Genomic DNA, 144,179 nt, shown 5'->3' with positions numbered 1-144,179 from the left:
GACATCCGAGTCAATATGAAAGATGTCCTCAATTAACAGGATATTTGTTACTGGCAACAATCTGGTTAATAAGCTGACTCTGTAATTGGGAAATGTGTAAATAAATGCATGAAACTTTTATTTAAAAAACAAAAACAAAAACAAACAAACAAACAAAAAGAGCTTTTTGACAAAAGCATAGCCCTGTAGAAGCCAAACTTCTAACAAGGTGTAGAATATTTTTATCACCTTAGTAAGTTTCCTCATGCTTCTTGTGCTGGTCAGTTCTTATTCATCCACCAGAGGCACCACTGTTAGGATTCTTTTTCCACCATAGGTGACTTTTGCTTATTCTAGAACTGCTTTCTTTTAAATTGTTTATTCTATTACAGTTGTCCCCATTTCTTTTTTCCCCCTTTTGCCTCCCTCTACCCAGCCCATCCCTCTTGCCCACAGTCAATCCCCTCTCTGTTGTTCATGTCCATGGGTATCATACATGTTCTTTGACTAGTCTGTTCCCCTTCCTCCCACCCTTAATTTGCTCCCTGCTTCCCTTCCTACAGCTGTCAGTCTGTTCCATGTTTCTACATCTCTGGTTCTATTTTTCTCATTAGTTTATTTTGTTCATTTGATTCCAGTTATAAGTGAGGTCACATGGTATTTGTCTTTTGCCAGCTGGCTTATTTCACTTAGCATAATAGCCTCCAGTTCCATCCATGCTGTTGCAAAAGGTAGGTCAACAAACAACAAGTGCTGGCGAGGATGTGGAAAAAAGGGAACCCTAGCACATTGTTGGTGGGAATGCAGACTGGGGCAGCCACTGTGGAAACAGTTTGGAATTACCTCAAAAAATTAAAAATGGAACTGCCTTTTGACCCAGTGATTCCACTACTGGGAATATACATTAAGAATTCCAAAACCCCAATTCAAAAGAACCTATGCACCCCTATGTTCATAGCAGCGCTATTTAAAATAGCCAAGTGCTGGAAACCGCCCAAGAGCCCATCATAGATGAATGGATCAAAAAACTTCAGTGCATTTACACAGTGGAATACTATGCAGCAGAAAGAAGGGAGTCTCCTTAAAAAAAGACACAAAAACCTCAGTACTGTGTCTGTAGTAACAAAATGGTGAGGTTAGATGTAAAATCTAAACTACATGTTCTGGAAACATTTTTTTCAGACGCATTTGCTTTAAAAGGATAGGTGTACACTTTCAGAATACAAAACAGCCAAAGGTTATTGTAAATCCATTTGTTTTCCATTTTCATGTGCTATACGGCCAGGTAACATTTTAGGTAGAACCGATTGACTCAATATAAACTTACAATGCAAACTGATTGTATGCAATATATTACAACCTTATATATGACAAATCAGAGAAAAAAATGATGTTTTATGGTGTGAATGGTAGAGGGCTGAGAAAGGGGATGCCACGGTTACTTTAGTAATAGGTAGTATTTACTATTCCAAGTCACGGTTTTGAATACTTTGTCTATATTAATTCATCAAATGTTGAACAGACCTCTGAAGTCCGTGCTATCATCATCATTGTCATTTTCTATATGGGAGAACAATAGTATGGAGATATCGAGTTACTTGTCCAATGTCACACAGTTAGGAAGTGGCAGAGCTTGAACTTGATTCCAGGCAGCCTGACCACAGAGACCTTTCTCTTAACCACTACACTGGTACTCTTGATTGCTAATAGTTCTCCTTCCTACTTGAGATAATTGCACTCAGCTGGAGAAAAATGCTCAGGGGAGAAAGAGACAGGAGCTTTGATCCTCTAGGGAAATAGCAGCCCCCCCCCCCCCCCACCTCCCTGCAACTCTTGGTAGTCTCTGTTTCAGTGAAGTGTGTCTGTGTGCCTGTATGGCTGTATGTATTAATACATATGTACATATTTATGCAAACTCATTTATTTATTCTTCCTTTAATAGCTTCATATATCATTAGTAAATATTTTAAAATATAATGGTGAAAAAATACTTAATTGCCAATAACAATAGCATGGATAGAACTTAGGAATATAAATTTTACAGAGGTTCAAGACTTATGTGAAGAAAACTATAAATACCTAGGAATATAAATTGAACAAAAAATGTATGAGACTCATATAAAGGAAAGTATAAAACTCTACTGAAGAACATAAAAGAATATTTTGACAAATAGAGAAACATACCTTTTTCTTTGATAGGAAGACTCAATATTGTAAAAGCTGCTTGTTCTCTCATGATTAACCTGTAAATTAAAAACATTCCCAGTGAAAATTCCAAGAGTTTTGAGGGTTGCTCTTATTTTTTTGAACTTTACAAAATTATTCTAAAGTTTTCTTGAAGAATAAATATTAAGGAATAGCAAGGGAATTCTGAAAACTAAAACTAATAAGAGAGGATTTTCCCTACTAGATATTAAAATTGATTACAAGGCTACAATAATTAAAATACTGTAGAAGCATCCTAGGAGTAGAGAGATAGATCAGTAAAATCAAAATAGGAAATCCAGAAATAAACCCAGATATGGAGTTTATTATGTTATAAAAGAGTCATTGCAATTTACTAGGGAAATAAATATTCAATAAGTGCTATTGGGACAAAAGAAATAGAGGTGGATTAATGTCTTACTTTTTATACCATACAAATTTTTGGTATGACCATATAAAATGTGAAAAAATAAAACCACAAAAGCAGTAGAAGGAAATATGAATGAACATTTTCATAATGTCAGAGTGGCAGAGGCCTTTTCAAGCATCATCTGAAATGCACAAACCATAAGGAGAAGATTGACAGATTTGACTACATAAAACTCCCAAATTTCTGTACAGCAGAAATTGTCATCAACATGATCGAAAGACACATGACAAACTGGAAAAGAGCACATATGACAAAGGTTAATTTCCTTCATCTAACAACCTATTAACAAAAAGAAAATAACTCCAGTCCTGACTGGTGTAGCTCATTAGACTGAACACTGGCCTGTGAACCAAAGGGTCGCTGGTTCAATTCCCAGTCAGGGCACATGCCTGGGTTGCAGGCCAGGTCCCCAGTGTGGGGAGCATGAGAGGCAACCACACATTGGTGTTTCTCTCTCTCTCTCTATTTCTCCCTCCCTTCCCCTCTCTCTAAAAATAAGTATATAAAATCTTTGGGGAAAAAAAGAAAGAAAAGAAAATACTCCAGTAGTAAAATGGACAAAGGATGAGAACAGGAAAGTCATGAAAGAAAAACATACATGGACAATAAACTTAGGAAAAGCTGTTCAACATCACCTTTAATCAAAGAAATGCAAGTAAGAACCATAAGATGGACTTTGTCACTTTCTGATTTATTGAGTATTTTCAAACTGACTTTATTCATTTTTCTTTTCTTTTTATGGAATTTATTGGGGTGACACTGGTTAATCAAATTATACAGGCTTCAGATGCACAATTTTACAACACATCATCTGTATATTGTATTGTGTGTTCACCATCTCAAGATAAATGGTAATGGAAAATAGACTTTATGTTTTAGACTTCAGTTTTAAATTTACAGAACAATTGAGAAAATATTACAGAGATCTCCCATATACTTTGCACCCAGTTCCCATTATTATTAACATTGTCCATTAGTATGGTACATATATTTTTTTACAATTAATGAACCAAGAGTGGTACATTATTATTAACCAAAGTCCATAGTTTGTTTCTTCAGCTTCTCTTAGTTTAACCTAATGTCCTTTTTCTGTTCCAGGATCCCATTCAAGACACTACAGTACAGGTAGTTGTCATGTCTGTTTTATGCTTCTCTTGGCTTTGCTAGTTTCTCAGACTTTCCTCAACAATTTGGAGGACTGGTCAGGGGTTTTGTAGGGCACCCCGTCATAGGAATTTGTTGGATGTTTTTCTTAGAGAAGCGGTAAGATAATACTGGAGTTATGGATTATTGGGAGGTAGAACAGAACTTTAAAAAAAAGATTTTATTTTTAGAGAGAGGGGAAGGGAGGGAGAAAAAGAGGGAGAGAAACATTAATATGCGAGAAAAACATTGATTGGTTGCCTCTCACACGCCCCCAACTGGGGACCTGTCCTGCAACCCAGGCACGTGCCCTGACCAGGAATTGAACAGGTGATCTTTCAGTTTGCAGGCTGGCACTCAATCCACTGAGTCACACCAGCCAGGGCAGAAGAGAATTTAAGTGCCATTTTCATCATAGCATGTCAAGGATACGTACTATCGATATGATTTGTATCTGTTGATGTTGACCTTGCTGAGGTGCTGTTTATTTCTCTCCACTGTAAACTTGTTTGCTCCCCTTGAGGGCAGAGTATCTACATAAATTATTTGGAATTTTTCTGCTTGAGAGATTTATTTATTCTCCCCACATATTAATTTATTTATAGCAGTATGAACTTAGGGAAATTCATTTTATACTTTGGTATATAGTCCGATACTATTTATTTATTTTGTCGCACAGACTGTTCTAGCTTTGGCCAGTAGGACCACTTTCAGTTGGCTTCTGTGCTCCTTTTGATATATATCCCCATCTGTGTGTGTGTGTGTGTGTGTGTGTGTGTATCCTTAATCACTTCTTTAATCTTTGGCACTATAAGATCCCAGGCTCATCTTGTGTATTTCTTGCCGCAGTCCTAGAATCAGCTACTGACCCAAGGAGCCCTCCTTCCTTTTACTGTAGAATGGGATTAGAAACCAAAATCTGGATGCTAGCCGTGCTCTTTGTTCGTGTGGTCTCGTTGCTTCTAGACCCCCTTTGCGGACAGAGCAGAGCAGTAACAATATGTGTGTATATAAAACCGCCTGTATACACATGAACTATAACCCCTTCTATATGTAACCATCTGTACCTATCTTAAGTGAAACCTGAGTTCACAGTGATGTCTCCAACTCTAATCGATTACCACATGGCTCGCTTTAGCCTCTTTCCCTTGCTTATCTATAAATTTCCATGCCAACAGTTTGAAATCAGCTTCCCACCATCTGCCATCTATTTATTTAATTGTTTAATTCCAGTATTCATGTTTAGGCCCCTCAGAACTGTTAACCCCTCCCCCCATGGGAAACAAACTTTATCAACTGAATTACAATGCGTGTGTGCATAGAACTCATTTCCGAAGTTACTCCGGTCAGGACATATCCTAGCCACTCCCTTCAGTGACGTTGGCTCACGTATTTGTGATACAGGTAGACACTCCTGACGCAGTCTGTTTTTGTCCCTGGCATCTGCAGCCTCCTAAATTGTTTTGAAAACTGCAAACATTAAGGTTCACACTTTGTGCTGTAAGGGTCTCTGTATTTTGATAAATGCCATGGATATTGCCATTACACTATTATCCAGTTTTTTTCTGCCCTCAGAATTGCCCGTGTTTTATTTTCCCACCCCTGAGCCCCTGGCAACCGCTGATCAGTGCATTGTATGTACAGTTTTGCCTTTTCCATCGTCGTCGTCGTCGGCAGCCGTCCGTCTCGAGAGACGATGGCGTAGCTTCCCGAGAGTCTATCTGCACCGCCGAGAATGGCTGTGCAGTCCGACTCGGGAGTGACAATCCCTGCCGCGCTTGGTACAGGTGAAGGCAGATGGCCGTTGTTGCTGCTGTTGACGCTGCTTCCGCCTCGATCTTTTCTGGGCCGCCTCCTCGTTGCGCGCAGCCTCCGCGCGTGACGTACCTTGCCTGACCGCGAGCCTCCAGGCTAGGCGGTCGTCTGCTTGAACTTCCCATGTGTTGAGATTGATGGAGCATTGTGTCATGTCCTTTTTGCAGATGTCTTTGAGCCGCAGTTTTGGGCGCCCTGTCATCCTCTTGCCTTCTGCTAGCTCGCCGTAGAGGAGGTCTTTGGGGATACGGCCTGCATCCATTCTTTTGACATGGCCGAGCCACCTGAGGCGTCTCTCGCTAAGAACTGCATGCAAACTGCTCATATTGGCTCGCTTCAGCACCTCGGTGTTGGGGACCTTATCCTGCCAGGCGACATGCAGGACGCGTCGCAGGCACCTCATGTGGAAGCTGTTGAGTTTCCTTTCGTGCCTTGCGTAGGTGGTCCACGTCTCGCTGCCATAGAGGAGAGTGCTGAGTACGCAGGCTTGGTAGATGCGCAGTCTGGTTTTCTCAGTGAGGCTGGAATTGTTCCACGCTCGCCGGTTCAGTCTGGCCATAACTGTGGCTGCCCTGGCGATTCTCCGGTTGACCTCCAAGTCGACTGACAGAGAGCTCGAGATGGTGGACCCGAGGTAAGTGAAGTCGTTGACAACCTCCAGGGTGTATCCATCGATGGTGATGCATGGGGGAGTCCCCGTGCCTTGAGCCATAACATTCGTCTTCGTCAGGCTGATGGCTAGTCCGAACTCCTTGCATGCGTGGGAAAGGCAAGTGACTAGCTGCTGGAGTCCCTCTTCGGAGTGTGATGTCAAAGCTGCGTCGTCGGCGAAGAGCATCTCACGGATGCCTTTTCCATAATGTCATATAATTCAAATCAGACAGTAGGAAGCTCTTTCGGACTGGCTTCTCTCACTAAGCAATATGCATTCAGGGCTTGCCGTGATGTTTTGTGGCCTGATCGCTCATTTATTTTTAGCATTAGGTGATATTCCATTGTATGAAATGTACCGCAGTTTGTTCAAGCATTCACCCACTGAAGGACACCTTAGTCACTTCTAGTTTTCGGTGATTGTTCCTAATGCTGCTATAAACATTTATGCAGGATTTTGTGGGGGCGCAGGTTTTAACTTTAATTTTATGTTTAATCTATTTTTATTTTCTTCTAACACGCTAGAGGCTATTCACTTCGGAGAACTGCTGCAAACATGCATTTGGCCCAGCACAAGATCTACACCTTCTCTCCCAGGTGTTTAAGGCCCAGCAAGAACTCACTAGATGCCGTCGGAACCACAGTGCTTTCCAAGTGGGCATAGGCTTTTAAAAATGTTTATTTCATTTTTCGATTCCAGTTGACATTCCTAATGGTTAGACAAGCATATGCTTAACAAAGTGATCCCCCCGATAAGTCTTGTACCCACTGGCACCAGACATAGTTATCACAATATTCTTGACTGTATTCCCTAGGCCGTAGTTTATATCCCATGCCTGTTTTCCAACTACCAATTTGTACTTAATCCTTTCATAGGTTTTGAAAATCAATTGGGTAAATTGGGTAAATACCTAAGACTATGTTAGGCTTTGTGAGATATTGCCAAACTGACTTCTCAAGTGGCTGCACCCTTTTGCATTCCCACCAACAGTGACCGAGGGTTCCTGATGCTCTGCATCCTCACCAGGACTGGCTACTTTCATATTTGAATAACATTGTAGCCATTCTTTGATGTGTTTAGAGGCACCTCATTGTTATTTTCATTTTCACTTGCGATTACTTAGTGAGGTTTCATGTTGAGCATTTTTTCATATGCTTGTCATCTGTCTGAATCTTATTTGGTGAAGTGTCTGTTCAGATCTTCTGCCTATTTCTTAAATGGGTTATTTGTTTTCTTATCGTTGAGTTTTAATTGCTCTTCATATCTCTTGGATACCAGTCCTTTATTACATATGTGGCTTGTGAATATTTTCTCCCTGCCTGTGGCTTATCTTCTGATTCTACCAACAGTGTCTTTCACACTAAGGTTTGACATTTTTAAAATTTAAATTATTTTTAATTTTTTCAGCCTTGCATTTAATGGTCACATGCTCCCCCCGCCGACCCAGTGTCTCTTTGGGGTATCGGCCATCCTGAACTCTCAAGTTCATGCGAGTTGGATGGGGAAAACCATCTCGTGTGCCACAACCACAGGGTTGGGAAAATGACTTAGGCCATTGAAATCCCTCCTGGGTATTTTTTGCTGGAACCATTGGAAAAGACGCACTCTTGCTTTCTGAGCTCAAAGACGCCCACGCACCATGTGAGCCCGGATCCAGTTGAGGCTGTCTTTATCAGTACAAACGGATACACTCATACATTGGTTGGACAGTGCCGTGTGATACAGAAGACACTACCCCTCCAAAACTCAAAGTAGCCAAAGGTTTCTTTGACATCTGGAACATCTCCAGTTTCTTGATCCCATGGGGGCCCCCTGAACAAGCCTCCATAAAAGGAGCTGCCATGCTATGGAGAAGCCATACTTGTCACTCTGTAGGTTTCTAAACAGATAGTTCAAATGACACCGTCAGTATTAGCTTGTCCCGAGAAGATACTCTGGTCTTTAAGACATACTCCTTATGAAAGGGAAACTGGAGATGGCAGGACTCATGCATGTGGGAGGAGTTCCTGGCCCAAACACTGCGTGCCAAGTCTAAAATGACTTTTGGAAGGGGGCAGCGCCAGTCACAGCCAAGTCACTGCAGGCACTGGTATGAGGCAAAGAAAAAGTAATAACAAACCACTCTAGGTATATAAAACAGAGTAAATTTAGTAAAGGGACTTGGTAACAGTTCCTGTGAGAGCTCAGAAGCCAAACAGAGAGAGGGTTGCAAAGCAATACAGAATAGTTCTAGCAGTAAGTCTCAACCTCCCCTAGCACTGGAGGAACATAAGCCAAGGCCAGCTGATGGGATTTGGGATCTTGATGGAGCTCTCCCAACGGGGAGCTCAAACTATGGGAAAAGGTGGAGCCCCTCCCAGAAAATACCCCCTGAAGAAGAGGGAGGGAGAAATACCCTGGCTTATTCTTTCTTCCATACTCCAGGCACCGATCAGTGTTTCCCATTAGCCAAAGCCAGTTGCCAAGGACAATTGAGTAATAGCATTTACAGGAGAAGAGCATGGAATGAAACTAAGAGCAAATCGGTAATGTACCCAGCACATCATTATTACCAGGCTGCTCACTCCATATTCCTCTGGACTTCCCCTTAACCAGATGTCCTCTCCTCTTTTCATCCAGACTAAACCCTTCCATGGTACCCTCTGGAACTCACACCCTGTGAAAAGCCAAATCCCCTCCATATCTTCTTGAAATGTTCCACCAGTCCTGGCCAGTGTAGCTCAGTGGATTGAGCACCAGCCTGTGAACCAAAAGGTCGCCGGTTTGATTCTTGGTCTGGGCACATGCCTGGATTGCGGGTCAGGTCCTGAGTTAGGGGCATGCAAGAGGCAACCAACTGATGTTTCTCTCCCTCTCTTTCTCTCTCCCTTCCCCTCTCTCTAAAAAGTAAGTAAATAAAACCTTTAAAAATATGTTCCATCAGGCTCCTGCCATGGCTACAATTTAGATGGTCCATTAGTACACCCCTTCTCCTATGGGCGGTTTTCCTTTCATACTGCACACATCAAGAATGTGAGGTAGGCATCCTTCCTCTCCATGTCCCCGTACAAGTGATTATTCTCAATCTTTGTGTAAAAATCCCTGCTCACGAGGCTCATGCCATCAACAATAGCACCTCTGCCCCTCCTTACCAGTGCCATCTGCCAACATCCCAGTGAGTCCCCTTCCTCATTAAAGACTTTGGCGTCTGCCTCACTCTATAAGTTGCATTGCTCTTGGCAGCATATAACAGAAAATGCCAAGTGGACTGACATAAACAATAAAGAACATGTACTTTCTCGCCCACAACAAGAGCTCTAGTGACAAGGAAGGCTGCTTCCTTCACTGACTCTGTAATATCATGTAGGACCCAGGATGTGTTTGCCTTTCTCTCTGACACCCTGGGCATGATACCATCCTCAGCAGGTTCCCATAGTCTGGGTGCCCGCATGGCTGCCAGCTATACATGTCAACCTTGCCTGTGCATGCTCTTACCTGTAGGCAAGGAGTAAAAGAAGTCAAAATTACAATGAGACGCTTGTCTAGTGAGCATGAAATAAAAGTGAAGGGAACTGATTTTAGGATTTAAATATGTACAAACGTTTGGCCAAGAAACTTGGAAGTCTCTCTCTCCACATGAAGTATGTTGGTTATCAGCATTGGGTCCTCAGGCTAGGATGCTGTATGCTTTGGAAAGTGCCTGGAGGGAGCCACTCACGTTTGCCTCTGTGGCTTTTTCTGTATGTGCATCCATAGTTGGCTGGCTGCCCTTCTGTTAGACACATCATTTCTTTACATATGTCAACAACTTCCATCAGGTTACAGTCAAGCTTTGTCGGCAAGGGAACCATTCTGTCTTATGAAGATGTCATTGTCTATCTCTGTTAATATTCATCTTATGTTAATTCAACAGTTGAAGTCTCAAGGGTGTTTCTTCGTTCCCCTATTTCCAAGTCTTATCAGTACACTTTGCTTGAGTGGGAGACACTGAGCATAGTCTGATTCTAGAGGAATTCTGCTCTACTATTTTCTATCTCTGAGCCAGTGTCATTATTTGTAAAATGAGGATTACAAAGGCACTTACTTAACTCAAAAGGTTGCAAAAAAGTAAATGAAAAAAAAAATTTCAAAAGCTCCTAGCACAGCACTTGGCACATCAAATGCACTCAATACATGTCTGTTATTATTATTATCACATTATATTTTCTTCAGTTTTTTTTTTTAAATATCAGGAAGAGGGCATGGTTCAAAGGCTCCAGAACAAGACAGCAATGCATGAATTACAGATAATTCAGTGTGGTTAGAGCATAGATGTCAGGGGGGATGAGCAGTTGTCCAAACACAAAGCTGAAGAGATAAGCAGGAACCGGGTCATGCTAAGGAATTTTGAATCTATTCTGTGTATGTTGGAGGGTGAAAGGCACTGAAGAATTGCAATCAGAGGATGCTAGGATCAGATTTTTATGTTTAAAAATCATTCGGGCAGTGGTGCATAGCATGGATTACAAGAGCAACTGGAGGCATAGAAGCCAGTGTGGAGTCTATTATAATAGCCTAGATCAGAGATAATGAGGCTTTGAGTTAAAAGAGAGGGTGAGGGAGAGTTCTGGTTCCAGTGATGGCAGAATGGGTTGTATCAGATTGCCTTCCCACAGATAACAATTATAAACTATAGACAATTTTTTAAAATTACTATTTGAAAAGCTACCAACTATTAGAATGCATTGAAGACTGACTGAATGAAACCAGGCAGAAAATGGAAGAGATATGACCCTTAAAAAGAAGAGCATCTCACTGCTTGAGATCCCAAATTGTATGTCTGTTCTCCTGAGAACAATTTCCAGTATTTGTCACAGGAAGGCTTCAATTTAAGCAGGAAGTCATATTATTTTTGCTTGAGGTAGCAGAGGAGAGTTTGGAATGGTCAGAGCCGCTGAAAATTGCAAGGGAAGTCTGGCAGAAAGGGAACTGTGGAAGGAGCCCCTAAAACCCTTGGCTGAATCAGAACTTCATATGCATGAGGGTACTCCACGGACCTGGAAGAAAGCAACAGCTAAAAGGCTAAAAATCTTGAACAGAGATTTCAGTTGTTGCTCATCACAGGGAACACAGTTTAGAGTTTGAGTGTTGCTTGGTAAAAGGGTAAGCATCTCTTGGTAAATATCCCAAAGTTTCCATTGAAATACCAGAAGGCTCTTGACTTTGGAGTAAAGACTATGTCCAAATATAAAGGGACCTACTCTAAGACTAAGGGCAAAATTGAGACATGTCCACCCTACAAAAGTATAAAACCATGCCCCAGAAATTCAATGTTATCAAGCCCGTCAAGATGAGGAGACAGAGAAATGTGGCCCAAAAGGGGGAACAGATCAAGGTTCCAGTGGGAGAACTAAGCGACGAGGAGATAGCCAACCTCACAGATGAGGAGATAGACAACCTAACAGATGCAGAATTCAAAACACTGATGATAAAGATGCTCACAGGCTTGACAGATATGCTTGAGTACGGCAAACACATAAGAGAAGAAGTGAAGGCTATGCTGAGTGAAACGAAGGAAAATCCACACAAAACCAATGGTGAAGGGAAGGAAACAGGGGTTCAAATCAATGATTTGGAACATAAGGAAGAAAAAAACAGTCAACCAGTGCAGAATGAGGAAGCAAGAATTGAAAAAAATGAGGAAAAATTCTCAAATTTTGTGAAGGAGATGGACAAACAGGACCAGGAAGCATGGAGTGTCCCGGGAGAGCTGGACCCAGAGGGGACTACACCAGGATGCATCGTGATTGAGATGCCAAAGGTGAAAGATAAAGGCAGAGTCCTGGGGGCAGCAAGAGAGAGGCGGAGAGTTGCCTACAGGGGGGTGCCTATAGGGCTATCAGCTGATTTCTTAGAGGACACTGCAGGCAGGAAGGGACTGGCAAACAGTATTCAATGCGATGAAAAGCAACCTACAACCAAGATTACTCTATCCAGCAAAGCTTTCATTTGGAATGGAAGGGCAGATGAAGTGCTTCCCAGACAAGGTGAAGCTAAAGGAGTTCATCATCACCAAGCCATTATTATATGAAATGTCAAAGGGACTTAAGAAAAAGAAGATCAAAATTATGAACACTAAAATGACAACAAACTCACAACTATCAACAACAGAATCTAAAAAAGAAAAACAAAACCCAACTAAGCAAACCAGAATAGGAACAGAGTCATAGGTATGCAGATCATTTGGAGGATTATCAGTTGGGAGGGGGAGGGGGAGAAATGGGGAAATGGTGCAGGAACTAAAAAGCATAATCAGTTTGTACAAAATAGACAGGAGGGTGTTAAGAATAATATAGGAAAGGGTGAAGCCAAAGAACTTACATGCACGACCCATGGGCATGACCTGAGGGGGTGGGATTGCTGGAGGGAAGGGGGGGTACTGGGCAGAGGGGAGCAAAGGGGAAAAAACTGTAACAACTGTAACAACATAATCAATAAAATATACTTAAAAATGTTAACGATCTAAATATACTAACTTAAAGAAAGCTTGCCTGAGTGAATTAAACAAACAAATATGACCTGACTCTTTGCCTTTTACAAGAAACTCACTTAAATTCATCAATATAAGTAGTTGAATGTAAAATATAAACCATGTATACATGAAAAGGAAGAAGTAGCTATATTAATATTCTATAAACTAGACTTCATAGAAAAGAAACTACTAGATACAAAGAAGGATATTACATAATTATAAAAGGGTCAACGCATCAAATAGACAGATTATTTCCATATTTGTGCTCACCAAGCACCAGAGCCTCAGAAGACATCAAACAAAAACTGATAGAACTGAAAGGAGAAATAGAAAATTCCACAGTTATAGTCAGAGACTTAAACACCACCTTCTCGGTAACCAATAGAACTATTACACAGAAAATCAGCGGGAATACAACAGAAGTGAACAATACCATCAACCAATAGGATCTGATTGACATATATTGAGCACTCCACTCAACAATAGCAGAATATACTTTTTTTCCCCCAAATGCCTGTGGAACATTCACCAAAATATACCATATCCTGGGACATTAAACAAATCCCCTAAATTTTAAAGAATATGTTCTCTGGCCATAATGGAATCAAACAAGAAATCAATAACAGAAAGACAACAGTAAAATCTCTAAACTTATACAAATTAAACAATATATGACTAAATAATTTATAGCCAACAAAGAAATCTCAAAGGCAATTAAAAATACATAGAACTGAATGAAAATGAACCCACTGAGCCTCACCAGTCAGGGCTCTGTTGTAGTTTTCTATGGTTTGGGTTGAAGCTCCATCCTTCCAGAGATAATTTATCTTTGCTTTTGCTAGTCACCTCAGGGCACTACCAAGCTGGGAACACTTCTGTTAATTTTTTGGTTGTGGGTTTTTTGGACACAGATATAGTATGAATTTGAGCCATAACTCTTTGTGGTTAAGAATTCTTAAAAGAGACCTTACCCACTAATACGTACATGCTAATGTTAAAGGCAAAACAGCTAAGTTTGCTTGTTTTCTTATTTTATTTTCAAGTAGAATTTTTCTAGCCTATACTTTTCTAAGGGTGTAATCTTTTGGGAGTTCTTATTTTTGTGTGTGATCATCTTCATTCTTACTCCTCCTTTTTACAAAGTCCCATGGCCTTGTCAACTACACTTATATGTCTATTAAAGTGCAAGATACCATTAACCAGTAAAAAGGCAAGTCACTGAGTGAGTAAAGATATTTGTATTATATATATTCAACAAAAGGATTTGTATTCAGAATATATTAAATATTTCAAACCAATAAGAAAAATGAAGATAACCTAAAAGAAAAATGAAGATATCCAAATGACAAGTAAACATATAAACATATACTCAACTTTATTAGTCATCAGCAAAATGTGAATTAAAGTCACAATGTGATACTTATTCATACCTCCTAGAATGACAAAACTGTAAAAGAATAATAAAATTGAGTAGTGACAATTAAAAAATCAAATGAGACAATTGTAACTCTTATAGACCACTAGTGGGAGGGTAAACTTGTACAAAATGCCTAACACTTTAGAAAACTGTTTGGCAGTATTTGCTAAAGCTCCATACATCTATATTATATCATCTAGCAATTTCACTTCTAGGTATATGCTCAGTAGAAATTACATACATATGCTCATATGCTCATTGATAGACAAGTATAAGGCAAAAGACAATGCTTATAGTAGCACTATTTGTAATAGCTCCAGACTGGAAACAATCCAAATGTACATCAACAGTAGAATGATTAAAGCAAAGATTTTATTATCAGGACATAAGAGTGCTAACCAGCAATGACGATGAATGGGTTATTCCTATACACTACAAAATGGAGGGATGAATATCAGAAACAGAATATTGGGTGAAAGAGGCCAGATATGAAAGAATACATACTAAATGACTTCATTCTATAAAGCTCTAAAACAGAAAAAACTAATGTATGATGGTAGAAATTAGGATGGGAGATAGTGACTGGGAACAGGATATAAGGTGGGGGATTCTGGGGTAATGTTCTGTTTCTTATCTGGTTGTCCTCACATTTTATTTTCAGAAAGATTTTATTTATTTATTTATTTATTTCTGGAGAGAGGGGAAGGAAGAGAGAAAAAGATGGAGAGAAACATTGATGTAAGAAACATCTACAGGCTACCTCTTGCATGCCCCCACCTGGGGACCGAACCCACAACTCAAGCATGTGCCCTGACGGGGAATAGAACCAGTGACCCCTCACTTTGTGAGACAATGCCCAGCCCACTGAATCACACAGGTCAGGGCTGGTTGTGCTCACTTTGAGAAAATTTATCAAGTCTTATGCTTGAGATATACAATATGTACTTTGCTGTTTATGCTGTACTTCAATAAAAATTTACTTTAAAAATCGGATTGGAAAATAGAAAATGAGTATGTTCCACGTTTGCATATGGAAAAATGAGTCACGGAAGGATATTGGTATTTCAGCATTAAGCTATTTGTTCTTTTATATTTTTGTTAATGTCTGACTTTTAAATCGGTTAATTGTGCAATAGCTTAAAATATAGATGATGTTAAAAGTAAATCCAAAAGACAAAACTGCATAAGACTTTTTAAGTGATAAATGTGATGTCTGGTGGTGTACTTCTCCTCTAAACAAACAAACAAACAAATAAAAAAGGCAAAACCCAAAACCCTTCAACCTGGACTTGGTCAACAATCCATAGCTGACTCCAGGGTATTCATAAAGCAGCAGTAGCCCAGGGCCCTTCTTTTATGCTCAGCTCTTTGTTTTGGCTCTTGGGGATTCCGCTTGCTTTCTTTTGAGTTCAGCACTGTATTTAAAAGGAAATTTGCTTTCTTTTATTCAGTATTTTGAGGTGTTTTCCCAGGGTACCTCGCATACAATATTGCCAGAAATGGAAGGTGTAGTGTCATTTCTATATTCTGATAACTCCCAAACTCCTGTCTCCTCCCCTGACCTCGGCCCTCATATCTAAGAGCCATCTCATGTATCCTGTTTTCCACATAGATGTCTAGTAAGCGTCGCAAATGCACTATGTTCAAAACAGAACTTTTGATTTTCCCCTGAAAGCAGCTCTTCCCCTGTCTTCCTCATCTCAGTGAATTGTGGTACTATACACGTGTATACTACAGCCAGAGACATGGATATAATCCCACGTGTCTCTTTTTCCCTCGCCCCTCTACATCAGCAAATCCTGTCAAATCCACTCCAAATTCTGTACTTAATTCCTTCACTGCTTTTCATCTGTACTGTTACCCAATTCCAAGATCCCATTATCTCTTGCCCAGGCTATTCTCATAGCCTTCTTACTTGTGTACCTGCTCCCACTCTTGACTCTTTCTACACTTGTAACAGAGCGGGGGCCCTCTCCAAAGTCCCCGCCGCTCATGGTTTTGGGGATGGGGAAAGGAGGTAATACAGCCTTTAAGGTACTTTGCGTATCTATGGCAAGTTGGTAACTAGATAATAGCTGTGCTGCAGCCCAGGGCAAAAGGGACGGATGATAGACTTGAGATACTTTTCATAACAATGATGGATGGTGCTGGGGTCAACATTTCAAATAAGGGCAGGCGGCCATAAAAGGAGGTAAGCCATGTGGTCTGAAAGGGGGTAGACGGGAGTCAGCTAGGAGGTCTGGGGTGTAAGGGGGAAGCCATGTGGTTTGGAGAGAGAGTCCGCCACGAGGTCTGGAGTAAGAAAGAGGAGACCCGCTGGGAAGCCTGCCTGGGGTACATGGCAGCACGGCTGATGTGGCTGGAATTGCGGGGACCTGCCTAACCAAGCGCAGATTAGTGAGAGATGCCTGGAATGCTGAACTGTGACCTGGAATACGGAGCCATGGACTTCTGCTTTTCTGAAAGACAGTACCGCTGACTGGCCTGCTTTGGCAGGGGGAGGCAGGACTAAGTGTTTTAAAGGGAGTGGGATGTAACGGTAGAAACCCGCTGTTATTCTGAATCAGTAAAACTTTTAAATAAACCCCCTTTCCTTTGCCACCAAACTTTTGTATTGGGAGTCATGTTTCTTAGCAGTGGGCAATCGCATGCCACAGGTGTTCCAGAACAGCACATGCTGGGGTTCTGTAATACACTGATTGAGTGGACTGATTGTATCAATCCCCAGCTTACACATCTGCCCATGCTCTTAGAGTGAAACCCTAATTCCTTATCACAGCCTACAATGCCCTAGACCACTGAACCCAAACTCAAGGGGGACTGGTTCACTGGATAGCACATGGTCCTTCTATAAGTGGGGCATCCGCTACTCAGTTCCAACTGATGGTCACCTGGCCAAATGAAGATCCAGTGTTATCAGATCTTTTGATTTTTTTTTTTTCCAAGAGAACTAGAAATCTAGGTCTAGATACGAGAGTTTCTGATTTTCAGCAATTGGTGATTAAAAAAGAAGAAGAAGAAGGAGAAGGAGAAGGAGAAAGCAAACAGAAACAAGAGAAAATATTGTGCCAGCCAAATCCAGCACCCCTGCCAGCTATGATTTTGCAACGAAATTGGCTCTCGGTGGTCTGGGCCTCGCTTGACTGTCTAGCTGGCCTCTTTTCTGATTCTGCTCCAGGCTCCTACTATAGCAGGCACTGCAGATGCTTTCTCATATCCCTTAGCTCTGTCATTTCAGTGCACTCTCACTTTCCAGTGGCCCGTGTCTGCATCCTTGTGCCTGGCTGCTTTTTCTGAAGGCTGGGAAGGTCAGTCTGCTCATGGAGAGTAGTCATCAACCAATGACTCTTTGGTGTTGGAGATAAGTACTTCAACTCTCTTCCTCCTTGGGTAGGGTGATTTTGAGACACGTGTTTTTCCCCATTTCCAAGAGTTTTCTTAAGGTGTTAGGACTGTTACCTGTGGGCAGGCTTGTTCCCACTGCAAGTCCCTTCCTTGCCTTTGCTGTTTCCTCTGCTTGCATGCTCTTTCCTCGTATGTTTGCATTGTTCACTCTCCTCTTGGTTTTTATCTCAGTTCCAAAGTCACCTCTGCAGCCCTGACCAGCATGGCTCAGTGGGTTGGGTATCCTCCTGCAAGCCAAAAGGTCACCGATTCGATTCCCGGTCATGGCACACGCCTGGGTTGTGGGCCAGGTCCCCAGATGGGGGCACACGAGAGGTAGCCACCCATTGATGTTTCTCTTGCACATTAATGTTTCTCTCCCTCTGTTTCTCCCCACTTCCCCTCTCTCTAAAAACAAATGAATAAAATCTTAAAAAAAAAAAAAATTCACCCCTGCACATAGGCCATCTGAGACCACCCAAACTATGATATTAATAGTTCTCTCTCTTTCATTATCAGATTTATTTTCCCTGTGACTTTTTCACTGCCTGAACTTATATTGCTAAATTGCTCCTTAATGTGCGTTTATTGTCTATTTACCCCTAGTATTAGCTCCATGAGAGCAGAAATCCTGTCTGGCTTGTTCCCTGCCCTATCATGAGTGCAGGGCACTAAATCTATTAGCGAAGGATGATTCTCCACAATTCTTGATGTTTATGTACCCTAGTACTCCCTCCCTGTCTGTAGTTTGGACTAATTGTGGACAGAACATCTCAGTTAACATCTGGATACTGGCAGGAGTTGAGCCTTGGCGCTGCTGGCTCAGGGAAGACCGTCTGGGAGTGACCCGTTTGATTCTCTGTTCTTAACCTGACCCCCAGAATGCCACAAAGTCAGTATAGGTGAGTAAAGGGCCACCTTCCTACTGGTGGGTAATCCAAATCCTTCTATCAGATTTGTGTCTTTAGCCCTGGCTGGTATGGCTCAGTGAATTGAGTGCTGGGCTGTGAACTGAAGGGTTGCTGGTTCAATTCCCAGTCAGGGCACATTCCTGGATTGCAGGCCAGGTCCCTGCTTGGGGGCATGTGAGAAGCAACCAATCTCTTACACTACAATGGTTCTCTCCCTCTCTGTCTCTCTCCTTTCTCCTCTCTTTAAAAATAAGTAAAATCTTAAAAAAAAAAAAAGATTTTGTGTCTTTAGAAGTACACAAGAGTATATTGGGCTGGCCAAAATGTCTGTATGTTTTTTTCTGTAAAATAAAAGATACGTTTTTCCTTTTTTACCAATAACTTTATTGATTTGGATATTTTGAGCATGTTGGCTATCTCCCGCATGGTAGAATGTTGATTGTCCTCAATTAATGTCTTGATTTGTTTGCTATCAACTTCAACTGGTCTACTGACTGTCCAGTGAGAAATCTCCAGCACGAAACTTCACAAACCACTTTTGACACATCGAATCAGTCTCAGCACCTTTTCCATACATGGCACAAATCTTGTTTTGCATTTCAGTTGCGTTTTTACCTTTCTTGAAATAATAAAGCATAATATGCTGAAAATGTGTATTTTCTTCCATCTTCAATATTAAAACAGCCCCATAAAAATCACCAATTTTGATGTTTTTTTAAATGCACACTGATAGTCGTATCACAATACTATGTAACACAATTGTTCTGAATGAAGTTAAAGACAAGTAAGCACTATAGGCCCATCTTGTGGAAAAGCCAAATGGCCTTTTTGGCCAACCCAATATTTCAGTTGTGAATCCCTTTCCTGTAAGCTTTAGTGGTCTCTTTGGGTTTTTCCTTCGGTGCATTAAAAATCCCAATTTGCTTTGCTTTCTGCTCTCACTCTTCACACTGGCATATTGACAGTTGAGGCCGGAAGTGCCATTCCCAATATCCCAGTCATTTCCTGCAAATCACAAGAGTGTCTGTCTCGCTATTATTCTTCTGTCAGGAACACACAGGCTGTTGTCTGTAGTATGTGGCCTTACAGTCCAATATGGGCATGTTCCGTACCCCCACCCTCATTGGCACTTAAAGTCATCTTGATCAGATCGGCAAGTCTCCAGGCAACCACATTCTTCCCTAGTGAGATACACTGGATCCTTAGCCAAAAACCTATCATTCGAGCATCCTTTTTTTTTGTAAGTGAGATTCGATTGGTTGTTTTGAGGATAAGTACACAGACATTTCAATTTGTCCCCAATTCTTAACATACGTACCAAAAATGTAAAGTCATGTAGTTGTGATTATTTTCTGATGTTATTCCAGTGACTTTCCAGCTTAAAATTTGGAGACTAATTTCCCTTAATAGAGTATCGAGTATCAAGTATCTTAAATCATTGTCCAAAAAAAAAAAAAAAAAAGTCTGCACAGTTCCATCTCTTTCCTGCAACTCCAGCTGTGCTGGCTGTGACCACCCCCACACCTCGCCTCAAGGGACTTCTGACCTCCCAGGCTAGCCCTGCAGCAGCTGAGATATACACAAATCCTATTTCCCTTGGTTCAGATGAGACAATATTGGAATTTCTCAAAAGGAAATTTGCTAGGAAACCAACTGAAAAACAAAAGCAGCCAGAGGGGGGAGAGAGGGAGAAAGAATACAAAAGCTGAGGAAAAGATGCATTACAGAGTCCTGATTCCTTATCCTGAGATAACTAGAGTCTGATCGCAAATTGGCTTGGCTGGCACAGCTAACAGGGCACACAGGATATGAGAATATAATCCTTCAACCTTTCCACAAAGGGGCGATGGGAATGGGGCGGGAGAGGGGCTTGCAGGAAGGCAGAAACAGCCTTTGTGTGTTGTCTAGATTGTTTCATTCCGTGGACCTGGTACTGGAGGAAGTGTGTAGACTACCCCATCACCGCTGAGAGGGGCAGGAGACCCCCACATACGAGCCCTTGCTGCCCAGGAAGCTGGCTCCTACTTTGCTGAATTTGTTTATTGGTTCTGATAGTTTTTAGCGGATCCTTTCGGGTTTTCTATAGACAAGATCATGTCATCTACAAATAGAGGTAGTTTTACCTCTTCCTTTCCAATCTACACCTCTTTTATTCCATTTTCCAGCCTAGTTGCCCTAGAACTTCCAGTACAATGTTGAATAGAATTGGCAAGAGTGGACATCTGTGTCTTGTTCTTGCTCTTAGCAGGAAGCTTTTAGTCTTTCACCATTAAGTATGTTAGGTGTTTTTGTTTGTTTGTTTTTGCTTTTTCAGGGACCCATGCTTTATTGTAAAGTTCTGCTATACTTGTTGCATTTTCTTTGCTTTATTTTTAGCCTTCTTTACTTTTTGTTCATTTTCTTTCAAAAAAAAATGTTTAACCTGTCATCAGTGGTAGAGAAATCAAGGGGGAAAAGTTTTGATTTTCTTTTATTCATGTGTTCAGCAAGCATTTATTAAATATTTAGTATGTGTGCCAACCGTGTCCTAGGTTCTTGGGGATACAACACTGAATAAAATAAAGCCCTTATTCTCATGGAACTCGTATTCTATTGATTAATTTAGACAATAAGTAAATAGACAAGATAATTACAATGGGATATAAGTTCTGAGACTGAAGAATGTTGGGTGCCCGGGGGCTACTTTATAGTGAGAGGTCCGGGAAGGCTTCTCTGGAAAGGTGCCCTTTTAGCTGAAAGCAAGTCATCGGAAGAACTTGGACAAGTGTTCCACCAGAAGGAACAGGTGCAAAGGCCTTGAGGCAGCAATGAACCTGATGACTGACAGAGAAAGGCAAGTAGGAGGTAGCCCAGTGTGGTTGGAGCAGAGGGAGGAAGGGGGACAGTGAGAGGTGATGAGGACAAAGAAGTCACAGGTAAGGATGCTGGAGTTCACTGAGTGTGGTGGGAAGACACTGGAGTGTGTTAAACGGGATGCTGTGATCTGATTCAACTGGCTGATAAAACTGTACATACCCTGGCTATGAGGCTTTGTGAAGCCCTGGGTTCCTTGGAGTTGGCTCAGAAAGTGAGGCTATTAGAGAGCTCCTGGTCACCTCTGCAGCCTCCCCTCACACAGCAGCCAGACAGAATCTTCTAAAACATCAGGCCGATCATATCCCCTGTCTTCTCAAAACTCTCCTATTGCCCCCTTGCTGGTGTGGCTCAGTGGGTTGGGTGTTATCCTGCAAAGTGAAAGGTTGCTGGTTAAATTCCCAGTCATGGCACATGCCTGGGTTGCAGGCCAGGTCTCCATTTGGGGGTGTGTGAGAGGCAACCGATTGATATTTCTTTTCTTCTCTTTCTCCATCCCTTCCCCTCTCTCTAAAAATAAGTAAATAAAACCTTTTTAAAAAATACGAAGAAGGATTTCAGGTAATGTCAGGTCTCCAGGGGTTAAGGCAATGGTGTTGTGAGAGGAGCCTGGGTATTTATAAACCTGGATCTGGTGGGTACCTACACATAACCTCATTTGAGACAGAACCACTTGTGGGGGGAGGTAATATGAGATATTATATTGGTTATACAATTGGTATGAATGAACCTTTACTGTTCTGTCACTTAAACAATGGAACCTTTTATTCTTGTTGGATCCAGGGCCCTAAATTTATATACAGTTCCTCTTCAAACTGGTTTTCTCCCCTCAGTTCAGGGTCTGAGTTACATTCGACTACTACAGCAGCACCACCTGCAGGTCACAACATAGAAATGCACATTGGTGGTTTCAAATTTGAAAATTAGAATTCTGATTAAGAGAACTAGACTAAGTAGTTTCTTAGTCTTTCTGCACTTCAGAATAGCTTAGAAGTAAAACAAACAAACAAACAAGAAAAAACTAGCCAAACAAAGGAAATACAACAACAAAGAAATTCTCAGGCCTATTTACCTCACAACCTCCCAAATCAGAAATTGTAGAGATGGGGCCTGGGCTGAATTTTTTCAAAAACAGTTCTGATACCACTGACTTTTAGGGACCACTGGTTTAGTTGACAGTGAAAAAGTGCCTGTAGTACTTGAAGAGAAGACAGACCTCTAAATGATCAACGACAGACAGACAAGCTTGGGGCTCATAGGCGGTCCCAGTAAGTTTCTAACCCATGTCTCAAGCCTAAATTAAATCATGACTCTCATGGTTTGCATGAGGGAGAAAGGCATCATTTAGACTTTGGGGGCAGCTGAGAATTGTTTTCTTTTAAAATTTTGATCTTAAAAATTTTTTAAAAATATTTATTTTTAGAGAGGGGAAGGGAAGGAGAAAGAGAGGGAGAGAAGCATCACTGTGTGGTTACCTCTCACGTGCCCCCAACTGAGGACCTGACGCTCCACCCAGGCATGTGCCCTCGCTAGGACTCGAACCAGCGACCCTTTGGCTCACAGGCTGGCGCTCAATCCACTGAGCCCCACCAGCCAGGGCTGACCTTTTAAGTTAACACATAAAACTGCTCATTGCTGGTCTAGTTTGTAAGGAGCTTAGAAGTCACTACATCACCTTAACAAACTGAAAATTCAACAACTCTTCTCACCTCGGTCAGAGAAGTGAGATCACGGGTCAAACTGCTGCCCGCACCCCCAACTTGGACAGACAGACAGGCAGATGCAGAGAATCACAACTTTACCAGAACAGAAACTTATCAGCAGGAACCTCTGTGGGGACAAGAAAACTGCAATTGATGAGTTTCTGAAGGATCAGAGTGACAAATCTGAGAGTTAAAAATCCCAAGGGGCCCAGTCTTAGTCATGCTTTGGAGAATTTTAGTTCCAGGAATTCTAACAGGTTCTCACAGCGAAGACTGGAGGAAATCTCCTCTGCTTCCAACAGGGGGAGGGGAAAAGGAACCATTTTGAAATATGCAAGACCATTCTGTTTAAACAAGGCATGCCTTCAGGACACACTACTTAACCAGAGGCTAGCTTGCTATCATAGAATGTTAGCAGAGCTTAACCTACATGGAGAAGAGAAATATCCAACTCCAGCCCCTTGTAGCCCTTCTTTCCCACCTAAGTGGCGGGGGGGGGGGCATGCTGAGAAGCACTAGTGAAGGTCATATTCCAGAAACATAGGTTCACCAAAAGATTGAGACCTAATTAGAGGACTAGAGGACACCTTCTCTCCCCCTACACCTTACCCCTACATCACTAAAGGCCTATTTACAACAGTTCTTTTTACCCAGTACATCATGCCCACCTTTCAACCAAAACAATTACAAGGCATACTGAAAGGCAAAAACACAGTTTGAAGAGACTGAACAAGCATCAGAAGTAGATTCAGATATGGTAGGAATGTTGGAATGATCAGACCAAGAATTTTTTCAAAACTGATTACTATGCTAAGGGCTTTAATGGGAAAGACATGGATAATGTAAGCAGAGGGATGGAAATTCTAAGAAAAAATAAAAAGAAATTCTAGAGATCAAAAACACTGTAACAGAAAAGAAGAATTTTTTGATGGGCTTATTAATAGACTAGATTTGGCTGAGAAAAAAATTCTCTGAGCTTGAGGATATTACAAGATAAACTTCCAAAAAGACATGGAAGAAATACATACTCCTAAGAGGCCAGTTTTTCTTGAGGATCCAGTCCTATTTAGCTGAAGTCCAGAGGCATGCCTGTTTCTAGAAACCTTACAGGAGGCATGCCTGTCCATGGCCCTGGAGACAGGCTTGCAGACCTTAGTCCCTGCTGTGTACCTTGTTACTCAGTTCCAGCCCATCTCAGCTGTAGTCCAGGGCCGATTCTGCTTACCCAGGGAAATTCCCAGTGACTTCTCAGAAGCTCTCCCAGGGACCCGATTGGGGTCACACTCATTTGCACACCTGGTAACAGACCCTCCATCTATGGACCCAGAAGCAGGCCCTTCTCCCAGTGCCAGGCCTACTGACCAAGGTCTTAGAGGGAGTCCTGTCCGCCCAGGGACCAATCAGAATCCATATCTGCTTGAGGCTCTAGTAGTAATAGTCCTGACAACTGAGGACTCCAGTGAGGTCCCAACAGCATCCACATGGTCCAGTTCCAACCCCGCTTGACCGCAATCCTGGAGACAATACCATCAGCCCAGGTACTTGACAGGAGAAGGTTTTTCACTCCTGTAAAAAACTGAAGGAGGTGTATTCTCCTTCAAATGCACAGACACCAATACAAGGCTACATGGATTATGAAGAATCAGGCAAACATGACACCAGCAAAGGAATCTAATAAAGCTCCAGTAACAGACCCTAAGAAATGGAGATCTATGAATTGCTGTACAAAGAATTCAAAATAATCACATTAAAGAAGCTCAAGGAGATGCAAGAGAACACAGACAGCTAAACAAAATGAGGAAAACATGAACATGATCGAAGTGAGAAATTAATTAAAGAAATTGAAACCATAAAAAAAAAAAAAAAAAACCAAAAAAATCCTGGAGCTGAAAAATACCATAACAGAGGACTTCAACAGTAGACTCAATATTGCAGAAGATGGAACCAGAAAACTCAAAAACAGGTCATTTGAAATTAGCCAGTTTGAGAACAAAAAGAAAAAGGAATGAAAAAGAATGAAGAAAGCACGGGGGACCTATAGAATACCTTCAAATAAACAAACATATGCATTATGGGAGTCCTAGAAACAGAAGAGAGGGGGGAAATAATGCAGAAAGCTTATTTAAAGAAATATTGACTGAAAACTCCCCAAATCTCAGGAAGACTATGGGCATCCATACTGAGCATGGACATCCATGACATGAAGCTCAAAGGACCCCAAACAAAATCAACCAAAGGAAGATTATCATGAGACACGTTATATTCAAACTGTCAAAAATTAAAAACAAAGAGAGGATTTTGAAAGCATCAAGAGAACAGTAACATTGCTAAGTGGGGTTTATCCCATGCATGCAAGGTTGTCCAAGAGTCAAAAATTAATTAATGTACTCCATAAAATGAACAGACTAAATAAGAAAAAGCACATGATCATATTAATAGATGCAAAAAGAGCATTTGACAAAATTCAACACTTATTCAGGATAAAGTAGGAATAGAGGGAAACTTCTGCAACTTGATAAAGAACATCTACAAAAAGCTACAGTCAACATCATACATAATTGTGAGAAACGTGAAGCTTTCCCACTAAGATTGGGAGCAAGGCAAGGATGTCCCTCTCACCACTGCTTTTAACATTGTACTGTAAGTCCTACCTAATGCAATAAGACAAGAAAGGGAAATAAAAGGTATACAGATTGGGGAAGAAGATATAAAACTCTTTGTTGACAGAGGAAATGATTAATCTATGTAGAAAATCTGAAAGGATCAACAAAATGAACCCTCCTGGAACTAGTAAGTAATCACAGCAAGTTTGCAGTATACAAGGTTAATACACAAAAGTCCATCATTCACTTATATACCAACAATGAACAAATGGAATTTGAAATTAAGAACACATTAATATTTATATTAACACAAAAATGAGATACTTATTTATAAATAAAAAATATATCCATGAGCTAGATGAGGAACACTACAAAACTCCAAGAGAGATATATGTATTGCATGTTTGTGGATTGAAAGACTCAATATTGTTAATACGTCTGTTCTTCCCAACTTGATCTGTAGGTTTCATGCAGTTCCAATCAAAACCCCAGCAAGTTATTTTGTGCATATTGACAAACTGATCATAAAATTTATATGGAGAGGCAAAAGAGCTATAACAATCAACCCAATATTGAAGAAGAACAAAGTTGGAGGACTGACACTATCCAAGTCAAGAATTACTATAAAGCTACAGTAATCAAGACAGTATGTTATTAGTGAAAGAATAGACAAATAGATTAATGGAACATAACAGAGAGCCCAGAAATAGAGCCACATACATATAGTCAACAGATCTTTTTCAAAGGAGTAAAGGGGAATACAATGAAGCAGAGACAGAATTTTCAAGAAGTTGTGATAGAACAACTGGACATCTATATGTAAAAAAAAATGAATCCAGAAATGGACCTTACATCCTTTACAAAAATTAACTCAAAATTGATTTTAGACATAAATATGAAATGCAAAATTATAAAACTCTTAGAAGATGATATAGGAGAAAACTTAAATGACCTTGGGTATGGCCATGACTTTTTAGATACAACACCAAAGGCACAATTTATAAAAGAAACAATCAATAAGCTGGACTTCATTACATTTAAAAACTTCTGCTCTGTGAAAGAAAATGTCAGAATGAGAAGACAAGCCATAGAATGGCAGAACATATCTTCAAAAGACACATCATATGAAGGACTGTTACCTAAAATATATAACAGTTCTTAAAACTCAACAGTAAGAAAACAAAAACCCAATTTAAAAATAGTCAAAGACCTGAACAAATAGTTGGTGATTAAGCCTATGAAATGATGTTCAACATCCATATAAGGGGATACCCCCCAAATGGAATTTATTTATTAAAAATGGTGTATTTATTCTTACATGTTTAAACTTCAGTCACCTTCAAAGTACAGTATCAATTAAAACATATAAGTGATTTAAAAAAGAGCCAAATACAAATTCTGGCGCTGAAAAATACACTAATTTGAATGAAAAATTCACCAGGGGGGCTCAACAGCAGATTTGAGCTGGCAGAAGGAGGAGTTGGTGAGCTTTAACATAGGTCAGCTGAGATTGTCTATTCTGGGAGACAGAGCATCTGAACATGGACAGAGCCTAAGGGACCTGGAGGACACCACCAAGCATGTCAACATACACATAATGGGAATCTCTGAAGGAAGGGAAAAAGAGAAAACAGCAGAAGATATTTGAAGAAATAATATCTCAAAACTTCTCAAATTTGATAATAAACACTAATCTACATATTCAAGAAAGTCAATGATCTCCAAAGATTAAAAACACAGAGAGATCCACACCTAGTCACATCACAATTACATGATGAAAGCCAAAGAGAAAATCTTGAGAGCAGCAGGAGAAAAGTGACTAATCACATACTAGGGATCCATGACTTTTCATCAAAAACAAAGGATGCCAGAAGACAGTATGATGGCATATTTAAAGTGTTGAAAGAAAAAAACTGTCAATCAAGAATTATATATTCTGCAGAATTATTCCTCAAAAATGACAGATAGATCTATTTCCAGATAAACAAAGACTGAGAGAATTCATCACCAGTAGATATGTATGGCAAGAAATAGGGAGTCCTTCAAGCTGAAAAGAAAAAACATTATATGGTAACATGGATCCAATGAAAGAAATAAAGAGCACCAGTAAAGGCAATTATATAAATAAATATAAAGACAGTATAAAATATATAATTTTGCTATTTTCTTTTGCTAACTAATTAAAAGGTGAATGCAGTTGTGGCTGGTTGATGGCTCAGTTGGTTGAAGCATCATCCTAATGTACCAAGGTTGTGGGTTTGATTCCCGGTTGGGGCACATACAAGAATCAACCAATAAATACATACAAAAGTGGACCAAGAAGTCAATGTCTCTCTCTCTTTCTCAAATCAATATATATATATATATTTTTAAAAAGTGAATGCATAAAACAATAACTACAAAACTGTTAATTGGATTATCATATATAAAGAAGAATGACAATGATAGCACAAAATAGGGGGATACATAGGAGCAATATTGAAGTATACAGTTTTTATATTTATTGGAATTAAGTTAGTATTTAAATTAGATTGTTTTAAATTAAGATGCATATTGTAATTGCCACTTAAGAAAGTGACTAAAAAATAGAATAAAACAACAATAAAGAAATTTAAATGGTAGACTAGAAAATATGTATTGAATTCAAAAGAAGGCAGTAATGGAGGAACAGGGGGAACAAAAAAGACAAGACATATAGAAAACAAATAGCAAGATGACAAATATTAATCCTACCATATTAATTATAACATTAAGTGAATGGATTAAACACTTCAATCACAAGGCAGAATATATCTTCTATGTCCTCCTAGACCAAAGGTGATGGGTTACATTCACATCCTGTCACGCTGCCTGACCTGCCTCCCATGAATATTCTGAGCTGCTATTCTGTGGACAGGGGTATTGTAGATGGATGGATTTCAACTTAAAAAAAAAGATTTTATTTATTTATTTTTAGAGAGAGGGGAAGGGAAGGAGAAAGAGAGGAAGAGAAACAGCAATGTGTGGTTGCTTCCTGCCTGCCCCTAACTGGGGACCTGGCCCGCAACTCAGGCATGTGCCCTGACTGGGAATCGAACCAGCAACCTTTTGGTTCGCAGGCTGGTACTCAATCCACTGAGGCACACTAGCCAGGATGGAGTTCAACTTTGAATGGTCTGAGGATATTGGGGGTTTCAGGGCACACTTACAAAGTTATAGCTGCTGCATTCCAGCTAAACTGCCCTTCTTAAGAATGATAAAGGCCACTTTTGGAACCTCCACAGAAGCATAATCCTTTCATAGAGATAGCGGAGGTTCTCTTTGGCTCCCATCTTGGACTAACATAGCTTATCTCAAAAAATGTAGTAGGTAGAGCCTAGTGCCAGAAGACACGCCCAGATGAGGGACTTGCACGATGGATGCTTTTCAAGATGTCAGTTCTGATCCAGTGTTATGCAGGGCCTCCTTTTTGGTTTTTGAATGGATCTGCCGCCACCCACAAGCTAAGCCTCGGCTGGTGTTTGATGCCTGTTGCCATAAGCTTGGGATAGTTTCCTGATGTATTACACAGAATTTTTGTTAGCTTTTCCTGGGTGGTCTGTGGCTATGATGGTACTCTGTGGTTTGAGGAAGCAGAGAGTGATGAAGCCTGTAATTAGAAGACCAGGACATGCTCTGGGTGGAGAGGGACAAGGCGTTCTTAAAGATTGGCTTTGTGGCGAGGAGGTAGGTGGAGACTCCATGGGGGCTGTAATGTCTAGACCAGGAGGTACCCTTCTATGGTGCTGCTTTTGGACTCAGTAAATACTCTGGTTTGTGGGTGGTGCGTGATGAATAATCTAACATGGACAGAGAGGGCACTGAAGACTGTCAAGCCTAAAAACCTGACAGACAAAATTCAAGTTCCTGGTTCACAAAGCAGCAGTGGCTTCAGTAGATGAAAATCTGGATCATAAGGCCCTGAGGCTCTGGGAGGGAGGTCAGGCTCAGTGCAGATCACAGGGCAAGTGTCTCCTTTTAGAAAGCATTGCAGTGGTTTCAATGGAAATGAAATAGCCTCAACGACCTCCTGGATGTGTAGACTCCCACGGATGTCAGTGTTCTGTAAGGTGGAAGTCTGATCCGTGGCCACCAGAAGTCTTGAGAGGCACAGCTAGTGCCTAGAATGAACCTTGGTGACCTGCTAGGGCCATATAATGGTTGAGATGCTTAAAGGCTTCTCCTAATAGGATGGCTGTGGTCTTTGGTGGAGCAGCACCTTTTCTCTCCTATTCTAATCTTTGAAAGATATTCTGGGAGGCTGTGGACAATATCCTGACAGTATATGCATCTGCCTAGTGATGATCCTTTATGATTTCACAGAGCTCCTGCTGTGTCTTTGGAGCCATGGTATCTCAGGAAGGAGGAACTCACAACCAGGTGGTGACCCAAGGAAGAGGACCAAGTGTACTGATGTGGGCCAATGACCCTGTGATCAGGGATTGTCTAGAGCCCTCTTGAGGTAAGGCTTGTAGGCATCTGAAGCAGCTGTGCTGGTGAGCAGTTCTCCATCCTATCCCATGGAGTTTATCTTGGCTGTAGTCAGCTTCCTAAAAAAACAAGCACAAGGGTGAACATACCCTACACCAGTGCAGGGGTCTATTGTGATAGGGCGCCTCTCCTGTCGCTACTGTGAAGGTCATCTCAGGGTACAGATCAAAGAAATGGCCTGGAAAAACAGAGAGCTGGGGTATGAACCTGTACGATATCTCGAAGTTCCCTAAGTACTTCCTAGATGGCTTGGGGAGCTAGCTGGCTAAGAAGCCCAAGTTCAGGAAAAGGACCTTTGGCCTTTCAGGTATATAATTGGTTCGGCTCAGAGGTGCTGCTGCTGGAGATGACTTGGGCTTTCCCAGGTCAGGGGCTGTTTGAAGGTGAATTTTGCAGAGTAAATGGGAATGTGATCCAGCTTCTCTATTGCCCCTGGTTCAGGAGAGCTGAGGATGTCATTCTACAAGTTGTTGCAAAGGGCAACATTGATCATTCGAACTATCCAAAGTATCTGTGTTGTGTGATCTCTTCGTGAGGGCTGATATGGGTCCCTTTGGAAAGCCAGGCATTGATTGGCTAGCTGTGATAGTTTAAGTTCCAAGGGCCAGAGCTGGGTGGTTATAAAGGTAGTAAAACATGGCTTTTATGTTAGGTAAACATGGGATACAGTTGATTGGAATCGTGAAACTCTCACTTACTAGTTGACTTGATCTCTCTGAGCCTCATTTTTCCTCACCTATAAAATGGAAACTCAAATAATATGGCTCTCTCCCACCATTCAAAAGTAGAGTTTTCCCAATGGAATACTATGTAGCAGAAAGAAAGAAGGAACTCCTGCCATTTGCGACAACATGGATGGAACTAGAGAGAATTATGCTTAGTGAAATAAGCCAGGCAAAGAAAGCAAAATACCATATGATATCACCCAATACAGGAAACTAAAGAACAACACAAACAAAGGAACTAAATAGAACAAAGAGCAGAATAGCAGTCAATAGGGGGGAGGGGAGAGGGAGAGGGAGAGAAGGGGGATAAGTAAGGGAAGGGTCTAGTCAAGGAATGTGTATGAATGACTCATGGACATGGACAACGGGGAGGGATATGATTGCAGGAGAAGGGGTGGGCTGGGTGGGGGGGCGCAATGGGGGAAAAATGGGACAACTGTAATTGAAAAACCAAAAAATAAAAGGAAAACAAAACAAACAAAAAAACAAAAGTAGAGTGTTCCTGTGTAACCTTTTGTGAGCTGAAATGTTGCAAAGTGAAGAGTATCCCCTGCTTTCCAAACGTTTGCTTTAACTCACTTTTCTTTTATGAAAGACCTACATTAGTATGGTAGTGACTTTTTTCTTCTTCATAAAAACGTAAATCCTCTTAGGATTCCTTTCAGTTAGTGAAAACTTTTTTTTTTCCCCATAAAAGAAAAATTCCGTAATGCAAACTTTTGGAAAGTGGAGGATACCTGTACGTACTCTCAGGGCTGTTGTGAGAATTAAATTAAATAGGGCAATGCTTAAGCCAGTGCCTGGCACATATAGGTGCTCAATAATGGAAGATATTGTTATGGCTGCTGTTATTCTGTGGTGCCCCGGAGTGGCAAAAGCCAATGAGTAAATGCAAAAAAAAAAAAAAAAAAAAAAAAAAGTCCCAAACAAACAAACAAACAAAACAAAAACAAAAACAAAACCTCAGGGAAGTCAAGCCCAAAGATTGGAAACAGGAGATAAAGTCAGAATAGAAGAAAAGTGAGCAATGTTGAAAGGGACAATATGAGACTTAGGGTACTAAGGACCACCATGTGCTCCATGGGTGATTTAAGCTGGTTTGAAGGGACAAGGGCCTCAGGGATAACTGGAAAGCTATTTTCCACTCACCATCTTCCTATACTCACAAACATCTCAGAGGTCCAGCTTTATGATCAACCCTCTGTGTTGGCTCCAAAAGCTGAGGTTAATCAAAACAGTCAGTGTTTACTTACATTCACCAGGTTGAGGCTAGGTAATTCTACGAAAGTCATACTTCCCTATTCTTTTCCTTTACCCAAAGATCTGAGATCTCAGTGAGGAGTATGGGTGGTCTTCTCAGTATCCTTGAATTCCTGAGGCATATGACCACTCCCACGGCATTCTCTAGATAGCAGACCAAAATACACTCCCAATCTTCCTGAGAAAGAGCTGTATTTGCTTGGGCAGGAGCTTTGGCCTGATAGGCCTAGGGAGGGGCTCTTAGGGATGCGGGCCAGTGAACGCTATTATTCTGCTCTCCCTCTGCCTTGTTCTAGCTCGTTACTGTATCTTACAGAAATGAGCTTATGCCCTTCTCTGGTACCCTGACTTCTGAGGCTGCTCCCAGGGACATGTTTATGTCACCTGGCTTTGGTGGCCAGTGGGGCTTATGCTCGAAGCTCCCATAGGACTGTAATCAATGAAGAAAGGGTTCTTAAATGGCTACCACCCAGAGGGCACACTAAGAAACAAAAGGCCCAGGAGCTCAATCTTTCTGGGCAGATGCCTATTAATTTATCAGCACAGCTGCAGCCCGAGGGGCAGGCTACTAACTAAACACACACCTAAAGGGTAATTGTACACTTTTCCTGAGACATGGAAGGCCAGCACTATCTTTGTGCTCTCTTGCTGCTACACTCTGGAGTGTCAACATCCCTAGAAGGGGAGCTCTTATATGTGTCTGATGCTCCAGATTTTATATCTGGTGCTCTGGTTTTTAGGGACACCACCCAGGGAACACCTCTTGATCACCTGGCTCTGGTGGCCAGAAATCTTGCATTCCTGGGTCCCAGAGGACTATAACAGTTGGAGAGACAGCTGTCGGCAGGCCATGACCCTGACACCGCACAGAGAGCAGACTTAAACACAACTTCGGCTTTTCCATGGAAGAGGCTTACTTACTGGTCCTGGAGCTTTGGCCATAGAGGCACACTTCCGGTTTGGCACATCTCTGGAGGCTGTGGGTATGATCTCAAGGAACATAGGCTTGCGGGTGCCATCTTGTGCTCTTCCTCTGCCTTGCTCACCAGTATCTCTCAGAAAGGAGCTTGTACTCTCATGTGGAGCCCCAGCTTTTGTGGCTGCTGCCCAGGGGATACCCCCAAACTGTCTGGCTCTGGGGACCAGCAGACTTTATGCTTGTATTCCTACAGAACTGTGTATATTTGCATTTTTTTAAAAAGCTGTGGTCTGGGAGTCTGACTTCTAATAGCCTGAATCTAGAATCTGTCTGAAATTCTCACCTTTGGAACACTTCTGGTCTTGGCACAACCTCAACTACTGGGAGCTGTTAGAAATAAAATAAGCTGCTTGGACAATCATGAATGTTTGAGAGATAACCAAGAACTAGGGGAGGGTTGAATAATAAGCTTTATCTCCTACACAAGATCAAGACTAGGAGAGGTGGTTTCATCTAACACATAGAAACCAACACAGAGAGTAAAGCAAACTGAAGAAACATAGGAATATGTTCCAAATGAAAGAACAACAACAAAAAAAGCTCAATAAAAGACTTAATGTAATGGAAATAAATAATTTGCCTGGTTAAGAGTTCAAAGTAATGGTCATTAACATGCTCACTGAACTTGGGAGAAGAATGAATGAAAACAGTAAGAACTTCAACAAAAAGGGAGAAAATATAAGAAAATTCCAAACAGAAGTCACAGAACTGAAGACTACAATAAGTGAACTAAAAAAAATATACTACCGGGGTTCAACTGCAGACTAGATGAAGCAGAAGAAAGAATCAGTGAACTCAGAGGCAGGACACAGGAACTCACCCAATCAGAGCAGTAAAAACAAAAAAACAAAAATAATTTTTAAAAAGTGAAGATAGCTAAAGGGACTTAAAGGACAACATTAAGCAGACTAACATTCATACTATAGGACTCTCAGAAGAAGAGGGGTAAAATGTATTTGAAGAGCTAATGCCAGAAAACTTTCCTAACCTGGGGAAAGAAACAGACATCCAGATCCAGGAAACCAAGAGAGTTCTAACTAAGGTGAATCCAAAGAGACCCATGCTATGACACCACAAGAAAAGAGAATTACATGTTGATATCACTAATGAACATAGATGCAAACATCCTCAAGCAAATACTAGCAAACCAAATTCAACAATACGTTAAAAAGATCATGTACCATGATAAAGTGATTTATTACAGGCATGCAAGGGTGATTCAACATCCTTGAATCAATCAATGTGATACACCACATAAAGAAAGTTAAGGATAAAAATCATGATCTTCCCAATAGATGCAGAAAAAGCATCTGACAAAATTCAATGTCCATTTATGATAAAAATGTATCAACAAAGTAGGCCATATATGATGAGCCCACAGCCAACATCATATTCAATTGCAAAAAGCTGAAAGCTTTTTCTTTAAGATCAGTAACAAGACAAGGATGGCCACTCTTGCCACTTTTATTGTACATAATATTGGAAATCCTAGCCAGAGCAATTTGGCAAGAAAAAAAGCATCCAAATTAGAAAATAACAAGTAAAACTGTCATTATTTGCAGATGACATGGTATTATATCTAGAATGTCCTAAAGAGTCCACCAAAAAACTATTGGAACTAATAAGTAAATTCAGTAAAGTTGCAGGATGCAAAATCAATATACATAAATTTGCTGCATTTCTATATACTAACTATAAACTATCAGAAAAATTAAGAACACAATCCCATTTAAAATTCACCAGAAAGACTTAAATGCCCCTTAACTAGGCTTTGTTAGAATGTTTATTAAATTAGCATTACCTCAAAGGGTTATTAACGTAATAAATTTTCAGGTGTTATTCTTTATTTGTTAGCTAAATTTCAGGTACTATATTTTATTTAAAGTTAGAAGTATTAATTCAGAGTTGAGAAAATGAATTTTAAATAAAAATCCTAGGAAAAATTTAACCAAAAAAGTGATAGGCTGAAATCTATAAGTACACTGGAAGTTATGACATAAACGAAAGGAATTGAAGAAGATATAACTAAAGGAAAAGCTATTCTGTGATCATGTGTTGGAAGAATTAAAATTATTAAAATGTCCTTACTACCTAAAGCAATATACAGGTTCATTCTATGCAATCCCCATTAAAATTTCAGAGGTTTTTGTTTTTGTTTTTACAAAATAGAACAAACAGTCCTAAAATTTATATGGAACCACAAAAGACTCTGAATAACAAAAGCAATCTTGAGAAAGAACAAAGTTGGAGGTAGCACAATCCCTGATTTCAAACTATATCACAAAGCTATAGTAATTAAAACAGTATGGTATTGGCATAAAAACAGACACACAGATCAACGGAAAATAGAGAGCCTACAAATAAACTCATGCATAAATGGTCAATTAATGTATGACAAAAGAGCCAAAAATATCCAATACAGAAGGACAGTTTTATCAATAAATGGTGTTGGGAAAATTGGGCAGCAGAATGCAAAAGGATGAAACTGAACCACTATTTTACAGCATACACATATTAGCTCAAAATGGATTGAATACCTGAACGTAAGACCTGAAACCACAAAACTCCTAGAAGAAAACATAGCTGGCAAGCTCCTTGACATAGCTCTTGATGATGATTTAAAAAAATCTGACACCAAAAGCAAAGGTGACAAAAACAAAAATAAACAAGTGGTCTTATATCAAACTAAAAAGCTTCTACACAGCAAAGGAAACCATTAACAAAATGAAAAAGCAACTTACTGAATGAAAGAAAATACTTGCAAATTATATATCTGATAAGGGGCTCATATTTAAAATATATTTTAAAAACCTCATGCAACTTAACATCAAAAAAGAAAAAAATCCAAATAAAAAGGGGCAGAGAACCTAAATAGTCATTTTATCCAAAGAAGACCTATAGACGATCAACAGGTATGTGAAAAGATGTTCATCATTTATGATTAATAAAATGGAAATCAAAACCGCAATGAGATATCACCTCACATCTATTATAATGGTTCTATCAAAAAAAAAAAAAAAAAACCAAGAGATGACAAGTGTTGCTAAGGATGTGGAAAAAAAGGAAACCCTTGTTCACTGTCGCTAGGAATGTAAATTGGTGCCGATATTATACAAAATAGTATGGCAGTTCCTCAGAATGTTAAAAGTAGAACTAACATGTAGTCCAGCAATTTCACTTGTGGGCATTTATCCAAAGGGGGGAAAACAGTATCTTAAAAAGTTATATGTTGACTCCGAGATGGAATGTAACTTTGCTTATGAAAGTTACTATTAAACTCCTGCTTAATATGTTCTAATTTTCTGTGAGCACACTAAAAGCAAAAGATAAATGTGAATAAAATGGACAAAAGAAGATATATGCAACTTCATGTTTTTGGTAGCATTACTCAAAATAGCCAATAAATGAAAACAATTTAAATATCCACTGATGGATGAATGGATAAAGAACATTTTTACATATTAATATATAATAGTGTATATTATATATAATATATAACAGGATATTATTCAGCCATAGAAAGAATGAAATCTTGCCATTTGTGATAACACAGATTGACCTTGAGGGTATTATGCTAAGTGAAATAAGTCAGAGAAAGACAAATACCATATTACCTCACTTACATGTGGAATTTATATATATATCAAGCTCATAAATAAAAAGAACAGGATTGGTGGTTGCCAGAGGTGGGGGTTAGGGAGTGGGCAAAATGGGTGAAGGGAGCCAAAAGTTACAAAGTTCCAGTTATAAAATAAATAAATCATGGAGATGTAATGCACTGCAAGGTGACTATAATTAATAATGCTGTACTGCATATTTGGAAGTTGCTAAGAGTAAGTCTTAAAAGTTCTCATTACAAGAGAAAAACCTGTTTCTATGCATGATGACAGATATTGGACTTAGTGTGATCATTTCACAATATATACAAATTTCAAATCATTATGCCGTACACCTGAAACTAATATAATGAATGTCATATCTCAATTTTAAGAAGTTGGAACAGAAGATTTAACAAAGGAAGTGAATGATGAGGGTCTATGTGCTTATCTGCTATGAAACTAAACTTTATTTTCAGCATACATAACCTATGTTATAATGTGCGACCACCTGATATATGGAATAGAAAGGATAAGAGTTAAGGTCCATATGTTGAATATTAGCAAAGCTTAATTTCCTTCCTTTGGTAAAAATGATTACAAATACTACTATTTTTCCTGCTTCCCACTAAATCATGTGTCAATATTGTCTTGTGCATTCAACCCTCTATGGAGGCTACAAATCTAGAAGAGAGATTTGGGTGCATTGTGGGATTAACGGGCCTTTTCTCAAAATAAAATAGCCTTTGCTAGAGACCATTTAAATATCATTTTTTCTGTGTAGTTTGAGAAGTACTATTGATTGCATCTACTTTTTTTATATTTGCCTATAGAATCACAGATGCAGAGTGCTTGTCAATAGAAAGAAAAGCAATGTGTGGTATAGTGGGTGTGTATTTATGTAACAGCATAATGTGGGTGCTTGATAAATTTTGGATGATGGTTATAATGATTGTCAATTTAATTATATATTCCCTGTAATAATACCATCTTAACCCACCTTCTTCTCAAATACGTTTTCAACCTCTTGGGAGAGAAAAAAATAATCTTTGGAAGTTTTCTGTTAAGTCTGAAGGGAAATTTCAGTTGGACATTCAAGGTTTTGTTGATGATATGTATTTATTATGGTTGTAATACTGTTTTAATAATGTTGAGGACAGAGTAAAATGAAAGATTGTCTTTTATACTGGGCAGGCACTTCCAGGAATCTTTGAAGACCTTTAGATTTGTATTATAAGAAAAGGGAATCATGTTTTCCTAAAGAACACTCTATTAGAAGCAATACTGAATATTTGAGAATTTTGTGTTTACACTTAAAAAATTGTGATGTTTTTCTAGTGAAAAAAAGACAAAACACATGAAGGTTTCCTCCTTCCTTCCTTCCTTCCTTCCTTCCTTCCTTCCTTCCTTCCTTCCTTCCTTCCTTCTTTCTTTCTTTCTTTCTTTCTTTCTTTCTTTCTTTCTTTCTTTCTTTCTTTCTTTCTTTCTTTCTTTCTTTCTTCTCTTTTTTCTTTTTGCTGACACATACATTTATTTCAGCAGTGACAGGACCCAAGTGCAGTTGCAAATCTAAAACTCCAAACCAAATTCGATTCAACTTCTGTCACGCCTACGACCGGTGCGGGGTCTGGGCAGGCAGTGGATTTAATCACTGCAGTTCAGAGTGAAAGGCAAGTAGCCAGGGGAACAGGGACGAGCAAACGCTCCAGAGGCAAAAGCCTGCGATTCCGGCTTTGTCACTTACTGGCTGGGACCTTTCCAAGCCTCAGTTCCTCCACCGGGGATGACAATAGTACCTACCTGAGAGGGTCGTTGGGGTGTTTAATTAGGAGCATGCGTGGAAAGCGCACACAGCTTGTAACTGGCAGCAAGGACCTGCTGGTGTTACGGAGGAGGCTTACGAGGCTGCCCCAGCAGCGACGAAGGACGCCTGGGCGCGGTCTCCTCCCGCCCCTCTCCGAGCCCAAGGCGCAGGCCCCAAGGATGCTTGGGCTTCTTTTAAGCGCCCGTTTCAGGCTCCAGGTCCTTTCTGCTCAGGCTGGGGCCTAGCCCCTGGGCGCAGGAACCAGTCTAGGCGGCGTTTCGCTGGGGGCGACCCAGAGCAGGAACCTGCGGAGAGGGGTGACAAGGAGGCACCTGCAGGCGCTGCCACGTCAGCCACGCAGCGCCGGGCTTATAAAGGTTTATTTCTTGCTCATGCTACATGCCCATTGTAGGTCAGCTGAGGACTCTGATCATCATCGTCATCAGAGACCCAAGCTGACAGAGCCTCCATATCAACTCATTTCTGCGATTAGTGCATCGAGGGAGAGAAACAAGCAGAATCATTCACGGACCCTTAAAACGTCTACCCAGAAATGGACCTATGTCAGTTCTACGATATTTCATTGGCCAAAGCAAGTCACATGGCCATGCCTAACCTCAAAAGGGTTAGTGAAGTACAGTTCTACTGTGTGCCTGAAAGAGGAGCACCAGAAATAACTAGTAAAGAGCATTTAAGATTATCATGCTGTCATTGAAATATTGGCCCTGGCACATCAATGTGTCAGGATCTCAGTGCAGACATGATTCCTCTGTCTCTTGTCCTTTGCAGAGATGCTCTACTGTTCTGGAAGGCTGTGTCTTTGGTCAGTATCTCAGGTACTGTAGAGGCAAATAAATTGGCCTGTGTGCCTGCCAAGCTCACTGAAAGAGCATGTGACAATATCCTGGGATTAACAGTAGAAGGTGGATTGTGTACTTCTAACCAAGTTAGTTTGACTTGAAACTTCAGGGTGGAAGTGAGAAGTGAAGACTACCAATCACATAGAATGTCTCTTCTTATCTACAGCCACACTAACCTCCATGAAAGTTGTCACACAGGGTGATTGTCCCTCCTGGATTTGTGATGTTGTACAGTTTGGGGCCAAGCTGAAGGATTTCTAGCCTAACAAGAGAGGACAAAATGGGCTTTTCCATGAACATGGTCAGGAGAGCTTCTTCTGCACGGTGGTTATCCTGGGTTCCTGGAAGAATGGAAGAGAGGGTGTACCAATCCTTACCAAAGGTGGCCTGTCACCAAGAGCTGAGGTGGGGTCAGTTGGCCTCTACGCCTTGCAATCCTACACTCTTGCCTAAGCCCTCTCTAGAATGATACCACTCCCTTGGTGAGTGCTTTTAGAAAGTTATGACAGGGCTCCCACACAATGAACTATCTGTCTCAGCTGCTGGGAAGTGGGATATCTCATCAAACGGGCACCCAGTGGAGATGACTAGAATGTGAACCAGGGGCCACAACCATTTTCCAGCAGGGCTAGCACTGTTATTTGGGCCCTTCCCACGGTGAAAAGGAGTTTCTGTATTTGGGTGAGTCTGCCATCTACTATTCACATCCAAGCATGCATGTTGGGAGAGACCTCATCAAATCTGTGCCATGAGGGACTTGGATCCCTGGGCCTGCTCTTAACTCCATTCTACCTTCATGACTGCCCCATTTTCATATTCAGGGCTTGCTGGCCAGTCCAGGGCATAGTACACTACAGAATGTCATGCAGTTTTATCTACAGAGATCTAGTTCAGCAGATTTTATTAATTCCCTGCCTTGTTATATTACGAATGGATACCTTCTCTGGGCAACATAGCAAAGAAGTTAAGAGCTCAGGCTCTGGGGTCAGATTGCATGCATTTGATTTGGGGCTCAGCCACTTCATTACTTAAGCCTTCTGAGTTTTGAATTCCTTAGCTGTAAAATGAGCTTAATAATGTTTAAGTGAGAGAATGGATATAAAGCACTTAGTGTAGTGTCTGGCATATGATAAGTACTCAATAAATGGTGAGCAACACATCATCATCCCTGTGAGCAGCATCATAAACTCTGCTAAGAAGCCTATTACATGTGATCTTGTCCAGAGGCCATGAGTAGGCCCAGGATAAGATGCTGACTTTTGTGGTCACTCGTTCCCCATCTTCTGCATGGTAGGGCAGTGGATTTCACCTTGATCTCCTGTTGTCAGCAGTTAATGTGGGCCTTTTAGGCAGCTGTCCAGCCCACCCTGCCAGTAGCTGAAATGCTGGCCAACTATGTGGCTTCTGGGGAGACATTCTTGGAGCATAAGCTCAGGAAGCTTCCTCGTCCCGGGAATGGGAGGGACAGGATCATGCCCTCATTTCCCAGACCCAGGTCTATATGAAATGGGGGGCCCTTTGTGTCCAGGGCCAGAGGTATGCATGTTCTGAACTGTCATTGATAGAAGTCTCTGGGGAAAATGAGGGTGACTTTACCCACCCTTCAAAATAGTAAGCTAAGACTCCTCTAGGACAAGCAATACCTAGAAATCATGACCACACAACACTGACCCCACAACTGTTCACACCTTCTCTGCAGGCTAAGTTCAGAGGGGCCTCGGTATTCAGGAAGCTGAAGGTCTGTAGCTTCAAGGAGACAGGCACCTTCATCTGTAACCCCAAAAGGGGAAGGCGAGTGGAGGAATATCTGCCATTGTCTCATCCTGCCTGATGGGACTCCTAGTATCAACCACCCCTACCTTCACCCAAACCTCAAACCACAGAGCTGGAACGGGCTTCTGACACCCCTGAAACATTCTCATTCACCCAGCATCTGCTCTGCTTCCCAACCTGTTATTGGTCTTCTTAGCATTCAACTTGGGATTTGTTTCACATCCTCCTCCCATCTCGAGACCATGTCATCTTATGGCCTTGTCTAATCCCCAGGGAAAACCTTACAGTCAGCTCCAGTGCTCCAACTTGTACTTGTCCTTCCCCTCTGACCACAGCTAGGACTTTCTGTGGCCACAGAGCTATTGGCTGGTCTGGCCAGTGGTGATCTGGTGGGGGGTGGGGTGGGCTTCATACTGGCTTAGGGTTTCAGGAGTAGTGGTTTCAGTAGGTTTTCAGGAGTCTCACAAGTAAGTAGGACCCTGGGTGACCAAGTCAAGTATCATGTTTTGGCTCTACTAGCAGTACTAGGAGTGTGCCACTCTGTCATGACCAGTATCCTACATGTACTTCGAAACTATGCAGTGGAGATATATTTGGGCAGTGTGCTTATTTGTCCCTCAGCCCAGATGGTTTGGGTGACCTGCAGAGGAGCCACCCTCAGCCACCCCACAGTTCAGCACTCTGGGACCATCCCCTTCAAAGCGTTTGAATAATGCTGACAAAGGTGACTGTGGTCTTGGAGTAGGAGCTCCCTTAGAACCTCGTAATTACAAGGTTTCTTAGCTCTATGGGCTTCTATCTGCAGTAGCCTGACTTGTCTCCATCCCCAATGTTGCTCCTGGTCCCAGCCATCACCATCTGTGTCCTGGACCACTGCCATAGCCTAACCGATCCCTTCACTGCCACCCAGGAGTGCCTATAATCTGTTCTCCATAAGTAGCTAGAGTGATCTTTTAAATGCAAATCATACCACACCACTCGCATGTATAAATCCCTCCAATGTTTGTGGTTATGTTAAAAAATTAAGAGTCCTCATATTTTGGAGCTATATATAAAGTATTTATGGATGAAAGGAGATGATGTCTGGATTACGTTTAACAATTCAATGTGTATGGGAGGAGTGGAGGGTACAGAGGGAATGAGGTTGGCCACGTGTTCTTTTTTTAAAAAAAATCCTTACCCAAGGACATATTTTTTTATTGCTTTGAGAGAGAGAGAGAGAGAGAGAGAGAGAGAGGAAGGGAGAGAAACATTGATGCGAGAGAGAAGCATCAACTGGTTGTCTTCTGTGCCTGGACCAGGGATCAAACCCACAGTCTAGGTATGTGCCCTGACTGGGAATCAAACCCACAACCTTTCAATTACAGGACAGCCCTTCAACCAGCTGAGCCACACCAGCCAGGGTGGTCATATGTTAATTCTTGAAGCTGGGTGATAGGTACATGGAGGTTCATTATATGATTCTCATCTGTTTTATGTTTGAAAATCCTTTATGATTGAAAGCAAAATAAAATACGAGAACAAGAACAAAAAGCAGCAGCAACAACAAAGCCCTCCTATGGCTTCCTATCATCATTAGAACAACATCAACTCATAATTGTGGCCTATGCGGCCCTGCTTAACCTCATCACTAACCACCTTTCTGACTTGATCTCTCACTAGGTCCTCTGTTCATCCACTTGCCTTCAGCTGCACTGGCTTTCTTGCTTTACCTTAAACACACCAAAATCTACCTCAAGTCCTGTTCCCTCTGCCTGTAATGCTTGCCCCCATGGCCACATGGTTTGCTTCTTTTCATTATCCTCTCTTCAAAGAGGCCTTCTCTGAATACCTCTTACCATAGCCAGTGAGACACACAGATGAACTATCTCTAGCCACATGTAGATAAAGCCTATAGATAGCTTTATCTGACTCTCTTATCTAAAGTAGCTGCCATGCACTGGTCACTCTTAAAGTATTCTACTCCATTTTCTTAGAGAACTTATGTCTATCTGCAAACCTAATTTTCTTTTTTTGTTTGTTTTCTTGTTTATTATCTGCCATCCTCACTAGAGTATAAGCTTCAGGAGGGCAAAAACTAATGCATAGCACAGAGTAGGTGTTCAGGGATTGTTGGTTAAATGGAAAAATGAATGATTCCCCAGACAGAGGTTGGTGGGCTACCTGGTGTATTTGGGAAGGTGAGGGCTCACCTCAACCACTATGTCCATGTAGAAAAGGGGGATGCCACCAGTACTGGGCAGGGGGCAGTCTTGCCCAGCATAACTCACATACATTGTGCTTTCTTTCTGTTCAAACTGATGACAATGAGGTGTACAAAATGGGCAGCCCTTTGAATAGTGCCTGGCACATAGTCAGCTCTCAATAAAGGTTAGTGCTTATTATCTGAATTAGAAGGAGCTCAAATTCTGAGTTTGTTTATTTATACCCTGCATCATTCCAGAAAGGATCTGAGACAGTTGACTGAAGTCAATTAGAACTGGGCTTTAATCCTGGCAAAGTCATTTACAGTCCCCAAACCACTAAACTGGCACACTTAAGTATATGACCTTGAACTAAACACTTCACCTCTCTGAGTCTCCTTCCTTCTTTTTAAATGTTTCAGTTCAAATCAGTAGAGAAAATAGTGAGAAAAGAAAACTGTTTCAGCTCTGGCTGGTGTGGCTCAGTGAATTGAACACTGGCCTGCAAACCAAAGGGTCGCCAGTTCAATTCCCAGTCAGAGCGCATGCCTGGGTTGTGGGCCAGGTCCCCAACTGGGGGCATGTGAGAGGCAACCACACATTGATATTTCTCTCCCTCTTTCTCCCTCCCTTCCCCTCTCTCTAAAAATAAAGAAATAAAATCTTTAAAAAACCCAACTATTTCAGCAGTCCAGAAAAAAAGAGGAATTGAGGTAAATACGAAGCACAAAACGAGTCAGATTTAAGTCCAAACATAATTGATAGTAAAACTACATGTGAAGAGATTAAGTTCACCTGTTAAATTGCAGGTTTTAGCTTGGATATAGAAGAAAAGTAACAGCTCAAATAAAATGACACAGGAGGGTTGAAAATATAAAGGGGTAGAAAATGCCATGCCAGACAAATAACTAACAGAAAGAAAGTAAGCATTATTATTACCAGAGGAAAGAGCATTAAAAGGGATAAAGAGGAAAATTTCTTATTGATTGAAGGAGCCATTCACCAGGAAGATATAATAGAGGCAGAAAATAATAACATGCACCTAAAGAAATAGTTTTGAAATATATAAAACAAAAATTACAAAGAGAAGTTGACAATCCCATATTTAAAGCAGGAGACTTTGATATACCACTCTCAGAAATGAAAAGATCACTAGATAAAAAATAATTGAGAATCGAGAGGTGATGACTATGTTAACAAGCTTGATGATGTAAACAGTGTGTATGAACTTATGTGCATAGAAACAAAACTTTGCACCCAGCAGTTAAAAAATACACATTCTTTTTCAGATGCGTGAGGAATATTTATAGATATTGACTGTCTTGCTAAATTTTTGAAAAAGTCATCTTATACAGACAGTATTTACTGACCACAGCGCAATAAAAGGATCAATAATACAAAGATAAATGTTTGTATATTAGGATGTTTTTAAAACATTCTAAATAATTCAGAGGTTAAGGAGGAAATAAAAATGAAAATTGCATATTATTTGAATGTCAGTGATAAATGAAAGCATCAAAAATCTGTGGGAAGCAGCCCAAGAAGCAAGGAGGTTTGAAGATGGATGGACTAAGCATACGACTCAAGTCACGTGAAAAGCTTGAGTTTTCAGCAGGAAGTGAGCAAAATATCATGGATAAATCTTTACCCTTCCAAGTTTAGGTGTTGGCTCTTTAACACGTGCCCGTGAGAGTGCTCAGCTGAATGCTGCTGGGTGGCTGCCTTAGCCCTATTCAATATCAATTGAGTAAGTAACAGAGATGTATGGACTCTTTCCCTATAAAGCCCACCAGCAGTCGGTGATAGAAAAGTGGCTCCCTCTCTGAACAAGAAGGGCACGACTCCAAGCCTAAACTACTCCTGTAACCTGTGTCCAGAGCAGTTATGAATGCTGTCCATGTAAGCCAGGTCCGTTTCCCCTGATGGAGAAAGGAGACATTTCAGTGGTCAAACTTGGAACTTCAGGCTGAAGAGGAGGTATAAGAATAAGCCCTTCTGCCCTGGCTTGTGTGGTTCAGTGAATTGAGCACTGGACTATGAACCAAAAGTTCACTGGTTCGATTCCCAGTCAGGGCACATGGCTGGGTTGCGGGCTAGGTCCCCAGTGTGGGGTGAGCAAGAGGCAACAAATTGATGTATCTCTCACTCATCAATGTTTCTTTCCCTCTCTTTCTCCTTCCCTTCCCCTTCCTCTAAAAATAAATAAATACAATTAAATTAAAAAAAGAATAAGCCCTTCTGTTGCAGCTGCCCTCTAAAGCATGAGTTTTAGGTTTCAGGAGAGGCACAAAGTGTCCCTAAACAAGTGCTGCAATCACTTCCCTTGAACACCCTGTACAAGTGGGTGGAATGACCTCAGAAGTATAATCCTATGGTACATGGGCCATGTATAATACTGAACAGTTTGGGGAGGGAACGGATACAGAGTTAATTAAGTTCCTTTGACCCAAAATAACCACGGAAGTTCAGGCAAAATACGACAGTGACATGTTAAGTATTCAGTAAAATCATTGCCCACGCAAATAACCTATGAGGAAATAAATCAGCCACCAAATCCCTAGCTGATTAAAATTTCCCCTAGGATAAGATCGTCATCACCTGGGCAACGTGTTGGTGTTATGCTCAGTGCAGCTTACCTGGAATCAGAGCGCATCCGTGATGGCACAGGTGTGCTGAGAGGCATTTTTGCTTGGATGAATCCTGCCTTAGTGACAGGGTGAGAGTTGGTAGTTATGGAAACTGTTTCAATTGGCAGGAATCAAAAAGTGAGAAATACTCCCGTCATTATTCAACAAACCCCCTGAATGGAAACTTAAAGAACTCCAGTGAACATGGTGGGGCGCCCACGCTAACAGAAGCAGGTAGAGTAAATGGATAAGTGGACTTTCGAGTCTACGCATATAATGAAGGGGATGTCTCTGGTCTCCCACCTACCTGTCTGATACGTGGCAGGGAGCTCTATCTGACCATTGGCATCTGTTTAGGATCAGCGGCAAGGGCCCAGGTGGGTAGATCAGGGCCCAGTTTGCAGGATAAGCTGAGGAGCACATTCCCATCTGCTGATTGGCAGGTGATGGTGGCAACACAGTACCCCTGACACAGAGGCAAAACACTGTGACACCTGTGTAAGGCACCCAAACGACTGTTCAGAGATCAGGTTTTGCTACAACACGTGGAAGCTACTGTACTGTTGGACAGAAATGCCGTATCTGGTAGTGAACTGCTTAGAATGCTTGCCACTTTACAAAGTGCAGCTGGAAGGGGAAACAGAAGCCGGGCCCATAATGCAATGATTTTCAAAACTCGAGCAGCATCAGCATCGCCTGGAGGAATTGTTAAAACACAGATGGCTGAGGCCCACTCCAGAATTTCTGATTGAGTAGGTCTGGGGTGAGGCCAAGAATGTGCATTTGCAGCACGTTCCCAGGTGACTGCTGGCGCTGCCGGCCTGTGGACCACACTTTGAGAGTCACTGACATAATGCATCATAACAACCTCTACTCATCAGGGAAGTAATTAGGATAGGGGATACTCCCAACTCAAAGACATAATGATGATGACATCAGATTAGCTGTCTGTTCTCAAAGAACATGGGGACAGATAATGGGGTGTGCGTGACATATTTTGAGGGGGATCTCATGACTACCTCAACCTTTAATAGCAGCGTTCTTTCTGAAGCTCCAGGAATTAGCAGGCCTCCTCCAACAAAGCATTGTCTAGACACCTCAGAGTTTGAACCTTTGGAACTGGGGCATATCTCAGTGACAGGAATGCAGCTAGGGTTCTTGAGGACGCTCTTAGTGTCTGACTGGAGGATCCAGGGGCGGTGTCCCCTGCCCTGCCCCCAAGCATGCTGGGAAATCCAACGTGATGACTCATGTGAAGTTAGCTGAGAATGCTCAGGGAAGAGCTAGCTCATGTGACTGCTTCCTGGTGTGCTGAGACCCCTGCTATCCCGCAGGCCTTCCTAAGTCACTGAAGGGGGTGGCAGGACTCTTATTTGAAAGGGTGCAAAGGGTTTCCCTAGGATGCTTGTTCCTCTCCATCCTCCCATCTGGTGAGAAGGGAGGGGGTCTTTCTGCATCACAAGTCACCCAACTGTTCCTCCCCATCTTTATCTCATGTGAGGAGGAGCCATTTATCACAAAAATGCATTGACTTCTTTTTTTTTTCCAGGAGTGGGAATGGGTAGAAACAATAGAGAGGCTTATTGGTCTGGGAGGTACTTTGTCTGAAAAATGGAAGGCTCCCCTTTCCTCCCTCAGCCAACAGCCTTTCTTGCTGGTCTTGGCCAGGAGGAGCCAGTGGACCTTGCCATCCTTGCTCACAGGAAGTAGTTGCAGATGGAGCCAGGACATGGAGGGTGGCAGTGGGGGCAAGGAGTGACAGAGGAAAGGTGGAGGGGGGCCCCAGGAATGAGAGCCTTTCAGGTACCCATCTGAGGTAGGCTCTGTGGACTAAACAACTGTTAGTTGACAACCATGGAAACATGGTTTACACCATTTTCTAGATTTCAAATGTGTTTGGATTGGCCACGAGTAAAAGATTTTTTAAAATCCTGTAACTGATTCTACTCTTGCAAGGCATCATAGAGAATGTGGGCAGTATTACATAAAGTACCAAGTACAGGACCTGGCACCAAAAGTCAGAGAAGCTACCAATTTGTTAAGCTCTGACTCTGTGCCAGACTCAGTACTAAGCACTTTATCTGCATTATCTCATTTCATGCTGCCAACAGTCCCCCGCCGCAGCCCCTAGCATTTTACACAATAGGAACTGTAGTTCTGAGAGAGACATGACTTCTCCAGGATGAAACAGCATGAAAATCAGCAGTGTTTGGCTGGGGAAAAAAAAGAGCAAAGGAAATATGAAGCAAGGATAAGGAAGGGAATAATAAAGGTTAGAATGGAAATAAATGAAACAGAAAGTAGAAAAACTATAGAGAAAAACATTAAACCAAAAGTTGGTTCTTTGAAAAGATCAACAAAATTGACAAACCTTTGGCTAAACTGAATAAGAAATAAACAAAGAGGACTCAAATTACTAAAATCCTGAATGAAAGGGGGAACATCACTGCTGGCCTTATAGATATAAAAAGGATTATGAGGAAATCCTGTGGATAACTGCATGCCAACAAACAAGATAGCCTAAACAAAATGGACAAATTCCTAGAAAGATACAACCTGCTGAAACAGACTTAGGAAGAAGCTGATAATTACTAACACCAACAATAGAACTACCCACAAAGAAAAGCCCAGACCCAGATGGCTTCACTGGGGAATTCTACTAAGTGTTAAAATAAGTGACATCAATCCTTTGAAAACTCTTCCAGAAAGTAGAAGACTAGAGAACACTTCCCAACTCATTCTGTGAGGACAGCATTGCCCTGATAACAACTCAACAAAAGAAAACTATAGACCAATATCTCTTAATGAATGTAAGTGCAAAAAATACCAATAAAATACTAGCTAATGTACTCTGGCAGCATTTTAAAAGGATTATCTATTGTGATCCAGTGGTACCTCTCTCAGGAGTTCAAGGTTGGTTCAACATGTGAAAACCAATCAATGTAGTAACCAATCTATGTTAATAGAATAAAGGAAAAATCCACATGATTATTTCTGTAGATGCAGAAATAGTATTTCTCAAAAATTCACTCTTTCACGACAAAAATGTGAAACAAACCATGAATAGAGGGAACTTTCTCAACCTGATAAAGGGTATATATGAAAAATCTACAGCTAATACCATACTTAACAGTAAAAGAGCAAAACTCTTCTTTAAGATCAGGAACAAAACAAAGATGTCTACTTTCATCACTTCTAGGAAATCTAAGCCAGGGAAATTAATTATGCAAAAAAAAAAAAAAAAGAAAGAAAGAAAAAAGAAAAGAAAAACTATTCAAATTGTAAAAAATCAATCAGTTGCCTCTTGTATGTGCCCAGACTGGGGACCAAACCCACAACCTAGGTGTGTGCCCTGGCCAGGAATCAGACCTGCAACCTTTTGGTTACAACAATTCTCCAACCAACTGAGCCACACCAGCCAGAGCAATAGTTGTGTTTCTATACACTTGTAATAAACCACCTGAAATAAAATTAATAAAACATTCTACTTATAATAGTATAAATACTTAGTATAAATTTATCGAAAGAAGTGTAAGACTTGTTCACTGAGATCTATAAAACACTTTTGCTTCAAAGTATAACATCAAGAACATGAGAAGATAACACAGAATGGGAGGAAATATTTGCAAATCTGACAAGGGGTTTGAGTCTAGAATACATAAAAAAAAAAACTCTTGCAACTCAGTAATAAAAACAACACATTACCCAATTTAAAATTTGACAAAGAATTTGAATAAAAAATCTTCCCAAAGAAAATGCACAAATGGTCAATAGGCACACGAACAAAATGCTCAATATGTTGGCCACCAGGGAAATGCAAATGAAAACCACAATGAGATACCACTTCATACCCACTAAGATGACTGTAATCAAAAAGACAGATAGTAAGTGTCGGTGAGGATGTGCAAAAATTGGAATCCTCATCCACTGCTGGTGGGAATGTAAGAGGTGCCACAGCTGTGGGAAACAGTCGGTGGTTTCTCAAACAGTTCAGCAGAGTTACCACATAAGCCAGCAATTCCAGCCCTAGGTATATACCCAAGAGAAATGAAAGCATATGTCCATGAAAACTTGTATGCAAATGTTCATACAGCAGTATTCACAGTAACCCAAAGTGGAAACAATCAAAATGTCCAATAACTGATGAAGGGAAACATAAGACGTGGCATATTCATACAATGGAATATTATTTTGCAATAAGAAGAAATGAAGTACGGATGGATGTTACAACGTGGATGAACCTTGAAAACATTATGTTAAGTGAAAGAAGCCAGATGCAAGAGGCCGCATATGTATGAAATTTCCAGAAGAGGCAAATGCTTAGAAACAAGACACAGATTGGTGGTTGCCAGGGGCTGGAAGGATTATAAGGACTCTCTCCTTTACCAAACTTTAGTCAGGCTCCCCTAAGCCCTTTTCTAGACAAGGCCTTGTCCATGGGCCTTGTTAGCAAGCCTGCATAGCTCAATTTTTGCAAAAATCTTGCTAGGTCAGTTTAGTCAGAATCCCTCACTCTCAGTATGTGATCAGCTCGATATCAAGTTCTTTATCTCCTTCTGTCCTCTGGGTGGTGTCTGACTACCCTAGCCTACCTTCAGCAAGAATCCTGTTACGTCAGTTTAGCAAGAATCCCCCTACCCCTGATGTTTTCTCTTAGTAACTTCACATCCACCAACTCCCACTTCCCAACCTGCTTCTTGGCTATAAATCCCCACTGTGCTTGCTGTATTTGGAATTGAGCCAAGCTCTATACTGAGGTCTCTTTTCCTCCATTGCAATGGTTCCTGAATAAAATCTCTTTTTATCACATTAACTGCTGTCTGGCTCTGGTTTTCTTTAACAGGGGTTGAGGTGAGAATGGGGAGTGGTTGCTAATGGGTGTGGAGTTTCTCTTTGAGGTGATGAAAATGTTGTAAAACTGGTGGTGGTGATTGTTGCACTACTGTGCACTCACTAAAAACCACCTAATTGTGTACTTTAAATGGGTGAATTGTCTAGTATGTGAATTATAGCTCACTAAAGATGCTACAACTTTGGCAGTGACTGGATTTGAATTCAGGTCTCGCTAACTCTCAAGAGGTGCTTGATAAATACACTGCTGTCATTAGGGCTACTGTTATGATTACTCAGCTGGGGTCGTGGGGAAGAGTTCATGGCTGAGAAGGCCACCTGGGAAGGGCTTGGAAGTTCATGGTCTTGAGCAGCAACCACCACAGCCTGGAGCTGTTGCTGGCTGCCCCAAAGCAGGCCTGTATCACCAGGGATTCTACTGTCAGATTCTCCCAGTAAGGGGAAGCCAGACTACTGACTGACACCCATCTGCCTGGGGACACAGACCTCTCTGGTGACTTCCCATTTTGGGACCTGCGAAATGACCCTGGGCTGGGTCTTGTCTGCAGTTGACAAGCCTCTCAGGACCAGATGCAGGCCAGTCCCTGTGAGGCCAAGGGTAAGGGAAAAAGCTGTGCCTGGGTAACCAGAAGGACCACCACGGACAGGCCCAGGGCCCCAAATCCCATAGGGACAAATGCTGCACAAAAAAATTTGACCCCTTCCCTTCAAGCCATTATGTTATACTTGCCAGACAATCTTTCTGCCAAAATGACCCTTCCCTTCCCCATACACGACCCCTCTTGGCCTAGGGTCCCTCGTAACAACAGCTACTATTGATTGGGTGCTTACTATGTCCCTGCAACTGTACTAAATTCTTATGCCTATTATCTCATCTAATCCTCCACAATGTCACCAGAGAGAAGTGGCACCATTCTGCAGACAATGAAGCTGAGACACAGAGAGGTTAAGTACCTTGCCCACATTTGCACAGCTAAGGAAAGGGTAGAACTGGCTCTCATCCTCTTCTCTAACATTTGCCTCTCTGACCAGGTACCAATGTGTTGGCCACCATCAGAAAGGAGATTCAAAAAGGTGCAAGTGTCCCTGGTACTGCTCCCTAAGCCCAAGAGTGAAGCCAGGCAGAAGGCATATAACAGGTCACTGGAGGCAACCTCAGGGATTCCTCCACCCACAAAGAGGACTACCGCCCACCCACCTGCCCTTAGTTTATAATCTCAGGCCAGTCCATCCCCACAGCCCACATCTGCTGTGATTATAACATTCTGCCCCTGCTGCCAGTCCATCCCACCTGGCCCTGTTGGGGAGCTAGCTGCGGAGGGCCAGAACTCAGAAGGATACATGCCAGTCTTCCAGCCCAGAGTATCACCTAGCAACCGGCACACCAATCTGCCGATTTTAGGTTTTCTCAGCCCTGGGGCCCCCACAGCCCACCAGAGGGCACTCCAATTATTTAACTGACAGATGTACTACCAAGCTGGGGGAGTGGGAGTCCCCAGACGTTTTAGCCCACATCAAAGCTAGCTTCGCCAGACATACAAACGCAGAGAAACTCTGCCATTTCTTCCCCCAACCCACAGGCCCAGGACAACTCTTTTTAGTAGCTGCCTTACCCTGGTAAACTGACAAACACAGGTGTGCAAGATATGGCCAATTTCCTTATTTTCATTAAATCAGCCCAAGTTTGATTTTCATTCTCACCTCCTGGCCTCTTGGGAAATTTAATCTCAGATATTAGCAGATCGTTTCCCCCACCACACACTTAGGTGAATCCTGGGGTCAAACGTGGAGCAAGAGCTTTGTTGAGACCCCTCCCCTCCCCAACCATTGGTCTACGAGGCAGTTCACAGCCAATCCCTGTTGTGATTGATTGGTCATTGCTTCATTCTTGACCACCAGCACCCTTGCGCTTTTGGAGCCAGGTGAAATTCTGGCTTCCTTCGTTTAGTCCCAGGTGTTTCTGAGCCTGCTTCCTGCCAGTCTTCCCAGCTCCATGTCTTGCCACACCGAGCCCTTGTCCTCTCTGTTCCAGCTACACTAAATCACAGAGTTGCCTGCCCTTGGCACGCCGCTCTCACCCCACCTCACACCCGTCTTTACTCTAGCTATTACCTCTGCTTGGATTGCATCCTACGCCTTGTAAGCCTCAGCTCAGGTGCCCTCTCCTCTGGGAAGTTCTCTCTAACTATGCTGGCCTCCCACGATCCCCTTTGTTTCTTTCTGTCACAGCGCTGATGGCAGCATACTGTACCTGTCTCTTTCCGTTGTGTGTCTCCCCCAGAGCTGCAGGAGCAAACTAGAGAGTGGAGACTACATCCTCTTTGTCTCTGTAGGGCCGGGCATGGTGAGTTCGAATAAATAAGTGAATGAACGATTGAATGAAATAAATGAGGGAGACGGGGCAGAGTTGAAGTTTGCAGACTTGTGAAGAAATCCATAGTAATAGCCCATAAATGGAGCTGCCGAGTATGGATAGAAGGGATTTTTTTTAAATTTATTTTTGCCCTGTGCCCTTTCTGGGCCCTGAACATACCAAGTTGGGATAACAGAAGAGGACCTTTAGTGATTCAACCCAGAGAGGAGAAGATCAATATGAGATTCTTTTTGCGGCATTACACACAGGGGACATGCTAAGAGGTGGTCACTCTCGTCATTGTGAAAGGCCTGATTGCCTTGTGATTGTTTGACCCTGAAAGCTGGACCGGTGAGGAATGCTTTTCTTCCTCTCCTTTTCCACCTGCAAGGGTCTGAAGCCCCTTCTAGCTCCACTCAGGGGAAACTAGATACAACAGTATGATGGGATCTTGAGGGACAGAGAGCTTAAGAGGCCAAGGAGCCTGGGTTAGGGAGGGGGCAGAAGGAGTCCCAGAAGAGAGGCTCCTTGAAACACCAAGAGAGGGCAGCTCTGTGGGTGGCCCTGAAAGAGGGAAAACAAAGGCCCGCTGAGGCCATTGATTCAGACGAGGAGCTAATCCTAGAGGGGGAGGGAGAGCGAGGACTCCCCATAACGCAACAGGCAACCAGAGCTGGGCGTAAAGACCTATTCTTCACATTGTTCTGGACTGTGTGCATGTGATTGAGCTGGTTATAGTAAGAGTTTTTCCCCCCAGTAGAAGGCAACACTAGCCCACTCTTCCGATGTTAAAGAGCATACTCACGGGGTTACATGGAGTGTGTGTTGGGGGGGGGGGGGATCAGGAAATGGGCCAGGATTGTTGAAGTGTGACTCAGACCCTGGCTCCATCTGAAACAAAGCATGCCGAAGAGCATGCCGAAGAGTGGCCCCTGTGTTCCCTGAATTGTTAGCAGACTGGACCTGGGGCTGAGGAGACGAAGTGGACATAGACAGGTAGTAATGATGCTGGGAAGCCTCTCTGAGTAGGAGGCGGATGTGGTGGAGGCAGATGTGACCTCAGCACTAAGGTCCCTGGAGGAGGGTCCCATCTGAGAACAGCTGCCTCACCAAGGAGCTGGGAGTGTATTTGTGTTGGGAATTTTCTAGGCTGCTTCAGGCCTAAGATTTCCCTCAGGAAATCAGACATAGGCATATTATTTGTAGAGGCGATCGCTTTGCTTGTGGAGAGATGAAGCCCTCCTCACTCCTCAAGGGATATGGTAGAATTGATTGGAAGAGCTGAGCAGACTTTGGAGTCTGTGGGACACAGGGGCCTGAGACAGGTGACAGAGCAAGGGACTCAGCCTGTGATGGCTGTTACAGGCTACCCAAAGCTCTTGAGTTGGATGGCCTGTTTGGAGGTGAGTGTGCTGTAGGGTCAGGGGTAGCAGACTACCTCCTGAGAAAGGAGTTTGAGGAGTGGCTCAGATGTGTGATTTTTGGAAAGAAATATCTCAGAGACTATGCCAGCGAGGCACATTAGGAAGCTTGCAGGGTCTCACTCATGAAGGGTACACGGGTTGAAAGCACAAAATCCTTCCGCGTGGTTGGTGGCTGATTTTAGCATACATTCTTCGGTGGAATGAAAATGCAGGGGAAGCATATGTCAAGCTCTTGGCCACCTGGCAGAGAGGATCCAACATTCTGGGGGCTATTGGGGGGAGTGAGATTAAACATAGAAAGCAGGAGACGGAGGAGCCTAAAAGCCCCGCCAAGCATCAAGCATAAACAAAAGCTACTGAGCACAGCCTCTCAGAGCCGGACTACTGGAGATGACACTAGGCTGCAGGATTGGCTTGAGGTATTTGACTGCTGTAGCACCAACCCTGAAATCTCAAGGCTTGACATAATAAAAGTTTCATGCCAGCCCATAGCATTCCAATGCGCTCTGCAGGTGTGGGGCTGCTCTGTTCCCTTTCGTGGTTCAGAGATCCAGCTTCACCCATTATGCCATGCCACCATCTCCCACGTAGGTCCCAAGGTTGTAAGAGAAGGGGAAGAGAGCGTGAGGAAGGCACATCCACTATCTCAGTTTGTAAGTGACATCTGTCATTTCTACTCCTTTCCTATTGCCACAGAACCCATCCCATGGCCTAACTCTGATGTAGGGACTCTTGGAAATGTAGGTCCTGGCTGGGCAGTTGGTTTCTGGCAAAAATTTTATACTGTGGGAGCGGGGCACAGATCTTTGGTGTACAGCTGACTGCTTCTGTCACAACCCAGGGGAATGATTCCACAATCCCGTGGCATTGTAAGACTGAAGTTGAGGCTGTTATGAGCGACTAGAGATAGGCCGAGGCAACTGAGCCTACATTTTAGGCCCAAATTTAAGTTGTGGTGGCTGATGCAGAAGCAGCTATGGGGAGGCATATGGAATGGTTGGCAGCTGCATCAAGGGTAGTGGGGGTTTAGGAAGCCCCACACCTTTCCTTGGATGGGGAGAAAGCTCCAGTCCATCCAAAGGAGGCCCAGGCTGGAATCTGCTCACTTCCGGGCAGCACAGGCCTCACTCTGGTGTGGCTTCTCCTAGACCGTCTGAAATAGATTCCCAGCAAGTTCAGGCTCTCTCTCCCAAGGCAAATGGGGCTGCACATAAAGGTATAAGTTGAGACAGAGCCATGACCATCATTGTAATAGTAATACCTGAGCCAGGCAGAGGTGGCCATCTACCCTACATCTCCTCCTTCACCACATGCCCTTCCTTCTGGGTCTGGCTGCACTGGCGGTGGGAGTGAGATGTGAAGGGTACCCTGGTGGAGAAGCTGATTCACAAAGTGGGTGAGGTTGTGCTGTTGGGTGAGAGTCTCCGTAGACCTGCTGTGAGTGAAGAGAGTTGTCACCAAAGGCAGCCTACAGGAATATTGCTGAGATAGAGTCAGGATTGATTGTTGACAGGTCACAGGTTGGAACAAGAAGAAAATGTGTCAGAGCCAGAGGATGAGACGAAGCTGTAAAGAGGAGGATAAATGATGAAGACTTTCACCTGGAGAGTCGGAGGGAGGAGGCCAAGGTGGGGTGTGTGAAGCCTGGATGAAGGTGGGTCATTCCAGACTGGGGCTGAGCAGGGATTCTTAGTTTCATCATTCCACTTGGGGGCTTCTCGGAGGTGGGAGCAATGCCTCGTGCAGCAGGTTGGAGGGGCTGACCACAGCCATGTGGTGTGCAGCAGTGCTGTAGGCTGGAGCCTGGGTGGACTCTGAAAAGCTCTATAAATACCTACATCAGTTTCAGCCCACAGCTATTGAAATCACTGCTGCAGCAGTAGGTGGTGGTGACTGACCAGTTCCTGAACACCCTACATGTTTGGGGGAGATGCTCAAGATCAGTGGGAAGCAGTCAAGAAGCCAAAGGGAGACAGGTAGTTCTTTCAGGTCCCAGACAGCTACAGGCACTATCGCATGACCTAAATGCAGCCAAGTGGATGCTCCCATCGATGGCAAGAGATTATCTGTGATGGTACAGAGGAACCAAGAATCTCCTGACACAGGAATAAGGGTCCACACGTGGCAATGTTAGTGGCAGCCTATAGCAGTCTGCTGCTAGGGGAGGTTCATGGCTAGACCTCACCTCCTTACTGATGGGGATCACAATTCTTTGGTAGATTCTGTGAGCTGTATCCTTCCCATATGAAGAAGTTATCTGGAGTTGTTCCTGGTGTGCATAATCCCAAACTCTGACTGCTATGCTCCTTAGTCTGCTCAGGATGAGTGAGATCTGGTCCTGGCTCTCATGGAGCTTGCCGTCTGCCTTCTTCTTCAAATACTTTTCGGAACAGAGTGTGCGATGAAGAACTAAGTATGTTCTGGTTGGGGACAGAGACAAGCAACCACGAAAGGACTTAGGAACAGCTCAAGATCTCAGTGGAGAAACAGCAAATGACTGAATATCTAGTCAATTCTCATAGCTTTTGTGCACACAACATCTCTTCTAAGCCTCATAATAGTGTTGTAAGGGAGGCAGGACAGGACTTTCCATTATTCCTCTCTTCCCACATGAGGAACTCAACACTGAGACCGAGCAAGGGATTTGTCTAAGGTCATGAAGCCGTTGAACTCAAGTGATGAAAGTAAGCGTTACGGCATGATGTTTCCACAACATCCCAATGGATGGACTAAGCCCACACTGTTTACAGACTTCTAGTACAGGAGCTTGGTATTTCCCTGTTGGCCAGCTCAGACTTCCAGAAAGTTCTCCCTCGTGTTGAGCTGAACCATGTGTGCTGTTAACCCATGAGCACCAGGGAACTGATCCACAGCAGAGCCGGGACTAGAACGCTTGTCTCTTGACTCCCCATTCACGCACTTTCAATGGGCCCAGACTGCAATCTGCCCGTGGCCTTGTCCACTCCCTTATTGCCCCTCCTTCTGCCTAGACCGTAGCGGCTGGCCCTTGCCAGGGGGAAGTCAGTGGAAAAGTCTAGAAGTTGGTAGGATGGGCGTGTGGTGGGGAGCAAGGAGGCCAGCAGGGCGGTCTGGCCTCTGCGCGGCTCCATGGCCCTGAAAACAATTTGCTTGGCTGGTGCGCTCATTTGCTTTGTGTCTTCCCTTATTAATCCCATTGTTTTGCGCAGGCCTGTGAGCTTCAGATGTGTTTGTTATGACTTCAATTACGTGTGACTGACCACGGAGCGACCGGCAGCCTGGAGCTGGGATTTCCTCCCGCCCTTGCTCTCCAGGATTCCGGGGGCCTTGCTCGCAGCCGCAGCCCGTTCCTCTTACTGAGACCGGGGAGGCGAGCGAGGTTGCCGCTTTCTCCACCGGTGGGGTCCGAGCCTTCCATCCCTGTGGGCAAATGGGCCTCTCTAGGTAAAGGCTCAAAAGGAGGGGAAAAGGAAGTTCCATCCCCCCTCCAAGATGTATCCCTGCCCCTCCCAGAGTGCAGGAAGACGGCAGTGACAGGCACGGAGGGGATGGAATAACCAACCCTGAAAAACATGAGAGACTAGCCCCCAGACGCACTTCCACTTGTCAGCGGAATGATGAGGGTTTGAGTGGGAAATGGAGTGCCTTCCAATTGCAAAAAGAAAAAGAAAAAAAAAAAAAAAAAAAAAAAACCTTAATAGGAACCAGCTCAAAATCCTGTGAGTCTACCGAGGGCCCTGTTTCTTTGTAAAAAGCCAGACGGGGTCTATTATTTTTAAATGTCAACTAGATGGAGGATATGACAGGGAGAAGGATGAGGCTCCTCTTCCTGAAAGCCCAGATAAGGCCCAGTGTGCTCAGGGGAAGGTGCCCATGTGCTCAGCCCTCTTGACTCCTTCCTGCCTTTCTGTAAGGTGCCCACCAGGAAAGTCCTGGTGCCAGGAGCCAGGTCAGGTCCCCCACCTGGGTCCCCTCACTGAGGCAGGTCAGCAGCACATCTGGTTTCCATTAGCCCTTCTCTCCCACCACCCCTTTCCCACTTCCCAGTGTCTCACTGCGTCTCATTGGTGACAGGCTGCTGGAGGTGTCTTGACAAGAGCTGGCTGAGTATGTGTTGTGTCCCTCTGCTTGGTGTCCTGATTTTCTTGAATCCTCTGGGGTCTTTCCATAGTTAGTCGGTCTGTCAGATCGTGGGTCTGTCAGCCAGTCTGTCCATCAACCGTCAGTCTCTATTAGCCAGCAAGACAGCCTGTCTGTCAGTCAGAGAGCCAGGCAGTCCATCTGTCTGTTAACCAGTTCTGGCCAGCTAGGCAATCAGCCAGTCAGTCAATCTGTCCTTGTAGCTGTCAGTCAGTCAGTTGTTTTAGGAGGGGAGATGGGACCCAGACCACAGAAAGGATACATGCCACACCACGTGGCAGAGGGGACGCAGGGCCACCCTCATTAGCGTGCTGTGAAGGCATAAATGCTGAGGAGGTGGCAGCAGAGAGGTAGACCAAACCAAGGCGGGCCTGATTTGGAAAGGCTTTCTAGAGGAAAAGCATTGGAAGGGGCCCAGAGAGCCTTGACTGGACTGGGATTTTCAGCCCTATCCCTGATTCCAAACAAAGCAGCTCAGGGTTTGACCCTGAGCTAAGAGGTTAGGTGCTAGGAAATGAGGATTTGATGGTGCCGTGGAGAGAGCTCTGCCCTCAGCTCTGGGACCATGAACAAGATCTCTGAGCCACGGCTCCCATCTGTACCACTGGGGGACCAGACAACCCCTAAGGGCTCTCCCAGCACTGGTGTGCCCTGGTTCTTTCTTTCCTTCATGTCCAGGGGAAGGAAGGACTGTAATCCTGAGCCCTGGCTTCTTGCTGGGGTTACTTTTCTGGACACAGGCCCTCCAAACGGAGGACGCCAATGCTAACGAAAATATGGACAGACACCGAGACACCCAGATGCATGGCTGAAGATCCCTGGCTGCGGTACTCCTCAGCTAAACAACAAGCTACAGTAGTCGTTCTGTCCGAGTGTAGGTTTATTGGAGGCACTTGTTCCTGGGTTGGGGTGTTGTGGAATGGGTGAACCATTTCTGGAACTGGTTAGAGGGGCAGGAAAGACTCTTCTGGAGGAAGTGGATTTTCAAGAGGGCTGTGAGGGAAAATGAAAGGGACTTGGCAGGGAGAAAGGGAGCACTGCTGTTGGGGCTCAGACTGTGCCCCTCCTTTCCAAGCCATCTCTTCATTTTGCCTCTATATACCCTCCCCAGCTATTGGCTGGGGTCATAGCCAGCCTAGAGCTTACTCATCACTGACCTTGGGGTCACAGGAAGGCAATCAGGAAGGGCCCTGAAAGCTATCCACAAGAGATACTGAAGCCTGTGGAGGGGATAAGACTTGCCCCTTAGAATACAGAGTAAAAAGCACAGTAATAGATACAGGAACAAAACGCAGTGGGTGCACAGAGGAGGAATCAGCTGCCTGGAAGGGACTTATAGGGGTGCTGACAGTTGGCCTCAATCTTGAACAATGAATAGGAGAACAGCAGGCATACAGCGAAGGGATTCCAGGTGGAGAGAACTGTGATGTGCGCAGGCATGGAGCAGCGAATGAAATGAGAGGAAATGGTCAATGAAATGGAAAAGAGCTAGAGCAAAGGGGGAAGGGCAAAGGTCAAATATTGGACCGCAGCTAGAGTCTCAAGGCCAGGCTGGGAATTTGAACTTTATCTTGTGAGTACTGAGAATCTATTGATTTTTAAGGGGGGAGACATTTGATTATTATTTAAAATAATAATACAGAGTACATTAGGTTCCATTCATGGAATCGTTCTTGTGTGAAGCCTGGTTCAAATCTTGGCTCCACCCCTTACTAGCTGTGTGATCTTGGGCATGTTATGCAAAGGTTCTTTTTTCCCCTGCACAACTTTTCTTCCAGATTTATTTGTTTGTTTTTCATTACCATTTATCCCCCTTATACTCTTCCCCACCCCACAATCACCACACTGTTCTCCATGTCCACGAGTCTACAGTTGCATCATCTGTAAAAACAGGCAATAATAACACCTTTCCTGTAGGATGTTTTCCCCTCAGCTAAGACATGTAAAGTGCTTAAAACAGAGCCTGGCCTATAGTAAGCATTCAATACATGTCAGCTGAAAGTAATGATTCTGGTATCTTCATTTCAGGCAGAAAGATTTTTGAGACTCAGAAAGGTGAAGTCACTTGCCCAGCACCACACAGCCAGTCTGTGGCAGAGCTAGGTTTCGAAGCCAAAGTCTACACTTAGGTTTGTGCCTCCCACATACCTCCAGGGGCCCAGGGAAGGATCGTCTAAAGTGAGGAAGACTGGAGCCCACGCCACCAATTGGGAGGCTGTTGCAACTCTTGGGGACATGAAGCTGCTGGTCGGAACCCATGGGAGCCACTTTGCCCAGCCTGGCTGTCATTTGGGAGCCTCTGAGGAGATGGCTTGGCCCAGGGAAGAGCTGTTCTTTCCATCAGTGGAGATGGGAGGTTAATGGCATTCCCAGGAAGGGCCAGGGATTAGGGGAGCCTGCACTGCAGAGTCAAATTCTTTCACCTCTAGTGAGTTTTCCAGAGTTCCCCCTCTGCCCCCAGTGCCTGGCCCCAGGACAAAAAAAGGGGGGATGGGCTGCGACCTCCCCGCTCCCCAACCTCAGGACCAGGCTGGAGAAGAGTATGGCCCCCCACCAGGCTGGCCCTGGTCCTGGCTGTGGCTGTTCCGGCACAAGCTGTGGGAAAGGAGGAAGGCCCCAGCATGCTCACTGGGGTACAGCAGTGGCGGACAAAGAGGAGGGGGCCGGGACCCTTCAGGGGCTGGACAATTAGAGAGAAGGCACATTCCAAGAGAATCCACATCTGGGATGAGCCTGAGCCCAGGCCAGCCCTGTAATCCATTGCAGATGTGATGGCCAGCAGCAGATGTGGGCAGGACCTCCCTCATGGGCGGCTGGGGTGGGAGGGGGGTCGGTCTGGCAGGGGCAGAGAGATGAGGAACAGCTCCCAGATGCCACCAGGCAGGTCCTCTTGAGAGGCTGCTACCAGGCTGCAATTTTGTGCATGGCACCTTGCGGTTGGCATCACAGCCAGACTGGCAGGCCACAGCTGGCCCAGGCACATCAGCTAAGTGTTCTGAGAGCAGAGCTTGGGCTCAGCCTCTGGTCTGAGCTTCTTTGCACCCTAAGAAGGCCCCGTTTTCTGAGGCCATCTGCAGGGCAGTGGCCGTTTCAATGGCCTCAAAGCCGAGGAGGCAGGAATTTGGGACTCCAGTTCTGAGTCCAACCAGCTTTAGCTCATTCATCTTCCAGGGACTCTGGGGCTGGCATTGCCAGGAGGCAGTCTAAAGGACTTGTCGGTGCCAGGAACTGCTGATTTTCCCGGACCCGAGTGGGCAGGGCTACATAACGTCTAGTCCTGTTTGCTAGCACGTGACCCAACAGTTGGCACCAGAACAGTGCCCTGTGGGAAGGAGGAAGGGGAAACTCAGTAAAGGCTTCCTTGTTGATTGGTTTTGCGGAGGCCAGCCAGAGGTCTAGAGGGTGGGTGGGAGGAGTCTGAGGGCTATGAGGTAGGATAGCCCTGGTCTCCGAGTGGAGACCTGTCATTGATCCATCGCCCAGCATATATGGCAGGGCATCTGCCCTCAGAGAATCATCATTTTAGAATGGCAGAAGGGGGGACTTCCCTTGGTCTATTCTAAACCCCTTGGTGTCTCAGAGGAGAGAATGGAAGCTCAGAGAGAGGCACAGGCTTGCCCCAGGTGAGGGAGCCAGTGGCAGAGGTGAGGCAGCCAGGCAGGGCTCCTGCGTGCGGGCTGCGTGGTGGAATGAATGGGCGAGGGAGTAAGTGAGCGGATGAGTGAATGCAAAGGCTTGGCTGCTCAGATGGATTTGTGGCCTGGCCAAAGGTTTGTAGACACAGCAGATACGTCCACGTCTAACTTCTTGGCCGTGTAGTGCTTGCCTAAAATACATAGGAAGCCTTCTTGCTTCTTTTCTCTCAACCGTGTCTCCCCAAAGGCTCCAAAGAAGGGGAAGGATTCACCCCCCCAGGTCACCCACTAAGTCAAGGGCAGGGGCAGGATACAAAACCAGGTGTGTACCCTGAGCCCCCTCTCCTTACCTCTCTCTGCCAGAGCTGAAGACAACTTCCATCCATTTCACAAGCAAGGAAACCGGAGACAGGCCCAGAGGGGGTGCAAGACAGATTACAGGGTGAGCTTTAAATCAGGCCTGGCAGGACACTGCGTGTAATGGATTCCTGTTGGCGGGAGCGATGTTCCTGTCCCCCCCACCCCCACCCCACGTTGGTCCAGACAGCCCCCAGAGCAATGTCTCTCCGGACTAACGACAGGTGGCAGCAGAGGACCGTGGTAGGCAGCCTAGGCCTTGACTATAATGCTTGCCCAACCCCCCTCCTTAAGGCCCAAAGTTGGCTAGATTGGTGAGTGGAAGTGGTGGTGGTGGGGGGGTGGAGACTGGGACAGAGTGGCCACGCTGAGGGACCTGGGGCACCCGGAACTCAAATAAGAGGGTGCTTATTGACGAAGAGAGCTCTCATCAATGGTTAAAGGTAGGGCAGAACATCTGAGGAGGAGGAAGTAGGGGTGGGGGAGTTGGACACAGCTCAAGAGTGAGAGGGGACTGTAGAGGGGGGGAGAGAAGGACAGAGAGACAGAGATATAGGCTGAGAGCTGAGAGAAAAGCAAAGATGCACAGAGACTCTGTGGGACACACACACACATACACACACACACACGTGCGCATGCGCGCGCTGAAACCATAGAACTTTCCAGCTGGAAGGACCTTTAGAGGCCATTTAGTCCAAACCTTCCATCTTACATCACGCAAGCACATTTCTGATAAGCAGGGGGCTAGTCCCAGCCTGGCTCCTCCCCTGACTCCCAGACTCTAGTTCCTTTGTCCAACGGCCACCTTGGGCAGTATACATGGCAACTGCCTAGAGATTTACTCGATATTTTCCGCAGAGTGCAGGAGACGTAGAAACCCAGACAGATACTCAGACAGAGGCAGAGGGAAGCAGTGCGAGAAGAGAAAGGGAGGGGGAGCAGAGCTCTCAAAGGCAAGGTCGGCCTGGCATCAAGGGTCTCTCCCCACCGGCCTACCCTTCAGGGTTCCTCCTGAGGCCAGGCAGCTAGCTGACTATGAGGGGCACGCAAGCTTCTGGGCCCTGCAGCCCAGGCCTAGCCCACCTTAGAGCAGGAACCAGGTACATTAAAAAGGGGCCCAGCGGATCCTAGAGCTGGAGAGAAGGCCTTGATTTTCTTCTACCTCTGCCACCTGCTCACCGTGAGCTCACCACCTGATTTCACCACAAGACGGGACCCATTGTTTCCTGACTGGGACCTGAGCTCTGTCATCTCAGGCCTGCTGACCCAACATAGGACATCTGTGCAATGTCATCATAAACTCGAGTGACCATATTTTTCAAACGAAAAAATCAGGCCAGATTGTCTAATGTATCAGCTGATCACAGAACAGAATATTTAAAATTAAGCTTGTCCCCGGAAATCTGGGCCATCTGGTTACTGTCCTGTTACTCCACCCATTAGCTTCCCCTTCGCACACAGGCCCGGAGATGCCCCCAGCTGTTAGCCAGGCCCTGGGGCTGAGAAATGAGGAAGGGGAAAGAGAGCTAACATTTACTGAGCTCTTGCCATGTGTCAGGCATTTTCTGTCCATTATCTCATTTACTTCCCATGATAACCGTATGAGGTAGGGACTCTTATAATCCTCATTTCACAGATGAGGAAACAAGTTCAGACAGCTGGCCTCACTTCACCCAAGGTCACACAAGTATAGCCAGCCAGGCACGGAGCAGGCTCCAGGCGCCCAGGTGTGATAAGCTCCCGTCCCCAGCCCTGCGAAGGAGTGAGAAAAGCCCCGAGCAGCAATGCCAAATGAAGTAGGTCACGGTCTTGCTCTTCTCTGCCCTCTGGAATACGTGTCCTGTTCTGGGTCCCATACATTGAGGCCGCGCTTGTGCAAGTCTCCAGGGCCGTGAGGAGGTTGGGGATGGCCGTGGAGCTCACGTTTGTGAGTAGCAGTTGGAGGATTTGGGGCTATTAGTCCTGCAAGTGTGATTTCAGAGACCTCAGACTACATGGTGGGGAGGCATACTCTGCGTGGCCTCAGGGGACCCAGACAGATAGGGAGGCTGATGTGCATTCAGCGCAAGGAAGAACTCTCGCAGAGTCCTAGCTACCCTGCTGTAAAATTGGCATCCTTGAGGGAGAATGAGTTCCCCCGTTACTTGTGCTGTGCAAACCTGGTTGAACTGAACACTTGGTGGAGGTTAGACCGGATGCGTCCTAGGTTCATGGCAGCTCCGAGACCCCATGAATCTGTGATTCTGTGAGGGCCGGGGCTCTCTCGGGCCACCCCCATGGAGATGTCGCAGCTTTTCACAGCTTTCACCAGTGCCTCACATCCTTAAAAGCCAGAAAGTCATTCCTTAGGTCCCACCTAAATTCCTCTTACTGGAGTCATTCTTAGTTCCATGCAGGACCAGCTGCTGGGAAAGGAGGGCCAGAGCAAGTAGCAAAGCGAGGCCACCAGAGAGCTACAGGAGAATCGTTCTCAAGGGGCAAAGTTTAGGCAGGCAGATGGCCGGGGACGAATAGGGGAGGGAGCATTCAGAAGATATATGCTATTACAGTTGAGATGTAAAGGAACCTTTCCTTTAATGATTATCTTTCCCGATGCACTTTGTGATTCAAATTACTAACACCTGAAAAGTGGTGGGGGTGATGAGATGCTCATGTCACTACTTGGAATATGACATTAACTGACCACTCTAGGTAATGCTGCTAACATTAGCAAATCATACTTAGGGCTAATCTAGAGGTCAGCTACAGCACTACCAATGCATTGTTAAACATTAAAATTTGTCGAGTGGCTGGGAGGGACGAGAGACTGGTCATGGTCCAGGTTTGTCCTGTCAAGACCACTAGGATGTCCTGTGTTAAGAAAATTTGGAGGAATGACCGTGACCCATCTCAATGAATCAAATCTTGTTTCTCTCCATTCTCTCAGATCTTTGCTACTTAGGTGGACATCGATTTACCAGAGATGTGTGTAGCACCCCGTGATGCTGGCCTACGGGGTTATTATCCCTCCAATGAGCTCTTAACAGTTTTCTCCTCCATCACCTTAGATATCTGCTTTGCTCCATCCCCCCGATCAGCCATGCTCAGGAGAGTGCCCTGGCTTTGGCACCTTTGCTTGGAGCAGTTTATTCAACCATGAGAAGCCCAAGGCCTGGGGTGTGTTGGGAAGAAAGGCTGCCTTTCTTCCTGCTTGTGTGCACGCCTGGTTAACTGAGCGATGAAGGCCAGGTTTGATTTTTGATCTGTATCTGTAGATTTCTCTAAGAGATACATACTCCTGTTTTCGAGGAAGAAAAGGGGGCTTTCTCCAGTGAGTGTTTATACAAATTCCGGCTGTGGGGGAGTGTGGAACCTGAAGCAGGGGTTGGGGCATGTGAGTAACTGAGTCATGCCTTGATGGAAAAAGCTGAAAGTCAGGCAGAAAAAGCAAGAGAGGGAAGACGTAGCCAGAAAGGATTTGGTCTCTGATAAAAGCTAGCCTCCGCCTGATCTGGAGTGGTTGGGGGGGGGGTTTGGAGCACAAATCACGCCACAGAGTTGTACCATCTCAAGGAGAGGGACTGGCCTTTTGTATTCCAGTAGCAATCACTTATTCTCCTCTTCGAACCCCATGGGTGGCAGGTATGACCTCCTATGCAAAGGTGACTCCAGGGTTCTGTCAGGTCATCAGGAATGTAGTGCTACCACCTCAAGAAACAGGATTGGGGGAGTGGTCCAACAAGCTTATATCCTGGGATTAAACTGGAATGAATCCAGATGGATTGTTTTTATGCTGCATGTAGTTTTAAAAATTACACTATTTCCATTTTCTTCTCCTTGTTAATCTTCCTTGTGAAAATGTCAGCCAGTACCAATATGCTCAAGGGAAGCATGGGACTAGTTTGGTGCCCACCCTGGGGCTGGTATGTTGCCTAAGAATGACAGCAGTGCTTTGGCTGGTGTGGCTCAGTGGACTGAGTGCCGGCCTGCAAACCAAAGGGTCGCCGGTTTGATTCCCAGTCAGGGCACGTGCCTGGGCTGCGGGCCAGGTCCCCATTTGGGGGTGTGCAAGAGGCAACCACACATGGATGTTTCTCCCTGTGTCTTTCTCCTTCCCTTCCCCCTTCTCTAAAAGTAAATAAATAAATATATTTTAAAAAGAATGATAGCAGCTAACACCTATTGAGCACTTAATATGTACCAAGAACCTACTGAGCACTTACTTCCAGGCGTTATTAGCTCATTGAGTTCTCCTAATAGGACTTGGACTTGACTATATACGGGGGCAGGTGGTGAGAAAAGCCAGTGTCCAAGATAACACCCGATGGTGCCATTATCTGAGAGGAACACTGGAGAAAGAACCCTTCCCTGGCCTCAGCTCCCTCTTCTTTAGGCTGAAAAATTCCCGTTTCTGTATATGTTGCCTTGTGAGACCTGTTTTGAAAACTCTAGAACTTCTTAGAGATGCACTAGGTCGTGACTGGGAAGTTTTGAGATTGCAGAACACTTGCGCATTTCTTTATTCCTTTAGTCGCTCTTTAGGGCATAGCTGGTGTGTCAAAACAATCCAGTTGCATGCAGTCCATCCGATTCCTCAGATGGACATCAACCCTTGGTTGATCTAGGACAGAACCAAGGCTCTGTTCCTTTACTCCAACCCCAGGACAAGTCCAACCAAAAGCATGTGTAGGAAGATGGACATTTGCTACCTAGTCCCTGCCCTGAAAAAGAATCACAAGAAAACCCCATTTTGGGTAGCAAATAAACAAGTAAGCACGTTTTTTTAAAATCGTCACCTGAGGACATTTTTTCATTGCTTTTAGAGAGAGAGGAAAGTATGAAGGAAGAGAGAAAGAGAAACATTGATCTGAGAGAGAAGCATCGATTGGTTGCTTCTCTCACACGCCCAGATCAGGGTCAAACCTGCAACCTAGGCATGTGCCTGGACCTGGAATTGAACCCACAACCTTTGGGTTATGGGATGACATTCCAACCAACTCAGCCACACTGGCCAGGGCCAATCAAACACTTTTTAATTTCCAAGTACTTAAAAGTAATATGTATTGAGTGCTAGGATAAGTCCTTTAGATGTGGATTATTTTATTTAATTCTACGATCGGTGAAATATATATTTGTGCCCATTAGGATGCTTTTGGCTGCAGGTAAAAGAAAGCATGATTCAAACCGGCTTAAACAATTAGGAAATTTATTTTGTCAAGTAAAAGCATATCCAGAGGCAGAGCAGGCTTCAGGCATGGCAAAATCAATGGCTCAGCAGTGTTCTCAGAAACTAGAATCTTTTCATCTCTTGGTTCTGCTGTCCTAAGAAAATCTTCTGCTTAAGGCAGTTCAAAACATCACTTCCACGCATAATATCACCTGACAGAACAGAAAATGTCTCTTTGTCTCCTTAGGAGGAAGAAAATCTTTCCCTGAGGTCCCCAAGTAGACTTCCCCTCATATATTGTTCAATGGCCAAGACTGGGCCACATGTTCTTTCCTGAACTGATCACTAACAAGGGGAATGGGAAGAACATGATTGGCCAAATAGATGGTGAGGAAAGGAGATTTGACTTTGGGCGCTGGGCACACAATGCAATATACAGATCCTGTATCTTAGAAATGTACACTTGAAACTTATATGATCCTATTAACCAATGTCATCCCAGTAAATTTAATTTAAAAAAGGAAGGATGTGATTGGATTAGCTTACTTATTTGGGGTGGAAGGAGGAACATTGAAATACTACCATGGTCTCATTTTACAGATTGAGTAACAGTAATTTGCCCAAAGTAACAAACATATCCAGTAAATGACAGAGCTGAGGTATAAATCCACTACTCCCTATTCACTGAACTTATTGATTACTAAATACTTGTTTATTGCTAAGAGCTTACTGAGGGAGTAGAAGGGGCACTTATTATCCAAGTATTCATTTTCCAAGTCCCTGAAGTCATAAGGTTGGGTAGCAAAGCGAAAGACCACTAAGATATTCACTAGTGAACTGACCAATTATAAAATTACTCTGGCATCACTCCCAGATTAACACTAGCATCTAGATCAGTCTTTTCTGATAGTTGCATGTTGTAAGTATCAGAGAGTAAAGAGCAAATACAATGCCAATCAGTTTGCAAAGTGGAGTTGCTTCTGCCTATAAAACACACTTTATACAAGAAAAAAGAAGGGGCTCTGGGTGAAAACAGTGAAGGGATTGAGCAAAAAAAAAAAAAAAAAAAAAAAAAAAAAAAGACAAGAGTGTGGCGATGACCAGAGGGAAAGTGGGTGGGAGGAGGTAGAAGAGGGTAAAGGGGGGATAAATGGTGATGGAAGGAGACCTGACTTGGGGTGGTGAACACACAATACAGTATACAGATGATGTATTATAGGATTGTACACCTGAAACCTATATAATTTTATTAACTAATGTCACCCCAATAAATTCAATAAAAGTTTTATTTTAAGTGAAATTGCAAATATGAGAAAAGATTCAGGAGTTTGTGAAATCAACAAAAGTGATTCTGGAAAACTGCCAGAGTCTTAGAAGCCATGGACACAGGAGAGCCTGGCAAAATAAGATGAGTTAATGTTGAAGGAGAGCGGGTCAGTAAGGATGGCAACAAGATACAGGCTTCCGAGAATAATGATTTGGCCCTCAAATTATTAAGAGATATTCTTGGGAAAAACCAAAATCCTCAGATTGTTTTTTATATAGTTATTTTCTCGATGATCATGCTATGAAAAACAAAATAAAAAGGTTATGCCATGCTATCACTGAGTTTTGTCAGAAAAGTCACATCATAAAGCTACAGTTGGTTGAGTCACTCCCTGCTTGCTCTAAGGACTAGAAGAGAATTGCAATACCAGCCTAAATCCGTGAGATATAAGATAAACTACCTGTCACCATTTTTGGTTCCATTTTTTGTGATAAATTCAAATAAACTTTTCTTTTTTACTATTTCCTATGATAGTTGAAATATTCACTTTAAGTAGAAGTTTCCCCCTTAGTGCCAATTCTCTGCAGATAAAGAGGACCTGCTATATACAATGTTAAGATCACTCTGGAATCAAATCGGTCTTGATTAGCCACTCTCTAGATTTTTGGCTTTGGGCAAGTTTCTCAGGTTTTCTAAGCCTCAGTTTTCTCTCCTGTAAAATGAGGATAATTCATAAGATTACTATAAAGATTCAATGACGCTCTTCATATAAAACACTTACCATAGTCCTTCGCACATAGTGCTCATTCAATAAACATTAGCTGCTGTGGTGAAAGTGGCTGTGGGAAATGATGCCAAGAACATGGGCTGGAGAGTAGGTCAGACCCAGGGTCCTGGTTTGGCCACTTCCTTATTATGTGACCTGGGACAAGCCACTTCCCCTCTCTGGGCCTCAGTGATCTCATCTAGAAATTGGACCATATAGGGTTGCTGTGGCAGTGCAGATGACTGATACCCAGTGGTCACTGTCACTTCATAAGCAACAGTTTATATTTATTTGTGCTGAATATTGTGTCCAGCGTTGTGTGCAAGTGTATACTGGTGTGCGGGGAGGAGGAAGCATGTATAAGAAATGTAAGGGGAGGCATGGTTCCCATCCTCAAGGGACTTAGCTTTCATGAAGAAAACCACTCGTGTGCTGTGTGACAGCCACATGCCCTCTCTGGGCCTCAGTTTTCATTTCTGTAGTATTAAGTCCTTAAACTAATTGATCTCCAAGATTCTCAAATTGTGGACAATCTATATAGTCAGATGAACTCCTGGAACAATTACAGAGCAAGCCAAGGCAACTTGATCCCAAGGATGAGGCACTGGAGCTCATAGACAACATCCTTCAGGAGCTCAGAGGAGGGGAGTGTAGTCCAGTGGAATGAGTACTAGTCTTGGTGGCGGGCAGATCTGGATTTCAATCCCAGCTCTTCCATTCTCTAGTTCTATCGCTTTGAGTCCCTAACTTCTATGCTCTGAGCTTCAGTTCCTCTTCTATAAAAGAGCTAAACATGCCTGCCTTCTAAGACTATGGTGAGACATAATCAGGCCCATGCATTGGAATGTGTCTCCTACACAATAGGTGCTGTGATTCTTGCATAAGGAGGTTTTCCGAAGACTTGGGGTCTTGAGCCAGGAGTTTTTGGTGAGAAGAAAGCTGCTGGAGGATTGGGTACAGTTGTGCAGAGTAGCAGAGGATGGCCTTTTGCCAGATACCTTTATCGGGAGGGCAAAGTGCCAGGCTCTGGCAGGGCAAGCCCGCTGCCCTGAGATCTATGAAGACGCCATCCCTTTGCCAGCCTCCGCCTGGGATTCTCATCTAGGCCTAGAGGGGTAAAAAATGAAACCAAAATGAAATATATATTTATAACAATAATAATAATTATTCTTTCACCAATTTTCTCTTCCTCGGATGGAGTCTGGCAAGGACTACAGAGCAGGAAAACTGCTAAAGTTGAGAGTAATGGTGCCCCCAGGACAAATAAAGAGGGAACTTCAAACCAGCAGATGCTGCCGAAAACCCCAACACAGGAAATATCTGCAGAATGAATTGAGAATTTATAGGGGTTTGGGTTTTCAGGATTTATAAGTAAGTTCCATGAGTAGAGAAGGGAGATGGAGGAGAGAGTGGGACAAGGAGAGAGGAGCAGGCCGAGGGCAAAGGCCAGCTGCTCCCCAACCTCCTACCAGCCATGGAGGGAGATCTGGCATCACTGGGGTGCTGCAGGGGCAGTGGTGGCCCGGGCAGGCTGAGCTGTGCTGGGGTGATCCTGCTGTGCCCCTTGGCACTGGTGTCACCCTCATGGTGAGCTGGCAGATGGGTGGAGGCAGGCGCGTGGGGCTACAGACCAACATGCTTGGGCAGGAAAGGCCAGCTGCTAATGATGGTGCTAATCACTTGGCCCACCATCAGCAGGGCCTTCCTGGGGTCCAGGTGTTGAACTTCCCCAGGCCTTTCCCAACCTAGGGCATGCCCAGAGGGTGTGAGCAGGTGGGGCTCAGGAGAGTGGGGGTGAGTGAGGATGGCGTTCCTGCAGGCTCCTGCGATTCCTGAGCCTGCTCATCTGCAGCAGCCCAACCCCTCTGGGGGCCTCGATTGTCCCACTTGTAAAATGGTGGAGGCCGTTAGACTACTATAAACAGTGGACCTTAATATTGAAGTGTTGGTAAGGGAGAGGTGGAGGAGCAGGAAAAGTGGGATATTAGGCTGCCAAACATGGGGCAGGGGAAGAGTTTAGAGGGACCCTTCCCCAAGCAAAGTGGGGGCCTGGAGGTGCTGGTGATTTCCAAATCCTCAGGAGTTCTGGATTGCCTTTTGCCACCAGTCCAGATGGGAGACTAGGAGTTCAGACCGCATTTAGGCCACCCTGGCTGCAGGCCCTTCAAATATCCCAAAGGACCCTGAAAACTTACCATTTCTGGTCTCTACCCAAAGGGGGATTTGGGAGGAAAGCCATTCGTCTGTATTTAGAAGTTAGTGATGCTCAAAAAGTATGTGGCGAGCCAGCTCCTGTAAATGGAGACCTTTTGCTTCTTTAGTGGACCCAGATCCCAGTCACAGACAAAATGCAGAGGTGCTCAGAGGAGGGAGAGCAGGAAGTAAGGTGAGGGCTGCTGGGAGGCAAGACTTCCCCAGGTCTCCCTGGAGGGACACCATGACATGGGCCTTACCACGGCCATTCAGGGCTTGCTGAACAGGCGGGAACTTTCTCAATCAGCCCACCTGGCCTCAGGAGGCCAGAAACCCATATTGGCCTTGGGAGGGAGTGAGTATCCTACCTTTGAAGGTGTTTAAGCCACAGCCTGACAATCACCTGCCAACTTCATTAAATGGCAGGAGGGGGGGCGTGGCCCGGGCTGTTCTTGTATACGTAACAGGATTTCAATGCACAGCGGGTCGTCAACATAACTGCTTGGCTCTGATCGGCCTCGCTCAGATTGTAAATTTCATTGCAAAAATAATAAGTACTGCTTTTTCTCTAAAACCAATAGAATATTGAGTGTTTTTTCTTTTCTTGGTTTGTTCCTTCTCTTTGAAGTTAACTTGTGAAAAGAAAACTTACTTTTTTTAAATAAAATAAATAAATAAGTTGGGGGTTGGTGGGAAATCTATGGTACATCTAAGATGACTTTCAGCCCAGTAGTCCTATTTTTCACTGAGTTCAACTGTTGTGTGACTTTGGGTGATGCCCTTCCCATTTTCAGGGATCAGTCTTCCCATCTGTAAAACAGAGTTGGGTGGACTTTGGTCTCTAAAGGCCCTTCTGTCACCTTTGGGGCAGGGGACCACAGTCTCCAGGAGGTAAGCTTGAATGTAATGCGCTTGAATCATCCCGAAACTATCCCCCACACCCCCACACCCCCCAGTCCATGGAAAACTTGTCTTCCACGAAACTGGTGTCTGGAGCCAAAAAGTTTGGGGACCACTGCTTTGGAATGCAGGAGGGGAAAGGTTCTCCATCACCTTGCCAAGCCCTGACTCCAACCTGCTTTTCTGAGTTTCTCTGTGACCATCTCATTCTTCCCCCATAAAAGTGTAGAGCAGTAAGTGTTCCCAGTTGGAGGCCAAGCACCTGCAGGTGTCAGCCTGAAAAGGTGAGGAAATGAGGAACTGGCAGAGCCCTATAAAGGAGGGACTCAACCTGCAGGGCCTTTCCCAGTCTGAGCTGCTGCCTCCCCAGCTCAGAGATTACTATCGCTTCGCAATACGTCTTGAAATTGAGAAGTGTGAGTCTTCCAACTTTGTTCTTCTTTTGCAAGGTTGATTAGCTCTATGAGGGCCCTTGCAATTCCATATAATTTTTTCGAGGATTGGCTTTTCTATTTTTGCAACAAAAAAAACCCAGTCATTAGAATTTGATAGAGAGAGTGCATTGAATCTGTAGATTGCTTTGGGTAGTATCAACATCTTAATATTAAGTCTTTTAATTCATGAAGATAGGATGGTTTCTCATTTATTTGTGTCTACCTTAATTGCTCTCAGCAAGGATTTGTGTGTAATTCTCAGTGTAAAGTCTTTCATCTCCTTGGTTAAATTTATGTCTAGATATTTTATTGGCTGCTGTTGTAAATGGAATTATTTTCTTAATTTCCTTTTCAGATGGTTTATTGTTATATATGATATGGCATATACATAAGGGATATTGATACGTAATTTACTTATGATATCTTTATCTGGTTTTGGTATCAGGGTAATGCTGGCCTTGTAGAATGAGTTGGGAAATGTTTCTTCCTCTTCAATTTTTTGGGGGAAAAATTTTAGAAGTACTGGTGTTAAATATTCTTGAAATATTTGGTAGAATTTACCAGTGAAGCTATGTGGTCCTGTACTTTTTTTTTTTTTTTTTTTTGGTCAAGAGGGTTTTTAAAAACAAATTACTGATTCTATCATTTGTTACAGGTCTGTTGAGATTTTTTTACTTCTTAAGTCAGTTTTGGTAATTTCTGTGTTTCCAGAAATTTGTCCATTTCCTCTAGATTATCTAATTTGTTGACATATAACTGTTCATAGTATTCTCTTTAAATATATCATCCCACTACCTCTGGTCTCCATGGTTTCTGATGAGAAATTGGCTGATAATCTTACTGAGGTTCTCTTGTACATTATGATTCAATTCTCTCTTGCTGCTTTCAAGATGTTTGTCTTAGGCTTTCAACAGTTTGGAGTTCACTGAGCTTCTTGGATGTGTGGACATGAATATTTCATCAAGTTATGGATGATTTCCAGCCATTATTTCTTCAAATATTCTGTCTGTCCCCTGTTCTCTCTCTTTACCTTCTGGGACTCCCATAGTATGCATGCTGCTCTGCTTAATGGTGTCCCACAGGTCTTTTAAACTCTGTTCACTTTTTTCATTTTTTTTCTTTTTGATCCACAGATAGGATAATTTCAATTGTTCTGTCTTCAAATTTGCTAATTCTTTCTTCTGCATGCTTAAATCTGTTATTGACACACCTCACAGTGAATTTTTAATTTCAGTGATTATACTTTTCACGTACTGAATTTCTTCTATTGGCTTCCTTTTTATAATTCTTGGCTTCCTTTAGTTATTTGTGCATGGGTTTCATTAGCTCTTTGAGCATATTTAAGAAAGTTGATTTAGCCCTGGCTGGTGTGGCTCAGTGGATTAAGCACTGGCCTGTGAATTGAGGGGCCGCTGGTTCAGCTCCCGGTCAGGGCACATAGGTTAGGGTTTGATGCCCCCAAATCAATAAACATATCCTCAGATGAAGGAAGTTGATTTAAAGTCTTTATCTAGTAAGTCTAAAGTGATCTTTTATTTTTTCGAATGGGCCATATTTTCCTTTTTTTTGTATGCATTTGTGATTTTTATTGAAAAGTGGACATTTGAATATTATAATGTTAAAAACGTGGGAATCGGATTCTCTCCTTTCCCCTGGATTTGCTGTTTTTGCTTGTTGAAGATTGCAGTCATTCATTTGTTTGGTAGTTTTTCAAACTATTTTTCAAAGATCGAATTTCTTGTCATGTGTGGTCAGTGAAGTCTCTGTCTCTTTACCTTGTCTTCAACTAGTGTTTTGACAGACAATTCCTTAAAAGCCAGGATCATTTTAAAGTGGCCTTTTCCTTGATTCAATGTTCATTTGGTTGCTATATACCTTTGACTCTTTTCCAGAGTTCTGACGAAGTTGATACTGACAGTTTCTGCATGCCTTTTTTATGTTTCTGTGGAGGGGTGGGCATTTGGAGCTGCCTACTCTGCCATTTTGCTGATGTCACTTGTTATTTACTTCTTGTCCATAGGTACCAGAGAGTGGGGGTGCTGTCTTCAGCCTGGATGTTCTTGGCCATAGGGACAGCTGGTGACCTTTTGTTCTGTAAGGGCAAAACATCCTTATGCTGGAGTTAGTCTAAAGCTGGGGTGGATTCCCTGGCAGAGAGGGTTTAAAGGATTTGAGTCAGACCTATAGAGAATTGTTGGAATGCAGAGCTGACTAGAGACAGGGATGGATGAGATCATGATAACACTTGTAATAATAGCTACCATTTAGGGAATGCTGACCACATGCCAGGCACTGGTTTAAGTATTTTGCATGCACTATCTCATTTCTTCCTTCTGGCAGACTATTAGGATCACCATTGCTGAGGCCAGGGAGGGTTAGCCACTGCCCAAAGTTACGCAGTAGAGCTAGGATTGGACTCTAGGTCTGTCTGACTCCAAAGCCTGTTAATGGCAATGAAATGCCTCTTCCAGAACCTCGTGGGATTTGGACCTCAAACTCAGAGATCTGACCACCTGGCCAATGGCCCCTCAATATAGGAAAGGGGACATCGGTGGCTCATACTCACTGTAGTTATTGTAATTTTCAGTTCTGGAGTTTCTACTTTATAATTCCTACCTCTTCATTGATATTCTCATTCATACATCATTTCCTTGGTTTACTTTAATTCTTTGTCCATAATTTTCTTTATCTCTTTTAGCATATCTAAGAGTTGATTTAAACTCTCTGTGGCTCGCTCCTGCTCTGGGTGGATTTCAAGAAGCTAGCGTCTTAGTGCCATGTTCCTTTACCACCACTCCCATTCATCCCCTGCCACTTGTGCCACCATGTTTGACATCACAGAAATAAAGAGGATTGGGCTTATTCAACCTGGAGAGGGTGTGGAGCTGCTCTCTGCTTCTATTGAGGACAAAACTAGAAAAATCATGTAAAAACTGCACTACTTTAATCATCAGTCATTAGTTATATCACTTACTCCTCACAACAGTTGACAAGGTAGATTTCATTCTTACCATGTTAGTGATGAGGAAACTAAAACTAAGTGTAGTTAAGTAAATTGCCCAAAGTCACACAGCCTAAAAGCAACAAGACTCCCATTCATCCATTCAACTACCATTGGGTACCTAGACACTGTTCTAGGAACTGGGAAAACAGGGATGGAGGCAACCAATAATTAAATAAATATAATACCAAGCATTGATAGTCGCTTTACCTTTATGAATTATATAAATGTCTAACCACTATGCTGTACACCTGAAACTAATCTAAAATAATATTGGATGTCAACTGTAATTAAAAAAACAAAAAGAAATTAAAAAATAAACATGAGCTGTAGACTAGAGAATGTGCCAAAGGAGAGTTCTGAGCAGAGGCATGGATGACTTAATCTGAATGACAGGACCTTTTAAAATATCTTGCCAGCCTCCCTGGAGAAGGGAGTTCAAGGACAAGAGTGGAGACATGGAGACCAGCGGGAAGGTGTGCAGTCGTACAGGGAGACACGATGGGGACCTTGGACCCATGGTGGTAATTGTGACCATTGCACAAGGAGTCAGATTGGGGTTGAAGATGAGAGTTGGAGATGTCAGGATTGCTGATGTGTAGGATGGGGGTGAGAGAAAAGAAGGAGAACGCCCAGGCTTTGTCCTGTGCATCGGGGTACCAGGCAATGAGATGTGGAAGACTGAGGGGGGGGTGCAATTTGGGGTTAGGGTGCAAATTTGGGTCCCAATATGAATAACTTTGGTGGTCTTGGTTGTCCCTTAAACTTTTTCACAATGTAAGGATTCATTCCCAGAACTGGGGAAAGATGCTGACAAATCTCTGGCCTATGTTACTGAAACATGGAAAGATAGAAATTGTGTTGGCTGCTTGGGGTCTGACCTGTTCTGAGGTGCAGCCAAGACAGATGGCCCCTTGAAGTCCCTGGCGGCTGGAGGATTCTCTTCTGTGATCTGTGACCTGGAGGTGGGAGTGGGAATTTTCTCTTTTAACTAACATTTTTCCTCTTTCACAGCCTGATCTCTTTTAGATCCAGTCTAATTTCTTACAGGCCTTGGGCTAATTTGCACAGCTGGGTTTTACATCTGGAAGATTGCCATCTGCACCAGTTGCCTTGCTGGCTGCAGGCAGGATGAGACTGCAGCCTCCAGCGCAGGCCACAGGCTCCTGGAACTGCTTTTGCAAGGGTGCCCTGGGCTCTAGGATAGACCTGGCTCTCTGAGCCAGATGCCTGCCCCAGTTTGTTCTGTCCTCCCAGCTCCCAGTCAGGGCGCCCTGGGCCTGAGCCTCAGATTGCCCTTATGGGTACCAGCATCCTGGGAGGTCAGGAAACTGACCTGCGGACACACACACACACACACACACACACACACACACAAAGAAAGGGAGAGAGGCAAACAAACAGATACAGACAGAGGAAAGGAAAAATGCAGATACAGGGAAGGTGAGAATGACAGTGAAAAGAATAATAAGACAGACATATAAGAAAGACAGCTAGTTAAATGACCCATGGACATGGATAACAGGGTGGCGATTAACTGTGGGGGAGGGGGTGGGGGTGCGTGAGACTGGGGAGAATGATGGGAAAAAAATTGAGACAACTTTAAAAGAACAACAATAAAAAAAGATTTGAGGAACAAAGAAAACAAACAAACAAACAAACAAAAACCCCCAAGAAACAAAAAAAAAAAAAGAAAAGAAAGACAGCTAGGCATAGACAGAGAGAGACTCAGAGAGACAGAGACAGAGAAAACTTTGGGAAGGAGATGGAAGAGACAATGTAGGAAAAAGAGAGAGGCAGCAACAGAGGGAGTGAAACCAAAGCACAGAGGGAAACATGCTGAAGCAGACAGAGTAAGACAGAAAAAAGCTCAGTCAGACAGACATTGGGGAAGAGAGTCAGGAAACTTGTGGGAATGATGTCTTTAGAGTATGTGTCTAGCTTTAACGCAATACAAGGACTTAACAAACTGTGGCTTATGAGTGTTATCAGTTTTAGAAGAATGAGGATTCATCGTTTTGATTGGTCAAAAGAATTGACTATCGGTAAGTTCATATGGTTCTATCTTAATGTTATTATTTTCTCCTATGGGATGATAATAGGTGATGGGGGCGTGGCAGGATCTTGAATGAAGTCGTGCTGTGATCAGAGCTGAGCTTGAAAAAGATAGCTCTTGAAGCCTGTATGTATTTGAATAGGTAAGACTGGAGGCCAGGAGGTCAGGGAGAAAGAGGCTGGGCAAAGGGTCCAGGTAGGGACAAGAGGGTTGGGATGAGAGAGGAGGGGGATGATTAAAGAAAGACATTGAGAATGAAACATCCACACAGATAGATGACAAATGAGATGGAGAAGGCGAAAGGAAATTGGCTCAATCCTCTTCAGTTTTCAAGGTCAAGTTCAGGCCCCATGACCCCACCAGGAAGCTTCCTGTGGCTTTTGCTCCCTGCCCAGAGCTCTTCGCAACAAGCTTCTGTGCCCTCTCACTTGGCAGGGTTGGAGCAGAATTTGCTTGTGACTCTTAAGGGGCTCCCTCTCTCGATGACCCCTGCCCGGGACATGTACAGCCCCACATGGACTCTGGAGCTTGAGCCCTTCTCCTGGAATCTCATCTCTGTCTTCTCTGTGAACTTGGGCAAGTTGCTTACTCTCTCTGAGGTTCACATCTCCTACCTGCCTCAGAAGCTAGTATGAGCATTAAATGGGATAATACACACAATGTGCTCAATAAACGCTAGCTGTTCTTCCTATCATTGGTCATTGAGTCATTGTCGCTTGTTAATGCTCTATATCCACTTGGGTTGGCGCACATTAACTGCATCCAATAACATTTGCTTATCCATCCTGCTCTCTCCAGTGCTTAGTTCACAATGGGCCACAGCAAGTACTGGCCAATGGCCTAGAGACTTGCTCAATTCCCTCCCATTCAGCAAACGCCACAGAAGCAACTCACAACCTCTCTGCTGAACCCGTTGTACATAACATACACAAATGACAACTACCTGGTCCTGGCCTGTGAAAGCGCCAATCTAATAATACTAATAAAATAACATTTACTGAGCACTGATTTGTCTGTTCACGTTTGATCAGGGAAACAGAAGCACTGTGAGTGATATGGAATGAGGCATTTATATGGGGATCAGCATTTTTATCACCTTGGGAGTAGATGAAGAAGCCTGTGGAAGGCTATGGTCCCTGCATCTGGTGGTCAGACTGATGTCATTGTAGGTGAACAGGGCCAACAAGCATGAAAAGCAAAACAAAACAAAACTGAACACGAAGTGGGAGAGAGCGAGGAAGAGCAATCAAAACGTACTTCTGTCTCTCACCACGTGCAGCCTTGACTCTGTGGGTGACTTGCAGAAGCCAGCATCCTTCAGCACGGAGCTGCAGGCATTTCTGGCCCAGGGCTCACTGAGACTCAGGAAGATCTGGGGAGCTGGAAGGGCTGCAGGACTGACTGCTTCCCTGCGCCAGGGAGGTGAGGGAGCCAGCAGAGCGGTAATGACGAAGGCCAGCTTCAGCGGCAATTCTACATCAACACGCAGAGTGTAATGGCTGCTGCTGCATTTCTGCCTTCCAAATCTTGTACCCACCCCGACCCTGGTACCATGCACAGAAGGGAACTCTGAAGAGGGGGCACTACTGAGCTCAATGAAGTGGAGTTTGGGGTCTCCCTCACCTTCTCTTGACCCGCAGAGACAAGAGAGCTTTGCCCCTGATGACATCTGTGAAAATGACCTTGTCAGTACTGGGTGGGGGTGGGGATGAAGGGGTGGTGGTGGTGGAGACCAGGAGCTGGGGAAATAATCCCTGTGAAGGATGCCTTGGCAACTCTGGTGGGCAGCCCAGCTTGAGACCGAGCTGGTTTGGGGGTTCATAATCCACATAATCACCTCAATTCTCCATGTCACCTGTGTGCAGTTTCACCATTCCTGGTTCTCTGGGGACTTACTGGGCATCCTTCCACCAGCCCCCTTCAGTAAAGGATGATATGGTTTCCAGTAACTTTTCAGTGAAAATCAGGTTCAAATTCACTTTGTTTAGAGAGTTAGAGGAGAGTTTCATGGCACCCCTTAATACTCCCACTGGGTACCACTGGGCCGTCAGCAATCCCAGGTCAGAATGGAGGAAAGGAAGACAGAGCGGCAGCGGCAAATGGGCGGGCGCGGGTGGCAGGCCCCAGTTTTGAATTAGCTCTTGTTTGCTTTTATTTAGACCTCATTGAGACCACACTATAACCATGCCCTCCCTGGGGCCAAGAAAAAGAGAGAAGAAAATAATATCCCTCGGGCCAGCTGGCCGAGGGCTTGGTTTAGAGAAAGAGAACCATGGACGTCTACCTTGCCCCTCTGATTACACATGATTTGCGTTTCAAAACAAACCATCTGTAATTCAGAACAAATGCAGTCCCTGCTGGAGGCGCTGGGCTGGGGAAGCTCTGGAGCTGACACTGCAGCTTCTTGGGGGCCTCAGTCCCGAGGAAGCCCTGGTGGGAAGGCAGCAGTGGACAAGGAGAGCTAGACCCGTGAGATCTGGGCAGCTAGGCCCGGCTTCTCCATGTTGGCTTTGCCACTTGCTGGCTATATACCCTTGAACAGGTTCCTAAGCCTCTGGGTCTGTTTCTGCATCTATAAAGTGGGGGTAACAATAACAGCATCTGTCCCACCGAGTGATTGTTCAGATGCATAAAACGCTTCCTGACACTTTTTTGCCAGTACAATTGGTGTTGTTGTTGTTAATAATAGCAGTGTTATTCTGAAATGCACTTAGCACTAAGCTAATTCATTTCATGGGTGCTGCAGCTCTGCCAGGTATGTGTAATTTACAGTTGAAGTCACTGAGGGTCAGAGAGGCGAGTGACTAGGCAAGATCATAGTTAGGAAGTGGCAGAAAGATATGCTCCCAAGTTTAGTGATGCCTCTTGCGACATCTCAAAAAGTGAGAGCTGCCTTAAGGGAGCTCTCAGTAATGACAGAGGGTCCAGAAGGAGAGATCACTGCCAGCCGTGGTGTTTAGGGAACACCATTTTGAGGAAACAGCATTTTGAGTTGGGACTTTGAAAATGGCTTGAATTTGAAGATATGATTATCCGAAGAGGGGCACCCTAGGTTGTGGGGACAGCACAGGCTATGGGGACAGCACGGCATGTACATGGGGGACAAACCCACGTTCCGCTGGGCTGAAGTGTGTAGGCGACAGGACTAGAGTGTGCTGAAGCCACATCGTGGAGAGCCTTGAATCCATTTATTTAGTCATTCATTCAGCCGTTCCTTGTTAAGTACCTACTATGTACTGGGTCCTTTCCTGGGTGCTGTGAACATAGCAGTGCACAGAACAGACCAATCCCCTGCCCTTGGGGAGCTGGCATGCTGGCAGAAAGAAAGAATTCCTCATGAGGGCCCGGGCACTTTCTTTGGCCTACAGGCACTGAAGGCTGGCAGCACACTGAGGCCCAGAGGGAGGACTGAGGCAGCCCAGGAGGCCTGTGGGCACATTGGGGGTTGGAAGGAGAGGATGTATATGAAGGAGTCCTGAGAAAACAGATAAGTGGGGGCTTTGAGGTTCTGGAAGCTGAGCTGTTTGGAGTGAAACAATAAGCAATAAAGAAACAGGGAGGTTGTTGAGCGGAGGAATGGCGGCACCACAGCTGTGCTTTAGGGAGGCTACTCAGGAACCATGTACAGGACGGACCTTGGGGGAATGAGTCAACACCAGGAGGCATGGAGGGGAGCATTGTTCCAAGACAGGGTTGCCAGTTTGAGAATGCCAGAACCAAATTAAAGCGCAGGGCTCCTGTTCACAAGGGTGCCACACCTCACTGGTATGCCTCGGTGGGTTGGGCATCGCCCCACAGACTGAAAGGTGGCTGGTTCGATTCCCAGTCAAGGCAAATGCCTGGGTTGCATGCCAGGTCCTCAGCTGGGGGCTCTTGAAAGAGGCAGCCGATCAGGGCGCGCATGATAGACAGACAGACAATGGATGTTTCTTTCTCACATCGATGTTTGTCTCCCTCCCTTCCCTTCTCTTTAAAAATAATTAATTGAATTTGAGAGAGAGAGGTAGGGATGGAGTCACCAGGCTTCCACGGAGATGTCCTTTCTGTCCAGGCTTCTAGCCACACCCTCCCCAATGTGCTGCTTTGTGCCTGGCAGCATTATTAAGCAGTCGGCGAAGCAGTGTCCTACACCGGCATGGCATCTCAAGGCAGCCTGTAAGGCACACCTGCAGATAGTCAAAATTATCCCTGACAATCCCTTCAATTGCCCATGAAGTTGGAAGCAACCGCTGCCTCCTGAATTGAGCCCCATCTGAAGCTGTAAGGAGCCACGTGGTATGAAAAAGAGGCGTCCTTAAACACGCCCGCTGTAGTCAGTGCGGTGAGATGCTGATGCTGGGGGAGGCTGCAGGCCTGTGGGGAAGATCAGGCGAGAACAGCAGGACCCCGTAATAAATGGCCGTGTGCTGCTATTCCACCGAGCTCGGTGTCGGGGAGGTGCAGGCTGAGGCCCCAGTCCCTCAGAAAACTCGAGGAGTGACTGCTGGAGTCTTGGTTGGCCTCAGTCTCACAGAGATAACCCGTCTAGTTCATGGAGCCAGGGCTGCTCGTGACAGGGTGATCAGAAGATGCCAAGGGACCACCTCCGTCTACCCTTTGACTCCCCACAAAGCACTCATCCAGCCCTCGTTCACATGCCTGCAGTGATGGGGCACTCACTACCTACCGCCTTCCCAATTTGAGCGTGGACAGTTGTTGAGAAAATTCTTTCTTGGCCTAAACTGAAAAAGCTCTGTCTCCTTGCAGCTTTCCTTCAAGAGTCTTTGCCCCTGCTGAGGCCACAGAGCTGTTGTCCGGTCCCTCTGCTCCCTCTGCCCACGACAGCCCTTCAGAGCTCTGAGAGCAGAGATCACCTGCCTGTGTTTTTTTCCGCTCCAGGCCATGAAGCTGCAACCCCTTCAGCTTCTCGTGGGCCTGGGCTCCGGCCCCTCGCCCATCCTCCACTGCTGTGTCGTGCACTCTGCCTCTCCTGCTCGGGCCTGCAGACCTCCTCACTAGATGACCCCTAAGGGCCAGCTCTTCCCACATTGGATCCTGCCAGCTTTCTGGTCTACCAACGTCTCTGTGTAAGTAGGGACCAGACCATCTCACTGCCCTGCCACCAGCTGCTGCCCCTGCCTTTCCAAACAAGTGCTGCACTTGGAACCCATGGATTTGGGGGCTGGGAGCTCTTCCCCAGCACCTGCTTTCTCAGCCTGGTTCTCCGAGAGCTTCGAGCCCAAGTCAGTCAAGCTGTCCCTCTAGCGTCTCCCTTCTCTTGTGACTCATCCATCTTCGTACTTTTCACTCACCCCACTAAATGCCCCATGTCTCATCCCCACACAGTTCCTTTCCTCCCCCACTGGTGAGAGTGAGGCCCAAAGCCCACCCCCCTTCTGGGGGCTCCCCCTTCTCCCCATGAGGTCATAGCAAGCCTGATTGCATCCAGACAGTCTGCCACTGCTGCTTCCCAGCCCACAGCCCCTGGAGGAGCCCCGGCACCCTCTTGGCTTGGCTTCTGTGCTCATCCAGGCCCCAATTTCCTGCCCTGCCAATCAGGAGGAGGTGGCACCCCCAACCTGAAAAGTATGTCTCATTTCTCCACATCCTGACACCGCAGGGCAGTAACGGATTCTTTTCCATCAGCTGTGATCCCCTTAGCAGTAGGTCTCCTTTTGCTGAAACCCCCTGACAGGGCAGCAGGACGAGGGTTGGGGGAGGAGTGGAGCACGGGCACAGGGGGGTCCTGCCTGGGTTGCAGTTTTCCCAGGACTCTGCAGCCCCAGGGGCAGGAGAAGCTAGGGGTGGTTAGCACTAGGCCTGAGAACAGGACTGGCTTCTCTGCACTTGGCCCGTGACGGTAGGGTGTCGGGGGTCAGGCCTGGTGAGTTCCTCTGGCCTCCCTGCCTTCCTGTTGGCATCAGAAGCTCCCCCCACCCCAAAACTCAGGCAGCATGTGGCAAGCAGCTGGCTGGAGGTTTCTGCACAAAGCTCTGGTTGTGGCTCACCAGAGCCAGAACTGAAAATGGATGAGCCTTCGTGTGCAGCTCAGGCAGGTGGTCCTAGTGGGTAGAGTTCTAACCCCACAGGCCGGACTGCCTTCCCTTCTGTAGGCAGTCTCTGGGCCAAAGCTGAAGGGACTGCAGGAACTGCTGCACTTGGGGCCCAATGACCATTCTTTCATCCTTACTCAGTACATCTCTGCTGCCTCTTATTACCAGCATTAGACTCCTCTGAGGTATCCCTGGAAAGCCAGCATAGGGTACAGGGCCCTAGGTGCTTTCTTCCGTAGCCCAGGCAAGGTCCCCAGAAAGCTGCATGGCCTTCTACCAATACCATGCTGTCCTGAAATAAAAACAAGAATGATGATGATGATGATGATGATGATAATAATAATAAATGCTGCCTAATGAAGAGTGCCAATGAAGTAGGTATTATTATTAAACCCATTTTACAGATAAGCAAACTGAGGTTCAGAGCAGACTGGTACTTACCACAGGGCTGGGAAGCAGTGAACGTAAGATTTAAACACACATCTGTGACTGCAGAAAGTAGGTCTGGTTCCAGCGCTTCCAGCTTCTCTGCGTTCACAGTGCTGCCTTCCCCCTTCTCACTTTCCCATCTTCTTTCCTCTTTCCCCTCCCCTTCCCTGCCCCTCAGGCCCATCCCAGTCTCTGCTTTGTGTCCTCCCTCCATCCCACACCCCTGCCCCCACCCCAGGCTGCATGCAGGCCAGCCATTGCGAGCTCACCCCCTTGGCTGAAACATGGAGCTCAGCTGCTCCAGACACACGTTTTTACCAGACCAGATAGGGTTTCACCATTGGGGCAGTGAGCAATTTATTTCAGAGTCTGAAGTGGGGAACGGGGGGAGGCAAAAAGAAGTGAGGAAGCGTGTGTCAGTCGTGTGTGTATGTGTGTGTGTGTGTGTGTGTGTGTGTGTGTGTGTAGAAGAGTGGGGGAAGGGAAAACCAGACTTCGGCACAGTGGAAAGCAATAGAACCTTGCTGGCTCCTCTTCGCTCCTAAACAGAGGAACGTGATTAAAGGGAGTAGAATGTGGCAGAATTTAGTGCAGAAACACTTGGCTGCCCCTAGCTTTCTAAATACTGTGGTCCGGCTACCATGCCCATCCCTGCTGAAAAATGCACTTATGAAAGTCACCAGGGACCTTCTAATCACCAATCTGTTGGATGCTTTTCCTTCCTCATATTTGACTTCACATTTCTCACTGTTGATCGCCCTGTCTGTTTGGCAAAATACTCTCTTTTCATGGTTTCTCTGCCCCTCTACTCTCTAGATGTCCTTCTTGCCCCTCTGATGTAATCCTGCTTAGTTTCCTTGTCTTGTTCTGCTCATTTTTGAGAGTCTCCACAGACCCTTACCATAGCCCTTTTCTCTTCTCATGCTTCGCCCTTGCTGTGGACCAGCTCACTCACTCCCATGGCTTTAGTGACTGTCTCTTTGCTGGTATCTTCCATCTCTAGCTCCATTTCAAAGCTGCCATCTGAGCTTCAGGATCTGTCACTGCCTGACCACACTAGCTCCATCTGGGTACCCCTTGAACACTTCTGATCTCTACATGGCCAATCCAGAACTCGACTAGTCTCCAAACTGTTCCTTCTCTTGTGACTTCTGTGCTGGTAACGGGTATCACCGGCCACCGAACTGTGCAAGCCAGAATCTGCTTTCACACCTCCCTCTCCACCATGCCTAGAACTAATAAACCACCAAGCCCCACTGCTCCTACATCCAAAAGTGACCAGAAGATGTCCGCGTCACTCCATAGCCACTGCCATTACCCTGGTTCAAGCCTCCATCATCTCTCACCTGGACTACAATGGTCTCCCTGCTTCCACTCTTGTTTCTCTATAATCCAGTGTCTATCCAGCAGCCAGAGTGGTGTTTTAAATTACAGATAGGTAATCTCCCTTCCTCTGATTAACAACCTTCACTCTCTCACTGTCAGTGTTAAGATAAAGTCTGAACTTGCCGCCTGGTCTGGCTCCAGCCTGCCTCCCCAGTCTCATCCACTGACATGTCTTCCAGCACCACCCCAAGTAGCCATCCCACATTGTCGACTCCAGCAACACTAAGCATCTTTCTGCTCCTCCAGGAGCAGGCATTAAGCTCTTCCACAATAAGAATGAATCCAGAACTGTAGTCAGTGCCAGAGGAGAGGAGCGACCTCCACACACAGACACGGAGTGGCCAGGCTGGAGCTGGACTCCAAGACAGGGCTTCTTAAGCGTTATTGACTCATTCCTGAGGGCTTCAGGTTCTGAGCAGACCAGGAGCTCCGGCTGAGGCTTTTGCGAGAGAAGTTGCAGGACACGGGGTTTCCTCCAGTTTCCCAGAGGCCAAGATGATCTTGCTCAAGTCCAGGCCCCCAGTATCAGCTGCCACAGAGGTTGAAGCCTTAGACTGGAGAAACACAAGACACAGGTGGTTCCTGTGTAGAGAACGGAGGAAGGCAGGCTCTGAAGTGGGGGGTGGTTGAGATATGAGAGTCAGAGACAGAGAAATGGGGAAAGACAGAAGGGAGGGAGGGAGAGGGAGGGAGGGAGAGAGAGGGACAAATAAAGTGGGACTCAGTAAAAGTAGAACAGATGGAGGACCGAGCAAAAGAGACAGAGGGAGAAGAATGAGAGAGGCAACGGAGGTGGGGAGAGATCGGGATTGAGGGAAGGAAGACAGAAGCAGAAAAATAGAAACAGAGGGTGGAGAGGAGGAGGAGGAGGTAAAAATACACAGAGAAAGATAAAGGGAGAATAAAAGAGAAAAACAAACAGGAAGATGCAGAAAAAGACTGAGGGAGAGGCGAAGAATGGGAAATAAGGGGCCGAGTACAAAGCTTGTGAACAATAATAGAAGGGCTCTCATAGGAAAATGAATGCCTAAGTCAATGACAATAACAGGGAGGATTCCTGGCTTGGGCAGTCCCCATCCCCTCAATGCCTGGGACCAAGGAGTCAGCCCTGCCCATCCATCCCTGGACAGCTGTTTTAGAAAGTTCTTTCTTCTTATAAACCAGGAAGGCAGGGGTGAACAGGATGGGAGCACAGGGCAAACTCCCCGGGGCTAGGTTCGATTCTGAACGATCCACAGGGAGGACAGTCTAGGGGCAAGTCCATTTGGGAGAATGAGCATCACTTCCCGGTGAAGAGGAAGGCCAGGCACGGCAGAGACGCGGCTGAGGTACAGAGCAGAGGGTCTAAAGCGGCGGGCTCAGGGCTAAGAATGGCCTCGGTGTGCACACAGCTCAGCCTCCACCGTGGTGCAGATAGGGGGTGGGGTGCTTGTTGGGGTGGTTTCGAAGCTTCGCCTACGCTGGACTCAAAGCTGCCTGCTTGTTGCCTTTGCACATTGTGGCAGGATGTGGGGGTTGTAGGTTTGATGCCGGGTGGCCTGACTTTGTTGTTGGTTTTTAAAAAGATTTTATTTATTTATTTTTAGAGAGAGGAGGGAGAAAGAGAGGGAGAGAAACATTGATTGGCTGCCTCTGGCACACCCCCAAGTGGGGACCTGGCCCACAGCCCAGGCGTGTGCCCTGACTGGGAACGAACTGGCAACCTTGCAGTTCGCAGGCCAGCGCTCAATCCACTGAGCCGCACCAGCCAGGGCTGGATGACCTGACTTTGAAAAATAGTCCTTCCACTTCCGAGATGTGTGGACCTGGGCCTTAGTTTCCTCATCTGTAAAATGGGGCCAATGCTCCTCACCTCCAATTGTTGTTGGGATGATTTCATATGGTAACAGAGTGAAAATACCAGCAGGGACCTGATTTAGCTTTATTGCTGGGGACCACACAGCACACACCCCCTTCTTCTGCCCCATGATGTCCTTTTACAGGGCTGGACACAAAGACAATGGGTCCTTCAGTCTTCTATTTAACAGGCCCTTCTGCCGGTCCTCAGGGGGCATGCCATCTCCTGAACTAGAAGAAAGTATTACAAGGAGGTTGCTGGGAGGTAGGGAGTGGGAAAACTCAAGTAGGCAAAAGCACTAAATTTCTGGGGGCTTTTTAAAGACTCAAGCCCTGAAAGAGACCATTGGGTCCAAACCACTTTCCTTTTGCTAAATTAAAACCTCCCAGAAAGCCACAAGGAAAACCTCCCAGGGCAGGCACTCCCCAAGCAGGCAGTTTATGAGGCAGAGTTCGGGGCCACAGGCATCATTATTTCCCTGTCCCGACCCCCCTGGACAGAGCCACAGGGTAGGGCACTCCCAAGTAAGCCCCCATCGAGCTGAAGCAACACCACATTGGGGTCAGCCTCCAGTGCCAGCCCTGTGGGATGTCAGGCAGGAAGGCTCTCCAGACAGATGGGCAGACCTGGGGGATGGTGGGAAGTGGGGGGAGGGGCTCAGCTGTGTGCTAAGGGCCAGAATCTGGGACCTGCCAACAGAGTGAGGCCGGGCCAGAGAAAGATTGACCCAGACATGGTGGAACCGGGTCTCCTCAATGGGGGTGATGGAGGGGGACCTGGAATGAGCCACTTGCTGTGCAACATGAGTTTTGCAGTCACGTGAACACCTGCGATGTGCTCTCTCAGTGCCCCTCTACCTGCCAAGGCCTGTTCCACGTTTCGGCATGAGGAGCTCAAATTTTTTTTAGGAGCTGGGGGCCTATGAGAAGCGGGGGGAAGGAGCTGAGTGGGGGAGCTGTTCTGAAGGGGAGGAGGGAGGCAGTGGGGAGCAAGGCAGGATGGTGAAGCCCTCCCCCCAGCAGGCACTTCAATAATCTGATTTCCATAAAGAGAACTTTCCCGGCCATAAAGATTTTATTGAAACTCCCAGCAGCCTGATAAAAGCATAATTCCACTGACCACAATCTACCTAGGAATAGCTCCAGGATATTAGGCTGAAACTCAGCAAAGCTATCCTTTCTGGAAGGCTGCTCTGCTCCCCTTCCCTCTTTTCCCTCCCTTCCCATGGGCGGGAGGGAGGGGCCTCCATTTGGCTCAATGGTGGACTATCCACACTCCGTGGGGGAAATGTTCATCCAGTCCTGAATATAAGCCCAGCTCTGCAGGCCTGGGACAGACAGAAATGAGGCTGGGAGCCAGGCAGCACAGGCGTGTGCTGACAGTCCTCCCGGAGCTTCAGGCCTGCCATAGCCTGTTCCAGACCTGCTGCTCCTGCAAGCTATGGAAGGGCCCGGAAGAGGTGCCTTCTTCTCTGAGCCCCTGACTGGGACCCAGGATACAGCTGGTTGGGGTCCTCAGAGACCTAGCTAGAGCCAGAACATCAGGGGCTATTAGCCAACAGACCTGGATCTGAATCTTTGATCTTCTGCTTACTTGGCGATATGATCTTAAGCAAGTCATTTCTCTTCTCTGAGCTTCAGCTTCCTTACCTGTAAAATGGGGAGAATAGAATTTATTCAAAGTGCTAAGGATGATGAGAGAACATGAAACATTGTATATAAAATGGCTAGTGTGAAGCCTTGCACGAGGGAGGCAGTTGATACGGGCTATTCCTTGCCACTTATTACCACCTCCCCCAGCCAACCCATCCCTTCCCCACATGACCAGAGTTACTCAGTCTCCCTCAACGATAGCTGCTTCCCAATCCCAAGAAAGAGCGATAGGGCAGGCCAATCCCAACAAACAAATCCCCATAGAGCTGGAGCAACTGCCTCGGGGTTAGACCCCCTCCCCCAGCCCCAGAGATGTGGGATGGGAAGGATCTCCAGACACCTGGGAGAGGGGGAGAGTCAGCTGCGTACTTCCATGTAGGAAGGAGAGGGCTTCATTGTAGGAGATGATGGAGCCGAAGAAAAGAGCCTACAGAAGGATCCCTCATTCTATCAGTTAAATGGTTGATTTCTGACTGAACTGACTCCTGTGACTTTTCGAGTCCTTTTCCTTTTCTGAGCCTCAGTCTTCCCACCGGTCAAATGAGAGTGGGCAGTTAAATGAAGTGGTCCAAGTAACTTCTTGGCTCCAATTTTTCATGACTGAAAGGCTGTCCCAAATTCTGATTATTCAGGATTATTTAGTCATTCAACAAATATTTATTGAGCACGTACTATGTACCAGGCATTGATCTAAGTGCCGAGAATAAAGCATTTGGAAAAGCAGACAAAAGCTGCTACTTCATAGAGCTCAATGAAATCAATAAATAAAATGTGTTTTATGCCATTAGATGGCAGGTCTAAGGAGAAAAACAAAAGTACGGAAGAGGGATTTGGAATGTTGGGGAAGGACAGGGGTTAAAAGTTTTTAAGAAATAGTCAAGGAAGATCTCCCCAAGGAAGTAACTTTGGATTACAGATCTGAAATGCATATGGGGGCACACCAGGCAGATGTTTGGGAGAGGGATAAATATTCCAGGCAGAGTAAACAGTCTGGCAAGAGCCCGATTGGCTCTTTGAGGAACAGCCTGCAAATCAGTGTCCTGGAGAAGAATGAGGGAGGGAGAGAGTGGTAGATGAGGTTGAAGATTTGACATGGGCTAGCTTGTAGGCCGTTATAAGGACTTCAGATTTTATTCTGAGTGAAATGGGAGCTTGTGGGAGGGCTTTTAGCACAGGAAAGACATGGTTCAAATTCTGTTTTAACGAGATTTCCCCTAGCTTCAGTTTACAGGATAGACTGGTGGTGGGAGAAGAGCCTGAGTAGACGAGTAGAAGGAGAGACATCAGTTAACAGGCGACTGCAGTGATCCAGGCAAGAAGGGATGGTGGAGTAAAGAGGCTGCAGTGAGACCTAGAGAAAGGGATCAGCGGGGAAGCCAGTGGAGTAGCTTCCAGGAAGAGGAAGTTGTCGTGGGGCTGTGGGTCAAGGAAGAGGGCCAGGAAAGGGCCAGCGAGCTCTCCTCCCCTGCCCCAGAGCATGCACAGATGACCTCACTGACAGATGGGCCTGGAGACATCCAAGTTCTGAGGAAGACAGAGTCAGTTTACTCAGGTGATTCCCAGACTGTCTGTGACCTATTCTGTGCCTCTCTCTTCCTTGGTTAGGGCAGCACTGGGAAGAATGACAGCTCTACTCATCAGGTAGTAGCCCCTGTGGGGATAGAGATCAGAAGGATTTCCATGCTCCCCACAGTGAGGTGTGACCAACACCCCTTGGCTCACATTGCCTGTATGTGAGTGCTGACTCCGTGCGCTGCCTACAGAGTGTCCCATGTAAAAGTGGCTCCTTGAAAATGTGTCTTAATGGCTAGCAAGCGAAGGTGGAACAGGACACCTAAAAGTGTAGGAACAGGAGTCAGGCATATGGGACAGAAGGCAAAGCAATAGGGAAAAGAATTCAACATTGAGACCAAAGAAAGGGTTAATTACAGGTAACCCAGGGATGGTTAGCATTCTGTTGGAGTGTAACAGCAGGGGTAGGGGTACTCTGGGAAAGCTTCCCATAGGCGGGCTGGAAAGACAACTTGAAGAATGGATGTGATCTATGTACGTAGCACAGAGAGGCCAACTTTGTCCTTGTCCCACCTCTGCCACTGATTTGCTGTGTGACAGTGGTGAGGTTCTTAAGCCCCTCTGAGCACCAATTTTCTAGCCTGGGCAACTAAAGATATGGAAAGTCTCAGCAAGGAAGTTGTAGGTTGATAGTGTCTAGAACTAGACTGTAGCTTTCTTGAGGGTTGGTATCCCAGTACTCAGCACAGACCCTGGCAGAGAGCAGGTTCTCAACCAATGTTTGCTGAGTGGTTTTTCAGGGCCGTGGCAAGATCTCTATAGAGCTGGCACCTTCTAGTCCAAGCTTCTGCCACTCATCCTAGGGGCGGGTATTTATTGTATTTCTTCTTGGTTAGCACTTATTGTTCAACTCCTGGTAAAATAATTTATACATTCCTTGTGGAACTAACTCTTTCCCATGCTCAGTCTCTGTAGTTCATTTAGAAGCTGACTCCACTCTTGGCTCAAGGGAAGAGCACGTGATTCTTGCCTGGCTCCATCTCTCCTGGTCACAGTGATTAATTTAGAGATGGGCACAATGAGACTTAGTTCTGGGAATTTGACAGAATTGTTGGGAAGGGATCATTTCTCTTTACATTGAATTTGGAGCTTTGAGGATATTAATTGGGACCTGCTGTCTGCCATATTGTAACCATAAGGGAAGAATCTACCAAAAAAAATGGCACCAGTGCATAAAAGGGCAGAACTGAGAAAGAGAGCACAAGATTGAGTCCTCATGATTGCATGAGCCTCTAGATCCATCTGTGACTAAAGCTAAACCTACCCATGACCTTATCAACTTTGTGAACCAATTAATATATTTTTTTAAATCCTGAAACCTGCTTGAGTTGGGTTTTAGGTGCTTGCAATGGGAAAAGGCTTGAGTAATATAGACTCTGTTCACCTCCAGTCACTCAGGGTCACTTACCAGTCTTTAATAAACCAAAAACTTTTATATCTCCACCCTTTGTGCATGCTGTTGCTTCTGTATGGAATGCTCTCCCTGCCCCACTTTGTTCATAGATGTTTGTAAAGCCTGTAAGCATCACTCAGAGCAGGACGTCTGGAATGGCAGGACAAGGATCTCCAAAAATCTGCTTCTCCTTAAAAGCAATAAGAACTTTGGCACAAATGATCAAAATCAGCTTTTCCAGAACTCTGGAAACTAAAAGTTTGCAACAATCCAAGGAGCATTGAAAAAGCCTACTGGTTCTTGGTAAGAACAGTAAGCTTCGTGAGGTTTGGACTTTCTCTATTCCCAGCTCTTGTTCTCCAGTTCCATGGTAGCCTTGAAAAACAGCAGTCTAGCAGCAATCAGAAGGCAGACAAGTTTGGAGATCCTCAAAAAGCCCAATTCCCAGGGAGCTGTCACTATGTGACCTGCCTAGAAGCTCCTTAGAAGAGCACCATTTATAGTGCTTTTATTTGACCTGTCCAAGCATTCACTCAATGGGAAAAAATCCTATCCCCGGAGTATTTGTTGAACACAATCAGTGCAATTGTTTAATATCACAGCAGCTGTACCAATTGGGGTAAACGAGGGGCTATCTGGTCAAGAATCTTGAAGGGAAGATCTGAGGAATGAGAAGTTCATAGGGGGCTTTGAAATGCTCTGATAACATATTCCTGACAGTCTAGAAGGTCATCTGCATATGCAGGGCTGTGTGCATGCACCAAATACAACTGAGAAGGCTTTAGGCTTTCACTTCTGGCTGACATTGGACTTGGTGGACATAGAAAGTGATGGACAATGGGGAGGGATGTGATTGTTGGAGAAGGGGTGGGCTGGGTGGGGGAGAGAAATGGGGGAAAATGGGACAACTGTAATTGAAAAACCAAAAAAAAAAAAAAAGAAAGAAAGAAAGAAAGGAAGTGATGGCTAAGGCAAAGTTGTAAACTGCTAGAAAACTGAAGGGTTGCCCAACCACAACACACACACACACAGCCTCTCAGTAAAGGATGGATGATTATTGGTTCAAGGCATTTAAAGAAATTTCTGTCCAATCGTTAGTTGATCACTAAGCTAAATAAGCATACACTTCAGTTGCCACATGTGACCGGACATGCACTTTGCACAATTAGTTAGGAAAAGTCACTAACCAGACAAACAACAACAACTAAAACAAGCAGTAATAAAAACAAATGCTGAAGAGGGGAGAGAAACTGATTCTCAGAGTTGCCACATCATGTTATTTGAAGTGCTTAGTTTGTGACAAAAATTTTTGAGACATGCAAAGAAACAAAGTATGGCCCATACACAGGGAAAACAGTATCAATATGAAGTGTACCAAGGGAAGCAAAGAACTTAAATTTACTAGACAAAGACTTTAAATAAGTTACTATAAATATGTTCATCAAAAATCAATTAATACACTCCATTGTATCAACAGGCTAAAGAAGACCAATTATACGATCATATCCATATATGTAGAAAATGCACTTGACCAGTTCATGATAAAAACTCCCTCAATAAAAAAAAAAAAAACATTTACAAAAAACTTATAGCTAACAACGTAATTAATACTGAGAACTAGATGTCTTCCTGCTAACATCAGGAGCAGGAAAGATGTCGGCTCTCATCACTTGTATTCAGTATTGTATGGGGAGACCTAGTTAATACAGTAAGACAAAAAGGAAATAAAAAGTATAAATATTGGGAAGGAAGAAATAAAAATATCTTTGTTTACAAATGTTATTGTTATGTACAAAATTCTAAAGAATCAACAAAACCTTCTGGAACTAAGAAGCAATAATAACAAGGTTGCAGAATACAAGGTTAACATATGAATATATATTTTTTAAATGTAGGAAACCATGTCTAAAGAATTAAAGGGCATCTGGACCTGGCTAGTATAGCTCAGCTGGTTGGAGCATCATCTTATAACCGAAAGGTCGCTGGCTCAATTCCTGGTCAGGGCACATACCTAGGTTGCAGGTTCAATCTCTGGTCAGAGCATGTATGGGAAGCAACCAATTGATGTTTCTCTCTGTCTCTCTGTCTCTCTCTTTCGAATCAATAAACATATTAAAAATGGCATACAAATTGAAATAGAGGAGGTCAAATTATCTCTGATCACAGATGACATGATCTTATATGTAGAAAACCCTAAAGATTCCACAAAAAGCTGTTAGAACTAATAAATGAATTTAGCAAAGTTGCTAAACATAATAGCTGAAACTTGTAAGATTCTTAGAAGAGAACATAGCAGGAAATCTTCATGGCATTGTATTTGGCAATGATTTCCTGCATATGACACCAAAAGCACAAGCAACAACAACAACAAAAATACACAAATTAGATGTTATCAAAATTTAAAAAATGCTGTGCACCAAAGGACACTATCAACAGAGGAAAAAGGGAACCCAGGGAATGAGAAAAATATTTGCAAGTCACATATCTGAAAAGAACTAATATTTGGAGTATAAAAAGAATTCCAAAGACTCAACAAAACAAAACAAAACAAAACAACCCAACTCAAAAATGGGGAAAGGATTCGAATTGACATTTCTTTAAAGAAGATATGTAAATGGCCAATAAGCACATGAAAAGATACTCAACATCATTAATAATTATGGAACTGCTAATCAAAACCACAATGAGACAACACTTCACATTCACTAGGATGGCTATTATTAAAAAAAGAAAGAAAGAAATGTTTTGACCAGGATGAGGAGAAAATTAGAATTCTTGTGCACTGCTGATGGGAATGTAAAATGGCACAACCACTGTGGAAAATAGTATGACAAAAAATTGAAAATAGAACTACTATATGATCCAGCAGTTCCATTTCTGGGCATATACTCCAAAGAATTGAAAGCAGGGACTCAAACAGATATTTATGCAACAATGTTTATAGCAGCATTATTCCCAATAGCCAAGAGGTAGAAACAACTCAAATATCAATCAATGGATGAATACATAAACAGGAGGTACATGCAATGAAATTTTATTCAGCCTTAGAGAGAAAGGAAATTTGGACACATGCTATAACATGAATGAACTTTAATAAATGACATATGCCAGACATAAAAGGACAAATGATTTCACTTGTATGAAATACCTAGAGTCGTCAAATCCATAGATACAGAAAGTAAAATGGTGGTTTCCAGGGACTGAAAGACAGAGAGAGAGAGAGAGACAGAAAGAGAGAGAGAGAGAAAGAGAGAGAGAAAGGGAGAGTTACTGTTTAATGGGCAGAATTTTAGTTCAGAAGATGAAAAAGTTCCCAACATAGATGGTAATCATTGCACAACAATGTGAGTGTACTTAATAGCAATAATATTTACACTTAAAATGGTTAAAATTGTAATTTTATGTTATGTATATCTTACCACAATAAAACAAAAAACATTTAGCATACAGATTAAATATATTCATTTGAAACTTTTCCAGTTTTATTGAGAAATAATTGACATATGTCATGGTATAAGTTTCATGGGTACAGCATAATGGTTTGATTTACCTATATTGTAAAATAATTACTTAACATTCATCATCTCATATAGATATAATAAAAAGAAAAATATTTTCCCCTTGTGATGAGAACTCTGAGGATCTACTCTCTTAACAACTCCCGCATATATCGTACAACAGTGTTAACTATAGTCACTATGTTGTACATTATATCCCAAGTACTTATTTATTTTATAACTGGAAGTTTGTACCCTTGACCACCTTCCTACAAGTACCTCTACCCTCAGTCCCAACCTCTGGTAACTAGATCCAAATATGACATCTTTTCTATGAGTTTGCTGTTTCTGGTTTTGGGTTTTTTGTTTGTTTTTTTTAGATTCCACACATAAGTGAGATCATAAACATTTTTAAGTTAAAATATGTATAGTAAGTATACTTTCTACCACAAAAAAGGTAAACTTTATTTTATGTATATTTTAACACACACGAATCAAATAGAAATTCTGGAGTTAAAAAGTATAACTCAAATGAAAAATTCACTAGAAGGACTCAACAGCAGATTTGCACTCACAGAAGAAAATATCATCAAATCTGAAATGGAACTGAGATTTTCCATTTAGAAGAACAAAAAAGAAAAAAAGAAAAATGATGGAGAAAGATAAACAGAGCTGTGAAGTCACATGGGACACCATCAAGTGTATCAACATATGTATAACAGTAGTTCCAGAAGGAGGAGAGAGATAAAGAGGCAGAAAGAACACTTGGTGAAAAAAAAAAAAAAATGACCAAACAGTCCCAAATCTGATTCTTAAAAAGCAGGAATACCTCTCCACATTTCCAAGGAGCTCAACAGATTCCCCATTTGATAAATGCAATGCGCACATAATCATGTCATAGTCAATTGATAAAAGTCAAAGACAGAGAAGCTTGAATGCAGTAGGAGAGAAATCACAGAGAAGTGATCAGCAATAATATTAACGAGATACTGAGGTTAGCTTCTTATCAGAAACCATGAAGGCCAAAGCCAGTGAGATGACATAATCAAAGTGCTGAAAGAAAATGACTTTCAAGCAAGAATCCTCTGCTCGGCAAATCTATCCTTCAAAAATGAAGGAGAAATGGAGGCATTCCAAGATAGTTTTTTAAAAAACCTGCAATTTCATTGCTAGCAGACATGTACTACAAAAAATACTAATGGGAATTCTCGAGACCGAACTGAGAGCACTCTAGATGGTGCCTTGAGTCTACAAAAGACATCAAGAGCACCAATGAAGATAACTACATAAATATATAACAGACCTAAAAGATGGTGGCATAAAGCAATAATAAAAAAAAACTGTTAATGTGCTTATAATGTGTACAGATGAAAACTGTATGCCGATGACAACACAGAAGAAGGGGAGGAAATAAAGCTATATGGGAGCAAACATTTTGTGTACTGTTGGTTTTATATAAGGGTTAACCCAGACTAGATTGCTTTAAATTCATTGTAATCCTAGGACAACCACTAAAAAAAAAGCTCCCCAAAATACATGGCACGCCTTCACTGCTGTGGCTCAGTGGATTGAGTGCTGACCTGTGATCCAGAAGGTTGCCGGTTTGATTCTGTCACTACCGGTACATGCCTGGGTTGCGGGTTCAATCTCCAGTTAGGGGTGTGTGAGAGATGACCAATTGATGTTTCTCTTGCACATCGATGTTTCTCTCCCTCTCTTTCTCCCTCCCTCCCCTCGCTCTGAAAATAAATAAATAAAATCTTTTAAAAAACACATGTATACACATGGTAAAATAAATGACAAGAGATTTACGATGGTGCCTTAAAATATCTAATTAACACAAAAGAAGGCAATAATGGAGGAACAAAAGGAAAAGACATATAGAAAACCAATAGCAAAATGGCAGGTATATATCCAATCTTACTTGTAATTGCATTAAATGTAAATGAATTAAACACCTGAATCAAAAGGCAGAGATTGGTCAAAGGACCTGAACAGATACTTTTCCAAAGTGGACATACAAATGGCCAATGGACATATGAAAAGATGCTCAACATCACTAATCATCAGAGAGATGCCAAGTAAAACCACAATGAGATACCACCTCACACCTGTCAGAACGGCTATCATCAACAAATCAACAAACACCAAGTGCTGGGGACGATGTGGAGAAAAGGGAGCCCTACTGCACTGTTGGTGGGAATGCAGACCGGTGCAGCCACTGTGGAAACAGTATGGAATTACCTCAAAAAATTAAAAATGAAACTGCCTTTTGACCCAGCGATTCCAGTTCTGGGAATATATCTGAAGAAACCTGAAACACTGATCCAAAAGAATATATGCACCCCTATGTTCATAGCAGCACTGTTTACAATAGCCAAGATTTGGAAGCAGCCCAAGTGCCCATCAGTAGATAAGTGGATAAAAATGTTGTGGTACATTTATACAATGGAGTACTACTTGGCTGTAAAAACAGAAGAAACTTTTACCTTTTGTGACAGAATGGATAGACCTGGAGATTATTATGCTAAGTAAAATAAGCCAGGCAGAGAAAATTGAATACCATATGATTTCACTTATATGTGGAAAGTGATAAACAAAATAAACAAACAAGCAGAATGGAAACAGACTCATAGATACAGAGAAAAGACTGACAGCTGTCACAGGAGATGGGGGTTGGGGACTGGGTGAAAAAGGTAAAGGGATTAAGAAAGAAGAAAAGCACCTTATAGACAACAGTATGGTGACTACCAGAGGGAAAGGGGGTGGGGGCAGGTAGAAGAGGGTAAAGGGGGGATAAATCATGATGGAAGGAGACTTGACTTGGGGTGGTGAACACACAATACAATATACAGAGGATGTATAATAGAATTGTACACTTGAAATCTATACAATTTTATTAACTAATGTCATCCCAATAAATTGAATTTTAAAAAGATGAGAAAAAAGGCAGAGGTTGGTAGAATATATTTTAAAAACCATGATTAACTATATTATACATTTTCTACAAGAGACATATTAGATTTAAAGGTACAAATGGGTTGGGGATAACTGGATGGGAAAAGTTATATCATGCAAAGAGTAACTGAAGGAGAGCTGGAGTAGCTATGCTAATATTAACAAAATAGATTTTAAGACAAAAAATCATTACTAGAAAAACTAGTAATGTTTTATATGGAAAAAGTCAACTCATCAGGAAGACAAAAATATAAATATATATATGTATATACAGCTAATTAAAAAGTACCCCTGGCTGCTGTGGCTCAGTGGATTGAGCATTGGCCTGCGAACCAAGTGTCACTGGTTCGATTCCCAGTCAGGGCACATGCCTGAGTTGCACACCAGGTCCCCAGTTGAGGGTCCGTGACAGGCAACCACACATTGATGTTTCTCTCCCTCTCTTTCTCCTTTCTCCCCCCTCTAAAGAAAAACAAAACAACAAATAAATAAAATAAAATAGTAAAAATATTTTTAAAAAAATAGTCCCAAATTACATGAAGCACACACTGGCAAAATTCAGGAAAGAATAAACAATTCAATAATAATTCTTGAAGACTTTAATACCCCACATTCAATAATAGATGGAACAACTAGGCAGAAGAGCAACAAGGATATAGGAGACTTGAACAGCACTATGAACTGACCTTATGAACGTCTATAGATACTTCACCCAGTAAGAGCTGTATACACACCCTTTTCAAGTGTATATGGAACATTCTTCAGGGAAGACCATATGTTAGATCATAAAACAAGCCTCAGTAAATTTAAAAGGACTGAAATAACACAAAGTGTATTCTTCACTCAAAATGGAAATAAATTAAAGTCAATAAAACAAGAAAATTTGGGGAACTCGCAAATATGTGAAAATTAAACAACACACTTCCAAATAATCAGTGGCCCAAGTAAGAAATAACAAGTGAAACAAGAAACTACTTTGGGATGAATGAAACAGATACACAACATACCAAAACTTATAGGACCCAACTCAAGCAATACTTGGAGGAATATTTATAGCCATAAATGCCCATATTAAAAAAAGAAGAAAGATTTTAAACAAAAACCTAACCTTCCACCTTAAAAACTGAATTAACCAACAAAGAATAGAAAAACAATGGAGCGAATCAACAAAATCAAGAGCTGGTTCTTTGAAATTACCAACAGAATTTAGAAACCATTAACTAGGCTGACAGGCTGATGAGATAGGAGAGAGAGAGAGAGAACCCAAATTGCTAACGTAAGAAGTAAAAGCAGAACATAACTGCCATCCTTAGAGAAATAAAAAGGATTATAAGGGGATACTATGAACAACTGCATGCCAATAAGCTAAATAAACTAGATGAAATTGATAAATTTCTAGGGAGAAACCACTGAAGCCTGTGCAAGAAACATTAAAAATTTCAGTAGACCATAAGTAAATAGACTGCAAGTAAAATAGACTAAAAGTAAATTTTAAGAAATTAAACTAGCAATAAAAACAAATCACACAGAGAAAAGCCCAGATTCAGATGACTGGTGAATTCTAGCAAACATTTAAAAATAATAATAATATCAATTCTTCGCATTCTGGTCCCCCCCAAAATGGAATAATAGGAACACTTCCCAACTCATTCTATGAGGCCTGTGTTACCTTGATATGAAAACCAAAAACATCACAAGAAACAGAATCCAGCAACTTATAAAAAGGTTTATACACCATGGCCAAGTGGGATAACCCAGGAATTCAAAGTTTCCTCAACACCCAAAAATCAATGAATATATACTATTTTAATAGAATAAAAGACAAAACACAATCATTTCAATGGACACAGAAATAGCTGGTGACAAAATTCAACAAGCCTTCATGATAAAACAACGAACAAACTAGGAATAGAAGGAGACTTCCTCAACCTTATCAAGGGCATCTATCAAAAATCCACAGCTGACATCACACTTCATAATACACGACTGGATGCTTTCCCTGTGATCAGGAACGAGACAAGAATGTCTGCTCTCACCACGTCTATTCAATATTGTACTGAAGGTTATAGCCAGGGCAAGTAGGCAAGAAATATCCTCACATACATATATTATATATAATATATACATATGCATTCAGATTGTACAGGAAGAGGTAAATTTCTATTTACAGATGACATAACCTTGTATATAGAACATTAGGCTAAGTGAAATACGCCAGTCAGAGAAAGACAAATACCATCTGATTTCACTCACATGTGGAATTCAATGAACAAACTGAACTAACAAGAAAAACGGAGACAGACTCATAGATGGAGAGCAGGCTGACAGCTAGTGGGGAGTGAGGGGGTGGAGGGATTGAGCAAAAAGGAGAAAGGACTCATAGGCATGGACAACAGTGTGGCGATTGCTGGGGGGGGAGGTATAAGGGGACTAAGCGGTAATGGAAAAAATACAATAAAGATTAAATAAAAAAGAAAATTCTAAGTAATGCACACACTATTAGAACTAATAACTAAGTTCGGCAAGGTTGCAGGCCACAAAATCAGCATATAAAAATTAATTGCATTTCTGTACGCTAGCAGTGTACAACCTGAAAAAAGAAATGAAGAAAACAATTCTCTATACAATAGCATCAAAAAGGATAAGATGCCTAGGAATATATTTCATGAGTGAAGTATAAGACTTGTACATCGAAAACTGTAAAATATTGCTGAAACAAATTAGACTTAAATAAATGGGAAGGTGCCCTATGTTTATGTATCTGAAGGCTTAATGTTGTTAATATGGCAATAAGCCACAAATCAATCTGCAGATTCAATGCAATTCCTATAAAATGTTCAGCTAGGTTTTGTGTGTGTGTGCGTGTTTTTTTAAGAAATGGATAAAATGATCCTAAAATTCGTGTGGAATTACAAGGAATTCAGAATAATCAAAACAATCTCAAAAGGGGAAGAACTAAATTAGAACTCATTCTTCCCAATTTTAAAACTCACACCAAAGTTACAGTAATCAAGAAATATGGCACTAGCATACGGATAGATGTGGCGATCAATGGAACAGAGCTGAGAGTCCAGAAATAAATCCCCACATACACAGTTAATTGATTTTCAACAAGAATGCCAAGACAATTCAGTGGTGGATGGGAATGAGTCTTGTCAACAACTGGATATCCACAGATAAAAGAATAAAGTTGGAACCCTACCTCATACCATATTTAAAAATTAAACTATATTAAATGTAAGAGCTAAAACTATAAGAAGAAAGTGGTGACTTTGAATTAGGTACTTATGGTTTCTTAGACACAACACCAAAAACACAAGTGACAAAAAATATAAAAAATAAAAGGATACATAAATTAGACCACATCAAAATTAAAAACGTTTGTGCTTCAAAGGACACCATCAATAAAATGAAGACAAATACACATCACAAGATGGGAGAAAATATATACCAGTCATATATCTGATAAAGGACTTGTATTCAGAATAAAGAACTCTTATAACTCAACAATAAAAAGAAAAACAATCCAATTTAAAAATTGGCAAGTGATCTGAATAGATATCTCTCCAAGGCAGATATACAACTGGCCAATAACACATGAAAAGATGCTCAACATTATTACCCATCAGGAAAATGTACATCGAAACCACAATGAGATACCAGTTCACACACACTAGGATTGTTATAATCAAAAAGACAATTAACAACAAGTGTTGGCAAGGATGTGGAGAAATTAGAACCATCATCCACTGCTGGTGGAAATGTAAAATGGTACAGCTGCTTTAGAAAATAACCTGGCAGTTCCTCAAAAAGTTAAACATGGAGTTACTCTATAATTTAACAATTCCACTCTTATGTATATACCCAAGGAAAATGAAAACATATGTCCACATAAAACCTTGTACATAAATGTTCATAGCAGTATTATTCATAACAGTCAAAAAGTGGAAACAACCCAAGTGCCTCTCAGCTAATGAATGGATAAACAATGTGTGGTTTATCTGCACAGTGGAGCATTACTCAGCCATGAAAAGGAACACAGTACTGTTACATGCTATGACATGAATGAAGACTGAAGACATCATGCTAAATGCAAGAAACCAGATGCAAAATGTCACACACATGCTGTATGATACCATTTATATGAAATTTCCAGAAAAGGCAAATCCATAGAGACAGAAAGTAAATTAGTGGTTGTGAGAGGCATAGGGTGAGGGTGTGGGAATAGGGAGTGGCTGTTAATAGGTACAGGGTTTTGTTCTGGGTTAATGAAAATATTCTAAAATGATGGTGGTGGCTGCACCACTCTGTGAATATATTAAAATCCACTGTTTGTGTACTTTAAAAGAGTGAATTTTATGGTTTGTGAATTATATCTCAACCAAGATCTTATTTTTATTTTTTTAAAAAGGGAGGCACTCAGGTTCATTTCTCTCTGACATGGTCCTGTGTCTCACGGAAAAGACAAGGGGACAGAAGGGAGAATTGGGACTGCCTGAGCTGCCATTTATGAAATGCCTCCCCTTGGTAGACACTGTGCTGGGCACCTTATATACCTTCATTCATTTGCCTCTAGGACTAAGGCCTTGTGAGGAAGGAATTACCATCTCCATTTGACAGCTGGCCAAACTAAAGCACTTGCAGGAAGTGGCGAGGCAGGATTTAAAGCCAGGTGTGTGCTCCATCTTCTCTTTCCAGGGGCCTGGCTACGGGGGCTCCCTGTAGGTGATTCCGCTCCTTTGATCCCTTTCTGCCTGGCGAGAGCATGGAGGAGATGGTGGGCACCAGTCGGATCTCTGTCTGTGGTACCCTGGCCGACTGAGCTCTCCCTCTTGGGGCTGTGGGCTGGGGCGGGGGAGTGCAGATGAGCTCAGCCCTGGCTGGTGAAAACCTGTTCTGAGCTCAAGGCTCGCAGACTGGCTGTATTTTTATCACAGGTCACAGGGAATTTCCCGAGCAGGGGATCAATACCAGTTCATTATTCATGGGTCGGGGAGGGGGTTTTGTCTGGGGCTGGCAGCCGGTGGCAGCTGTGTTTAAAGACTCCTGCAGGCATTTCCTGCACAGGACAGGGCTCCCACCCACCCTCGCTCGCCCTAGCTCTGTCCCAGCACTAATGGGTGCCTGACGAAGTTTCGCTTCATTATTCCCATGATCTCAAGAGGAAGTAAGACTGATCTAATGCCTGGTTTACTGAGGCGCAGAAGGGTGGAGACTTGTCCAAGGTCACACAGCTAATCAGTGGCCGGGATGGGTTTCAAATGCAGGTGGGAGAGGGGCGTTAAGTGGAGACTCCTCTAAGGGAGTGGTATCGCTTTTCCAGACTCAGCTTCTCTCCCCTCCTCCCCTGCCCCCTCCGCTCCAGGCTCCGCGCTGCAGCCTTCCCAGCCGCCTGAGGGCGCTCTCTGAGCACACTCTTCAGAGTGGTGTCATCCGACCCAGGAAGGAGGGCAGGCATCCTCACTTGGCAGATGAGGAAACTGAGGCCTGGGAATGCAGACACCACAAAGCAGCACATCAGGGGCTGGGCTCTGACCAGAACCCGGCTCCTCTCCTTTCCGGGGGAGCCTTTTCCCCCCACCCCACCCCCCACAGCACACAAGCACACACACCCGTTTCCCAGACCAGCCTGGCAGGTTTGGGATGAAGGCTTTGAATCACATCCTCCCTACGAGTGTCCAGGGCTTTCCTAAAGTAAGAAGGCGCCCTGAGGCTCCGCTGCCTTTCCCTGCGATGCCCACCCCCAGCTTGGACCGAGCTGGGGCCTTACAAAGGTGCAGAGGAGACCCCAGGGAGCCCCCTTTCCCAGGTGGGCGGCAGGAGCGGCTCCAGGTGTTGGCCCTCGGCGCCCAGTGCACCGTATCCCCCGCAGCGCGGGCGTCTCCAGCAGCCACACGCACCTCGCTCCTCCCCCAGCCTCCCTTGGGACCCACGCTGCTGCCTGGAGCCAGGCAGTCCGTGGAAGCCCCATCCTCTGTCCCCAGAGACATCTCAAATGACCGTTAAGCCGTGAGCAGATGCAGGCAGTGGTAGGCAAGGGCCCAGGGCAGGAAGCATTTTGTTCTCTGCTAATTGGCCTCCTATGGTCACCAGAGAGTGTCTGGGGCCTATAAGGGAAACAGTCCCCATGCTGCCCCTCCGTGGTCCTTTCCCTAAGTGCTTGGGGGTCTGGTGGGCAGCCTGCGCTCCGCAGCAGGGAAGGCGAGAAGGGGGGTTGGCACATGGTCCAGCCCAGAGGGCCTCCCTCGGAGCTGGGGAACAGTCGAGGAGCCTGAGGGGCAGCAGGCACCCTCTTGGCTCAGACTGAGCTTCCCGGCCTTGCTTCCTCGCAGACCCTGGGCTCTGTCTGCTCCTGCCCTTGCATGGCTGCTGAGCCCCCTTAACCAACTCAGACCTGTGGGTCTTTAGAAAGCATCTATTCCCCCACCACTTCCCATTGTTCTGATGAGGAAGCTGAGACTCAGAGAGGAGAGGCCTGCAGTATGCAAAGTGGCGGCAGCACTGAGGTGAAGCTCTCCCCCTCCCCCACCTCTCCCCCTGCCTGGACCCTGCTACCTTAGCTTACAGATGCCAACAGGTCAGAAGGCCAGGTCTATGGTATTCACCTCTGTTTCCCCAGCCCTGGTGTCTGGTGTTTAGTAAGGGCTTAATAAATGTCTTCTGGCCAATGACTTCCTGATCTGAGCAGCTCTGTAGAGACCCGTAGAGTTTTGGAGAACCCTGATGACTGGCTTGAGGTTGGCTGACCCCTGGCTTCAAGCCTTCCTCAGTTCCTGCCTCCCCCCACCCCACCCCACCTCCAGCAATCCCTGCTCTTTCCTCGCCCTGGGGATATTTCACATCAAATAGGTTCTGGTTCCCTGCTTTACGCAATGCCAGTCTCAGACTTTGCCACGTCCTCTGAGTTGATCCAAGGACAGATCAGGCCCCAGGAAACTCTTAGTCAGGTCTTGGTCACAGAGAGGAGCTGGCCTTCGAAACCCCTTTGACCCTTGGTCCCCAGACCATGACCTCACATCTTTCTGGGCAATGACAGTGTTGTCAGTATTCTCAACCCCTGTCTCCCAGTGCCACCCAAAGGAGTCCCTTCCCAAGCAGCCTCTCTCCATGTTCCTACTTGCAGGCTCGAGTCCTTCAGGAAACCGTTCCAGGGGCTGCTGAGAATGCCTGGGTCTGCAGACCTTGAATCACGGCTGCTGCCTGGCCAGGAGTCCGGTCAGTGCTCCTGTCGCTGCCCACTGTGTGTGTCATGCCTAAGCTAGCTCTGCCCTTCAGGAACTGCCTTGGTGAGTTTGGCCCCCCCTTGCCAGGGCCTCCTTGGCATCCTAGTCAGTTTTCCCAGCCATACTCTGCCCTTCGTACCCACCCCACCCCCAGGCTCAAGCCAAACTGGCCTCATCATATCTGAGCTCCATGGATGTGGAGAGAAAAATCTACATCTATGTGGGTTGTGTGACAAGCATTGTCATAGGCGCTTGGATGGCCAGCCACCACCTCATTTGACCCGCTGAGGTGGGCATTCACAGTTTAAGAAATGGGGGCTCAGAGGAATCCTCCCAAGTTAAATGGTAGAACACGAAGTGAAACCAGGTCTGAGTCCACATACAGAATTGGGACGGTAGGAATAAGATGAACTGGGGCCAGGGGAAAGTTTGGAGATGCAGCAGCTACAATGTGGGCTGGGTGAGCCTCCAGGAAGCCTGGGGAATAATACTGGCATTTGTTGAGCACTTACTGTGTGCTAGGCACTGTGCTAAGTGCTTTACATGCATTGTCTCCATGAATCCACACAACACAAGGACTCTGGGATGTGGATCATATTACTGTCCCCATTTTATAAGGCGCAAAGAGCGGAAGCACTTACCTAAGGCCACCCAGGGAAAAAGTATAGACCTGAATGCCACACATTACACTTGCTCCTCCTACTTCTTGTGTACAGGAATGGGGGACTGATTGTCCTGAGGAGCTCAGAGACTGGATGACAGAACACTGGGCTGAGGGATCAGCCTGCACACTGTGAAGGGCCATGGACATGTATTCCAGCTGGGGACAAAGGCCAAGGAACCAGGAAGGTGACTTTTGTTGGAAAAGACGAAAGGCAATAGAAGCTCAGGGCGAGAGGCTCCCAGGCGAAGCCACGGAAGAAGGGTTAGCCAGGGAGCCCTGCGAAATGGGGCCCACTGGCCAATGCAGGCACTCAGAGCAGGCGGAGCAGGGGGCCCTAATCGGAATGACTTTGAGAAGCCAGGACCTGAGGGTCTGAGCCAGGAGCCAGCAGCAGCCAAGGCACAGCGAAGGCACTAAGGGGACTGGGCTCTTGCAGTGAAGGGAGTCAAGGATCCAGCAGCCCACAGAGGTTGGAGAGGCGTGCAGGCGAGGACGCACTGGTCTCAGTGAACACCATCCGAGCCACCAGCAGGAGTGCCCAGCCTTGTTGTGGGGAACAGCACACAGATGCCAACGCCTCTGAATCTAGGCCCACGTGGAGAGTCTGCAGGGGCAGACCAGAGTTGGGGTCAGCCAGGTGAACCAGGGAGCTGGCCCTGAAGGGTGGCAGGACTTTGGCAGGTGGAGTTATGGGGGCGGCATTCCTGGCTGGGGATGCAGCAGGTACGAAGGCCTGGCACAGAGATCTCATCTGCAAATACCTATTTTTAAAAATTAAAATATTTGTTCAATTTACGGTTTACGCTCAATATTATTCTGTATCACTTCCAGGTGTACAGCATAGTGGTCGGATAATTACATATTTTACGAAGTGATCACTCTGATAATTGTAGTATCCACCTGGCACCATACATAGTTATTACAATATTCTAGACTATATTGCCTAGGCTGTACTTCACATCCCGTGACTGTTTTGTAACTGCCAATCTGTACTTCCTAATCCCTTCCTATTTTTCACCCAGCCCCCAACACCCCTCCCCACTGGCAGCCACCACTCCAATCTCTGTGCCTATGAGTCTGTTCCTGTTTTGTTTGTTTGTTTATATTGTTCTTTACAGACGTGTTGAGTCACATCCACACCCCCAGCAGCATGAACACAGCTCCTCCTCCTCTGGCATGACAGCTCTGGATTTTATTGTAATCGTTTACCCAACTGCCTCCATCCGTCACCCAGAAGAGGAGCAGGGGCAGGACCTGTCCTGGTAGCCACAGTATAGTGAGGGCCTGCGACATGTTGGCCACTTTACATACCTTGCTTCTGTCCCTTGTCCAAAGATGCCTTGGTTGTATCTCACTGAAGTCCGCAGGCCTGGGGACCTAACTTGGTGCGAGGCACCCCCCGTGCGTTCAGTGCAGATGCCAATGGTAGGAAAAAGTGAGGAATGAGCGCAGGCTTGGGTGACTAACCTTGGTCATGGGGTGGGTCCCCAGGGTGGTATTCAGGGGTGGGGGGTGTGTATTAGTACTGTTGGCAGCTGTCTCAGTCCCCTGGGGGCCTGTGCCAAGGGAACTGTGATGCTTGGGACCAAATCTATCTGAATTTCCCAAGGACTAGGGGAGAGACCAGGAGCTGCACTCTGCTCCTCCCTACTGGGACCCCCAAGGTGAGGCTGGGAACCCTACCCCCACCCCACATCCTCCCAGCTACTCCTCCTTCCTTAACCCCAAATGAAATCTCATCAGCATATTAATAGGACATTATGGTTTCTAATGAGGATCCAGAAAACATTTATGGAGCAGATTAAAGACAGCTCCACCCCATTAAACAGCCCTGAGCCCTCCCAGGGTTGGGGTGGGGGACTCCTCAGGTGGGGGGAGGGGCGGAGCAGCTGGGAGATCTGTTTTCCCTGTTGGCCTGGCAAGAGGGAAGGTGGGAAGAGAGTCAGTCCCAGGGAGAGGAGCTGGGCTCAGACCCCCAGGCTCCTGCTCCCCATTTATTTCTGGGTTCTCAGTTAAGAATTGGACCAGAGGAGTGATGGCATTGCTGTCATCCTCGGCCCAGAAGGGTCCTCAGGGTAAAGAGATCTGGGGCCTGCTAATGACGGGCCCACCACAGCAGCTGGGACCTTCCTCTAGACACAGCCTCAGTGTTAATCCTACCAGGCATGGGGACGGCCAAGGCTGGCCACTCTGCCAACAGCCTCTGCCTTGTCACTTCCATTAGATGAACATCTGTAAAGAAAGACCCACATCGAATGGGCATCTACCATGTGCCAGGCACCACATGGAGCGCTTCCCCACATGGGATCTCACTGAATCCATAAAACAACTGCATGAGGTAGATGTCTGCCTTCAGTCTGCTTTAGACATGAGAGGACGAGGCTCAGAGAGGGGAAGCAACTTGTGCAAGGTCACACAGCAACTCTGGGATTCCAGTGCCAGTCTGATTCTAAAGCCAACCTGCTTTCTTTTATGCCCTGTGGATTAATGACTTGACTGTGTCCTGCGTTTTACCTCCCATCCTCCCAGTTCTTCCCCAGAGGCTGGGTGGTGTGATGGAGAATATGAGACAGCAGAAACAGAAAGGTCTGAATTTCAATTCCAGCTCTGCCGTGACCTAGCTGTGTGACCTTAACCTCTCTAAGTTCTGTTTTCTCACCTGTCAGAAGAGGCTGGGACTCTGAAGGCCTTGTGAAGAGTCAATAAAAAGTAGTGGCCCTGGTTGGTGTGGGTGAGTTGATTGAGCATGGGTCTGTGAACCCAAAGGTCACCAGTTGGATTCCCAGTCAGGGCGCATGCCTGGGTTTTGGACCAGGTCCCCAGTTGGGGGTGTGCAAGAGGCAACTTGAAACATCTGTTTCTCTCCCTCTCTTTCTCCCTCCATTTCCGTCTCTCTAAAAATAAATAAATAAACTCTTTTAAAAAATAAAGAAGTATTGTACTCAGTAGACACTGACCACACTAGCACTACCTTCTACACCTTGGCTTTTTTTCATCTGTCAATTGCAGCTAATGGTGCCCACCGTAATGGCTTCTGTGGGCAGGGAGGGCTGTGGTAGAGCAAAGACGTGGTCCAAACAACAGAGTTCTATCCTGATGTGAGGGCCATTGCCAGTAGCCCTCTTCGTCCTCAGCAGAGTTGAGGCCCTACCCTCAGCAAAGGAGGAAGAGGTAGGGGTTTGGTGCATTTCTTGGACAGCAGTTCTCAGTGCTCACACGTCTTTGGTTCTTGGCTCCCCAAGCAGGGGAAAGTGACAGTAGGGACACCTGCCTGGTGATCGTGATACCCTCATTGCCACTGCTCTCCCCTTCCAATGCTCTGCCCCAGGCACCCAGACCTCCTTGATGTCCCTCAGTCATGCCACACACACGCTCCAACCTCAGGGTGTCTGTGTTTGCTGTTTCCTTTGCCCCATATCCTCAGGCTGGCTCTCTCAGTGCCTTTAGGTTTGTGCTGAAATAGCTACCCTATTTCAGTTTCCACATGTAACTTTGTACCTGTCCCACCGCCATTCCCCTTACCTTTTTATTTTTCTTATCATGTAACACCTTCTAACATGGCCTATAATCGACTTCGAAGTCTTGGTCATGGTCAATCACCTCCCACTGGAATGTGAGCCCCACAAAGGCAGGGATCTTTCATTTGTTCACTGCTGTGTCTCCAGTGCCCAAGTCAGTGCCTGCTAATAAATCAATGTTTATTGAATGAATAAAATAGTCCAGGGGCTCTTCAAGTTCAGGCCTGAGCTTGTGTTCTCTCTGTCCAGGCTGGACATCTTTTCTGGAAGGAAGATCTTGCTCTAGGCTAGGCTGTCTATTGATTCATTCATTTAGTGTGTGTGTGTGTGCGCACGCGCATGCACTATTCTACGTGCTGGGGTTGCAGCACAAAACCAGCCAGATATAGTCCCTGCCCTTAATGAACTTCAATTTTGAGGGGTGGAGAAGACAATAAACAGGCAAGCTGATTTAAAAGCATGCTCAGTGCTATGAACAACAGAACGTAGTGTGATGGGCTAGAGACTGACTGCACAGTCAGAGAAAGCTTCTCAGAAAAGCAACCTTGGAACTGATACCCTTGTGAAAAGATGAAGCCAGCCAGGCCGTGTTCTGGAAAGTGGAGCATTCCAGGTGGAGGGGCCAGCAAGGGCAAAGGCTTAGAGACCCGAGTGCCAGTCAGAGTGAGGGGTCTAGGCCTGATCTGCATTTCATGTGCCACCCTTTGGGAGGTGTCTTGAAAAACCGAAGTAACATCCCACCTGGAAACACACGTGCGTGTCGGTTGCTTGCACTCATGAGGTGTGTGGGTGTGTATCTGGGGAGGGGTGACTGCAGTAGAGGTGGCGTGTGTCCCTGGGCAGATGGCAGGGTACAGTCTGGCCAGCAGCTCACTCGGTTCCTGGGGAGAGAAAAGTACGGTGGAATGAGCACAAAGCTTGGAATCCAGAGGTGCTAGGTTCCAGTTCAGACTGCACCACTGGCGTATCTAATGTAAATTGCATCTGTAATTTTGGCCAAGTCCCTTTAGCTTCCTAGGCCAGTGTCGCCATCATAAGGTGAGAGGGGGTGGGGTGGGCTCTCTTGTCTGTCAGCCTCTTCTGCTTGCTTTTCACTCCAGGGAAGTGGCATCTGCTGACTCACAGAGGTAATGGCAGAGGTGGTAACTGGTGGGATGGCATTTGAAGGCTGGAAAAGGTGATGACTGGATCCTGTGCTGGCTTGTGCCTTGGTCCCCTGGCCCGTGGTGGGGAGGAGCCCCTTTCCGTCTGTCTTCCAAGCTTGCTCATTTCTTCCCTTACTGGAGAGGCCCTTCTCCAGACGCTGGCGCACAGATGCTGCGCTTCTCAGGTTCCCTGCTGGGCCTGGCTGAGCCAAGCGCCTGAGCCTGGGCCGGGACTGCGCCCCTCCCCCTGCCGCCAGCGCCAGCGCCAGGCCTCCTCCGCCCCACAGCGTTCTCACTGCTCTTCTCTGAACTGCCTCCAGCTTGGCTGCATCTCTGCGATAATGAGGTGTCTGCGACTGACGGCAGTGGGCTCAGCGGGGCAAAACAGCAGGCCAGAGGCCCAGGAGACAGGCTGGAGCAAGGGCGGAGGCTGCCCCAGCCGGCCCGGGAATCCACCAGGTGCCCCTACTGGGCCCACCAGCCCCAGTGGCATCCTAGGCCCCACTGCCTAAATCCTGTGGGCCAAGGCTTAAGATGAAGGACGGAGGGCTGCTTGTGAAAAACCCAGCTCCATGATGATGCTGGCGATGACAGGAAGAATCTTGGGTTTCAAAGCGATGCCCTGCTAATAACCCCTCATATCTGGACAACACGTCCGTGTTTATGAGGCACTTTCACTCATTCCGCAAACGGTTACTGAAGCACAGATGCAGTGCCAGGCCCCATGCTGGTCAGGGCAAGAAACGAGGAACAAGACGGTGAGCTCACTGCCCGCTGGGGAGACAGATCCAGAACCAGGCCATGATGGGACATGGTGGTTGGCCGGACACGGGATGCAATAAGCCAGAGGGTGTGGTGCCCAAGCCAGTCTGGGCACCACAGCAGGGGTTGGGGGAAGGTCGCTCAGAGGAGAAAACCTTTGGAGCCATCCTGATGAAAGAAGAGCAAGGATTAGGCAGGCAGGGGAGAGTCGGGGTGGGAAAGGCGTGTCCTGTGCACAGGGCACAGCCCGACAAGCCCAGAGGACACCTCAATCCTCAAAACAACCCTAGAAGGCGGGCGTTCTAGTCTCCGTTTTATAGATGGTAAAACAAGGGCCCAGGCGTGATCCAAATGCTTTGCTTGGGGGGAGGCAATGATAGTTTGAAAAAAAATGGTTTCTTATCCACCCCCTCACTTTTCTGCTAACCCAGAAATGTAGGGACTTTCCCTGCATTTCACAGATGGGGGACCAGGCTCAGAGAAGGAAGGCGGCGAGGGAGACAAGTGGTCAGCTTTCCCCAAGTTTCCTAAGTTGGAGACCAGCATTTGGAGAGACAGGGGGCTCTGAGGGAGGTGGTAACACAAAGCCATACCCCTCAGCCTTCCTTCCGCCCTTGGGCATCGCTACCCTCTCCCCTACCCCATGCCACCACCACCCCCTCCCCCGAGGCTGATCTCCCCGTGGCTAGAGCACAGTCTGTGTGAGAAAGCACTTGTCCGGAGCCCACGTTCAATCATAGGATGACTGTAGTATGGGTAGTTTCATGAATCGTTCGGGAGCTGCGGCTGGCAGGGTGGGAGCTGGGAGGGGGCTGGGAGCAGGTGTTCCCACATGCCAAGGATGGCAGCTGCACAGGAAGTGGCCCCAGAGGCCGGACCCTCATCAGCTGCCTGGTCTCTCTCTCCACCCCGGGACACATGGAGAAATGGAGAAATCGCAGGCTGGTGGTGTAGGGGCGGGGAGAGGATGCTGGGTAAGGGCAGGTGGGGGGAGAGAGCAGCTGAGAGTGATCAGTAACAATAGGTCACAGTTCCCCAGAAGTTCTAGTGTGGTGCACCTCCGCTCCTTTACTCCTCACAATACGTCTGCTGCTATTGTTACTGCACGGATGGGAGAGGGAGGGCTGAAGTGATTTGCCTAGAGCCTATAATGGGCCCGATGTTTGTGTCCCCCGAGCATTCCTATGTTGGAGCCCTACCCCCTGAATATGATGGCGTTAGGAGATGGCGGCGTAGGGGAGTAATTAGGTTTAGACGAGGGCATGAGGGGGAGGGTCTTCATGATGGCATTGGTGCCCTTAGAAGAAGAGACCAGAGAGCTTGCTCAACATCCCCCTCCCCCACTGCCCCTGCCAGGTGAGGACAGCAAATAGGCTCTCACCAGACACTGAATCTGCCGGTGCCTTGATCTTGGATTTCCCAGCCTCCAGAACTGGGGAAAAATACATGTCTGTTGTTTAAGCCATCTCGTTGATGGTATTTTTTAAATAGCAGCCTGAACTAAGACAGATCACACCACAAATAAATGGTCATTCCAGGATTCAAGTCCAGGTTTGCACACTCCAGAGTGAGCACAGCTTTTCCCTCCTCAGCCTTGCGACTCGGGCTTCTGGGATTTGGACCCCTGGGGGACAACCTACGCCTCTGGCCGTCCCTTTGCAGGGACCCCCCTGGCTGCCCAGAGCCACACTTCTTAGGTCTGAGATCCAACCCTCCCTCCATTGACAGTAACTCCTAAGCCTGTCATGGGCTTTTCTAAAGGTGCAATGGTCAGGTGTGGGGTTGCAGGTGGGTGGCAGCAAGAATTCGGGTTTCTGGGCAGGGAGAGAGCCACAACCACCTTGTCAGAGGCCTTGGGGTGCGGCTGCTGGGGTGTTTTAGGTACTGTTAAAAATGTGGCTGCTGTGGCTCAGCGGACTGAGTGCCGGCCTGTGGACAAAAGGGTTGCCAGGCCCCGGTTGGGGGTGTGCGCGCGAGAGAGACAACCGCACATGGAAATTTCTTTCCCTCTCTTTCTCCTTCCCTTCCCCTCTCTCTAAAGATAAATAAATAAAATCTTTCAAAAAATTGCAGCCGCTGTAGGTAGGGTGGCTGAATCTAGAAAAAGACAAACAAACAAACAAGCAAACAAACAAAAAACCAATGCCCGGTTGAGTTTGAATTTCAGACAATGAATACTTTTTAGCAAAGGTCTGTCATTTTTCAGTTTCGGTATATACTAAAAAAGGATTCATTGTTCATCTGAAATTCAAATCTAGCTCAAGTGGCCTGTATTTTATCTGGCAAAGCTAACTGGAGTCGAGTTGCCTGGGCTTCAATATCAAGTCGGCTAAGTACCTAGCTGTGTGACCTTGGGCAAGTTAGTAACCTCTCAGTGCCTCAATCCCCTCATCTGTAAAGGATTGCCAAGGTGTTTAAATGACGTGATAAAGACTGCAGAGCACGCCACAGCTGTTTTTACTGTTTTTCTTCTTATTTCTCTATGAACTTCCCCCTTGGGTTCCCCCCCAGATGCTCCTCTGGCTCCTTACTTTCCTAATATGTGACTCCCCTCTAGGCCATACACTGGGTGGAGAGGGGGGCAGTTCATATGCAGAGGAGGAGAAAGATGACTCGTTACCTTCTTACAATATGCTTATCACTCCTAGGCCTTCTCCTTCATGCATTGGGCAATTGCATGCCTGCAAGATGTTCACTATTTAAAAAATTGTTTAATATATTTATTTTTATAGAGAGGGGAAGGGAGGGAGAAAGAGAGAAAAATCAATGTGTGGTTGCCTTTTGTACACCCTCAACCAGGGACCTGGCCCACAACCCAGGCATGTGCCCTGACTGGGAATCGAACCGGCGACCCTTTGGTTTGCAGTCTGGCGCTCTATCCACTGAGCCACATCAGCCAGGGCAAGATATTCACTATTGTTCTTTACCTTTTACAGATGAGGAAATGACAGCTCAGGATGGTAAACACACTTACTCCAGTTCACCCAGCTAACCCAGGCCCATCTGACCTGTGCCGCCTGACTCTGCTTCCCCCACCTCCTGCATTCCTCTCACCCAGGCCCCAAGTTCAAGCTTACCAAGGGAAAATCCCTGCTTGGGTTTGGGGACCATGTGCAGGGAACAGAGCAACCTGAGAGAGGCGGCCTGGGGCCCTCCTGGAGTAGCACTCTGGGAGTCCAACCAGAGCACCACCTCCGGGTGTCCCTCCTTCTGCCACCATCCCTGGCCCATACTATGCTGAGAGCTCTGTCCTGCAGAAAAATGTACTTCTCTTCGATATGCCCAGCTGCACGTCCACTATGCATGCTAATCAGCGGCCAACACTTGCCAGCAATTTTCTCCAGTCCTGGGTTGATTTATTTTTTATATTTATACCTTGTGTGCCAAGATGGCTGACTTGCAGTGGGAGCAGGGTCTAGGGAAGAGGCCCAGCAGAAACGGGAGGACTAAAGAAGCCAAAAGCTAGAAGCTGGGAGGAAATTCAGGAGTCATCCTTGCCATTTGTCTGCCTCCTGACAGACATGTACCTAAAGGAGAATACCCCTTAGAAGGCTAACCTGAAACCTTCTAGAGTATTCCCAGAAGCCTTGGGAGCGGGGCCCAGCAGGGCTTAGCAAAGCCCATGTTAAAGAGGAGGAAAATCAAGGCTCCGGGGGTTATTCGATACATGGATTCTTCCAACTCAAATGTTTTGACTACAGACAGTAAAGACTGAGGCTTCATCTTGTCTCCCTGCCCCACATATTGGGAAGAAATTTAGGCCCGGAGAGGGAAAGGCACCTGGCCAAGGTCACAGAGTGAATATGAAGCAGAACCAGGATCAAGTCTTGCTAACTGCCATCTCTCATGATTGCACCCCTTTGGAAGCTGGCTGGAAGATAAGTCTCCCTCTATCTGCCATGTCTAGGTGGCCTGAATGCTCTTCCCAGAGTTCTCCACAAGTTCATGGAAATTGACTTGACTACTTACACCTCCTCACGTTCTTTCTAACTTACCCCTTTCCCTCTGCTTCTCACTTTAAAGGCGAAGGCTCCTCTTGCTCTGCTGTCACACCAGGGCTTGGCATATAGTAAATGCTCAGTAAACATTTGCCCTATGAATATACAAATGAATAGGGCAACTTGACAGCATCCTGTAACGGTGAAGTAAGCACACACCCTCAGACATAATATGCACACACACGTGTTCACTGGCAGACATTGGCAAAGATGTTCATAAATAACAGCACCCTCTTAGGATAAGATGACCCTGGCTGGTTTGGCTCAGTGGATTGAGCGTCGGCCTGCGAGCTAAGTGTCGCTGGTTCGATCTTCCAGTCAGGGCACATCAGAGAAGGAAAACTCTGACTCCAAAAAACCTCCGCTGCCTTGCGGCATACCTCTTCAGGGGAAAGGCTAAGGGAGTAAACCCCAACAGAAAATCCGGAGCCGGAGTCCCTAAGGCGGTTTGACGTTGTAGTCAACACCGGCAACTCCTGCGGCGCACCTGAAGCCAAGCTGTATTGACTCCGTCTTTCCCTTGGACCCTTCAGCTGCGAAGAGAGGGGGGGTCTGCTGCATGGGCAACAGCAGACCCTCCATATCACCCTGCCCAGGCTCTGTAGCTTCAGCTCCACTGGAGAGGACACTCCAGCGTCATCACAAGATGTCGATTCAACACGGGAGGAGACAGATACCGTGTCACTCCCGAGTCGGACTGCACAACCATTCTCGGCGGTGCAGATAGACTCTTAAGAAGCTACACCATCGTCTCTCGAGACGGACGGCTGCCGACCGACTTAGGATAAGATGTACAAAACTACCTAAATGTTCATGATTAGGAGAACAGATAAATAAGCCGTAACATATTTAGACAATGGAATATCATGTAGCAATGAAAATGACGGAACTACGGCTGTGTGTGTTAGTACAGACACATCTCAGATGTGATGGGGAGTGATAAAGCAAGTCATTGAGTGTACACAGAGTACCATTTGTGCAAAGCTTTGCACGCAGGAAAAACCAGGAGAGTCGCTACCTTGGGGTGGGTTAAGAAGGAGATTCGGACCTGAGAGTGTATGCAGAAAGCTCTGTTTCTATCTGTGATGTCTTATATCTGAAGCTGAATGATGGGTAATGGGCTTGTGCTATTTTTCAGACCTTTTCATACATTTGCAATATTTCATTACAAAAGCAAATGGACAGAAGAGACAGATGGATAAGCAAATGAATGGATGGATGCTGCTTTCCCTCAGCCAGAGGGCTGATGCTCCTGCTTTACGTTGTTTGTTTTGTGTGTGTGTGTGTCTCTCTGGGACTCATGTGAGCTTTGGAGTCCAGATAACCTGGACTGGAATCCTGGCTCTGCCCCTTGCTGCCTTGGGACCTGGGGACCCTATTACTTCCCTGCCCTACCCCCACCCCAGGAAGCTATTGGTGAGCATTCACTAAGAAGATGGAATGTCTTGGAGTTTATCTAGTCCGATCTCCCATTTTACAAATGGCAAAAGTGAGGCCCGAATAGGAACCTCGGCCCCTACCAGGGGAGCTAAGAAGATAATTGCTCCTTACTCCACCACTGATTGGACAGGGCCAGGGAAGGAGCAGCTCAGATGGTGATTATGTCTTCAAGACAGCAGCTTTGGTGACGGAGAGAGAGGCAGTGTGGTGCTGAGGCCGGGCCTTGCCTGAAGGCTCAGGTTCTACTTGGAACCTCTGTTAGGTGGGGATCTGCCCCCGATCAGGAGGGGTCCCTGGCTCAAGCTCTAGGACTTGGGTCAAGAGTGGACTGCCCTACCCTGACCGGTGTGGCTCAGTCCGTTGGGTGTTTTCTCACAAAAGGAAATACAGCCGGTTCGATTCCCAGTCAGGGCACATGTCTGGGTTGTAGGTTCAGTACCCTGGTTGGGGCGCATGCCAAAGGAGCTGATTGATGATGGATCTCTCTCACATCGATGTTTCTGTCCCTCTCTTTCTCCCTCCCTTCCCCTCTCTCTAAAAATTAGTAAATAAAAAATTAGAAAAACAAACAGTGGCCTGCCCTGAGATGAGGAGCAGAACTCAGACCTATGTATGAGAATGAGGAAGGGTAGAGGAGTTGTTTCATGAGGACAAATTTAGATTCAATCAGAATTGTGACAAAGGCCATAGGAGAAAGGACAGGCTGCCTTGAGAGAGGGAAGCAAACTGTCTGGCCTCTCCTATCCTGGGACTCAGTGACACTATGATTGTCAGAGTTTGTTGAGAAGTCTAAGGTTGGGAGAAGGAAAGCTGATAACTCAGAAGGCAATTATCTGGAAGAAAAGAAATGAGGAATCAGGTACCCTCCCATAACAGGGCAGGAAAGAAAGCCTGCATGAGACACTGTGGCATCCTGCTAGACACTGACAGAGGTTGTTCCTTCTCCCAGCCACGAAGCTCTAGTAGGTGTGTTTCTACCATACCCATTTTCCAGATGAGGAAACTGAGATCCAGAGAGGCCCAGCGAAGCAAAAGATCACAATTCAAAGCCTGGGCTCTTTGCACCCCCTGGTGACTCCATGGCACCTTAGCCCTCTCTCCGCCCTGCCTGGTCCTGGTGGAACAGTGGTGGCCTGTCCAATCAGTTATACCAGGAGAGGGGACCAGAGAGGCCACTGTGGAGAGAAGCTGCTGCAGCCTAGCCACTGACCTCCGTTGTTCTCAGGCCCCAGCCGGTGGTGCTCCTCGGACGGGTGGTGGGACCTTAAAACTGGCGTCTGCTGCAAGCCCAGGGCTCCTGCGGAGAAGCCCTTCAACGGCAGCCCTTGTCCCCGCTCTAATTATACAAACAATTTTTCTCAGCTTCTCCAAATAAACAGTGTGCAGTCTGCGGGCCATGGCATGCTGGGAAATCTGAAATGAGAAGCCGCTGCTAATGGGCTCCTTAGCTGCAGGGCTAAACAGATTGCTTAAAAGGCTCGGCCTGACCAGCCTCTTCCACACTGCACTGTGCACCCCACTCCACCCATCTCTGGGCCCCCATGCCCTGCTGGTGCCCTCCCGCCCGCAGCCCTCATGTGGCACAACGATTAGCCTGGCTGCCTGAGAACCACATTTCTGAGTCCTGTGCACACAGCTCTGGCAGACAGTGGTTGTGTACGTAGGAATGGGCACACATGTGTGCAAGGATAGGGCTGTGTGGGTGCACAGGAGTGTGTGTGTCTGCAGGGAGAGGTGTGTGCATGTCTATAAGTAGTGTTCTTTCTCGGGGCACAGCGGGATTGCTGAGGACTGAGTACTCTTGCTTGAGAGACACAAGTTCACGGTGGGGTAAGCGCACAGGCAGGTGAATATATCGGAGGGTGGGGAACTGAACATGGGGGGCGTGAACAAGTGGCTATAAAAGGCCCCATCCCCCAGGTGTGTAGCGGTTACTAGGCACTTTCACAGGTCTGTGATTTCAGGTTCTGGCTTTATCTGAGGTCAGCTGACTTGCCCAAGGTCACACAACTCACAACTGGAACGCGGTTGCCTAGCTCATGGCATTGTTTACTTGACATCATTTGCTAGCCCGAAAGTAGCTTCTTACTGTCAGAGAGCCTCTCCTCCCAGCCTGTCCACTCTCTGAGGGAAGGACCCATTTTGTTTATCTCCGCATAGCACAGTGTTTAAGTTCATGGGCTCTGGGGCCAAGCTGACAAGTTTAAACCCATCTCTGTTACTTACCTGGTGTATGATCTTGGGCAAGTTACGTAACCAGTTTGGGCCTTGCTTTTCTCATCTGGAAAATGGGGGTTTTAATCATACAAACTTCCTTGGGTTGTTGTGAGATTTCATGAATTCTTGCATGGGAAACACCCAAAACAGTGCCTGGCACATGGTAAGCACCCAGAGACAGTAGGCTGCCTGCCGCCTGCCTATTTCTAGTAGTATTTGCCCTTATTTGGCTGATCATAGTGCTTGGGGACTTAAGATTTGTAATATGCAATTTTAGAGGCAAATGATAATCTCACATATGTGATGTTACTGACTAGAGCTAATGTGTTAAGAAATTCCTTCTCCAGGTGACACTCTGGCCATTTAATAGGGTCTTTTACTACTTAGTGCTTCCTCAAGCCCCCAGAAAGTCTGTCTCCATCTGGTGTGTGTGTGTGTGTGTTGTGGAGAGGAACAGGAGTCGGTGTGGATTTGATGGGCCTTCTGGGCCTCTCAAGCTTGGCTGTCTGTGAGTCCTCTCAGTCCTCATTCAGGGCTTCCCCTGTCCATCCCTGGCCAACAGCATCCCCTCTCCTCAACTCATGCCCCTGGTCTCCAAGTCCCTCAGCCCTGCACCGCCCCCCCCATGCCACCAGCCCCATCATCACCCCCTCCCCCAACTTCAGCCCTCACTATAATCGTCAGAGAAATTCTCCCTTCAGGCTGAACTTTCCATCCTCTCCCCCCTTGAAGGAGACTATTTGAGGAGAGGTTTATTTAAACCCATTCAGATGGTTTTGAGTTACCAGAGGGAACTGAAGAGGGAGAAAATGGGAAGGGAGAAAGGCGGCAGAGCCTGTTAGAGCCAGCTTGAGAGAGTGCACAGAGAATGAAAAGTCAAGAATTAAGAGAGCCTTAGAGAGAATGAGAATTCCTTTTCTGCCTTTCCCCATGAACACCGGGAGACAGAAAATTGCCGGTAACCTGGCCATACACATTTTCAATGTTCTTTGTGAGAGGAGAGGACGACATGAGCTGTAGGAACAAGCGCTGTGCTGGGGCTTTTGGGAGGTGGCCCAGGAGGCTTGGCTTTTGGCCAAGTACTGCCTTGGACCCATTGTGCGACCTTGGATGAGTCTCTTCCCCTCCTCTGGGCCTCGGTGTCCTGGCTTACAATGTAGGAGGTTGCTTGGGCTGGGGAAGGGGGAAGGGGCTTGATAAGTGCCTGCAAGGTGAGTCCTATTGTACTATTAGTAGTGTCCCTTTTTGTAAGAATGAAGAAACTGAGGCAGAGAAAAGTAAGTTACTCAACTTCACACAGCTGAAGTGACAGAGCTAGAATTTGAAGCCAAGGTCGTCTGGCTCCAGAGGCTGCCCAGTTAAGGACTATAACACCTCCCACCCTGCTAGAATAACCTTTAAGGATCCTCCTACCTACATGACCTTGGACTGTAACGTACCCTCTCTGGGCCTCAGTCTGCCCATGTGTAATGTCTGCTTCATTAACCTTCATACCCCACAGAGTTGTTAGGAGCTCAATGCCAGCTACATGGTCAACCACAAAGTGAACATTGGAGCTGGAGACAGATTTGCTGAGCACTGCCTCTGGGCCCAGAGTTGCTGTAAAGGCCTCAGTGGTTTGCATGCATTATGTCATTTAATACTCTCACCTTTTCTAAACCTGCGATAAGTAAGGCACAAAGAAGGTGAGTAACTTGCCCAGTGTCACTGTTGGGAAGGGCCGGAACCAGGGCCTAGGCTTGCAATCTGTCCCCTGAAGTGGCATGCTTCCATCATATGGGACAGCCTAAGGTGCTGGCTCTCAGCCCCGTCTGTCCTTTAGAATCACCTGGGGAGCCTTTAAAAAGCTGGTCCTCGCTCCACCCCCAAACAGTTCAATCAGAATCTCCGGGGATGGACATTGGGATTTTTATAAATCTCCCTGAGTCTAATGTGCAGCCAGGGTGGCCTAGGGAACAAGGATAAGAATATTATAGTGATGGGGTAAGGGACCAAAATGCAGGCTGGGGTCAGGGCAAAGTGGAGGTCGTGGACTGAATGAGCTCTGGAGGGTCGGCATCCCATAATATGCCAGCTGGAGGAGAGCCCGTGAAACCAAACAGCTTGCTTTACAAGGCTATGCTGAGGCCCAGGTAGGAGAAAGCTCCTGCCCAGGGGGACAGAGGGACACATCTGGAATTTCATTCTCTCCCTGGCTCTTAAGACGGAAAGAACCCTGTCTGCTGTTGGGGAAGAGTGGGACCCACCCTTTACACATTCCTTTGCTCCTATGGTGTAGATGAGAAAACTGAGGCTCAGAGACGAGGGAGAGCCGCCCAAGAGCACGTGGCTAATAAGCGTCAGACCCAGAGCTCCAAGGGTGTCTTGGTTGGTTCCCTATCCGTGCTTGCTCCTGCGTTTGGCTGGACTGCGTCCTAGGCTGCCCGCACACGCAGGGGAGGCGTTCGGGTTAAAGCCTGGAGCCGCCCCGAGAGGGTACTCTCTTGATCCACCCGACCCAGGCCTTCCTGGTCCTCCCCACCCGCTAAAACCCGCAGAGCGGGTTCGCAGCGCAACGCGGTGGGAAGGAAGGCTTTTGGCCCTAGCCGCCTCCCCTCCCCCTCGGGGCTCCTAGGCTCTGGAATTCTTTTAATAGGAGACAAAGCCTTTAATTCCGAGAGATCAGATGAAAGGCTTCAAATGCAAATGTGCGGGCAGGGAAGCCGCTGGTGAGAATCGGCAGCCTTCAAAGTGTAAATGACTAAACGCCACAGCCGGCTGGGGTGGAGGGGCAGAGCCGCGGCGGGCCAGAGGCGAGGCCGCGCGGGCTCCCTCAATTGCTTCCATTCAGTAACTGATGGGTCTCTAGCGGCTCGGGGCCCTTGTAGCCCCAGGCGTGAAGACTTCCACAGATCTGGGCGGCAGCGAGCCTCAGCCTTGTGACCCGGGCTGATCCACTTCATTTTTCTCAGCACCGCAGCTTCTTCGTCTGTGAAATGGAATGAGTGGAACACACTCTGCGGTGGTGAAGCTGGAAGGAGAAATTGTGCCTGAATTGCCTGGGCCCGCGGGTGCGGAGGCGAGTTAGCGGCCTCCTTTCCTGCAGACGCCCATCTTGCTGTTCCTCTTGCATGATCAAGGCTCCGCGCTGACTCTCCTCACTTTTCTTCATTCAATTCCCTGCTACCCTTTAAGCTCCCTGCCATCATCAGCAGCTTCAGAAGGCTCCCCAGCTCTCTCCCTGGACTTGAGGGAAAGGTCACCGATGGGCGGGCCATTGGTGTTGCCCTCACTTCCGAGCCTCGCTGACTAGCCCAGAGGGAAGCAGAAGGCACGGTGTTCAGGAGGAGGGACCAGTCAGCGAAGGCAGTGTCAAGAAGCGCAGTATTTGGGGAAGGGTGACAGAATCAGTGTCGGGGAAGCAGGAGGTGCTTGGGCTGACAGTGGATGGATGGGGGGTGGGGGTGGGAGCTGCAGGCCCCAATCCTAGAGCACCTTGAGGACTGTGCGAGGGCCCTCGTTTTATTCCAAAGGCAACCCTTGGGCCCTGTTCTGGTTGTCTGATCCAGGCCTTAAGAACTGAAAGTGCCACTAGTCCTACAGGTGACACTGGCACGGAAAGACTACAGGCAGCCAACACAGGTGACTGTGCTATTCACTCGGCTTTTATTAATGTAGATTTAATCCAAATCTATACTAACAATACTAATCACTCAGAAACAATCAGTAATAACATCACATGACAGAGTTGGGGGATAACAAACCTGAGTCCCAGAGTCTCGGTCCGCAGGTCTGGGAGACAGCATGGTGGGCAAGGGAGTTGTCAGTGTCTTGCAAGGCAGAATTTCTGGACCTGGTTGGGCAGCAGGGCAGGTGAAGTCCTCAGTCCAGCAGGGCAGAGCCTCCGGCGGCTGATGCCAAGGGAGGTCAGCGTGGCGTGGAGCAGCGCTCTGGTGTGTGGAGCTCGGCTGTCTCAGCAGTGGTCTGGAGCCTGCCTCAGTTATACCTGAGAAGTGGTGCAGTCCACCCTTCTGGGTCTTTTCAATAAATGTCTTGGCACCCCTGATGCCAAGTGTGAAATTTTCCCAGGAACCTATGGGTGGTACATGGCTGTTCTGCTTGACACCCCAGACGGCAAGTGGGGAATTTTCCCAGGAGCCTATTTATGGGTGGTCATGCTCTGCAGACATGGCTGTCCTGATAATGTGTGCGGATATCTTAGGTGTGTCTCCTTGTCATGTGTGTCTACTGTGACTTAGGTAGTTTCCCTCTTGAACCAAAGTGTCACAGCTGACTGACAGCTATCATGGTTGACATGAGTGACTCCATTTTGTTTTATATACTTTCTGCTATCTTGACCAGACCAGGGCCATTTTATTGGGCTTGCCCTCCACGGGTGGGAACTGTGGGGCGGGGGGTAGAGAGGGCAAGCTGGCCACATTCAGCATAAGCCATTCTCAGTGCTTTCGCTGTGCTCCTGAGGTGTCACTCACATAGACTGTCTGGGGCATTGGGTGGAGGAGGCAGCAATTCCCTCTCACAGCATGTAACCAAAACCCAAAACTCCTACCTTACCCGCCACTTATACCTTCCATGCAATGGGCCGATTCAAGAGAAAGGGTTTATCTCCAGGTTCTCTTTGCTGCTCTTCTTTCCTCACATAGGTTGCTGGGCTTTATTCTTCCCTCTCCCTCAGAGGGTCTCTCCTCTAAGAAAGGTGACCTACTGAGGGGAGAAGCTCATGGGGTTGGGAAGGGGCCTGCAGAGCTGTGTGACCTTAGGAAAATCACTGTCCTTCTCTGGTCCTCACCTTATCCTTTTCCATAGGCTGGCATCATGAGAAAAGGAGATGGATGACAGCCTACAAATACTCTGGGACAAAGGTGCTACGTAAGGATATGCTACTGTTTTTTGGGGTGTGTGTGTGGATAAGACAGGAGGAAGGTGTTCTGTTGTTCTTGGGGGGGGGGGCTGGCCAGATGCCTGCCATGTTGCCATGAGGAAAGAGATTTTATTCCAGTGTCAAGTCCCAGTCACTTTGGAGGTCAAAGTTTGTCACCTGCATATTGGGCATGGCTATCATAGACCATTCCTGGGCTTGAGATGGGCCTTGGAGTGAGTTTGGTCTTAAGAAGTTTGGAATGGAGCTCCATCCTCCTATTATTGCTGTCCCCTGGGTCTGGAGGGCCAGAGGCTGGGGCCAATGTCTTACCTTCTCCAGGTCTGTTTCTCCATCTGCAAAATAGGCAAGAGGTGCCTGCTGGGGAAGGCTGACCAGGCAAATGGATCAAAGGGGAGAAGAGGAGAGGCCAGGCTTGGGCCAGCGTAGGGGGTTGGAATATGGGTGGAGAGCTGGGAAAGAGTTGGGGGAAGCTACAGAGAAGAGGCTGGTGCAGGGCAGGTGTGCTGGGTGCAGCTCAGGATGGCCGCTGGGGCAGGTTCAGGAAATTTAACAGATGCTGAGCTGTGGGCCTGGAGCCCAGGTTGCTCAAGGATCCAGGAACAAACAGAGCCAAGATGGTGCCCAGCTTTACTCTGGGACTAGAGCAGCCTGCCCCCAACCCCGGAACTCCAAAGGGTCTGGCCTAGACTGGAGCCAATTGATAGAAGTGCAACAGGGAAACCCCTGAAGGAAAGTGATGCTTCAACAGTTGTCAAGACACAGGCAGCGCTGCGAACTGGCTTTCTCTGGGCAGTTTGCCCTGCCAACGGAGCACCACGCAGAGGACAGAGGGATGGTGAGAGAAGAGCATGGAACCCTGTGACGGGAGAGCCCTTTAGGACAGGGAGTGATGGATGTTGCAGGAGAGATGCCTGGGAGGAAATCATTTAGCCTCTTTGGGCCTGGATTGCCTATCTGGGTGCCCGGGCTGCTGCCAAGATCCAGCCTGGCACTGTCTGGCCCAGAGCAGCGCAGCGCATGAGGCAGGTTCCCGAGGCAGTTCCTTGCCATTCAGGGTCTCTCCTTTCCCTGCCAAGCCCATTCATGCAGCACCCTCCAAGCCCAGGTAGCTGCAGGCAGCTTGCTCCCTGCTGCTCAGCTTCCATTCATTTACTGGATGACTGTGTTTTTTCTCTTTTATGTGTTTTACTTTCTTTCCTGTTGTCGGTCAAAACCGCCTCCAAAACAGCGTGTAGCTGGGCAGGCTAAGAACCTGTTTGCTTGGCAGGCCCAGCCTGGGAGGGCTCAGGCCGCCCTCATCCACCGGATGAGCCGCATCTGGCCGGCAGGGGGTGGGGGGACAGGGTGTCCCACATCTGCTCCCCACATTGCTCATCTCTGCCCCTGCTGCTGCCCAGGAGGAAGAAGCCGCCCAGCCCAGAGAGACAAGAAAGGAGAGGGGAATCAGTGAGGGCGGGAAAGGGGGGGTTCAGGAAGGGCCCAGGGCAAGAGCACAGAGCAAGCAGTAGGGTTGACATCGCAGCAACCGAAGCTCCCAACCCAGAAGATACCTCCGTGAGACAGGCGCAGGGAGCGGAAAGAAGGCCTGAGACTGAGAAGGAGGGGAAGGAAGGTGACAGGAGAGAGAGAGCCCAGACGCACCCTGGGAGATTCACAGGGTGGGGGAGGAATGAAAGAGAGAGCCCAGGAGTGGGAAGCAATACAAAGAGCAAGGGCAAACTGCGGGGTTTGGAAACTGCAGTTTTTTGCCTTTTGCGCCCTTGCCCCCTGGTGAAGACAGCTGTCCCATAAACCGTGGGATTAGGGACTCTGCTGCCCTGGGTTGGCCAGCACCTAATGGAAGCCACCTGGTTGGCTGCAGGCCTTGGCCCTGCCCCAGCCATGAGAGGGGCTCCCTCAGAAATGACTGTATTTGCACATTTACAGTTGGGGAGCAACACTGAGACCAGGGACCAGGACAGGGCATGCTCGTCCTCCCTGAAACCAAGTAGTACCTTCCTGGCTCAATAACCCCAGCCTCCCTCCGCAGCGCACCCATAGCAAGATGTCCCCGTTTTATCTCTGTGTGAACAGCTCAGAAGGGAAGAGGGAGCTCAGTGTCCCTCAAGAGCCTCTTGGTGAAAATCTTGCGGAGGGGACACAGGTCCGAGGGTAGACCAGTTCTCTTGCCTCTGAGTCCCTGTCCCATGACACTTGCCAGCAGGACCAGCCACCATGGCCTGGCCTGCTCCAAACCACCGGTCCAGGCCTTTTCTCGTCAGTGTGAGCCGAAGCACAGCCTTCGGCAATGCTGGCAGGTAGACCTCGTGTGATCACCCGCATTTCACAAATGGCTTAAGGGAGGCAGAGAGAGGAAGGGCTGTACAGGATCACATAGCAAGTCAGGCACAGGAACCAGGACGTTGTGGGGAGGAAGGAGTAATCAGGAGTTTGTCCCAGGAAAGGAAGAAAGAAGGAGAGGGTGAGCTGGCTGTAGGGGCTGTGTCTGCGTGCTGGGGCACTGGGGGCTCAGGAAGCGCCCTCCCACGCCCAGAAGCAGAGAGAGAAGGGATGGAGAATGACCCTGAAAGGAGCTGGTAGAAAAGAGGCAGGCAAAGGCTGGGAGAAGGGGGGCTGGCTGGGACAGCACCATTTTTGGAGAACCACACATGGGCCTGGAAGGGGCAGCCAGCCTGCACCGGGGAGGTTGGATCCCAGTTACCCACAGGCTCCTTACGCTGTGGGAGAGAAATAGCCCGAGATAATGGGGAAGTTTGGGACTGCACAGTCTTCCCCGCAGGAGTGCACATGAACACACACACATGCATGCACACACTCTAACATGAGGATCTAGGCTAGATTCTAGACTGACCTGGCATCAGCATAGGATAGTTTCTAGAAATGCCATATTACATCTAGAAGGGGCCAAGGAGCCCTTGGCTCATATGGAGGTACCATGAAGGCCTTTCATGGGTAAAGGAAGCGAGGCGAAGGGGCCGCTCAAGGTCGCATTGCGAGTGCAAGGGGACCGAGAGGACCTGCAGCCAGAATCTTCGTCTCCTGTGGCTGGAGGGAGCAGGAAGCTCCAGGACCAAGCCACAGAGGTGCAAAGAGGTGGGACCAGTAGGATGGGGAAGGAGGGTGCTGGAACCACCCACATTTATTGAGCATTTACTGTGTGACATACATGTGCTATGCAATTCTCAGGGTGTGCCTTGTCCCTTTGAAGTCTCACACAAATCCCAGGAAGGAATTGGGGTTAGCTGTGTTTCTACCGACGAGGAAAGTGAGGCTAAGAGAGGTGAAGGGACTCACGGCTACTAAGTACAAGATCCAGGTTTGTCAGAGCCCGAGTTCACGGCTCCAACCATAGTTTGGACCAGACCCCCATGGTGGCCGAGAGAAGGAGGAGAGATTGGATAAGCATCCTGATCAGTGCTGCCTGCATTCCAGACTCCCTACCCCTCAGCACATCAGGGAAGATAGTCTGCGAACTGTCTTTCCCGAAGTCGTCTCCCGGAAGTAGGGTCTGCTGCTGGCTGGAGCTGCCTGCCATACTGTGGGGACAGGGAGCTGTCATTCCTTCTCCAGAAGCAAGATCTCTGACCTCCCCGCAGCACGGCTGCAGGTGGGCTCCTTAAGGAGGGCCAGCGACATGGTAAGTAGCGCACTAAACTCCGGGCGGCCCGAGTCCAGCCTTCTCCTTCCAGCCCTGCTGGGGGACGCAGTACACATGCCCCTTCCCTGCTCTGGGCCTCAGTGTCCCCATATGCACCATGAGGGGTGGGCCTAGGTTGTCAGAGGGCTCTGCCAGCTCTGTCCGCCAGGGAATCTATGACATGAGCCCATGGAAGGGAAACTGACAGTCTCAGGTGAGCTGTGCCAAGCACCAGATCAGGGGTGCTCCAGCTCCTCAGTGTGGAGGCGGAGCTCAAGGGGAGCGAGGTGATCATGGGGTGGGGGTTGCTGCTGAGGACAAATGTGCTTTCATTCATTCCGTCAAACTAGCGAACGTGTGCTGAGCACGTACTCTATGCCAGCTGGGTGCTTGCTGAGTGCTGTTCACGCAACGGAGCACCTTTTCTCAAGAAACCTTACTGCCTGCCAGATCAGCTCATTGCCTTGGGGAGCAATGCACTGACCACCCCTGCCCTCTTCCTTGCCCCATGCTCCTGGGCTTTGCCTCTCCCCCTTTCTCTCTGTCTCCCCTCTTCTCTACCTGTATCTCTGTCTTCCTCTTCCTTGAGTGCTACTGATGATGGGAGTAAGGGTTGGGGATCTGAGGGGTGCGAACGCCCCCTTGAGCTCCCCTGCCAACCTGAATGGGGTCATTTGGAAACCAAGAGGGGACTATATTAGATAAGACTGTTGGCCAAGCCCTGGCCTGGCCCAGGGTCAAGGGGATGGTAGTTGGAAGGCAGGGGCACCTGAGGGCACAGGCCTCAGTCACTGGGAAGGCTGAGGAGCCGAGAGTGGGGGACTGGGGGCAGGGAAGAAGCTTTTGCACAGATGCCACCTGTCATTTTCATGCCTGGAATTCCAATGGGGACTGGACTTGAGGTGACCGAGATGAGCTTGCAAGAGAGGCCTGTGCAGGGGATCAGTCAGGTGACCTGGGCTCAGGGCCCCATGTGAGTAACCTTGCCGAGCCTCAGTTTTTTTCAAATGTGGAAGAGATAATGCCAGTCCTCCACAGTGGGATCTAAATGAGGATGCTTTTGAAATGAGGCGGATTGGCCAGCAGGCCACAGGGCTAGGAAATGGGGTGTGACTTCAGGAGAGTCACCCTGGCACAGGGAAGGTAGAAGTGGGGAGGAGAGGGTGAAGGCTGAGAAGGGAAGAGTGAGCTGTGGGAAGGTCTGCGTGGGCAGTGATGTGAGGAAAGCTTGTGTCGCTGACTGCCTGTCTGGGGGCACCATGTCCTGCAAGCCGGAGCTGAGGTTTATGCATTTTGGGGTCCTGCCCGACACCTCAGTGGAGGCAGAAGAGGTGTCCCGGTGGCAGCAAGAACAAGTGCTTTTGAGTCAGAGGGCCCGGGGCTCACATCTTGGTTCAGTTCCTCCCAGCCGCACGGCCTTGCACAAGTCAGTATCCTCAGAGAACCTCAATTTCTCCGTCTATAAATCAGTATTATCGCGCCTTGTTCAGCAGGTTTGTGTGGCTTCTGGCAGATGCTGAACACCTGAGTTTTCAAACCCCTTACCGCCTTCAGTAGGCCTCAGTTTCCTCATTTTCATAGAAGGGAGGTTGGAGTAAAAAAATCTCTCAGGTCCCATTCAGCTCTAATGTGCAGAAACAGGCCATGATTATCATTTGGGTTTTGTGATTGTGTTCAATGATTCAGTTACCAGCAAGAACTTGATTGGGTGGGTGTTCTCTTAGGTGCTGGAGGACGGGGAAGGAGGGTGTTCCAGGAGGCCCCGGGGTCCTGGCCCACAGAAGGAAGGTTGCAAGTCTTCTTTCTGCCACTGGAGGGCCTTGTTATAGCCCAGAGCTAAGCAGGCCCTCCCCAGGCCTGGGCACCCCTGCTGCAGACCCCATTGGCAGGGTAAGCTTGGGGGCGGATCTGAGGCTGGGACTGGGGAACTTGGCTACAGAAGCTGGAAAGCGGAGAAGCCCCACCCGCTGCAGCGCATGTGTTTCCCTTCCTCAGGAAGCAAAAAGAAAGACTTAAAGGATTTAGACCTCAGGGGGAAAGAAGAGAAGAGAATTAGAACCCAAATCCACATCTGGCCTGACAATATGTCTAACCCTAAGCTCTCTGCCCACTGAGGCATGGGGGTTGGGGGGAGCAGGAGAGCAGCTGCTTGCTTCCTCCAAGTGCCTTTCTGGTGACATCACTGACAACAGAGGCGCCACGTGGGGCAGGGCTGCCCACTCCCATCTGGATTCACCCAGAACAAGGAAGAAGGGATGGGGCTTCTAAAGGAAGCGGCAGTTCCTGCTTTGACTCAGCTGGGAACCTCTTAGGGCCTCGATCTCCCTGGCTACGGAATGGGGCCCACGTGGCTCCTTCACGTGTGGCGTGATATCGTGGTTCATTCTGCTCTGCAGGGAAACGGGAGCAGCGTACCCACATGCCAGTCCTTGGAGCACCGCGCTGATATGCCCAGCACTTGTGTCACTGCCACTGCCCCTGGGGGACCACTGGTGGACAGTGGTGGACAGTCCCTTCGTGTCCCCTTCAGTCCCTCAGAGGCACTTCTGACACAAACTGGCAGAATCTGCACCAACGGGGCTCTCACACCTTGCCCAGCAGGGGACGTGACTGGCCAGGGTCACCCGGTGAGACAGGAGCAGTGGCGGGCCTTGCCCTTCAGTCTCCTGCCTCCCAGTCCAGATGGGGCCCTTTTGCAAGCACATCATGGTCTACTGAAGGGCACGAGGGAATGGGGTAGGTGAAGGAGAACGGCCCTCTGCATGGGTGAGGGGTGGAGGTTCTCAGAGTCTGAGCTTACGGTGCTTGTCCCTGTCCCAGCCCAGGCCTGGGCCCCCAGCTCCTAGAGCCTTGGAACCCTCCAGACTCGAGTTGCCAGACAAAACGCCAGATGCCCAGTTAGATTTGAATTTGAGATAAACAAGAAATATTTTTACTCTAAGTATGTCCTGAATAATGCACGGGACACACTTGTACTAAAAACAAACAAACAATTGTTTATCTGAAGTCGGGCTTTTAATTGGGTGTCCTGTGTTTTTATTTGCGGAATTGGGCGACTGTACTTCTGCCAGGCCGCCTTATGGAACAGGAGGAGATGGCTGCCTTAAGGTCTCTGGCCCACGGGGCAGGAACTTCCCACTTTCAAATCCCCAGGCCTCAGCTGATCAGCTGGAACAGATTGCAGGCTGAGAGAACATGTTTAATTTGGTCGCTCATTAATTTGCACAGCCCTCTCCCTCCATCCTCCTGGGCCTGGAGCTGCTCTAATGAGTTGAAGCTGGTAATGAACAGGAACCCCCCCCCCCCATCATGTGGAACAGTGCAGGCCCATGGGCACAGGGTGGGCCCTTTGCCGGCACCTCAGCTGCCCACCTCGCCATCAGGCCTGTGGCAATGAGTGGCTCCAAAGGGAGACCCTGCATCTCAGGGGAGAGATCTGAAGAGGGGTTTGGTGACCCCCTCCCACCCCTCTCTGATGAATTGGAACCTGGGGAGTGTGTGGAGACTGTGGGGATGTAGAGCAGGCTGCTGACCCAGGCAAGAGGCTGGGTGGCAAGGTCCCAAGCTTCTGCACAGGGACTTAGGAAACTAGGCAAGATCCTAGTATGTAAGGGCGATGGAAGAACGCTGAGTCCAGAGCCTGGAGAAAACTCAAGGTCACATTTCTCAAAGTGACTGAGATGTTCTGTGCAGAATGGCTTTGGTGGTCCAGTCGGTTTGGGAAACGCAATAGATCAACAGCTACAAACATGCACAGCCTCAGGGATTTGCTTGTCCGGGAGCTTATTGGAGGCTCTGAGAAGTCCTGCAGTCAAACAAACGCACAAACCCCTTTCCATTGCTCTGACTTGGTGTTTCTCTTATTTATTTGACATTGAATTTTTTGAGGGGGGGACGTCAAATATATCTTAACCTTCCCAGGTACTCAGGTTCTCTGGGATACACTTTGACAGAAGGTGATCTGTGAGTAGCTGTCAGGGCAGTGGCTCCTGGGGAGTGGCCAGGCTCTCTGGGGCCTGGAGGCTGGATCCCACCACCCTTGCCCAGTGTCCAGGTTCCAGGTCAACCCTGTTCCCCTTCCCTTCTTGGCTGTGCCCATGACAACACATGTCAATGTGTGCATGTCCCTACATATATGTATGCACATGTGCATTAAGGGTACCAGTGGCATGCCTGCTGGGGTGGGCTAATTCTTAGAGGCCAAGAATGTCAGAGAGAGAGAGAGACAGAGACAGAGAGAGAGACAGAGACAGAGAGAGAGAGAGACTGACTTGATAAATTTGATAGATTTTCTTTCCTGGTCTACTTTTTTAGGTAACTAATTTCTGCCACCATTCTAGCCACCAAGAACTATTCTAGAAGCCAGCTCGTGATGAAGTCCACGCTGGTCACACCATCTGCTCGAGCTTATGTGCTGATTTCCTTTAGGACTGTGCAGAGCTGACAGGCCTCGCCTGTACCCACTGAGAAAAGTGGAGCAGAGCAGAGTGGAAGTTTCGTTCAGGGCCAGGTGGTGCCAGTTTGAACACTCAATCCACTTGTGGCTATTTGGGAGGATTTGCGAAATGACAGCAAGGCCTCCACCACAGGATCAGTTCAGGATGGAATGCCAGCCCCAGGAGAACAAGGACGGTGTCGGTCTTGTTATCCTTGTGTTTTTAACACAAGACCTGGCGTGTAATCTGTATGTGTGAGCGCATGTAATAGGCGTTTATTGGGCATTTACTGTGTGCCAGACATCGTCTTGGAAACTTTGTATGGAATAATTGAGTCCTCATACCCATGCACTGAGATAAGTACTATTAAACCCATTTCAGAGATGCAGACACTGAGGCACCACTCAGGTTGTTCAGTCAATAAAAAGCACAGCCTAGCCAGTGTGGCTCAGTGGATTGAGCACCGGCCTGCAAGCCAAAGGATTGCTGGTTCGATTCCCAGTCAGGGCACATGCCTGGGTTGTGGGCCCAGTCCCCGGTTAGGAGTGTGCGGGAGGCAACCACACAGTGATGTTTCTCTCCCTCTCTTTCTCCCCCCTTCTCCTCACTCTAAAAAATAAATAAGTAAAATCTTTAAAAAGGAAATGTACAGCCAGGATTCAACACAGGCAGTGTGACTGCAGAGCTCACTCTCTAAACCACTAGTTCCTACTTGGTGGTTTGGTGGGTAGTTGTTGGGTGAGTGAATGCATGCGTGAATGAATGAATTAAAAAAAACAACAACCCGCGATGCCAGCGCACAACCTTGCATTAGCCTGACGCTGTGCCAGGGCTTGCCTCCAGAAGCAGCGTAACACAGGGAACTCGCCCTGCCAGCTGTCTACACCATCACCTCTTTCCTGCCCCCCCTCCAGTCCTCCAGGCCTTTGCCACATTTTCCTGTCACCCTCCTGCTTCCCCACTGCCCCTCCCCAGTCACTCCCCAGTCTACCAGGTCCTTGGTCTGCCTGCTTGCCAAAGCCCCCATATTCCTGTGTGTGTGTGCGCGCGCGCGTGTGCTTGCGCGCACACCACGGAACCCAAACAAAACAAAGCAGGGAGCCGTCTCACCCACGTGCTGTGCCTTTGATGTCCCCTTCCTGGCAGCTGCGGGGCACCGAGCCACCCTTCACAGGCTTGAGTTCCAGAGGGCAGGTGCTGGTTGAGAAGCCCCACACACACAAATGCGCAAGCCAAGAGGAACATGGGCCGTGAGAAATCCAGCAAGTGGGAGGCCCGTGAGCGGTGGCCAGGCTGCTGGGTGGCAAACCTGAGGCATCACCAGGTCCTCAGGCTCCAGGAGCCTCTCACTCAGCAGTCCCACATCCAGCGTATCTCCAGGGACTCGCGCTGCGAACACGATTCATAAAGAGTAACAGCACACACCCCTCTCATCAGTGTAGCAATCCAAAGGTGACAGAGCCCTTCTGCACCTATTCACCTAATCAATCCGCATTATAGCATAGTAGATAAAAGCTCTGGGGTCCCAGTGCCTGGGTTTGAATCCTGTTCCCACTGCTTCCTAGCTGTGCGACATAGGGAAAGTCATCGATACCCTCAGAACCTGGAGGACAATAATACCTACCTCAAAGGATTGCTGTGGGGGGTAAATGAGTCAGTTGTGTGTTGCACCCAGAGCGGTAACAGCTATGCACACATACCATTTAGTGAGTTTGTACTACATGCCAGACTTGGTGCTAACTTCTTTTATTCACATCATCTTTTCAACAATGACATAAAGTAGAAGAGAAAACTGAGGCTTATGAGCGAGTGACCTGCCCACAGTCACAGAAGAAGTGGTCAGCTTGGGATTTGAAACAGGTATGTCTGTCACCAAAGCCCATGCTCTTAGAGGAAACTGGAACTTGAGAGATGACACTTGTCTCAGTTCAGAACCAGGCTAGCTAAAGTCCGCATCTTTTCATGGCGCTTCGAACATTGCCTTTGTGTCCTGATGGGACGGATTCAGGTGTCTCCCATCCCCTCAACCTTCCTCGCTCCAGCATGAGCCTTCTGTCCTTTTCTGTCCCACCCAAATGGCGTGGAGGGGAGGGTGTTCTTCTAAGACATTGGGGGAAAGTTTGAAGCTGGGCTCTGAGCAGAGTGACCTTGTCCCATGTGTCTCTGAAATACAAGTGCCCAGGCCAGCAGGTGCCAGGAACACCCAGGCCTACGTACAGATGCTGGCCGTGTCTCGTCCACACCACCACTGGCCTGCCTGGTCTGCCCCACAGGTGTTTTTCCCGTGATACGTTTTGTCACCTGACCCACAGGAGGTAGGTCCCTAGTCACCACTCCTGGCTTAAGTGCCAGGTGCCCTTGGCTGCTAACACAAAGGCCGTGAACCTGACCTTAAAGGGGAAGGCTAGGGAACCCAGAGGAAGAGGAAGAAGCAAAGCGGGCTCCTTGGCCCCTAACCTTTGTTCCCACAATCCTGGCTCCCCGGACCCCGCCCCCCCAATCTCTTGGCATACACCAGCCCTGCCCAGAGCCAGCGTCGCTTCTCATATCTGTCATCCTTCCACAGGGGACAGCTGGGACACAGGGGCTGGCCCACAGTTTCCAGACCTCTGGAAGGAGACCTTCTCAGGGGAGGGGGAGACATTCAGAGTCCCAATTGAACACTGAGGGCCAAACACATGGGCTTTGGCGTGTCCGATCTAATTCTCAGAGCCCTGCAAGGTGGTATGGTTGTCAACATTTCCCAGAGCTGGGTTTGGAGAGGCCAGTGGTTGGCTGAGGGTCCCAGGTTCAGTAAGTGGTGGAGCTGGTGCTGGAGTCAGGACTGGCTCTCAAGCCAGCAGGCATGTCCCACAGAGCATTGGTTCTTGGCTGGATGGGGAACCCCCCAACTTCAGCTCTGTGGGGCTCAGGAAATGGGCCACGTGGGATTCAGGACTTGCCTCACAGGTGAGGGGTTATTCTCGTGAGTGTGCACTTAAAAAATGACTCATTTTTGATGGAAGTGTGGAGGAAACATTCCTTATCTGCTCTGCCTCCTGGAACAGGGCATAATCGAGCTCTTTCTGAAGCTCGGGGGCTGCCCCCATTCATCCCCCATCATTATTAGCACAGCGCCAGGGTGATCTCTTCGGGCCCGTTTCTCCAGCACGAAATGGCCCTGCTTGTTTGCGATCTTTGAGCTCTTGTACCTGGTTGGGGTTGTTTTGTGTTTTACTAGTTTTGCTGCCTACTCCCCTGCTGTCAGGCTGTCAGCTCTCACGTCTTGACACTTTTAGTGTGCCTGCTTCCAGCAGCCCCTCTGCCCCCTTTTGATTTACTGCTTCTAATTTGCTGTGGGCTTGGGAACCAGATAACCAAGCTTGTTAGAGTAAACAGGAGGAGCGACTCGATGGAGGGTCCTCCTGCCGGGAACTGGCCCGAGTTTCGGCGCGGTGGCAGCTGGGAACCCGAGGAGAAGCCCCCCGGCACTCAGCCCCGGAGCCCGTGGACCCGCAGCCAAACTGTCAGGACCTTCTTATCCTGCCTTGCAAGAGCGGTCACCTGCAGATCGGAGGAGTCTGAGTTCAGCCCTTACTTGACTCTAAACTGGCTGGTCAGGGAAGTGACCCTGCCCTTGCTGCACACTGCAGGAGTGGCACACCCGAGGTAACAGGACTGCTGAATCTTGCTGAGACCCCCCGGTGTTCCTCCCTTCCTTATCGTGTTTCCCACTTACCCTGCAGAGAGGCCTGGGCTGAGGAGGCTCCCTCTCTTAGCCTTGTTCCTAGCCGTGCCCAGGGGTGGAAGGACACATTCCAGGGTCCATCACAGCACGGGGGAAGCACTGGAGGCCTCCAAGCCTGGGTAGGCTGGGCCCATCTCTGCCCACATCCACACCTGGTCCCTCACACTCTACAGTGGCCCACCTCACCCCCCCCCCCACCTCTGGCAGGAAGTGGGCCAAACTGAGCTGAGCCTGGCTTGCCACCTCAGCAGTTCGAGGCCCTGCCCCTCCCCCAGCCTGCAGGAGGGAGGCGCCACCGACGGGGAAGCACTGAGGCAGATTTAGGGCTTGGGTGGAGTTCGAAGCCCCCAAAAGCCATTTTTCAACCTGAAAACTGAACCAAGCTGGTCTGGAATTGTGGCTGGAGGATAAATGTGGACCCCATGGTGTCATTTTATGGTCAATTTTCAGAGTGTAACTGCACTTTAAGCACTAACGCTGAGTAGCAGGAAAAAACTTCTTAACCGTAAGATCTATTAAGAGTGCAGAGCTGGCTCCCAGGGGTGAGGTGGGAATGCATAGACGTGAATCATTGGAAACAGGTCTAGCCCAGGCGCTAGGGAATAGTCCAGCCCACGCTGGGCTATGGGGAGGGAGGGGACAGTGTTGGAAGGGTCAGTGGGTGCCTCCAGCTCCTCAGGTTCCCGAGGGTGGCGGCCTCTGGTCTCCTTTCCCAGGGGCCTGGAGTCCTGCCTGAGTCCGGAACTCTGCCCTGTTCCAGGCTGACCACTCAAGGCAGGAACAGGAATAAGACAACAGCTAGCGTACTGGTGGGCCTGGTGGGCCATGGTGAGGGAGGAGGGCCAGTTGTCTGCTGAGCCGGACAGGACGGATGCCTCTGTTCTGTGGTTGTCTTATTTTTCAAGCAGACGTGGCCTGAACCTAGGGAAATGGGACAAGAGATAGTCTAGGCTTTCAGGTTAAATGCCTTCAGGGGCAAACAGGGTCGGGGACAAGAAGGTTGAGGCGGGAATGGAGGGCACAGACATGGGGACCAATGATGGCAGATGGCATGGCAGAGGAGGCTGGGGGACCAAGTGATCTACAAGACACCTTGCAGCTGGAAAAACTCTCTGGCTCCAAGGGACGTAGGATAGAGGAGGTGAAGTGACTGTAAGATGTCTGGACCTCCAACAAAGCCAGGGTGAGACCCCTCAGTTCAGGTGTCAGGACTGTGTTGCAGCCATTGAAACACTTGCCAAGATCCTATGGGTAGATTCATGGGCACTGGAGCATGCCCATCCAGGGAAGGGCAAAAAGGGAGGCTCAGGCCTGGTAGTGAAGGGCCCTCAGCTGAGGCACAATTTGCTGTGTGATGTTAGACAAGTCTCTTCCCCTCTCTGAGCTGAAATGTACCTCTGTGTATCACGGTGGGTGGCGGGGAGGTGAGGCAGGGAGTGGAATTTGAACGTGATCAGTTTCTTTCAGTCTTGGACTATAAGGGTCTTGCCAGCTAGATCATTCCAGGATTCTCAGCCTGGTGCGTGCTGGGACAGGATTTCTTGGGATTAAAAATAGAAATAGAAGGAAGAAAAAAAGAAAAGAAAACAGTCACTAGGTGCCAGGGAATATGCTAAAGTGTTTCTTTCATTTTTTTTTTTTCACAAGCATTAACTCATAGAATCCTCACAAGAGCTCTGCAAGATGAGAACTAACACCTCCATTTTGCAGATGAGGAAGTTGAGGCACAGGAGGCTAGCAGACAGGCTCAGCACCAAACTGACTCTAAAACCAAAGACGCTCACTCGGCCTTCTTTCTGGTTGATTTCTCCTGCTGGCTTATCCTGCCTCCCTGCTGCTTCCAAGGCTCAGTTCTTTACACACTGGGCCTGGGCTCCCCTGCCTGAGCCAGCCGGCCTCCTTGAGGTGCCCTTCACCTCCCTGTGCTCCCTCCCTCCTTCCCCTCCTCTCTAGGGGAGCTGAGCCAGGCTCAGGTTTCTCCATTTCCAGCCCTCAGACTCCTGCCTTGGGCTGGGCTCACTGACGAGATCTTGCTGACCTTGCAGTTCCCATCCACCCCAGCGCCCTGGGCTCTGGATGGACATGTGAGGGTGTCTACATGCCCTGCCATGGTGGGGGACTGAGGAAAGGCTGGCCTCTTGCTCTTAACCCCCCCCCCCATGCAAGAAAAGGCGTCCCAGTCCCACTGAGCAGGCCTGGCTTTGCTCTCATGGGCCTCTCTGGGTAGATCTGGGGCAGGAGTATTGCTGAGGGCATTTGAAGAGTTGGGGATGAGGGCTGGGTGGGACACCCTCGCGGTCGTATGTACTAACCACCTCTCAAAAATCACAATGGTCCAGACCAGTGTGTCTCAGTGGGTTGGATGTTGTTCCACAAACCAAAAGGTTGCTGGTTTGATTTTGAGTCGGGGCACATGCCTGGGTTCAGGCCCCTCGTTGGGGGTGCAAGCAAGAGGCAGCTGATCAATGTTTCCCTCTCATGTCGATGTTTCTCTCTCTCTTTCTCCCTTCCTTCCGTCTGTCTAAAATAAACAAAATAAAATAATGTTAAAAACCAGAATGGAGTGCTAAATCTGCCTACCAGTGGATTCATTCTTTCTTCAACTCTGTCATTAGAGCTTTTGGTTTTAGCTGGTGCACCTGAGGTTCAGAGAGGGCAAGGATATGCTCAAAATTGCACAGCAAGACAGCTATGGAGGCAAGGTGGAAGCTAGGGTTCCTGACTCCTCCAGGTGACTGCCTTTTCCAGCTCAGCTCCCTGACTTTCTTCTAGGATCAGCTGTGTGCCACCCTTTTTTGGGTGGCCCTGCTTAAGGCCCCACACTTTGCCATGCACAAGATCTGTCCCCCCAACCACAACACATACACACACTGCCCTAGACATGCAGTTCCTGTAGCGAAGTGGGACGCACCCAGAGGCTCAAATGAAAGGCAGAGGCCATGATGGCAAGAACTGACACTGTGCCACTGGGGTACAAAGGGGCGTTCTGAGGCACGAGTGTGCCCTGGTTTTCTCCTGCCTTAGAGTCTCATGCCTAGCTCCGGTGAAAGGATGAGAGAGACTCAGGCGAAACCGTCTGGCTCACTGTTTTGGTTTCTACTGATGCTTGACAGTCTTGGAAGTCTCCAGCAAAGTCACTGGCCTATCCCCTGGGTTCTCAGTCACACCTGTCTCTTTTCATGTTCAAAGCCCAAGCTGGTGCCCCCTCCCACCCGATTTTCCAGACCGCCGCTGCTGCCATGGCCACAAGGGGGCACTAGCGCTCCATGGCTCCTGGGGGTCTTCCAGGCGCGCTCTTTGGCTGGCTTGGGGCGGGGGCACAGCAGGAGTTTGTTAGGCTCCCCCACTCCTGGCACCCTCCCATTTCCTCTTGGAAGCCTCCCTAATCCTCTTTTGCTGAGGGTCACATCCCTGGGCTCGGGGACGAGGTGTTTCATTTTCAATTTGCCCCCACTGCCCCTGGGGGAGCTCTATGAAATGGGGAGGGGAACCCCTGGGCCACAGCCCTCTTCTCTCCCCTCTGCAGATCCAGTTTCCTTGTTTGTCTCCTTTTAGGTTGTCTCTCGCTCACCTGCCCGCCCTCCATTCCCTCCCCGGCCCGAGTTTCCCTTCTCAGAGCCCTTGTTCCAACCTCCTCTTCCAGGGTATTCCCTCTTCTTGCTCCTTTGTAAGCTTTCAGCTTTCACTCTCTCATCTTCCTCTCCTTCTCCTCTCCCCTGGCTTCCCCCCACTCCCTCCATCGTCTCCCTTCTGCCTCTGCTCCTCCGCAGCATCTCAGGCTGGTGGCTGTGTGGACTGGGCCTTGGTACCCAGCCTTTGAGGGTCGAGATGGGGAGTCTGCCCCGGGACATCAACTGCTGCTGGAACCTGGGAGTGAAGGAGGCTCTGGGTCGGAAACTCTCTTCAGTTCACTTAGGAAATGCAGCTTCTGGGAGTGGGGGTGGGGGAGATTGAGAATCCAGAGGCTGGTGCCTGGTCTCAGCCCTGGCCCTAACTGGCTGTGTGGCCTTTCCCGTTGCACCCCTGGGCCTCTGTTTGCCCTGAAGACAATGGAGAGCTAGATCTCTGAGGACTTCCCAGTTCTTGTTTTATTTTATTTTATTTCATTTTTCATTTTTCAGCAGTGACTATCAATCTCAGGAGGCCTGAGCACTGCTTCTCCCAGATTTGCCCTCTGTCCTCACCACACCCCGTTGGTTTGCTGGGGACCGCTGATGGGACAATCTACGTGTGTTGCACCGGGAGAGGGACTAGGGTTGGGCAGGGGCCATACGGTCGGCGTGCAGAGAAATCTGTGTGGCATATTTGCTCGCTGACTTTGGGGGGCCTGGGCAGCTTTTGGAGCAAATGATTGTAGAATGTCAGTGCTGGAAGAGGTTTGGGGTAGACATAAGTCAAACACCAATTACAGGCCCCACATAGTGCCCACCCCACCCTGAGCTCTCATCCTGAGATACAAGCCCAAGGCCCATGGTCTGCCTTCTATGTCTCATTTCAAAGGAATCTACCCCCCCCCCCCCCCCGCTGCATGAAAGAAGTAAGGAAGCTGAAGTCCAAAGAGGGGAAACTCTTGCCCAGGTACATGCAGCAAGGGGTGGCAAGCTGAGGCTAGGCCCCCAGGCTCCTGCCTCCCCGCCCAGAGCATGCTGGGGCTGTGAGGATGTGGGTGACATGGGGTCGCCACCTGGACATGCACTGGGTGGCTGGCAACATGGAGGGAGCGGTGTGTGCATGGCAGAGGTAGGGCTGATTGCTTGCTCCCACCTCTTGTGATGGGCACATGCCAATCTGGGAGTGAGGTAGATCCCTGCCACAGCTGGAGGGTAGCACCCCCGCCTGACAGTGTGATTTATCACATTCTCCCTGTTTCCCCTCAGCCCCCAACCCTCTTGCAGACCCCAGAGTGGGCCCAGCCTGACTTAGAGGCAATTCACCTGTTTTTGATTTGAGACTCAGGTGGACTTTTCTTTCTTCTCATCAAAGAAGTGGTAAGGGGAAGGCAGGGCCCCATCCATCACCCCAGCCTCTCAGCAGCCTTGGGGAGGGGGAGGAGAAGGAGAGGGGAAAGGCCCAAGGATCTTGCAGCCGCCCTCATTCCCAAAGGGACCCTCGCAGACAGGCAGGCAGGGCATTAGTGGCCCAGACATTTAGGTCTTGGCCACAAATGCTCAGGAGAAACCGCCTAGGGATTCCTCCCTTGGTGCTCTGGAGAGTGGGAGGTCCTGCTGCCTGGGGGATAGACGGAGGGGCGTCTGGAGGGGGCTTGAGCCCCAAACAAAGGCAGGACACAGATTTAGCACCCAGGGAAAGAAGGATAGGGATAGGGGAGGGAATCCATTTTGTTTTTATCATGTACTCTGTGCCAAGCACTGTCCAGCATGTTATCGATGTTATTGAACCCTCCCAATACTGTCCCATTCTCCAGATATGGAAACTAAGACTCAGAGAGGTTAGGGGATTGATTCAAGGCCCAATCACAAGGGAATAAGTAACGGCAGCCAGATTCAAGGTCACAGCTGGCGTAGCCAGGAAGGAGATGAGCTGTGGCATGTGGTCCCTACCCCACCCCCAATACATGCTCCTGTGTATTTCAGCTCAAGGCCACTGCTAACCCACATGCAGTCTTTGTGGAATTAGAAAAAGGCACCCCTTCTTCTGGGTGTGACCCAGCCCCAGGGCAGGCCACATGGCCTAGTGCAAGAAGCAGAACTGAATTTCAGCCCCCACTGTTCCCACGCATCAGGCCCCCCTGTGAGCAGTGCTCAGTCTGCACCACCGTTTGCTGTGGCCCTGCTCAAGCTGTTCCTTCTTTTGAACGGGCGGAGTAAATCCCGGTCCTAGGGCAGAAGTGACTGAGCTGAGACGCTTGGCCTCAGCGCACAGGATGCCGTCTGCCTCCCCCTTCTCCCCCGCATCCTGAATGTTATCGTCATCACCACCATCTTCCCAGGCATCCTCATGATACTACAATTACTAATAACAGGGGCTCCATGGCAGCTCAATCTGTTTGGAATTCTTTCCCTGAAGCAACCCATTTTCTCCCTGCTGGACTCTTTCCTCCTCATTACACTCCTCCCAGTTTCCAGCTCACATGCAGAACCTCATCCCCTGGGGAAACGTGTTCATGGGCTGGCCAGCCGGCCGTGGCCCCTAGGAGAGGTCGGGGAGAAGGGGCACTGTGTGGGCTCAAGTATGCTGACTTAGTTGCTGTGTGGCCTTCAGCAAACTGCTCATCTCTCTGGGACCAGCTCCAATATAAAGGGGAAGGGTGGATGCTTTCCCTGGTCCTTTCCAGCTTGACCTCCTGAGATACTGGAATCTCTGAGTGCAGAAGACCTATTTCTCTCTATGCACCAAGTGATGAGGAAAATAGACCACCTCTTGGGCCCCTCTGGGGCTTCCAGCCAGGACAGCACACCAAAAGCCAGCTAGGGGAATGGATAGCAAGTCTTGGCTTTGTCACTTCCTAGCTGTGACCTGGGGCAGATTACTTCCCGTCTCTAAGCTTCATTTTCTTCAACTGCACAATGAAGATGACTGCGCGCGCACACACACACACACACACACACACACACACACACACACACCTTCCAAGGAAAGGCTGCTGTGAAGAATTAATAACATAATGGAAGTAACTGTGAGCTGTAAAGCTACTCACTCAATAGGCATCATTCAGTCACTCAGCAGACACTCCTTGAGTATTTACTAAAGGATAAGATAGTGTAGTAAAAGCTGAGGCTCTGTCCTGGACAGTGTGGTTCAGTTGGTTGGAGCGCTGTTCCATAAACTGGATGGTCATGGGTTCAATTCCTGGTCAGGGCACATGCCTAGGTTGCTGGTTTGGTCCCAGTTGGAGTGTGTGTGAGAGGCAACTGATCTGTTTCTTTCTCACATCAGTGTTTCTCTCTCTCTCTCTCTCTTCCCCTTCTGTCTAAAATCAATAAGCATGTCCTTGGGCGAGGAGAATAATAATAATAATAGAAGTTCACACTCTGACTACTTGTGTTGAAAACTCAGTTCAGCCTTTTATTACTTGTGTGACCCTGGTCAAGTGACTTAACCTCTCTGTGCTCTGGTTACTTATCTCTGAACTGGGTAGGGCTGTCATCAGGATTAAGTTAGTTAATCCATGTAAATCACTTACTGCTCAGCACACAGTAAGAGCTCATTAAACATCATGACACCATTCTGAATTCTCGGGTTCAGCAGGGTTCTCTGCCTGCTTGTTGGTCAATAATTGTTGGTTCCTTTCCGTCTTTCTATTGTTCTTCATCCCCCTGTGAGAGGGATAAAGAAGTGTCTTGGATAGCGCAAGCTAAAAATCATCCTTTGCTCCTTCCCTTCTTCCAACCAATCCATAAAAATTCAACA

The sequence above is a fragment of the Furipterus horrens genome, unplaced genomic scaffold (assembly GCF_987537825.1).
Source record: "Furipterus horrens unplaced genomic scaffold, mFurHor1.1.pri manual_scaffold_17, whole genome shotgun sequence".
In the NCBI taxonomy this organism is placed as follows: Eukaryota; Metazoa; Chordata; class Mammalia; order Chiroptera; family Furipteridae; genus Furipterus; species Furipterus horrens.
This window is presented reverse-complemented; position numbering follows the sequence as displayed.